General features: G+C 39.2%; 3 protein-coding genes across 6 annotated transcripts; 2 read left to right on the top strand and 1 right to left on the bottom strand.

Moving 5' to 3' along the window:
• Positions 1-41,884: 41,884 nt before the first annotated feature.
• LOC108444376 lies at positions 41,885-45,447 on the top strand. Its single transcript, XM_037538187.1, has 4 exons — positions 41,885-42,127; positions 42,804-43,875; positions 44,160-44,466; positions 44,630-45,447. Exons 2-3 carry the CDS (start codon positions 43,055-43,057, stop codon positions 44,395-44,397), a joined length of 1,059 nt encoding a protein of 352 aa, XP_037394084.1. The 5' UTR covers positions 41,885-42,127; positions 42,804-43,054; the 3' UTR covers positions 44,398-44,466; positions 44,630-45,447.
• An 18,832-nt stretch (positions 45,448-64,279) lies between these two features.
• Positions 64,280-66,674, top strand: thbd (thrombomodulin). The gene has a single exon (XM_017725535.2). It carries the CDS (start codon positions 64,674-64,676, stop codon positions 66,318-66,320), a length of 1,647 nt encoding a protein of 548 aa, XP_017581024.1. The 5' UTR covers positions 64,280-64,673; the 3' UTR covers positions 66,321-66,674.
• An 11,986-nt stretch (positions 66,675-78,660) lies between these two features.
• On the bottom strand, positions 78,661-143,616 carry disp1 (dispatched homolog 1 (Drosophila)). 4 transcript variants are annotated; one of them, XM_017725541.2, is made up of 9 exons: positions 143,070-143,616; positions 120,922-120,976; positions 117,016-117,605; positions 97,783-97,812; positions 96,453-96,576; positions 89,074-89,201; positions 85,267-85,364; positions 85,080-85,177; positions 78,661-82,922 (listed from the first exon to the last, which is right to left on the bottom strand). In XM_017725541.2, exons 1-9 carry the CDS (start codon positions 143,180-143,182, stop codon positions 79,314-79,316), a joined length of 4,845 nt encoding a protein of 1,614 aa, XP_017581030.1. In that variant the 5' UTR covers positions 143,183-143,616; the 3' UTR covers positions 78,661-79,313. The 4 variants fall into 4 exon arrangements, with proteins under 4 accessions (XP_017581030.1, XP_017581031.1, XP_017581032.1 ...); XM_017725542.2 differs by lacking the exon at positions 120,922-120,976 and having other exon boundaries at positions 143,070-143,196; XM_017725543.2 differs by lacking the exons at positions 120,922-120,976; positions 143,070-143,616 and adding an exon at positions 119,273-119,400.
• Between the last annotated feature and the right edge of the window lie 563 nt (positions 143,617-144,179).

Here is a 144,179-nt window from a genome sequence, read left to right as displayed (position 1 = left end):
TTTGTACAGGGCCTGAATGGCTCGTAGCAAAGAGCCATGTACCCCGTACTCCCGAAGCACCTCCCACAGAATACCCCGGGGAACACAGTCGAATGCCTTCTCCAAATCCACAAAGCACATGTGGACTGGTTGGGCAAACTCCCATGAACCCTCGAGAATCCTGGAGAGGGTAAAGAGTTGGTCCAGTGTTCCACGACCAGGGCGGAACCCGCACTGCTCCTCCTGGATCTGAGGTTCGACTATAAGCCGGACTCTCTTCTCCAGTACCCTTGCAAAGACCTTACCAGGGAGGCTGAGGAGTGTGATTCCCCTGTAGTTGGAACACACCCTCCGGTCCCCCTTTTTAAAAAGAGGCACCACCACCCCAGTCTGCCAATCAAGTGGCACCACCCCCGATGTCCACGCAATGTTGAAAAGGCGTGTCAGCCAAGACAGCCCCACAACATCCAGAGCCTTGAGGAACTCGGGACGGATCTCATCCACCCCTGCAGCCCTGCCGCCAAGGAGCTTTTTAACTACCTTAGCGACTTCGGCCTCAGTAATGGACAAGCCTATTCCCGTGTCCCCAGACTCTGCCTCCTCACTGGAGAACGTGTCGGTGGGATTGAGAAGGTCCTCAAAGTATTCCTTCCACCGCCCAATGACGTCTTCAGTCGAAGTCAGCAGCACACCATCTCCACTATATACAGTGCTAGTGGCACACTGCTTTCCCCTTCTGAGTCGCCTGACGGTTTGCCAGAATCTTTTCGGAGCCGACTTAAAGTCACTTTCCAAGGCCTCACCGAACTCTTCCCACACCCAGGTTTTTGCCTTGGCAACGACTGAAGCCGCAGATCGCTTGGCCTGTCGATACCTGCCAGCTGCCTCTGGTGTCCTACAGGCCAACCATGTCCGGTAGGACTCCTTCTTCAGCTTGACGGCATCTGTCACCTGGGGAGTCCACCACCGGGTTCGAGGATTACCGCCCCGACAGGCACCAACTACCTTGCGACCACAGCTACAGTCAGCCGCTTCAACAATGGAGGAGCGGAACATGGCCCATTCTGAGTCAATGTCCCCCACCTCCCCCGATATCTGGTCAAAGTTCTGACGGAGGTGTGAGTTGAAGATCAATCTGACAGGTTCTTCTGCCAGACGTTCCCAGCAAACCCTCACTATACGTTTGGGTTTGCCTGGTCTGACTGGCATCTTCCCCCACCACCTGATCCAACTCACCACCAGGTGGTGATCAGTTGACAGCTCAGCTCCTCTCTTTACCCGAGTGTCCAGTACACATGGCCGCAAGTCCGCTGACACGACTACAAAGTCAATCATTGAACTGCGGCCTAGGGTGTCCTGGTGCCATGTGCACTTATGGACATCCTTGTGTTCAAACATGGTGTTCGTTATGGACAAACTGTGGTTTGCACAGAAGTCCAAAAACTGAACACCACTCGGGTTCAGATCAGAGAGGCCATTCCTCCCAATCACACCCCTCCAGGTCTTACTGTCATTGCCCACGTGAGCGTTGAAGTCCCCCAGTAGGACAATCGAGTCTCCAGGAGGAGCACTTTCAAGCACCCCTTCCAAGGACTCTATGAAGGCTGGGTATTCTGAACTGCTGTTCGGTGCATAAGCACAGACAACAGTCAGGACCCGTTCCCCAACCCGAAGGCGTAGGGAAGCTACCCTCTCGTCCACCGGGGAAAACCCCAACATACAGGCGCCGAGTCGAGGGGCTATGAGAAAGCCCACACCTGCCCGCCGCCTCTCACCATGGGCAACTCCAGAAAAGAAAAAAGTCCAGCCCCTCTCAAGGAGATTGGACCCAGAGCCCAAGCTGTGTGTTGAGGTGAGCCCGACTATATCTAGTCGGTATCTCTCGACCTCGCGCACCAACTCAGGCTCCTTCCCCGCCAGTGAGGTAACGTTCCAAGTTCCAAAAGCATGTTTCAGCAACCGAGGATCAGAACGCCAAGGCCTACGCCTTCGGACACTGCCCGATCCACAATGCACCGCACCCCTACTACTGCCCCTCCCATCGGTGGTGGGTCGATGGGAGGGGGGACTCATGTAGCTCCTTCGGGCTGGGCCCGGCCGGGCACCATGAGTGAATGCCCGGCCACCAGACGCTCGCTGGCGAGCCCCTCCCCCAGGCCTGGCTCCAGGGTGGGGCCCCAGTAACCCTGATCCGGGCAGGGTACACGAGTCCTGCTTTATTGTCCTCATAGGGGTGGTTATGGATCACACTTTGTCTGGTCTGTCACCTAGGACCAGTTTGCCATGGGAGACCCTACCAGGAGCTTTTGCTCCAGACAACATAGCTCCTAGGGTCCTTCAAGCACACAAACCTCTCCACCACGATAAGGTGGTGATCCATGGAGAGGACACTGTATTTAAATATAATTATTACATTTAACTGAAAAAACTTGATATTACTTATATACTATATCTGACTACTTGGATTTTGCACATTTTACTTACTTAACCATATTGGCTGCTTCAACCAAATACTGATTTCATTGCTGTTCTGCCTGCTACTTCAGTGACTGCTATGCTCATATATGCTAAGCTATCTGCCAATCTGCTAAAATGTTGTTGTTTATTCTCAGTTGTGTAAGTGGGATGACGAAAGCTCTGTAGACACTATCTGGATTTAAACATGAACAACTTTATTTCAAATTAAAAGATAGCGCTAAAAGCCCTTGTTGCAGAGACCCAGAAGCCAATGTGGAATCTCTCCAAAGTCCGAGATGCTTCAGCTTTTTAAGCAAAATTTATGCACACACATAACGCAAAATCCATACATTAGCATGTGACAATATCTTATGGTATGGCTTACATCTGGTTTTTGTTATTATGGCCTCAGCCTCTAGAAAGACAGAGAGGCCCAACTCTCTCCTGGGACCTGAAACTAGGGCCCCTTTGCTCAGGCTCCATCGACACACATAGAGCCTTTTTCAGCCAGAGCTCCATTGAAACATATGGAGCCTTCTAATAGTCCTTTCAGACAGCAAACAGCTACATGTATATTAAAGCCCAATATCATATCATTATCATATATAACATTTTATCAAGCCTGATACACTTCAATGTCATAGTACATTACATCATCCTTTGCACAACTCCACATATTCCTCAGTATTGTGTCCTGCCTGTATGATGTTTTGTATTTATTTTTTATATGTTTTTATTATAAGTTTTTATTAAATCAGCAAAGCTCACAAATGCATCTTCCTCTCTCCCAAAAGTAACACAGGCAAGAGCATAAGTTATTAGATAAGCCTAAATAAGGCTGTAAGTTTGCAGTTCTATTTTGATTATTAATTGAGATCTGGTAAAGTAACTAATTATTTGTGTAATCTTTCTAACAAATATTTTCTTATGTAAGTAATTTAAATGACTACTTTTACTTCTAGTTGAGTAATTATTATTTTAAAATGAGAATACTTTTGCTTAAGTTCAGTTTTTATCTATTCTACCCACCTTTGGTCAAAATAGGAAGAAGGCTAACTTAAATCTGTCCCACCCATTTCCTTTGTAATCTGACAATGTAATCCTAGTGAATCTCTTGGAGGAAAGCAATGGTAAAATCCTCTTTTTCAGAAATTTCAATACCCTTAGCCAGTTTTTGAAGACCCCGGGTGTTTCAAAGTATAATGGAGTTTAATTCAGATGTGACCATGAGACATTGTCGCAATTACAGTTCTGTGTACTATTTGTTTAGTATGTGTTTATTTGCTGAGAAAAGTGTTAATATTTGAATAAACAAAATTTATAGAGTATAATTTAATCATGATATATATATGTAATATGTTATAGATGCTAGATCTGAATGAATGAAATATTCTCATTGAATACTTTGTTCTGTACAAAGTTGAATGTGCTGACAACAAAATCACACAAAAATCATCAATGGAAATCAAATTTATTAACCAATGGAGGCCTGGATTTGGAGTCACACACAAAATTAAAGTGGAAAAACACACTACAGGCTGATCCAACTTTGATGTAATGTCCTTAAAACAAGTCAAAACGAGGCTCAGTATTGTGTGTGGCCTCCACGTGCCTGTATGACCTCCCTACAATGACTGGGCATGCTCCTGATGAGGTGGTGGATGGTCTCCTGAAGGATCTCCTCCAAGACCTGGACTAAAGCATCCGCCAACTCCTGGACAGTCTGTGGTGCAACGTGGCAATGGTGGATGGAGCGAGACATGATGTCCCAGATGTGCTTAATCGGATTCAGGTCTGGGGAATGGGCGGGCCAGTCCATAGCTTCAATGCTTTCATCTTGCAGGAACTGCTGATACACTCCAGCCACATGAGGTCTGGCATTGTCCTGCATTTGGAGGAACCCAGGGCCAACTGCACTCCTTCCCAAGGACTCTAAGAAGGCCGGGTACTCTGAGCTGCTAATCGGTGCATAAGCATAGACAGCAGTCAGGACCCGTTCCCCAACCCGAAGGCGTAGGGAGCTACCCTCTCGTCCACCGGAGAAAACCTCAACATACAGGCACTGAGTCGAGGGACTATGAGAAAGCCCACACCTGCCCGCCGCCTCTCACCATGGGCAATCCCAGAAAAGTATAAAGTCCAGCCCCTCTCAAGGAGATTGGACCCAGAGCCCAAGCTGTGTGTTGAGGTGAGTCCGACTATATCTCGCCCGTATCTCTCAACCTCGCGCACGAAGTCAGGCTCCTTCCCTGCCAGTGAGGTAACATTCCAAGTTCCAAAAGCCAGTTTCAGCAACCGAGGATCAGAACGCCAAGGCCCACGCCTTCGGACTACTGCCCTTCCCATTGGTGGTGGGTCGGTGGGAGGGGGGACTCATGTAACCCCTTCAGGCTGGACCTGGCCGGTCACCATGAGTAATCGCTGGCGAGCCCCTCCCCCAGGCTTGGCTCCAGGGTGGGGCCCCGGAAACCCTGTTCCGGGCAGGGTACACAAGTCCTGTTTTTTAATTATTTTCATAGGGGGAATTTTGGATCACACTTTGTCTGACCTGTCACCTAGGAGCAGTTTGCCATGGGAGACCCTACCAGGAGCTTTTGCTCCAGACAAAATAGCTCCTAGGATCATTCAAGCACCCAAACCCCTCCACCATGATAAGGTGGTGATCCATGGAGAAGGCCCAGTATTATATGTAGTTAAAAAGCAACTCCTGGTTTGACCAATCAGTGCTTAATTAAATTGTGCTCTTGATATAATTGTTGATATTAACAAGTCTCTGTGGTGGCTGTAAAGGTGTCAACGAAAAATATGTACCCAAGAAATTCTTGTTACTTTTTATTGTTTTATGTTTATTTGAATTATGAATAAGACTTTATTCTAATGTATATTGTGATAAACTCACTGCTGAGGTAAATTGTTGTAAATTGCCTAAAACTTTTGCACAGTGCTGTATACTGACAAAATGATCAGACCAGGCCCCTGGTACCACCCCAGTCTTTTCAGTTTGTACATAATGTAACCCATATATCAGAAACTAAGGCCAGTAAAACTGGAAAATGCTTCACTAGTATGCAACTCAGACCTTAGACATGTATGTCTGGAGCAAGACAAAAACTAAACTAAATAAGCATAACAACTGTATAAAAACAAATACAAACTGTAGGCTTTTCTCCAAATTACCAGGCATTGATCACCATACCAACAACTCTCAAACACACAACAAAAAATGAAAGGTCAGCATTAAAAGTATAACAATTGCCGAAAACTTGCAAAAAAAACTGTGACCAACATAGGACAGAAAATGAATACCTAAGTTTCGAGCAGCCATGCTGCTAGATCAGAAAATGTTTGCAGAACAGTATCTAGACAACTAGTCAAGTCCAATGAACATAAATGGAAGTGCAAGCAGAACTGTAGAAAGAAAAGGGAAAAGATATTAGAAGATAAGACACCATGTGTATTTAGTCCCTGCCCTGGAAATTATGATCCAGACAGAGAACCTAGATAATCATGTACCTGCTCTGGAGTGTTGGACCTTACTCCCACAACCGTTGTTTCACCTCATCATATGAATTGTATTTCTTCAATCACTGCAGCACAGAAGTTGCAGTAGAATGACAGCCTGGATCTGTCGTATAATAAGGCATCGTCTTAATTGGCACAACAAGCTGCTGCCATCACCTACTGATGGCCAAAACTTCTCTAAGTACATAGCATATTATGTTCATACTAAAATTGGCTACCAACTCATGTCAGGATAAACAGAAAATTAGACACTTGGATTTTGCACATTTTACTTAATTAACAATATCGGCTGCATCAACCAAATACTGATTTCATTGCTGTTCTGGCTGCTACTTCAGTGACTGCTCTACTCATATATGCTAAGCTATCTGCCAATCTGCTAAAATGTCATAGTACATCATCCTTTGCATGACTTCACATATTCCTCAGTATCTTGACAGAGATCTAGCATAACTCACCGCCATGCACCCCCCTCAAATAAAACAAACACTTTATTATAACATATCTGTATCACCAGCATGTAACACTAGCGAATGAACTTTAAAAAATTGAGAAACATTCATGTTAGCTATAGACTTTCTAAAAAAAAATCAGATTTTATCAAAAAGAAAAATGTATGAAATGAAATTACTACAAAAGCAATTGTATATGTTACTGAAAGTCATCAAATTTTCTTTTAACAAATGCACAGATGTAACACAAAAATGCCCTTACATGCTTATGCTTAGATGTGTGAGGACACACACAGAGATGGACACATGCTCTTTTGTTGTGTATGTTAGAAACATTTAAACACAGTGTATGATGGTATGATCTTATTTCTATAATACTATATTTTAATATGAATTATAATACAAGATAACATTAAGATAAGGTGATATAAGATAATCAGTGCTACAGCAACAAAGAAATAGCAAGGCAATAAAAAAGGGAAGAGAAAAAAGAATTAACAAGAACAGAATTAAACAAACAAGGTAAATATTTAACAAGGTTAGAGTTTGACCCCCTAATCCTTGACCCCCCTAATAATTTTAACTACTTGGTTTCAAGTCCAAACCCCCCAATACACACACACACACACACACACACACACACACACATACACACACACACACACACACACACACACACACATACACACACACACACACACACACACTCCTCGAGAGGGCAAATTTTTCCAAACTGTTTAGAAATTTGCAATTTGAACAGGAAGTGGAAGAGAACAGGAAGACGCTATGCTGTAGTAACGCAGACCTCAACACGAACCTCGGCAATATTGAGCAAGGCAGCAAGTCAGTAATCTATAAACTACATGGATTAGTTTTCTTAGCCAACACAGTTATAAAACAACTTTAAAAGCTATAAAATTTATATTAATAAGTTACTCACTACTGGAAGTACACTGGAGGACGGTGAAGAAGATCTGGACAGTTTGCAAGCATACATCGACGAGTGTTTCGACCGAGTCATAATGGGAAAACCAACCAACACTCCAAGAGGAATGACCAAGAGGAGTCACCCAGAAGATTCACCAGGGGCTTCTTCTCAGTCCAGCGAAATGGCGGACATTTTGGAGTCCATTGATAAGAAGCTGTCCAGTTTCGACGCTCGCCTCTCCATTTTGGAAATTCTTCACAAGGAGTTTCAGGCTCTCCGGGAGTCGGTAGAGTTCAGCCAACAGCAGGTGGAAGCACTGGCTGTGGAGAACACCGCTCTCAGAGAGTCGGTGAATTCCCTCACCAAGGGAATGACCCGGCTCTCGGAGGAGAATAAAAGAATCAGGGAAACCGTCACCGATCTCCAGGCCCGCAGCATGAGGGACAACCTCGTGTTTTCGGGTCTACCGGAGAAATCGGAAGAAAACCCGGAAACGACAGTGAAGGAGTTTTTGCAATCCTACTTGAAGCTCCCGGAGGACACCGTAAAAACCATCAACTTCGATCGTGTTCACCGTATAGGAGCTAAGCGACCCGGGGCACACAGACCCAGACCAATCGTAGCCAAATTCGAACGTTTCAAGCAGAAAGAGCTGGTGAAGAGCCGCGGACGGGAGCTGAGAGGAACGGATTTCAGCGTCAACGATCAGTTTCCTAAAGAGATCCTGGAGCGACGCAAAATCCTGTTCCCTCTCCGGAAAAAACATATCCAAGAAGGTTCACGAGCTGTCATCGCTGTGGACAAACTCTATATAAACGGACAGCTCTATCACGACCAGGAAACCACGCCATGGCTATACTGATCAGGTGACCTGTGTACACAAACGCCTTTTTTCTCTATCTTCTTTGTTTTTTTGTTGTTTTTTTACATATAACAATTAATGCCGGTTCAATCAGCATAGTGGACTTTGTTATGTTAAGTAATTATTTTTATTTTTATTTTATTTTTATTATTATTATTAATTTTATTTTATTTTATTTTTTCTCATTCTTTTGCTATATTTGTCACTTTGGAGCACCCTTTCCTTTTCTTTCTGCGTCCAACATGTTTGCTACACAACACACACAATGCTATACAGGACACACAACATGCAGTGTACACTCACATACACATCCACACACACACACATCTTCAGTGAGCACGCAACACTTTCTCGATTAATTTCAATATGAGCACACTGAGGTTTGTTTCATGGAATGTGCGTGGAGTTGGTTCAAGGGAGAAGAAGGTGAAAATTATTAACCAGTTAAACGACTTACAGGCTGACATTGTGTTCCTACAGGAGACACATGTGTCCAGAACATCTGCACACACACACTCCTCTTCAGTTTCCTCATATGTACTCAGCCTGTTACAACTCTAAACAAAGAGGTGTAGCTATATTAATTAACAAAAGGATAAACTTCTCTATTAGAAACACGATATCAGACCCCGAAGGCAGATTTATAATACTTAATCTATCTATTCAGAATATAGATTTATGTATTGCCAGTATATATGGACCAAATGTTGATGATCCCTCCTTCTTTCATACCTTCTTCACCCCACTTGCTGATCACTCTGACACCACACTTGTAATAGGAGGGGACTTCAACCTGGTACTTAATGCAGAGATTGACAGGCTCAGTACAGCAATGAGTCAAAGAAACTGGCAGTCTGCAGACATTCTTAAACAATACATGAAGGATTTTGGTCTTTGCGATGCTTGGCGCTTACATCACCCCACTCTGAGAGATTATAGATTTTTCTCACAAGTACATCACTCCCATTCCCGCTTAGATTACTTTTTAGTCAGTAGCTCCATGATGATGGAAATCACAGACACTCAGGTACATCCTATCACTATTAGTGATCACACACCTGTATCTATGTCTCTGACATAGAAACGAGTTACACCACCAACTAGGAACTGGAGATTTAATACATCATTACTTAAAGAACAAGATTTCATTAATTATTTTAAACGAGAGTGGGCTATATACTTAGAACAAAATAATCTGCCGGAAATATCGCCATGTGTTCTATGGGAAGCAGGAAAGGCAGTAATGCGGGGTAAAATAATTTCTTACTGCGCACATAAGAAAAATAAAGAAAAAACACGTATATTAGAATTGGAACAGAAAATTAAATCTTTAGAAAATGCCTATGCTGCATCACAACAAGAAAATATAATTAACAGCCTGAGGAAGCTTAAATTGGAATTAAATGAAATACTTGATAAGAAGACACAATTTATGTTGCAGAGGTTGCGTCTGGAAAACTTTGAACATGGAAATAAATCTGGAAAATTCCTGGCCAATCAGTTAAAACTGAATAAAGAAAAAACAGCTATTCACTCTATTAAAGACTCGGTCGGTAATATTACTCATGACCCATAACAAATAAATAACTCCTTTAAAGACTTTTATGAAGCCTTATACTCATCACAGATTAATCCATCTGATGCTGAAATTGAACAATTTCTTAATGACTTAAATCTTCCTAAATTAAATGAGGATCAGATTACAACTCTTGATTCACCGTTTTCATCATCTGAATTCTATAAGGCAATACAGCAACTTCCAAATAATAAAGCCCCAGGCCCAGACGGTTTCCCAGCAGAATTCTATAAAGAATAGATAAACTTTTTTCAGGATGGTGACTCAAATCAAGAATAACCACACAATCTCTCCAAACATGAACTCAGCCAACATTAGCCTGCTTCTTAAACCAGGCAAAGACCCAACACTTCCATCTAGCCATCGCCCAATCTCTCTTATTAATGTAGACCTTAAAATTATTTGCAAAGTTCTCGCAAGAAGATTAGAAAAAATCACTCCATATATTATACATTCGGACCAAACAGGTTTTATCAAGGGCCGGCACTCGGCCGATAACACACGCCGACTAATAAATATAATAGATTACTGTTCCATTAACAAATTAGAAAAAATAGTAGTCTCTTTAGATGCAGAGAAAGCATTCGACAGGGTAAATTGGAAATTTCTGTTAGCAGTTCTACATAAATTTGGATTTGGCCCATCCTTTATAAACTGGATCAAAACATTATACAGCTCTCCAAATGCACGGGTTAGGACAAATGATCTTATCTCACAAAGGTTCAGTCTGCAGAGGGGAACTAGACAAGGTTGCCCACTCTCTCCCTCAATGTTTATCATCTTCATTGAGCCACTAGCAGCAAAAATCCGACAGAATGTAAACATCAAAGGAATCCAAACAGAAAATACAGACCATAAAATAAGCCTTTATGCTGATGATGTATTACTTTTCCTCGGGAACTCACAAACCGCTCTTCTAAAGACAATCACACTTATAGATAAGTTCTCATCTGTATCAGATTACTCCATTAATTGGAGTAAATCAACAGTTTTGCCTCTGAATTGTAAATTTCAGAACATCATAACTACATCACTACAGTCGGGCAACATTAGATATCTAGGTATAAATTTTTCTCCCAGGCTGTTAGATCTGGTACGACTGAACCATATTCCTCTACTAAAAACAATAGAGGACGATCTCAAACATTGGAACTCTCTACCTATATCTCTCATGGGGAGAGTTGCCACAATAAAAATGATGATTCTGCCTAAAGTAAATTATCTGTTCTTAATGATCCCTAATAAACCTTCTATTGCTTGGTTTAAGTCGCTAGACTCATATATTTCTAAATTTTTATGGAAAAGTAAAACATCTAGAATAAGCTTGAAGACTTTACAAAAGCTAAAATGCAGCGGTGGTCTAGAACTACCAAATTTTTATCACTATTTTTTAGCCAATAGACTACAGTATGTTTCAAGGTGGATGAAATCAAACCATTCAGACAGTCCATGGCTGGATCTGGAACAAACACTCTGTGGGAAATTGAAAATATCTGACTTACCTCTCATTAGCTCCAGCATTAACCATTACAATTGCTTTAAAAGCCTTACAATAAGCACCACCCTGATAGCCTGGTGGGAATTCTTAAAGATGGCTAAGTCTTCACTAATCCCTTGTAAATTAACACCCATTTGGAACAATCCCGATATAAAGACAGTACTGAATTTTTCAGAATGGCAAGAAAAAGGAATAAATAATTTAGAACATGTTATTCATGATGGGACCTTTATTTCATTTGAAGATCTTATTTTAAAATATGAAATTAGCAGTAGCAAATTTCTGGAATATCACCAATTGAGGTCCATCATACGGGCAAGATTTAATCTAAATAATCTAAATCTAGAAATCCCTGTGTGGATAACAGACTTTCTAAACCTCTATACCCCTAAACTGTTATCAAAAATATACAAGTTATTATTAAAAATGAATGATTCAATATCCCTTCCAATTACAAAATGGGAGAGAGATCTTTCCATCATCCCGGATGAAAACTTCTGGACACAGATATGTCTAAACATCTTTAAAATGACTAAAAATCCAAATTTACAACTTATACAATACAAAACTCTCCATAGAATACATTATACAGGGCACAGAATGTTCCAAATGGGCCTCAGAGAAACAAATATATGCACTAACTGCACAGGTAATTATACTGAAAATTATATGCATGCTATATGGTCTTGCATGCCTGTTCAGAGATTTTGGCAGACGATATGTGAAGACATATCCACATGATTTGGGTGTCTGATGGCTCTTGGACTGGAGATGGGGGCTGCCGCTCTGCGGTTTCTGTGTGCAGGCCCTGTTGTTGATGGTGGGGGGCCTGGATGTGTGCGCTCACGGTCTTGGGGTGGGGATCTGGGGGCCCGTGGGGGTGGGTGCTGGCCCCGTCCGGGGGGCTGGCCTCCTCTGTGTGGGCCGGGGTGCGGGGTCTAGGGCTTTGGCGCCTGGGGTCGCCCGTCTCCCGTTTGGGCTCCTCCCTGCGCTGGAAGGGTCTGTGCCCCCCTGGGCGCACCGCCGGGTGGTGGGGGGTCTGGGGCGCGCTGGGGTGTCTGTCTGGCATTCCGGGATTCTGGATGCCTCCCGGGAGGAGGGGTGGGGCACTCAAGTAGGGGGACAACCACATAGGGCCGGTTGGTTCTGGACCCAGGACCACTGTGTCTGCGTGTATATGGGTGGGTGTGAAGTTTGTTGCGGGTGAGTGTGTTTGTGTTGGTATGTATGTGTGTGTGTTTGTATGTGTTTGTATTGTAATTGTGAGTATGTGTATTGTCATTGTGAGTATGTGTATTGTAATCGTGAATATGTGTATGTGCGATAATTGTTGTCTCTTGTGTGCGTGTGGGGGTGAATGTTTTGTGCTGTGTCAGCTGTGTGGGCGGGCACCGGCCTGGAGCGCGGTGGTGTCCTGGGGGCGTGGCCGCTTCGGGCCCAGGGCTGGCCTTCCCTGCGCCGCAGCCGGGTGTAGGAAACCGGGGTGCCTAGTGAGCTAGCGCCAGCTGGCTCTCTTCCTCCGAGGGGTAGTTCTCTGCCTCTCGGTCTTTCTTATCCTGACCCTTCCCCTCCTCCCACTCAGTCAAACATCACACTACACATGGGAGTTCTGGGGGAGGGGGGCCCATGCTGCAGTGAGTAGGGCCACCTACCTGGCTCTGCTCGCTGTGATGCGTGATGTCCCACTCCTCCCCTTTTTTCCCCCCTTACAATGACACATTTCATGACACAGTACAGTACACACAGGGCTTTGGGGGGCAGGTGTGTCACTCAGTGGATGGTGGGTGGCGCTGCTGAGGTGACCTCACTTATCTGCTCACTGCTACCTGCCCCTCAATTTTATTTACACATTAGACATTGAGGGCCTTGGGGGCAGTGTGGCAGTGTGCTGTTATTCAGTACTACATTGCCTCTGTCCTTCCAATTTTAATTGCACTGTAGCTCGCACACATTCTTTTCATTTCGCACACATATTGAGTGTGGGGTGGGGGGTCGGCGGGTCCTCTCACACCCCGGTTTGGTGCACCCTGCCTGGTGGGGGGACTGGCCGGTCGTTCGGGGCCGGGGTGGCTGCCTCCCTGGGTTGCCGCTGGCCCGTGCTGGTGTCCGCCCACCGACACTGTGAGTCCATGTATGTTCCATGTGTGTGCATGAGTGGGTGACTGGCGTGTGTGAGTGCGGGTGTGGGTGTGTGTGGGTGCATGTGAGCATGTGTGTGTGGACAGCTGGGCCTGGGTCTATGACCTGCTGAGCCTGGACATCTGTGGTACATGGTGGTGGGCAGGAGTTACCCCTCCCCACCACTCCCCGCTGCTTGCCGACTCCGCCCCCCCCCCCGGGGTATGGGTGTCCTGTGGGTCCCTGGGTGCATGGCTGGACATCTTGGCGTGGTCCCTGCCCTGCTCCCTTGGCGGTTGTGTCTTGGGGGTGGTTTGGGCCTCTTTGGCATGGGGGGGGTCCTGCCGGTCCTCCCTCGGGGGCTGCATGCTCGGCTCATGCTGGGGATGTTGGCCTGCCGGGGGGGTGGGCTGCTCATTGCCTCTGGCTCTCCGGTCACTTGCCCTTTGTCTGTGGGCGCTCTGTCTGGGGCCTCCATTCTTCGTCCTCTGGGGTGTGCACGCGGTGGCCGTCGGAGCGTGTGGCCTCAGGTCTCCTGAGTTCCTAATGGGCTGTGGATGGTCCGGGTCCCCCGGGTCCTTCCCTATCTGTCTCTGGACCACGGGGGCATGGTTGCGGCTTCTTGCCCTCATTGCTGAGCACATTCCATGACACATGACACGTGGACGCGTATACACACATATACACATTGCTGCAAACAGTAGAATTGTGTGTGGTGGGTGGGTGTATTTGTATATATGCATATGTATAGATATGTAAACATGTGTATGTATGTAGTAGCAAATAGTAGAATTATGTCTGGGTGTATATATGTATATGTATATGTATAGATATGTGAATATGTATATGTATGAATACCTGTATAATTGTTTTTTTTCCCTTCTCTTTTTTTTTTTATTTACTTATTTATTTATTTCTATTTTTATGTAGTTGTCTGTTTATTTACTTATTTTATTTGTTTTTTCTTTCTTTCTTTTTTTTAATTTTTATTTTTTTTTTTTAATTTTTTTTCGATTTATTTATTTACTTATTTAATTATCATTATTATGATTTATTATTATTATTATTATCTTTTTTTTTCTTTCCTCCCTTCTTCTCTTTCTTTCCTGTCCTCATTTTTATTGCCTGTCAGGCCTGGCCAAACAAATAAAATACAAACTTTAACAAGAATAGGCTTTAGTAACCTATAGAGCTTTTTCTTGTGAAAACAAATATGTTTGGTACATCAGTACATTTGGATTACCATTCCGATTGCAAAAATGGCCAGACATGACAGGTTTAAAAAAAAAAAAAAAAAAAAGAAATTTGCACCCTGGTTCAGGGTATCCCCTTTTTTCAGAATTTAAAAATGGTACAAGACTCTTTAACTGAAAAAATTCAAATGCTTTTAATCCTTTTATTGCATAAAATGAGACTGAAAGAATTCAGATTCGTTTTCATACAATTGGAAATGCCTTCAGAAAGCAGAACAGAGTCATTGAGTACTGGTAGTTTACATCATCTTGTAACCACCAAGATTTCACTATATTTAAAAACCTTCCAAGAAATTAAAGACAGGGAGAAAGTATTACATGCACAAAGATGTTAGTCACTTGTCACAAGATTCAAAAAAAAAAAAAAAAGAACTCTCTGAACTTCTAATAAACCATTTTGTTATTTGATGTCTCTAGAGGCGTTTTGTTCTCACAAACAATAGATTGGCAAAGCAAAGTGCACAAATGATGTAAACTACACTAAATACAGAACAATGGCTATGGCTGTCATCACCTCATAGACTGTAGCATCTCTGGAGAGTCAAGTCACATAATAGAAACTTTAATTACTTGGAAAAGTCTGCTTCATTAGAAAGAGCCAGTTTTCATACACTGTAAACCCAGATAAGTTATCAGAACTTTTAAAAGTTGCCTTAATATTTTTAAGTTTATAAACTCAAACGTCAGAAGTATGCACAACTTTGGGTTTTTGAGTTACAATCATTTATTTCAAGTGTGTACTATTGAAAATATGTATTTCTATTATGAAATATAATTAAGTACTAATAATTCAACAGTTTTAATTATTTTAACTAAATATTTAATGTTGACATATTTTGTACAAGTTCTTCTAACTTACCCATAATTTCCTAGTGATTAAATATTTAAAGTAATTACAACTCAGAGGAAAAGACATACAATACTCAAAATTACACATGTAACTACTTAAAATTTTTGTGGCAACTAATTGACTAAGTACTACTGACTCAAAACATTGACATACTCTTAAAATAGTTTTAAACTGAAATTTATTTATGAACTAAAGAGTACGTTTTCACAGCCAAATTTTAGATCTTTTCCAAACACAAATTTTTACACAGCATTGCTCTCGTCACCTCACGCATTTGTGCAATCAACCAATGAAATCAATGCAATCAATTAAGTGTCTTCACAACACAGTTAACTTATCAGACTGAAACAGAGTTTCGCTGAACTCAAAACAAAATCCTTTTTTGTGGTCACACTAAGCTTCAATAACCTGGCACATGGGCGACTACATTATAAAGTAAAAAAGTAAAAACAAAAAGGCCAGCACTTAGCAATATTGACAAACAGCAAGTCTCTCAAAAGTGCATACTGAAACAATGAGCTTACTTAACAACAACAAAATAAAACAAACACCTATGAGAATGAAACATTGACATTGCAGCAAGCAGGATCAAAATGTTGTTCCTGTACTTTTTCAGGTTCTAAATGCCTAGATCATCAGATCATTTTAGAAGGTCTGTAACATAGGTAATAATTTCCCATCCTCGAGCCCAATTAAAATTTTCTGGATAAATTCAAAAGTGTTGGTCAGTCTTTACTTACAGATTTAAGGTTAACCTTGCATATTCCACTCTAGCAAAGTAATATTAAAATTAACCTGCCTGTAACAATTAACACATACAACTGATGCAAAGACATTTACTGAAAGCAGTCAACCGAGACCACCTGCCATCTTTATTGAAAATTGCCACGAATTCTATGTGACAGTCTATTATTGTGACGTCAGACGTAATGCGGCACAAACTCATAACAATTAAGTTCAGTTAAATCCATCATGTACAGCTATTTTTACTTAAATCCACAAACAGCACTCTGTTAAATCAAAACTTCATAGTTTCATGAACTCAAAAAGAAGAAATTGTTGAAGATAATTGATTTGTTAAATTGAGTGTAACATTTGGATATAATTTAAGTTGGTTTTACTCAATCCATTTAATTAATTTCAACATTAGGGTTTACAGTGTACCTTTGTAATACATATATTAAAATGTCATCAATTTTAAATGCTGTAGTTCCAAAAGAAACGTGGTTTTCTTCAACACAATTAAATAAGTTTGGTGCACTTGAATTCTGAATTTCATACAACTTGGAAGAAGAAGTCATGTCAGCTTAAATTAAAAACTGATTCTGACTCAAAGTTATACCTAAAATTTCGTTAAAAATGCACACAATAAAAATGTTTACGCTGTTTCTAAATATTTTTATGTTTAATGAACCTAAAGTTTGCTCTATAAACTGAACTCAACAAGCTCATCAAAATCTACTTAATTTTTCTTATTATTACTTAATTCATACAACTTGGAAGAAGAAGTCATGTCAGCTTAAATGACCAAATACTGAGCATACTAAATGTTATTGGACAAAACACATTTAAATGAGTTTGGTGCACTTGAGATCGAAAGCTTCTCAGTGCCAAACAATGCGTGTTGGTGTGTTGTGGAGCCACACCAGGAATTTTCCCCTTGTTTCATATGGTCATTCTTGTGGCAATGTCTTTATTTTGGCCTTATTTCAGGTCGAACTATTTGCCACCACAATCTAACGTTTCTCAATTTAAAAAAAATATGCACCATAAAAAATCTGAGGTGATGTCAACCTTCTGAAATCAGTTTTTCTATTAAACAAAACTTTGTTGCAAAAAGTTAAATAAACTCAAAAAAGCAAGTTTTAATTCAAGAGCACCAAACTCATTTAAATGTGTTGTCCAGTAACATTTAGTGTCTTCAAAATGAGGCATTACAATTACTTTAAAAAATTAAGGCAATAGTGTGCATGGATATTTTGAGTTTAATTAACTTTCTGTTCTATTAAGTAAATGCAACCTAAGTCACTTAAATGCAAATCTAAGTCACTTAAAATATACTTAAATAAATTATCACAGTATAACTAAAATCACTATTTTGACTCAAATTAATCCCCCCCTCAACTCAAAATATTTAAGGTAAATCTACTTAGGTTTTGTAATAAACTCAACTAAATAAAGTCAAAATGAAGGACTACAAATTCAAGTTTTCATAACTCATTTTTTTAAATTCTACCAACATAGAAAGATCCATGCAAACTATTGTCTTAATTTTTTTCGTTTTGTATTTCTTAAAATATAAGCACACTTATCTACCACTCAAATAAATCAATTTCCATACATCAAATACTATATCTGCATTTATTAAAAGTGCAATTAATAAACAAGCAGCAAAAGGACTTGCATATACAATCCTTAATTCTGTTTACATGAAACATAAAATGTATTACAAAAATAATAATATACAAAAGTTGGTTACCTGAAAGTCACCATCATTGACTGCGTTGTGCACAACTGCTTTCTGTTGTTTGTTCCCTCTAAAACCAGTTCTTAAATAAAACAGAAGAGCAACATACAAAATATCTGAATTAACATTTTAACATTTGTTATGTGACATGATCTGAACAATAATATCCAACAAAAACGTTAATGTAAACAAAGATTTGAGTCAGACATGAAGTTTTCACAGTAATACTTGAAAAGTTATGCCCTTTGGATACAAGTTATCACTTCCATTAACAGCTGGTGTAGTGAAGCCAAGCCAAGTACTTAACCAAAAAAAAGTCTCAAAAACTCAAACAAAGCAAAACTCAAAACCATTTTGCAAAGCTGGTGATAAGAAATGCCACAGAATCTCTCAAGGCTACATGTTTCCCCTGAACAGGACAGCAAGGGTTAAGCTAACAATTCGGTTTTTCAGAAACAACACCTTTGGAGAAAGTTTCAAACCATCAAGTTCCAGGAAGAGCTTCTAAAATACTTAAATTGTATCCCCGTGGTTTATGGTACAGCAAAATCAAGGCATTATATGAACCTCAGGAGAGCAACACATGCCTGAAAACAATTAACAAATACCAAAAGCCTTGCAAATACAATCCTTAAAATTTAAGCTATACTTTATCTTTAAATTAAAATAAACAATATATTGCTGAAAAATAAATAATAATCAAACAGTGGTCAGACCTGAAAGTCGCCATCATTCAGTGTGTAGTGCACAAGTTTTCTGTTTTCTTTGCCCCAAAAAGTTTTTAAATAGAACAGAACCACACCCAATACATCTGAAGTAACAGTTCTCAGCAGTTGTTACATGGCATGAACAGAGAAGTAATTTCCAACAAAAACGATGTCAATAAAGATTCTAAGTTTGAAATTAAGTGTTCACCATAATACAAAGTTCTGTGGATACAAGTTATCGTTTCCATTAACAGCTGTTATAGTGAAGCCAAGACAATTACTTTGATAAAAGTCTCAACTGAATAACTCAAACAACAAAGCAAAACTCAAAACCATTTTGCAAAGCTGGTGATAAGAAATGCCACAGAATCTCTCAAAGCTACTTATTCCCCTGAACAATACAGCAAGGCTTAAGCTAACAACTGGTTAGTTACAACTGGTTAGACTAACACCTTCAGAGAAAGTTTCAGACCATCAAGTTCCAGGAAGAGCTTCTGAAATACTTCAAAAGTATATCTCAGTGCTTTAGGGTACTGCAAATTCAAGGCATATATGAACCCCAGGAGAGCAGCACATGCCTGCGAGATGTTTCTGAAACCAGCCAGTACCTCTTCACCTTCAAGGACAATGACAACGTCTTCGTAATCATCATCATTAGTTACTCCCTGTTTCTTCACAATGATGTCCATCACAAGCTGTGAAAAGTCAGATGCTTTCTCAGCTCTTTCCACATCCTATTAAAAATACATAGCACATATAACACATTTGGTAACTATCAGAATTTTATCTGACTTGCTTACAACTAACTTGGTGAAGTCTGTGTTTTTGGACATACAGCTCAAAAACAGGTTGGAAAAGGCCTTTTTATAAAGACAAATAAGTCTATTCCACTGTTGTGATGGTATTTTGGTATTATTTTGGGGAAAGGAGTCTTTGTTATTTTAGACCCAGAAGTTGCTTTCACACCTACCTTGTTTGGTCCAGAACTTCTGACTCTTCAGTTTGGTCCGAACCAAAAAAGCAGTTGTGAAAGGTGTCGCAAACCATGGTCCGGACCAAAGGACCAAAATTTTGTCCCACCAAAAGAGATGGTCTCTGTTCGAATTAACTAACACATGGTTCAATTAATTTGCAACATGAACACACCAATAACAGTAAGTTGAGGCAGACTATCGTCACCCATTACAGAATAGAAAAAGAGCTGGTGTTGTGCCGAATCCGACTCCACTTCACATGCACATGTGTCATGCAGCAGTATGGGCCCAGCAGATTTCAATGGTGATCTACTGTAGCTGCAGACCCTTATACACAGAAATAAAAGCAATCTGAGGGAATCTGTTACGCTTATTTTACAGCGGGACACACATGCATGCAAAGGGTATCAGAAACCTGGAAAGGCAATTCACTGAATTAAAAACATGCCAACATTATAGACGCACATACTGAATTCTATAAACCAATCAATGTTGAGTAAATGGAGATGCAGCCTACACAGGTGACAACAACAGGACATAGCAATGTTGTCTAGTGAGCTCACTGAACCACAAATTATTCAAATGTATACATGTACACAATGTATACATGTACACAAAAACAAAACTATGAACATTGATTTGGCTTTGATCTGGACTTTCAGACGTGAAAAAACCCTTTGTTTCAAATATAGTATTGCATAATATATCAGCACTTATTATTATTTGCCAATAAATAGGAAAATATAACGTTTGTCTTTAAATTATTTGCTGAAAAAACATCTGTTTTATAAATAACGGGGTTATTTAGGACCAGGCTAAAGATTTTGGGTTGGTGTTATGGTTAGGGTTAGTGCCAGGTTCATGGTTACAGGAAAATGAAGTTAATTGTGATACATACAATACAGCCTTTTTAAATAAATTATTTAGAAAAGTTCCACGCTTCAGATATGAAAAAAAATCTTTAAAGGTTTTTTTTGTCCATCATTTTGGACAGAAGACAACACCACCACTATGGGCCTGAAAGGATGTGTAGCCATCAAGTAGCCCTAATGTGAACTGGAAATAGACAAGAATCTAGTTTTTTCAGAACAATGGACTGACCACCCAAGAGTCCACACCTCAACATCACTGAATGTGTTTGGGAACACTTGGATTGTGAGAAACAGGAACTGCAAAAAACTTCTAAGACAGAACTTTTGAAGTGTGCTTTAGATGTGTGAAAGTGTAAATACATGTGAACTACTGAAAATCTGATGTTAGGTTAGTTATTGAAGCTTCTGTGCAATTTTCTGTTCTTATTTTCCTGATGCTGGAAAAAAGGATTAATTAGACAATGAATAATTAAATAAATGAAGGGTGGTCTTTTCCTATTTTATGGGACTGTTTATATCCATCCATCCATCCATTATACCCATTATCCATCCAAGCCGCTTCTCCATCAGGGTCGCGGGGGGGTGCTGGAGCCTATCCCAGCAGTCTTTGGGCGGAAGGTAGGATACACCCTGGACAGGTCGCCAGTCCATCGCAGGGCAGACAGACAGACACAGACAGTCACTCACACACTCAAACCCAGGGGCAATTTACCATGTCCAATTGGCCTGACTGCATGTCTTTGGACTGTGGAAGGAAACCGGAAAACCTGGAGGAAACCCACGCAGACACAGGGAGAAGATGCAAACTCCACACAGAGAGGACCCTGATCACCGGGCCAGGGAATCAAACCTAGGCCCTCCTTGCTGTGAGGCGTCAGCGCTACCCACCACGCCATCGTGCTGCCCTGGGACTGTTTATAGTTAAATGTAATTTAAAAGGAAGTTACAGTGCCCTCCACAATACTGGCACCCCTGGGAAACATGAGAATAACAGACTGTAAAAAACATTGTGTATCACTGATAATTTTGATCTTTTTTCTCAACTCACTCTATTTGTGCCACAATTGTCAGGCGGCACAATTAGAAATACTTCTTAGTGAAATCTGAAGCATGTTAACATTAAGGATCACCTCTGGGGAATCACAGAAGTTGGTTATGGCTTGAGGTCAGAACCTGGCTGTGGTTGGATTTTCCAGCAGGACGGTGATCCAAAGCACATGTTTTCATTAATACTTTGAATGAGAGATAACAGTAAAGAATGTTTCTTACAGCCGATTTTACTCATGTTTACCTTGGGAGCCAACATTTTTGTATTGTTAGTACAATACATATACCATGAACTGTTCAAATAAAATATCAAATGTAATTATTGTTATTAGTGTGCTTGAAAAAGCACTCTATTGTTATCTCTCATATTTCTTCTTAGTCTTCTTCCACACTTTTCTGAGATTTATACAGTACGCTTAACGTACAACTCCATTCAAATTGCGTTTCGAAGCTCTCATCGCTGTGACTTGTGCTATGTATTTTTGTATTCAGTTGGATTGGTAGTTTTTAATAAAATTAAGTTTAAAAATTAAAAACCTCCCATAAGAATGAATGGCGGAATATTGTAGAACTTCAAATTCTAACTGACATCAATGATGTCACAGCAGGCCACTCAGTCTCACAGACACAGCTGTCACACAGGGAACCTGCTTTAAAATCCTTAAACTTTCACCTAGAACTTTTAACATAATGTGGAGGTTCTTCAAACTTTAAAAAGGTTCTTTGCACACATCTCAGTTATAAAATGAGATTTTAAGTTTTAAGGGAAACAAAGGTGGTTCTTCTAAAGCACTGCAAAAAAATAAATAAATAAATTTTAAAAATTAAGTGTAAATACCTTCAATTCATTGTATGTATCCTGACAGTCACAGTTGGTAAGAATCAAAAGGTTCCCAAAGTAAACCCTTGAGATTCTGTAGGAAATGCTTGGGGTCATTTTTGACCCCGCTTATGAAAAACTGGGGTAGTGACACAAAAACTGCAATTTCTTAAAATGTATAAAAACATTTTTAAAAATTCAAATGGCCTCAAGTCACAAACATGTTTTATGAGGAATACCTAGAATATGGAAGTGTAAAAAGTTTTAATTTCAGAGATTTTGAAAAATAACAACCCTCTGGGTCATTTTTGACCCCACTTATGCATCTAAGGGTTAATAGTGTCTTTGTCATGAATGACATTGTCCACCAAAATCACTGTCACTGTCCATATACTGAAGGGCAAATTTTCCTTGCACACCAAATGTCAGTCGTTCTTCAGTGCCGGACATCTGGGCGGTTGTATGCTTGGAAAAAAGGCAGGGAGAGGGAATTAGTTTTATTCTGTCTGTTTGTACGTAAAACAGGGAATGTAAATATTTACAGAGTGTGGTTAATGACTCTGACTATGATCTGACTATAACAGCTTAGCTAAAAGGAGAGAACCAGAAGGAGACACAGACACGAGAGCACTCTGAAACAGTTTGGCATCCCTTCGCTCCACCGTCCACAAACCTGAGTGACCACGTACGAGCAGCGGGACGACAGCACCAACATCTCAATTTACTACAATTCCCTGTGTCCATGGACCCCTGGATCTGCTGCCTTTATCTAAGGGGGAACACACTCTGCCTCCTCACTGGAGAAGGTGTTGGTGGGATTGAGAAGGTCCTCAAAGTATTCCTTCCACCCAATGACGTCTTCAGTCGAAGTCAGCAGCACACCATCTCCACTATATACAGTGCTAGTGGCACACTGCTTTCCCCTTCTGAGTCACCTGACGGTTTGCCAGAATCTTTTTGGAGCCGACTTAAAGTCACTTTCCAAGGCTTCACCGAACTCTTCCCACACCCGGGTTTTTGCCTTGGCAACGACTGAAGCTGCAGATCGCTTGGCCTGTCGATACCTGCCAGCTGCCTCTGGTGTCCCACAGGCCAACCATGCCCGGTAGGACTCCTTCTTCAGCTTGACGGCATCTCTCACCTGGGGTGTCAACCACCGGGTTCGAGGATTACCGCCCCGACAGGCACCAACTACCCTGCGACCACAGCTACAGTCAGCCGCTTCAACAATGGAGGAGCGGAACATGGCCCATTCTGAGTAAATGTCCCTCACCTCCCCCGATATCTGGTCAAAGTTCTGACGGAGGTGTGAGTTGAAGATCAATCTGACAGGTTCTTCTGCTAGACGTTCCCAGCAAACCCTCACTATATGTTTGGGTTTGCCTGGTCTGACCGGCATCTTCCCCCACCACCTGATCCAACTCACCACCAGGTGGTGATCAGTCGACTGCTCAGCTCCTCTCTTTACCCGAGTGTCCAAAACACATGGCCGCAAGTCTACAAAGACTACAAAGTCAATCATTGAACTGCGGCCTAGGGTGTCCTGGTGCCATGTGCACTTATGGACATCCTTGTGTTCAAACATGGTGTTCGTTATGGACAAACTGTGGTTTGCACAGAAGTCCAAAAACTGAACACCACTCGGGTTCAGATCAGAGAGGCCATTGCTCCCAATCACACCCCTCCAGGTCTCACTGTCGTTGCCCACGTGAGCACTGAAGTCCCCCAGTAGGACCATCGAGTCTCCAGGAGGAGCACTTTCAAGCACCCCTCCCAAGGACTCTAGGAAGGCTGGGTACTCTGAACTGCTGTTCGGTGCATAAGCACAGACAACAGTCAGGACCCGTTCCCCAACCCGAAGGCGTAGGGAAGCTACCCTCTCGTCCACCGGGGAAAACCCCAACATACAGGCGCCGAGTCGAGGGGCTATGAGAAAGCCCACACCTGCCCGCCACCTCTCACCATGGGCAACTCCAGAAAAGAATAAAGTCCAGCCCCTCTCAAGGAGATTGGACCCAGAGCCCAAGCTGTGTGTTGAGGTGAGCCTGACTATATCTAGCCGGTATCTCTCAACCTCGCGCACCAACTCAAGCTTCTTTCCCCGCCAGTGAGGTAACGTTCCAAGTTCCAAAAGCCAGTTTCAACAACCGAGGATCAGAACGCCAAGGCCCACACCTTCGGACACTGCCCGATCCACAATGCACCGAACCCCTACTACTGCCCCTCCCATCGTTGGGGCAGCTCTTTCTCTTCTGTCTGCCCTCTGTGCCTCTCTCCTGTTGCCGGTTTGCAGTTTTTGTCACTCCACAGCTTCCCATTGCTTCAGTGATGTAGGTTGGTAGGTTCGGGGTACCTTCCAGTCGACTATTCATGTGAGGAGTTACAAGGTCCTTTGAGAGCTCTGTGAGGAAATGTCGCCATGCATTGGTGATTCCTGTGGAAAATTCAGGGTGCAGAGCCCTGAAAAATGAGTAGGCGTTTAGAGTGGCTATATCGATCATGTTGTACCACAGCACCATGGGCCACCTCTGTGTCTGGCGCTTGCAGGTGTAGTTGCCAACCACCTGGTCAACGGTATCTACACCTCCTTTGGTCTGGTTGTAGAAGAGGATTGCTTCTGTTTTTTTCTTTTGGCAGTTTTCATCCACCATCTTGCTGTGGTGCATTGTGCTGATTAGCAGAACAGCCTTTCCCTTTTTTCTGATATAGCTGATCATGGTCATGCTGCCATTGAACCCAAATTCAGTGCTGTGAACCTCCCTCGACTTGGAAGCCTTCATTATTGGAGGGATGTCTGGCTTGTTCTGTCGCAATGTTCCCACAATAGTCAGACCCTTCTCCAGGAGATGCTCTGCAAGAGGCACACTGGTGAAGAAGTTGTCTGTGGTGATGTTGTGACCTGTGTGTCTGAATCCACAGCACAGCTGACGGACAATATATCAATAATGATATAATAGGTTACCTAACAGGTTAGCTTTTATTACAAGGAATCATGAATACAGTGAGTCTCTACATAACAAAAGCAGTAATATCAGCTAGCTTACTAAGCTAGTGTAATGTTAGCTAGCTAAGTAAGCCAGCTGACACAATACTGACATTACTACTAACATTATTTTGTAGTTAGCTAACTAGTGTCTACTTTGTTGACCAACATGATACTCTATGACAGAAAAGGCATGGAGTTGATAAATGAAGATAATACTTACATGTATGCTGCTGTGACCTCCTGGTGGTGAGAATGCAGGCATCAGATGTGTAAGTGGGACAGAAATGGACACACTAAGATTAATCGTTCATTTTGACAGCACTAACGTCTACTGTATATAGACAACCATATAAGTGTAATTTTTACTAAACCTGCCCTGGGTACACCAATTTTCTTGTCTTAGTTTTGTTATCAGTTGCCCTCACAGATTCCTGCAACTAAGCTTGGATGTACATTTATATTCCAATAAAGGTTATTGATAACATGCCTTTGAAGTTTGACTGCATCATTGCAATACTTATAGGCAACTAGTCATCATATGTTCCGCTCCATGAACACATGTTAATGATCAGTAGTATACATACTGTATATGGTTCTTTAATATTTGCATTGTACTAAAGTACATTCATTTTCAATGGGCATATGTGCCCATTTTTCAACATTAACATTTTAATATAACATTGTAGTCATTATGGCTTTTTAGGACCCGCTGGAGGGATTATGTCTCCAAGTTGGCCTGGGAGCTGCCCATGCCCCAGCTACTGCCACCTACCTTGGACTAGCTGCCCAACCTACACTGATGTTTTCATAGACTCCTAGCTATTACTAATACTAATACTACTGCTATTAATATTAGTAGTATAATCACTTGTAGGTAGTTTGACCAGAGGAGGACGGATCCTCATCACAATGGACAGCTCGCACCCCGGATCTGTACTGTTTGACCTGTTGCCCTCAGGAAGGCGGTACAGATGCATCAGATCAAGGACAAACAGACTTAAGTACAGTTTTTTCCCAAAAGCAATAACACTTCTCAACTCACAGATGCACTGATAGTCTATCCCCAGACTTCCATCACCACCTACATACCAGTCTATTCCCAGACTCCATTACCAGCTACTGTGCAATACTCTGCATACGGAAATGTGCAATCATACTGTACATGTATGTACATTATACTGGAATATGTGCAATACTTAGCAATGTGCAATATTTAGTGTACATACAATACAGCTGTAAATATCTCCATATTTATATCTTGTAAAAAACATAGTTTTTTATTTTGTTTCTATATTTATATTTATTTCATATACATATATATATACAAAACGCATAGAACTGTGCACAACCCCTCCCCATTCTATTCCGTGTCATTTGTTTACATTGTGTGTTTGCACTGAGATGGAGTTGCTCTTAATCTCATTGTACTGTGTATAGTGACAATAAAGGCATTCTATTCTATTCTATTCTATTCTAAGTATTACCCTCAATTTTGCTGGCTGCAACATTCTGGAAATAGTATTCAGGAGCCTAAAAGACAATGGCAAAAAATGTATATACATCAAATCAAATCAAAATTATTTGTATAGCTCTTTTTACAATGGATGTTGTCACAAAGCAGCTTCACAGAATTCCAGAAAAGACCAAGTTTTATAATAATGTATAATAATAATTCCTTGGGAGGAACCAGGTTCACCGGGGGGGATCCGTCCTCCTCTGGTCAAACTACCTACAAGTGATTATACTACTAATATTAATAGCAGTAGTATTAGTATTAGTAATAGCTAGGAGTCTATGAAAACATCAGTGTAGGTTGGGCAGCTAGTCCAAGGTAGGTGGCAGTAGCTGGGGCATGGGCAGCTGGTCTGAAGTGGGTAGCAGGAGAGCTTGACAGTCAGTCGTTCTTCAGTGCCGGACATGTGGGCGGTTGTATGCTTGGAAAAAAGGCAGGGAGAGGGAATTAGTTTTATTCTGTCTGTTTGTACGTAAAACAGGGAATGTAAATATTTACAGAGTGTGGTTAATGACTCTGACTATGATCTGACTATAACAGCTTAGCTAAAAGGAGAGAACCAGAAGGAGACACAGACACGAGAGCACTCTGAAACAGTTTGGCATCCCTTCGCTCCACCGTCCACAAACCTGAGTGACCACGTACGAGCAGCGGGACGACAGCACCAGCATTTCAATTTACTACAATTCCCTGTGTCCATGGACCCCTGGATCTGCTGCCTTTATCTAAGGGGGAACACACTCTGCCTCCTCACTGGAGAAGGTGTTGGTGGGATTGAGAAGGTCCTCAAAGTATTCCTGTGCTGCCTCATTATCAGTTATTTTGTTTGTTGTTAGCTCCCCCTGCTGGTAGATTTTATATCAGTGTTTGGATCATGTGTGTCTCTCGCTGATGACGTCATCAGTGGGCACCAAGGCAGTCCTCCATGTTTTCATGAGTGAGGAAGCTCAAGCCTTGTTCATCTGTCACCATCCTGACATCTGGGCATTTGAAGGCATCGTCGGTATGTTAATGTGGACTTTTGGTTCATCATTTCTGTAAATATAAATGTATTGGCACCTGTTGTGTGGCATTGGTCAAGTTGAGAAATGAGGATAGTAAGTCATGTCAGCCTCATGTTCTGGCTAGCTTTAGCAGAGAAACTTACATGGCATATATTATATATATTATTAGCTACATATGCATCCTGTACATCTAGAAATTCTTTACTGGTGTGATTTTATGTTTATCTTTTCTGATTTAGACAACTTATTTATCGTATTAGTACACGACTGTTGACACTTTATTGGTTGTATGTTTTCCCTTTGTCAGTTTTACCCTACTGCCAGTTGCCACATTAAAGAGCATCTAGTTGCAATCATTGCTGTGTGCGTGGTAATTGGGGATGGAGTTATCTGCCTGTCAATTTATGCAAGGCGTGTGAAGAGGACAGGACAGTAAAACGACGCTTTCTGGAGTACAACGTTACGTCTTTTCCGAGATGTCAGACAAGGAAACGACAGGCACTCAGTCATTACGGACAAGGTCTAAGGTCTCAGGTTCTTCTACATCCAAGCAGTCACGTAGCTCCACCACCAGTGCAGCTGCCGCACTGGCTCGTGCTGAAGCAGAAGCTGCTAAAGCAGAGGCGGCATTTGCAGAAAAGGAAAGCCAACTCAAAATGGAACAAGCACGCTTTGAGGCATCCGTAAAGGTAGAGACCACGCGCATAGAGGTGTCACTGGACACGCTTAAGTTGGAAAGGAATGCTGCAGCTGCTTTGGCTAAAGCTGAAGCGTTAGAGGCAGCCATGGATGAGCAACTTAGTGAGAAACTTAGCTCCAAAATCGATCTACAAACCCATGATCCAATGCAGCGCACAAAAGCTTATGTAGAAGAGCATACAAAGCACACTACCTCTCAGTTTTCAGCATCCTCAGGGGCTGCTGCTAACATTACTAATCGACCAGGCACTGTTCTACTGCATTCCTTCAAAGCTACTACACAGTCTCCTGGCCAAGCTGAAGAACCTAGTTGTGACCAACATCCTCAGGAGAGTGCTTCCTTGGCTGGAAGTCAACCAGGGTACACCAACGCTCATATATCACAAACTTCAGATAGAAAACCCCAGAAGCAGTGGAGTCCTAAAGAAGGCATGACCTATGTGGATTACAAAGTGACATTTAATGACCGAAATCAACCTCATTCTCCACTTGAACAATACACAGGACATAATCCTGCAGAGAGTCAGAGCATGTCAGACTTTGTCAGGTTTTTCGCAAGACGGGAACTTGTGTCGTCAGGGCTTCTTCAGTTCAATGATCGTCCTGAGAGTTATAGGGCATGGAAAGCATCATTCCTGAATGCAATACGAGGTCTAAACCTTACAAATAGCGAAGAGATGGACCTTAGTCCATCCTTAGTGAAGTGGTTAGGTGCTGAGTCAGCTGAACACGTGAGAAGGATAAGAGCTGTGCACGTTCATCACCCACATAAAGGACTTACAATGGCTTGGGACAGGCTTGATGAGAGCTATGGGTCACCGGAGGTGATAGAGAATTCATTGTTCCAGAGAGTGGACAGTTTCCCTAAGATCTCTAACAAGGATCACAAAAGGCTACAAGAGCTAGGTGACTTGTTATTGGAGCTTGATGCTGCAAAATCTGATGGAGACCTACCAGGACTCGCCTACCTAGACACAGCCCGTGGTATCAACCCAGTTGTGCACAAGCTACCATATAATTTGCAAGAGAAATGGCTCGCACATGGCTCTAGGTTCAAGGAGGAGTATAAAGTGCCTTTCCCACCGTTTAGATACTTTGTGGATTTCATTTGTCAGCAGGCTAAGATGAGAAACGATCCCAGCTTCTCTTTGCTCCCAAGTGGTAACGACCCACCACTATTGGGAAAATCAGTCCCTAAGTACAGCGGTCAGAGGTCTTCAATCACGGTTGACACAACCTTGCACAGGAGTAAAGTGGATCCTGTAAAGCTATGCCCTGTACATAACAAACAACACCCTCTACCAAAGTGCCGAGGATTTAGGGAGAAGTCCATTGAGCACAGGAAAGCACTGTTAAAGCAACATGGTATCTGTTATAAGTGCTGTGCTTCATCAGCACATTTAGCCAAGAACTGTGACAGTAACATAAAATGTGCTGAATGTGGGAGTGATAGCCATGTCTCAGCCCTGCACCCGGGACCTGCTCCTTGGTCCTCAGAGTCCCAAACCCCAGCATCTGTGCATGGCGGGGAGAAAGGGAACAGTGGTGAAGAAGCTACCATCTCCTCAAGCTGTACTCAAATCTGCGGGAGAGACCTCACTGGAAAGTCTTGCTCTAAGATTTGTCTCGTTAAGGTCTACCCTGCTTGCCAGCAGGAAAAAGCTATCCGGGTATATGCAATATTGGATGATCAAAGTAATCGTTCACTAGTGAGGTCTGAGTTCTTTGAGCTCTTCAACATCAAAGGTCAAGACTCTCCCTACTCCCTTAAGACATGTGCAGGTGTTGTTGAGACAGCAGGCAGAAGAGCACATGGGTTTCAAGTGGAGTCCATTGACGGACAGGTTGTTATCTCTCTACCGACACTAATAGAGTGTAACACCATTCCAAATATTCGCTCTGAGATTCCCACCCCAGATGCAGCACTGTACCATGCACACTTGCAGACTGTGGCACACAAGATCCCTAAGCTTGATCCTCAAGCTCCAATCATGATCCTGTTAGGCAGAGATATCATAAGGATCCATAAGGTACGGAAACAGATAAATGGGCCACATGACTCCCCCTATGCACAAAGACTGGACTTAGGGTGGGTAATTGTTGGTAATGTCTGTCTGGGAAATGTCCACAAGCCAGCCATTGTGAGCACCTACTATACCAACACTCTAGACAATGGTCGCTGCTCTGTGTTTGAACCATGCCCCAATCGTTATGTTGTGAAGGAAAAGTGCCACAGCATCAAGGCCCCAGGTCTTCCTCAACCTGTCTATGTGGAAGGTCCCACTTGTGAGAACTACGGAGAGCACCTGGGATGTAATGTCTTTCAACAGACAAAGAGTGATGACAAGAGGGGCCCTTCAGTCGAGGATGTACTCTTTCTGAGGATTATGGAACAGGGAGTGTATAAAGACACGGACGGCAGTTGGGTTGCCCCTCTACCATTTAGGGAGCACCGACCTCGTCTTCCCAACAACAGGTCACTAGCAGCCGACCGTCTGTTTGCACTACGCCGCTCCCTTAACAAGAAGCCTGAGATGAAGGAGCATTTTATCTCATTTATGGACAAGATATTTGAGAGTGGACATGCAGAGATAGCATCTCCCCTTTGGGAAAATGAAGAATGCTGGTAACTTCCTTCCTTTGGGGTTTACCACCCAAAGAAACCAGGTCAGATTCGGGTGGTTTTTGATTCAAGTGCTCAATACAAGGGAGTCTCACTAAATCAGGTCCTCTTGACCGGCCCGGACCTCAACAACAGTTTTCTTGGGGTACTTATCCGTTTCAGGAAAGACTCTGTTGCCATTACAGTGGACATACAACAGATGTTCCACTGTTTTGTTGTCAGGCCAGAAGACAGAAATTTCTTGAGATTCCTTTGGTATGCGGACAACAACCTGGAAAATGGCACCACAGAACATCGCATGAAAGTGCATGTGTTTGGTAATAGTCCATCACCAGCTGTGGCCATTTACTGTCTCAGACGAGCTGCTGAGGAAGGGGAGCGAGAGTTTGGCGATGAATCAAGGCAGTTGACGTGATGTTTATGTTGATGACGGACTGAAGTCTCTACCCACTCCAGAGATGGCCATAAACTTGCTCAAAAGAACGCAGAAGATGCTAGCTAGCTCCAACCTCAAGCTACATAAAATAGCCTCAAACAGCAGAGAGGTTATGGAAGCTTTCCCTATTGAGGATCATGCCAATGACCTTAAAGATCTGGATCTTGGTGTTGTTGACTCCTTACCCATTCAGCGTAGTCTTGGACTCTGCTGGGACTTGAAGACAGACACTTTTCTGTTCCAGGTGGCGGAAGAAAGGAAACCCTTTACACGCCGGGGCCTGTTGTCGACAGTGAACAGCTTATACGACCCATTGGGATTTGTCGCACCTATCACTATACAGGGCAAGGCCTTACTTAGGGAACTCTCAACAGAAAGTAGCGATTGGGATGCTCCGCTACCACCAGACAAAGAAGAACAATGGGCAAAATGGAGAGAATCCTTAAAAGAGCTTCAACACCTCAAAATCCCAAGGTCATATACAAGTGTGTCTCCTACGGAGGCCCAGCGCAAGGAACTCTGTGTCTTTTCGGACGCTTCAGAGAAGGCAATAGCAGCAGTTGCCTATTTAAAGATCTCAGATGGAAAAGGGAACTGTCACACAGGCTTTATATTAGGCAAGGCGAGATTAGCTCCACGGCCAGAACAAACCATACCACGGTTAGAATTGTGTGCTGCTGTGATGGCCGTGGACTTGGCAGAGCTTATAACCAGTGAGATTGACGTCAAGTTTGATGCTGTCACTTTTTATACAGACAGTAAGGTAGTTTTAGGCTACATTTTCAATGAGAGGCAGAGATTTTATGTTTATGTCAACAATCGCATCCAGAGGATCAGAAGAGGGACATAACCTCAGCAATGGCATTATGTGTCCACCGAACACAACCCCGCCGACCATGCCACAAGGTTTGCCCCAGCTGCCCGTCTGAAAGACACCAACTGGCTTTCTGGGCCTGTGTTCTTATCTCAGCCAGAGAAAACTCCTCACAAACCATTTATCTTTGCACTACTGGACCCAGAACAGGATAAGGATATTCGTCCACAGGTGACAGTGCTCACCACCACCCATGAAGATCATCTGGGTACTCAGCGCTTTGGACGTTTTTCTAACCGGAAAGTTCTGATTCGTGTCATATCTCGTTTGAGACACATTGCATGCCTCTTCAAGAAGACTTCGAAGAATCCTTCAGGAACCTGCAAAGGGTGGCATCATTGTAAGACACCCTCTACAGTGGAGGAACTGACTCAAAGCAGAAATGTCATCATTCAAGCTGTGCAGCAGGAAATGTATGCCAAAGAGATGCAGTGCATCAGGGACCAAAAAGACCTCCCCAAGGACAGTCCTCTGCGAAGGTTAGACCCATTTATTGATGAGGATAACCTATTAAGAGTTGGAGGACGCATACAGGAATCTCAGTTGGGTCATGAAGAGAAAAGACCACTGATCATTCCAAGACAGCATCATGTTGCATCCCTCCTTGTGCGGCATTACCATGTTGAGTCACAACATCAAGGACGCCATTTCACTGAGGGCAATCTTCGCTCAGCTGGATACTGGATTGTGGGTGCCAAAAGATGTATAAGCAGTTACATCTTCAAGTGCATCACCTGCCGTAAGCTTCGGGGGACTTGTGAAGTTCAGAAAATGGCTGACTTACCTTCTGATAGATTGAGCATGGAACCACCTTTCACACATGTTGGTGTTGATGTGTTCGGACCTTGGACCATCACTGCACGCCGCACAAGGGGTGGCCATGCCGAGAGTAAGAGATGGGCTGTCTTATTCACCTGCTTAAGCATCAGAGCCATCCATCTTGAAGTTATAGAGTCCATGGACACCTCAAGTTTTATAAACGCTCTGAGAAGGTTCTTTGCAATCCGTGGACCAGTCAAACACATCCGTTCTGACCGGGGAACAAACTTCATTGGAGCATGCAAAGATCTAACTATCCCTTCCAATGTTGATGGAGATGTGGTGAAGAGGTACCTTGCAGAAAAGGGCTGCATCTGGACATTCAACCCGCCTCATTCATCTCACATGGGAGGAGCATGGGAGAGGATGATTGGCGTCACCTGCAAAATCCTGGACTCAATGTTTCTCCAGTCAAGGCCTTCTAGGCTAACTCATGAGGTGCTCACCACCTTTATGGCCGAGGTAACGGCTATTGTGAATAACAGACCTCTGGTGCCTCTTTCTACAGATGCAAATGATCCATTTATTCTCTCGCCTGCCATGCTACTCACGCAGAAATGTGGCCCTCATCCCATTCCTCCAGGTGAATTCGACAGCAAAGACATGTACAAGAGGCAGTGGCGGCAAGTGCAATGCCTTGCTAGTACTTTCTGGGACAGATGGCAAAAACAGTACTTGTGTACTCTCCAGACACAAAAGAAATGGACATCCACTCGGCCAAACATTGCACCTGAATCCGTGGTGCTCATTAGAGACTGCCATTCAAAGAGAAATGACTGGCCTCTAGGAGTCGTAACTCGAGTATTTCCCAGCAAGGACGGAAGAGTCCGTAAGGTAGAGGTGAAGATCAGCACACAGAATGGGACAAAGCTGTTCCTCAGGCCCGTGACTGAATTAGTCCTGCTGCTCTCCCCTGACAATCAGGCAAAGTGACTTTCTATCCAGGAGCGGCACTATGGTAATCTTTATGGTATCTAGGGATACCAGGCGGGGAGTGTGCTGCCTCATTATCAGTTATTTTGTTTGTTGTTAGCTCCCCCTGCTGGTAGATTTTATATCAGTGTTTGGATCATGTGTGTCTCTCGCTGATGACGTCATCAGTGGGCACCAAGGCAGTCCTCCATGTTTTCATGAGTGAGGAAGCTCAAGCCTTGTTCTACTGTCACCATCCTGACATCTGGGCATTTGAAGGCATCGTCGGTATGTTAATGTGGACTTTTGGTTCATCATTTCTGTAAATATAAATGTATTGGCACCTGTTGTGTGGCATTGGTCAAGTTGAGAAATGAGGATAGTAAGTCATGTCAGCCTCATGTTCTGGCTAGCTTTAGCAGAGAAACTTACATGGCATATATTATATATATTATTAGCTACATATGCATCCTGTACATCTAGAAATTCTTTACTGGTGTGATTTTATGTTTATCTTTTCTGATTTAGACAACTTATTTATCGTATTAGTACACGACTGTTGACACTTTATTGGTTGTATGTTTTCCCTTTGTCAGTTTTACCCTACTGCCAGTTGCCACATTAAAGAGCATCAAGTTGCAATCATTGCTGTGTGCGTGGTAATTGGGGATGGAGTTATCTGCCTGTCAATTTATGCAAGGCGTGTGAAGAGGACAGGACAATTCCTTCCACCCATGACGTCTTCAGTTGAAGTCAGCAGCACACCATCTCCACTATATACAGTGCTAGTGGCACACTGCTTTCCCCTTCTGAGTCACCTGACGGTTTGCCAGAATCTTTTCGGAGCCGACTTAAAGTCACTTTCCAAGGCCTCACCGAACTCTTCCCACACCCAGGTTTTTGCCTTGGCAACGACTGAAGCTGCAAATCGCTTGGCCTGTCGATACCTGCCAGCTGCCTCTGGTGTCCCACAGGCCAACCATGGACTCCTTCTTCAGCTTGACGGCATCTCTCACCTGGGGTGTCAACCACCGGGGTCGAGGATTAACGCCCCGACAGGCACCAACTACCCTGCGGCCACAGCTTCAGTCAGCCGCTTCAACAATGGAGGAGCGGAACATGGCCCATTCTGAGTCAATGTCCCTCACCTCCCCCGATTTCTGGTCAAAGTTCTGACGGAGGTGTGAGTTGAAGATCAATCTGACAGGTTCTTCTGCTAGACGTTCCCAGCAAACCCTCACTATATGTTTGGGTTTGCCTGGTCTGACCGGCATCTTCCCCCACCACCTGATCCAACTCACCACCAGGTGGTGATCAGTCGACTGCTCAGCTCCTCTCTTTACCCGAGTGTCCAAAACACATGGCCACAAGTCCGACACGACTACAAAGTCAATCATTGAACTGCGGCCTAGGGTGTCCTGATGCCATGTGCACTTATGGACATCCTTGTGTTCAAACATGGTGTTCATTATGGACAAACTGTGGTTTGCACAGAAGTCCAAAAACTGAACACCACTCGGGTTCAGATCAGAGAGGCCATTGCTCCCAATAACACCCCTCCAGGTCTCACTGTCGTTGCCCACGTGAGCACTGAAGTCCCCCAGTAGGACCATCGAGTCTCCAGGAGGAGCACTTTCAAGCACCCCTTCCAAGGACTCTAGGAAGGCTGGGTACTCTGAACTGCTGTTCAGTGCATAAGCACAGACAACAGTCAGGACCCGTTCCCCAACCCGAAGGCGTACGGAAGCTACCCTCTCGTCCACCAGGGAAAACCCCAACATACAGGCGCCGAGTCGAGGGGCTATGAGAAAGCCCACACCTGCCCGCCACCTCTCACTATGGGCAACTCCAGAAAAGAATAAAGTCCAGCCCCTCTCAAGGAGATTGGACCCAGAGCCCAAGCTGTGTGTTGAGGTGAGCCTGACTATATCTAGCCGGTATCTCTCAACCTCGCGCACCAACTCAAGCTTCTTTCCCCGCCAGTGAGGTAACGTTCCAAGTTCCAAAAGCCAGTTTCAACAACCGAGGATCAGAACCCCTACTACTGCCCCTCCCATCGGTGGTGGGTTGATGGGAGGGGGGACGCATGTAGCGCCTTCGGGCTAGGCCCGGCCAGGCACCATGAGTGAATGCCCAGCCACCAGACGCTCACTGGCGAGCCCCTCGCCCAGGCCTGGCTCCAGGGTGGGGCCCCGGTAACCCTGATCCAGGCAGGGTACACAAGTCCTGCTTTCTTGTTTTCATAGGGGTGATTATGGATCACGGGCGGCATGGTGGTGTGGTGGGTAGCGCTGTCGCCTCACAGCAAGGAGGGCCTGGGTTCGATTCCCCGGCCGGGCGATCAGGGTCCTCTCTGTGTGGAGTTTGCATGTTCTCCCCGTGTCTGCGTGGGTTTCCTCCGGGTTCTCCGGTTTCCTCCCACAGTCCAAAGACATGCAGTCAGGTCGATTGGACATGCTAAATTGCCCCTGGGTGTGAGTGTGTGAGTGACTGTCTGTGTCTGTCTGTCTGCCCTGCGATGGACTGGCGACCTGTCCAGGGTGTATTCTGCCTTTCGCCCAAAGACTGCTGGGATAGGCTCCAGTGACCCTGATGGAGAAGCGGCTTAGAAAATGGATGTATGGATGGATTATGGATCACAATTTGTCTGGCCTGTCACCTAGGACTAGTTTGCCATGGGAGACCCTACCAGGAGCTTTTGCTCCAGACGAAATAGCTCCTAGGATCATTCAAGCACACAAATCCCTCCACCACGATAAGGTGGTAATCCATGGAGAGGTCTTTCAGTCCATTTGTATGGAAAATGTTTGATTGAATCATTCAGTTCAGCCAAAGATGTGCACTTCTTTTTGACTCAACCGTCAACAAAGCACAATGCCAATTCATATGGCACAATGCCTTCAGCAAATCGTGTGTGATATCCGGTGGGTATCCAGAAACCAAGTGGAAATTCTGCAGTTTAGCAGTCAATGCACATTGCTCTTTCACACCATGAGAATGTACCAGTGAAGGATTTTCTTGTGGAACTTGGATATCCTGAGCATGAGTTTCCTTTGTCCTAGTAGTGAATGTTCCAGATCTCATTTCATCTGACTTTAATTCAGAACATTGCCCAAAACAAAACCTGCAAATATATGGGCCTGAAAAACTCTCAACAAGGCCACTTATTGAATGGGGACCAAGATTACATAAATGTTAGTTGGCACTCAATCATTTCTTCATGAAAATTCTGTTTTATCTAATATCAGTCTGGTTTCAGAGAAGGTCACAGCACTGTCACTGATACGACACTGGTTTAAAATGATCTTTATTCAGACATGGACAAGAAGAAACATTGTGCAGCTGTTTTATTGACTTAACAAAAGCATTCGACACAGTTGATCACACTCTTCTTTTACGGAATTTAGAAAAGATTGGCTTTGATGCAACTGCTCTGGAATGGACCCAAAACTACCTCACTGACAGAAATCAATGCATGGCATTGAATAATTATAAATCAGATTTGAGATCTGTTAAAGGCGTACCACAAGGTTCAATTTTGGGTCCAGTTTTATTTAATAAATACATAAATGATATTGCTGCCTCTGCTTCTAAATCAGACTGCAAAATTCACCTTTATGCAGATGACATGATTTTATATTGCTCAGCTGATTCTATTCATGCTGCAACAAGAAAATGACAGAGTTCATTTAATGCTCTACAGGTGGCATTATATAAGCACAAACTAGTTTTAAATGCCACGAAGTTCATGCTGTTTTACAGATCTCTTAATACTGATTTTAGTACTGTAAATATTACTACCCTGGCAGGATCCACTATTGATAGAGTCACAAAATATAAATACCTTGGCATATGGCTGGACGATAAACTCAGTTTTAAACCACACATAAATACACTAGTCAGTAAATGCAGACAGAAGCTGGATTATTTTTATAGACATAAGTCCTGTTTCCCCATGCACGCCAGAAAAAGATTAGTTGAAGCAACTTTACTATCAGTGTTGGACTATGGCAACGTTATCTATAAATATGCTCCCTCCAGCTCTCTCAAATTACTGGACCCAGTGTATCACTCTGCACTGAAGTTCATTTCTGGAGATCCGGACAGAACTCATCACTGTGATCTGAGCTGTATGCGAAAGTTGGGTGCAGTACGAAGGGAAAGACACTGGTTGATTTTTATTTATAAGACACTCTCCGGTCATTTGCCAGAATAAATCACTTCATTGATGAATACAAATAACTGTACTTATACTCACTCTAGTAATTGGATCAGCTGCCAGGAACCAAGAGTTTTACTGAACTGGGAAAATCTGCTTTTAGTTACACTAACTAGTGTAACTGGTTAGTGACTAAGTGTCACTTTTAATTTAAACTTTTAATATTGAACCACCTTCAGACAGCCTGTACCTGCTTTATTTAATCTTATTTATTCTTAACTTTAATTAATTGTTTAAGTGCTTCTTTTAGTTCTTTATTACTTTTTAACTTATTTTCATTATTATTATTATTAGTAGTAGTAGTAGTATTATATTTTTTATTAATCTGATCTATTTTTGATCTTAATCTCTTATCAATTAAACCTCAAGTTTTTATTATTATTTTTATCTATTTTTATCTTTCGCTGTTATTTTTAAATTTTCTTTTAATTTAAAATGATTAAATATAGATATTATTTTCTTTGTCATGTCAATCCCTGTTTTTGTAAATGCTCGGCTACACTGAAAATGTACTTCCGACTCAAAATAAAGGTTGATTGATTGATTGATTGATAGAAACACGAATCTCCAAAATAATGACTTTACAGGAGAAGACAAAAATGTTCTTTGAATGGAAGTTACTGTAACACAAAGTTATTCCCAGTCATCTGAAAGCATTTCTTTAGGTTTATTCATCTGGAATTTATTGCACAGTGTATAGAGCAGAGCAGGTGGTAGAATGACCTTCCCTTGAGTGTCCGAACAGCAGAGTCACTTTATGTCTTCAAACGTTAACTGAAGACCCATCTCTTCCAAGAACACTTATGAGCATTGTGTATCTAGATATCTGTACTGACTTTTGTACTCTGCAGCATCTAAGCTTGAGGTATCTTTTGTATTCTAGTCTATACGTAATAGCTAAGGATATTTTCTGAGTATACAGTGAAGCACCGTTGTAAGTTGCTCTGGATAAGGGTGTCTGCCAAATGCCTTAAATGTAAATGTAAAAACATGCAGTTCCAAAATAATGACTTTACAGGAGAACACAAAAATGTTCTTAACTTTAAATGGAAGTTAAAGTAACACGGAAGTTATTCAAAGTCATTTGAAAGCATTTCTTTTGGTTTGTTCATCTGGAATTTATTGCACAGTGTACAGAGCAGCTACAGAATTCAGATGATAGAGAGAAAACTAAAAAGGGACAAAAATGGAGATGTGTGTTTTGCATCGGACAGCAGCGATATGTTCTGACTAATTTACAACTCCTTCTGGGTAAATTAATTAATTGGATTTATAACACTTTTATGCCTTTTCATTTGCGGGGTAGGGAGGGGGGTGAACTGCAGAGGTCTTACCTTCAAGTTATCTGAAAATTCACAAGCGTGGATAGCATTCAATAGAGTGACCTGTTAACAATTAAATAATGTACATTACAACTAGGAATCACACATTTTTGTCAGTAACAGTATTATGGCTAAAGCAATTTCAGATGTCAACAAACACCAAACAATTTACAAAAAAACATTAAACTCGAAGTTACCAAATACAATCAATAAATATCTGCTGTATTTAACATTTCAGATTGGTGGTGAGTTTCATTGATACTATAACCATTTCAGACAAGAACTAACATTAACATTAGACAAAGTAGGTTATATAACCTAGCTAGATAACTAAAATGACTAAAATAGTGTATGGCAGGAAACTGCCTAGGCAGCAGCTAGCTAACTGACCAAACTTCACTTATGCCTAGCTAGGAAGGCCGTTTATTCAAGCCTCTACACCACATATCAAAAATGATACAGAGCTAGGCATTTTGGGCCAACTGAACAACGCAAACAAACAACGTGAATTTCATTCCCTTACCGTTTTGGCTGCAGTGCTGCTCTGCAGAAATGGGTGTGAACAGTCCCGTTTTCTCTGGTGCTCCCCCAACTTTAAAATCAATATTAGATGGGCAATAGATGTCTATTTAGGGTAAAGTTTAATTAAAGGTTTCAAAATTAATACAAGTTTCAAAAACTGAAAAAGCTCTGTGAATTTGGCTTAACTTTGCTTGCAGGCTAACATTAACGCTATTAATGTTAGTTAATGTTAGTCAAGCATGCTAAGGTTATTAGCACACTGAAACATCTTACATTTCAAGTTATACTTATGGATTTAAGGTTAACCTTGCATATTCTACACTCTAGCAAAGTAATATTAAAATTAACTTGCCTGTAACAATTAATTAACACATACAACAGATGCAAAGACATTTACTGAAAGCAGTTAACCGAGAACATCCGCCATCTTTGTTGAAAATTGCCGCGTACTGCGTTTGACATCACAATAATAGAACCCTAACCCTAACCCACAAACTCATAACAATTAAGTTCAGTTAAATCCATCATGTCATGTATTTTTACTTAAACTCACAAACAGCACTCTGTTAAATAAAAACTTCACAGTTTCATGAACTCAAAAAGAGGAAATTGTTGAAGATAATTGATTTGTTAAATTAAGTGTAACTGTTGGATATATTTTAAGTTAGTTTTACTCAATCCAGTTAATGAATTGCAACATTAGGGTTTACAGTGTAGCATTTTCATTTTCTTTGGATCTTTACAGTAAAACTTTGCCATAACAAATCTAATATTAAAGCATAGTACACATTAGTCCTCATTAATATGAACTAGAATTCATGAGAATAACTAACATTATTTAGAAAATAACAACCCAAATCTAAATCCTATTTATGTGATTAGAATTTAGCTTTTCTTTTTTTCCTTCTGATTTATATTTTCTTTTAGGGTATTTCTATGATTATTTCATGGCTAAAACATGAAATATAAATTGCTCCTTTTGTCTCTTCAAAGAATGTCTGTTGTACTATAGACGGATTACATCCTAATGGAGGGTTAAATGATTACAGTGTAAAGTTAACAATAATACAATTATACAGTGCCCTCCACAAAAATTTGTAAAATGAGCTGTAAAAATATTCTGAATTATTTATCCTTTTGATATTTCAATTAGAATACTGCCAAAAAATCTAACATTTATTTAAGATTAGATATTATGAAAAAATATATTATTTTAAGAAAAAAAATATTTACTTATGACAAGAAGTACAAATACTTCGTTACCTTACTTAAGTAGAAATTTTGGTTATTTTTACTTTACTGGAGTAATTATTTTTTACTTCTACTCCTTACATTTTCACTCCATTATCTGTACTTTCTACTCTTTACATTTTAAAATAGCCTCATTACTGCCATTTCATTTGGACTGACTAATCGCGCCATCCGGATAGAGTGAATTTGATTGTGGTTGGATGAGAAGTATAAACATATAATATTCCAACACCCTATTGGTTTGTACGTGATCCATCGCACCTGCACAGGTCACGTCACACTCCAGCGAGGACGTAGCAGACGTACATAGCTTAGCATAAAGATGTCCGTGGCAGAGACTCAAGAGAATTCGAGCGAAGTGTCCCAACTAAGCACCAGCGAGGAGGTTGGTAGCCAGGAAGACCAACCAACCCTTGTACAACCCTGGCCGTACCTGGAAGAATTTTTCAAAATGGTTGGATGCAAAAACAACTCCTTTCAAATGCGCTGCAAGCTCTGCGCACCCAAGTACCACGAGCTAATGGCTTTCAAAAACTCGCCGTCTAATTTGAAAAAGCATATTGAGGTAAGTTGAAAGTTTATCAGTCGATTATTGACAAAATATTGTAGTAACCTAGTGACGTACTAATGGTAAGTTTGCTATTTTTGCTATAACTAGATTCATGCCAACACATACTATGGTTGCTTGCTAGCAGCAGGCTATAATTCAACATTGCAAGTTCGTTTGTTGGGCTCTTTGTGAGATTTGAAATTCGACTTCAGCCAAATGTTATCTGAGCTTATATTATTGCTATTTGCAATATTTGTAAGTTAATTGTGCAAAGCTATAGTCTACAGCTGGTTGATAAAGCATGTACTAAGGATAGGCATGATCCTGTCTGTGTATGAGAGCGCGTGCGCCTGTTTGGAGCAGGCCCCATGGCTTCTTGTAAACAGGTAATAGGCCCAACTACTGCAGTTTAAAATGAATTACATTTGGATTATGTAATCAATAATGCTACTTTTCAGCCATGCCAGCAGTTGCTTGTGGTCCTAAAACAGCTTTTAGTGGCAATATTATGGTCTGCTCAACATAATTGCATAGACCAGTGAAACTGCTCCCTAACTTGGTAGTCTGATCTTCATTCATGATCTTCAAGCATGACATTTAATACAGAGGAAGTCCTAGATAGTCTGAGCTTGTAGTTTGAGATAAAAAATACAAATCTCAATCTGTGTCTGTGCATTCGTTTTCTCCGCAGAAGAAACACCCCACTCGTCTAAAGAGGTACACGCAACTTACTTCAGCATCCCTCAAAAGGAAGTCATCCACTGAAGGTTCTTTGGCCCCACCCTCCAAACAAACCAAGCTGTGGGAGACTCAAAGAGTGTCCCAGGCAAGTGTGGATAAAGTTGTCCTCAAGTTCGTTGTCCAAGGCTTGCACCCGCCACATGTTGTGCAGCACAGGGCTTCATTGATCTTGTGCAACATCTTCGGCCAAATACAAATGTCATGACACGCAATACTGTTGTAAACAAAGTCACAAAGGCCTCTATTGAAATGAGAAGAAAACTGAAAGCTGCCCTTAGTGAAATTGAGTTCATAGCAACAACAACAGACTGCTGGACGGCACACCGTCGCAGTTTCATTGGTGTCACTGCACACTGGTTTAACCCCCAGACCTTGCAGAGATCTTGTGTTGCCCTGGCATGGAAGCAACTTAAAGGGTCACATACCTTTTCTGCCCTGGCTGGTGCCCTTAATGATATTCACACAGAATTCAATATCAGAGAGATCGTTCGCACTACAACTGACAATGGATCAAACTTCCTGAAAGCCTTCAGAATTTATGGGCAGACTGATGAGAACAACAATCCTGAACCTGTAGGAGAGAGTGATGGAGAAGAGGATGATGGTGGCCAAAATGATGATGACGATGAAGAGGAAAGCGTTGAGGGTGTTGAATTTGTTGATGCCGGAGCCCTGTTGGATGAAGATGACTACTTGGAATACCAGCTACCCAAGCACCATCGCTGCGCCTGCCACCTTCTCAATTTAGTGTCCACAGTTGATGCTTTGAAAGCAGAGGTCAACCCATTGTACAAGCGTGTGTCAAGGACCACATTTGCCAAATGCTCTAGCCTGTGGAACAAAAGTTCAAGATCAACCACTGCATCTGAAGTAATTAAAGACCACTGCAAACTCCAATTCTTAAGGCCTGTTGCTACAAGGTGGAATTCACTCTTCTCAGCCGTAGAAAGAATAGTGAGAATAACAAGAGAACAAGGCGAAGGAGCCCTTGCAGCTGTCTGCAGTGAACTAGATACACCCAAGTAAGAGTGTTTTTTTTTGTTTTTTTTTTTTTTTGTTTTTTTTTGCCTTTCAGTTAATGAAGTGATTAACAATAGATGAAGTCACAGTTTTATACTTTGAATGCTGTAGAACACGTATGCAGTCCCCATATTTACTATGGATGTGATTTGTAGAAACACAACTACATTTCTAAATGTCTCAGATGACAATATTTTTCCTTTTTAATTATGAGTTCCTCCAGTTGAAGATGCTACGTCATTTAGGCTAAGTATTCCATGTTGTTTGTCTTTTCTTCTTTGTACAGGTTTACTCCAGTGGAACTTGCATTTCTTGCAGAATATGCGAAGACAATGAGCCCAGTTGCAAAGGCACTTGATGTTCTTCAAGGTGAAACCAGTGTGCAGATGGGATGGTTGGTCCCCACCATAACTCTACTAAGGACCAAGCTCCAGCAACTTAACATTGCCTCCAAGTTCTGTGAGCTGCACTTATTTCAGGCCTTGAAAAACGCTTCGGAGAGATGCTTACAGATCCAGAGCTGATAGCCGCAGCAATTTTAGTTCCCAAATTTAAGACCTGCTGGACAAGTGACGAAAATATCCTCAAACTTGGTAAGTGTCTCACTTCTCAACTTCCCCTTAATATGTATAATTTCTATGGAGACAGTGAAATGAGTTTGAAATGTCATTTAATCTCACACACCCCACTATCCAATACATAATTATATTGTCATATAATGTAAGTTGTACTGATTGTTTTTTTTTTTTTCCACAGGCCTTGACTATATCAGAAGCCACTTGGACTGTCAGGCCGAGAATCACATCAGTGAGGGCTCCCAATCATGTGAGGAAGAGGACTTCTTTTCCTCCTTGAAGAAGACCAGCCCTCTTGAAACGACCCAGCAGTTGGATGCGTACCTGGGGTGCCCAATAGACAGAGCAGAGGTACTGAAGTCCTTCCCAGCTGTGTGCCAGTTATCACTTAAGCTTAATACGGCACTCCCTGCTTCAGCAGCCTGTGAAAGACTGTTTACTGTTGCAGGGCTGATCTTCAGGCCAAAAAGAGCACACACTGGCTCAAAGAACTTAGAACCAGCTGCTTTTGCGGCTGAACAAAGCCTATTGGTAACTTTTTGTTGCACATTCTGTGCTTGACTGATGTAGATGCTGATGTTGAAAGTTGGACCTTGTTGCCATTAGCTATAGAACTGAGCATAATACATGAGGAAGGCATCAATCAGGATTGAGGTTTATAATTTTTTTTTTTAATCACTAAGATTAATCGTTCATTTTGACAGCACTAACGTCTACTGTATATAGACAACCATATAAGTGTAATTTTTACTAAACCTGCCCTGGGTACACCAATTTTCTTGTCTTAGTTTTGTTATCAGTTGCCCTCACAGATTCCTGCAACTAAGCTTGGATGTACATTTATATTCCAATAAAGGTTATTGATAACATGCCTTTGAAGTTTGACTGCATCATTGCAATACTTATAGGCAACTAGTCATCATATGTTCCGCTCCATGAACACATGTTAATGATCAGTAGTATACATACTGTATATGGTTCTTTAATATTTGCATTGTACTAAAGTACATTCATTTTCAATGGGCATATGTGCCCATTTTTCAACATTAACATTTTAATATAACATTGTAGTCATTATGGCTTTTTAGGACCCGCTGGAGGGATTATGTCTCCAAGTTGGCCTGGGAGCGGCTTGGGGTCCTCTGGAATGAGTTGGAGGAAGTTGCGGGGAACATGGTCATCTGGGATTCTCTGCTCTCCCAACTGCTAACGCAACCCTCTTTGGACTAGCGGTCAACGATGATGGATGGATGATGGGTGGCCTGGTCACCAAGATGTTCTATGTACCTCATTATTTGCAAGTCGCTTTGGATAAAAGCGTCTGCTAAATGTAATGTAATGTAAAAGTGAGCAGTGGTTTTGATGTAGCAAAGAATTAAAGGTAACAGGAAATTTAACTCAAACCACTATTCCTAAACTGTGTAAAGGATGATATAACAGACAAGAGTGAAAATCAGTTTGTTTAAAGGAGAACATTTTATACAGGATTAAAGGGAAGTGTGAAGAAAAGCTTAAGACAGGAAGTGCTCAAGCTAGGTCGTGGGCAGGTCACCCAGGTCATCCTGAAACCTAAAGCAGAATAGCAAGCCAGTTTTACTGGCCTCAGCAACATTTGTATTTAATAGAGTTCTGTAAAGGTTGCCCAAAGTGCCAGACAACGGCACCTGAGAGAAAGTCTGAGCACCCATGATATTTCTATATCTATTCTATATTTCTAATATATCTATTGTAGACATGCCATTATCACGCTATGGATGTAGTGGGCCCTTAACAAAAGCTAAGAAGGAAGCCCGCTATATCCTGGTAATTTATGATTATGCGACACAATACCCAAAGGCATTTGCCCTGAGAAAGTCAAGACACAGCTTGGAAATGCCTTAATGCAGATCATTTACAGGGTGGGGTTACCTAAGGAAATATTGACAGACCATGATTTAAACTTCACATCCAAGCAATTTAAGGAGATTTTTGATGAGTGTACTGGGAACAGTGAATTTAAGGTACTGGTCAATGTAAGGTGGCAGTTCATCTAAGGTAGCAAATTATTTAAGGTGGTAGTTCATTTAAGGTAGCAAAGAATTTAAGGTGAAAGTGGAAGTAAGATAGCAGTGAATTTAAGGTATCAGTAAATTTAAGGTGGCAGTAGATTTGATCTGGGTGTAAATTTAAGGTGGCAGTGGATTTAAGGTAACAGTAACTTTACAGGAACAGTGTTTTAAAGGTAGCAATGAGTTTAAGGTAGCAGTGAATTTAAGGTGGCAGTGAGTTAAAGCAGTGGCTTTAAGGGAGTAGTAAATAGTATAGCAGTAAATTTAATATAGCAACTAATTTAATGTACCAGAAGATGTAATGCAGCAGTGGATTTAAGAAACTAGTGTAATTACATGCAGAGCCACCAACACCTTAGAACAACCGACACCGGCAAAACAACCACCTAGTAATATTAAAACTTTAACATCAACACTTTTCCACCATTTTAACATTTTACTATAATTACCTGGCTTTTACAAGTCAATTTAAAGTTTGATCACAAACTTTCCCATTTTATTTTTTTCTTGAACTCATTATTTTTTACATTGGACTTTCCATCTCAGCCTGTTGCACCTCTGTTTCAGGTTGATGCACTGTTGCAATTACTATGAATTATGGCTCAGTTAATAACTTTGAAATGTTACATTTATAGCTACACCTAAAATGATGATTCTTCCAGGGTTCCAGGGTAAACATTCAAGGAACTTTGTGTTAAAGGTTTTTTGCATTGTGAAATGATTCTTCAGATTGATGACAAGGTTTACAAGGCTTTTATATAACACTAAAAAAGGTTCTGCTATTGTCATGTCAAGCGTGTATCAATAGAAGAACTCTTTTTGGTGTTAAGTAATAGCCTTTCAAAAAGGTTCCATACAGAACCATATACAGCACATTCTCCATCAACCTGAGGAACACTTCTACAAGGCAAAGAACCCTTTGAGCCATCATCTATCTGCAAGTGACCGCAGAACAGGACCCCCCCCCACCAGACAATGGCCAACAGTCAGCTGGCTGATGAGCTTAACACCTTTTACTGCAGGTTTGAAAAGTCCAGCTCCACATACTCATCCAGCACAGACTCACACCCTCCTGTCATTCAGCCAGCCCTGAAGATCTGTGAAAAGGAGGTGCAACAACTCTTCAGGAGACAAAAAGTGTGGAAAGCACCAGGATGTGGTGACAGGGTGTCCTGTCTGAGGGTCTGCGCTGACCAGCTCGCACCAGTCTTTACAACACTCTTTAATAAATCACTAGAGCTATGTGTCATACCTTCCTGCTTCAATCGTTCCACCATACTACCAGTTCCCAAGAAAGCAATCATCACAAGATTGAATGACTATAGACCCGTTGACCTCTGTAGTCATGAAATCCTTTGAGAGACTGGTGCTCTCCCATTTGAAGAACATCACAGATCCTCTGCTAGATCCCCTGCAATTTGAATACCGAGCAAACAGGTTGGTGGACGACGCAGTGAACATGGGACTCCAGTTTATTCTTCAACAGCTTGAACATTCAGGAACATATGCAAGAATTTTATTCTTGGGCTTCAGCTCAGCCTTTAATACAATCACCCCAGGACAGCTACACAACAAACTACTCCAACTCAGCGTGCCAAGCCTCACCTGCCAGTGGATCACCAGCTTCCTCACTTGCAGTGAGCAGCAGGTGAGGTTGTGAAAGTTCACCTCAAACACCCAGATCATCAGTACAGGCGCTCCACAGGTTTGTGTCCTTTCACCATTGCTCTTCTCTCTGTACCCCTCAGTCAAAATCTTGACACATGCAGATGACACTACAGTCATTGGTCTCATCCGAGATGGTGATGAGTCTGCTTACAGATAGGTGGTAGATCAGGTGGTCCTTTGTAGCAGCCACAATAACCTAGTGCACAATAAACCAGTATTTTTTTCTAGCATCTTACTTACCTGCCATATTACCCCGCTGGTCTGTCACCTCATTGATCCCTTTCTCTGCCACTATATACCTTTAACTGCTGCTGCACTCAGCACTTTAACTTTAGACTCACACTTTGCACATTGTAAGGTTTACAGGTATGACTGTGTGTGTGTGTGTGTGTGTGTGTGTGAGTGAGGGTAGGAATGCAGGCTTTATTTTATCTTGTTATATTTTATATGTATTTTATCTTATTCCCTATATGTGAGTGTGTGTCTGATACTGTGCACTGTGAGCTCATGTAACCAAAACCAAATTCCTTGTATGCATAGCAAGCAAAGGGTTCTCTAAGTGTTCATGGTTTTGTATACAACCAGTTCTTTATTAAAGAACCCTTGACGAACCATAATTTTTAGGTGTTTTTGATAAGGTGCAATGTAATACTTTCTAGTTTTAAAAGAAATGCATGCTTTTAATTACTATGTAACATGCATATATGAGACATCACTGTAAGTACACATTATGATTTATTCTGTGACGTGTGTTTGAGGTATGACAGATTTAAGCAATTGAGCACGAGAGGGGAGTGTGTTATCGCGAAAGAACATCACGGCTGTAATCTGTTCGCAGGTAGGAGTCGAAGGCGATAACACACGACCTCAAATGTTCTACTGCTTTTATACAATCATTAAATAAATGAAGTAAAAAACAAATAAACTGGGCTGTGAACGTGGCATTTAATGTGTTTTAATGTTAGCGATTCCTTCCAAATTACAGTTCCTCAAGCAGCTTGTTGCTACGTCAGAGTAAGAAACTCCGCTCACTCGCTGCACAGCTGGCAGTTCGTTCTCCAGCTCCTTACACAGACCAAGTCACAGTCTAGGAATTTCGTGTCGCCTCATCTTCAGAGTCTGACCAAATCGGGTGGAGGTCAAATGTAATCTTCAAAGTATCCGTTTTCTGTTTCTTCTGGCAAAGTAAGAAGTAAAAACGTTCAAGTAGTTTGAGCGTCTACTATCAAAGTTGTTGCTTAGCAACGGCGTCTCAGCGGAGTGATACAGTGTTTGTGAAAAACCCGTGTTATTGCGAAATAACAGGACAGTTGGAAAGCCTCTCAACCAATCAGCTTGCGTGGTCACACATGCGTGTGTGGGTGTGTGTGGGTGTGTGTGTGTGTATATACACATTTTTTTTTTAATCTTTGTGCTTTGTGGTTTCTAGGTAACATTGATTGAAAACATAGAAATGTGTGGTTTTGTGCATTACGGCATTGCTAAAGGCAACCACTGCACTCATCACTGGAGACATTACTAATGGTGCACATACATGCTTACTCACACTTAGGCCCAGAAGCACAGCATCACAATGACGTGGGGCAGAAAAGCCACAGGTCACTGACGTTGATTATGACACTCACAGGGAATTTGTCAATTCTTGGCATCATGACAGTAAGAATTCCAAGTGCAAGTTCCAAGTGCTATTTATGATCTCTGAAAATAACTGTGTCTCAATTTTATGCAAATATTTAGGCAGTTCTGAATGGATATTAACTCTCATGTTTTGTTAATACTGGCTTTACTTGTGGAAGTTGCGTTACTTGTGTTGTGTTGTGTGTGTTAGAGTGTAAGAAAGAGATAGGAAGATATGTCATTAAATATCCTAAAATAAATGTTATGTAATTGTAATGAAATAATGGGGTCTGAGGTCTACTGGACTACAAACATAACAAGGGTTAAACTGAAAATCAGATAACAACTTCTATATAAGCGATACTAAAACATGATAACTTCTTTGGACAAATGTTTGGACACTATAGTTCAGGGGTGCCCCGTCCTGTTCCTGGACAATTCAGAGATGGCACAGATTTAGACACCTGTGGTAGAGGAAGAACAATGTTAAATATAAGCAATTGAGAACATACTTACTGGTAATATGAATGAATGGCCAAATGACATTTCAGCAAAATGATGTCTGCATTAAAATATGTAGATTGTTGTCCTATGCTTTCTTATCCCACCTACTCCTAACATGAGGCCTGTTTGCAGAGTTAAAAATCTAAGCAGCCTTGCGGTCTCAGAATTTCTCAGATGTGTCAGTCTTAATTGATTTTTCGGCTGAAAAAAAGAACGGGGCAGAGGCAATAGTAGCGACCAAGCTTCAAACTAGACAGGAAAATGTGGTTAATGAAACCAAGGCACTGTTAAAAGAATTACCTTACTGTGAGGAACAAAAAAGCAAGAAAACAAAAAGAGAAAAAAACGAGACAAGGTTAACTGCACAGCTGTGGAGGAACAATTAAAACCACCAGAAATAAGAAGTGAAGTGTTACCAAGTAGCAAAGTGCAGCTACAACAAGATGAGTCATTCAAACAACTATTTCTACAATGTGTAAAGGATGACATAACAGACAGGAGTGAAAATCAGTTTGTTTAAAAGAGTACATTTTATATAGGGTTAAAGGGAAGTGTGAACAAAGGCTTAAGACAGGAAGTGCTCAAGCTAGGTCATGGGCAGGTCACCCAGGTCATCCTAAAACCTAAGGCAGAATAGCAAGCCAGTTTTACTGGCCTCAGCAACATTTGTATTTAATAGAGTTCTGTAAAGGTTGCCCAAAGTGGCAGACAACAGCACCTGAGAGAAAGTCAGAGTGCCCATGATCATTTTATCTATTGTAGACATGCCATTATCATGCTATGAATGTAGTGGGCCCTTCCCAAAAGCTAGGAAGGAAGCCCGCTATATCCTGGTAATTTATGATTATGCAACACAATACCCAAAAGCATTTGCCCCGAGAAAGTCAAGACACAGCTTGGAAATGCCTTAATGCAGATCATTTACAGGGTGGGGATACCTAAGGTACTACTGACAGACCATGATTTAAACTTCACACCCAAGCAGTTTAAGGAGATTCTTGATGAGTGTACTGGGAGCAGTGCTCCTTCAAGAAGATAAAGAGAACTGTAGGCTTGTCCCATCACTAAGACTTTATTTCCACAATTTCACAACACTCATCTTATAAAAGCAGCACTATGGATATAAAACAAACGTTGACTATTCTCAAAGCCTGCCTTATAGTCAAATGCATAAAATTAAGAATGAATGAACACAGAGGTCCATATAAATTCCAATCACACTAATATTCCTCAAGACAATCTTTCAAAGTGACTCATAAAGCGTTAGATGTGTTTTATTACAAATTTGTTCAAACTGTGAATGTGACAACCATTAAAATATTTTTCTAAAATTTAGGGTCTGTTGAAAATTTGTTTATAAGGTGTTGCAGCGCAATAATTTCTCTAATAGCCAAAGTTTAAATTCATTAACAGCATACTGAAAAAATAAGATTATATATCAGAGACCTACACTGTTTTCCATGAAAATTAAACAAAGACTTGTCACTGAGTTCCAATAATATTATTATTGGATTCGGTTTTCAGATAAATTTCCTTCACTGATATTTTTTTCTTGACTGTTTGGTTTTACAACCTCATTTATTCCTTAGCCAAGAGGAAGGGTGGTTCTGATGGTTAAGGGCGTCAGAAAACAGCAGCTAAAATAAGTTGTGGGGAGTGTGTCATGGAGAGAAGAAGAATGAAAAAAGACAGAGCATTTATATTTCTGTCATATTTTCTATTCTATTCCATTATGTTCTCGCACAAAAGTCTCTATTTAAATTCCTCATATGACAGGGTCAGCATAAGCTAATATCATTTTCTTTGTGAAGGCGTAGGTAGATGGCCAAAAAAACAGTGAGGCAGTTTAAAAAATGTCCCACAACCCCACCACTGCTTTTAATCCCTGGGTTACCATGCAGGGATGGCAACTTTTACATTTATATTAGAGTGAGATTTTAACAGCATGGCTGTTTGTGTGTGTGTGTGAGTGTGAGTGTGCTATGGGGTGGACAGTGGGCAGGTGTATGGGGAAATGGAGGTTTAGAGCAAGACATTTTACTACTTTTAGGACTACAGCTATTTTTTAATGTCTGTATACATAGGCACTGAAATTTCATTTTATTTAAAATATTATTGTTTTTATTTTGTTTGCCATGCTCAAATCTGATCTGAACTACATATCTCTTAGCTTAATGTAAATCCAATAATTTTATTTTAATATATAATTTAACTAGAGTGAGGGCAGAATACGGTCCAATTACAGAGAATGCAGAATATAGACCAGTTAAAAAGAGGTAATTAACAGCAGCATTGCAGCCTCTCTTGGCATCACCGAGGGGTGCAACTCTGTCAAATTCTTCATCTGGCTGCACTTGATTTGCACAGATCCCAAAGTTAACGGCTACACAGTGGAAATAGGTAAGGAGAGTCTTCTTTTAGCACTGCTTACTGTTTAGCTTGTAACCAGGAGAGTGAAGCTATCAAAGGTGCTCATGCTATTATTCACATTTAGCTTACTGACCAAGTTGCTTGTTTACCTTTTACTTTCAATTAAATTCTTATCCATTTGGCATGTGTTTTGTGAAGTTTTTGGCTGCTCTCTGACACAAGTGCACTGTGTTCATTTTGCACATCACACGAGTCAGTTGGTTCCTGTTGCTACGGGAACTGGTTCCACTCATCTACAACACTTGTGGCAGTGATTGACTAGCTAGCCCAGGGGTGTCAAACTCCAGCAAAATGGCCATATTATAAAATCTCATCAAATCTGTGGGCCAGACTAAAAATGATTTTATTTCATTTTTAATTAATGTACTATAATCCAACCTCGCCACTGTTTATTCAAAACACACAAAAACTTCAACAATAAAATACAGACACTTGCAGAAGACCTTGAAATATTAGCTGGACACTTGAAATACTCAAAATTTAAATGTCCCCAAGAGCTCGGTCTTTTAAGCCTACCTATTTGCTTGAGGTAGACAGCTGGCATCCTTTCTTTGCTGCAAATTCATTAATACTTAGGCCTAGTTTCTTAGCTGCTGAGCTAAGGTTATCATTGGTTGAACTGCAGCTGAAATGCATTTTGGTGATATTACTGGTCTTGAATTGTGCAAAATTGTGTACAACCCCAATTTCAATGAAGTTGGGACATTGTGTAAAACATAAATAAAAACAGAATATAATGATTTACAAATCCTTTTCAACCTATATTCAATTGAATACACTACAAGGACAAGATATTTAATGTTCAAACAGATAAACTTATTATTGTTTTTTGCAAATATTCAGTCATTTTGAATTTGATGCCTGCAACACGTTCCAAAGAAGTTGGGACAGGGGCAACAAAAGACTGGGAAAGTTTAGGAATGCTCAAAAAACACCTGTTTGGAACATTCCACCGGTGAACAGGTTAATTGGAAACAGGTGAGTGTCATGATTGGGTATAAAGGGAGCATCCCTGAAAGGCTCAGTCATTCACAAGCAAGGATCACAAGCAAGGATGGATCAAGGTTCACCACTTTGTAAACAACTGCGTGAGCAAATAGTCCTACAGTTTAAGAACAACGTTTCTCAACATGCAAGTGCAAGGAATTTAGGGATTTCATCATCTACAGTCCATAATATAATCAAAAGATTCAGAGAATTTGGAGAAATCTCTGCAAGTAAGCGGCAAGGCATAAAACCAATATAGATCCCTCAGGCAACATCATTCTGTAACGGATATTACCACATGGGCTCAGGAACACTTGAGAAAACCATTGTCAGTGAACACAGTTCGTCGCTCCATCTACAAGTGCAAGTTAAAACTCTGCCATGCAAAGCAAAACGCCGCCGGCTTCTCTGGGCCCAAGCTCATCTGAGATGGACTGACACAAAGTGGAAAAGTGTCCTGTGGTCTGACGAGTCCACATTTCAAGCTGTTTTTGGAAATCATGGACGTCGTGTCCTCGGGGCCAAAGAGGAAAAGGACTGTCCAGATTGTTATCAGCGTAAAGTTCAAAAGCCAGCATCTCTGATGGTATGGGGGTGTGTTAGTGCCCATGGCATGGGTAACTTGCACATCTGTGAAGGCACCATTAATGCTGAAAGGTACATATAGGTTTTGGAGCAACATATGCTGCCATCCAAGCAACGTCTTTTTCAGGGACATCCCTGCTTATTTCAGCAAGACAATGCCAAGCCACATTCTGCATGTGTTACAACAGCATGGCTTCATAGTAAAAGAGTGCGGGTAGTAGACTGGCCTGCCTGCAGTCCAGACCTGTCTCCCATTGAAAATGTGTGGTGCATTATGAAGCATAAAATATGACAATGGAGACCCCGGACTGTTGAGCAACTGAAGTTGTACATCAAGCAAGAATGGGAAAGAATTTCACTTACAAAGCTTCAACAATTAGTGTCCTCAGTTTCCAAACACTTATTAATATTTAATATTATTTAATATTTAATATTATTTCATATGAGCTTATTAATATTGAGTGTTGTTAAAAGGAAAGGTGATGTAACACAGTGGTAAACATGCCCCTATCCCAACTTCTTTGGAACATGTTGCAGGCATCAAATTCAAAATGAGTAAATATTTGCAAAAAACAATAAAGTTTATCCATTTGAACATTAAATATCTTGTCTTTGTAGTGTATTCAATTGAATACAGGTTGAAAAGGATTTGCAAATCATCGTATTCTGTTTTTATTTATGTTTTACACAACGTCCCAATTTGAATTGGGGTTGTAAAATTGAGCTATAGCCACTGTTCTATAGATTGCTGTTGGGGTTGGAGAGTTGGAGCATATTGTGTTGTGTTGCATGTTAGGGACTGAGGTGCAGCACATTGTGAAACAAACTAATATTAATAGACAATTAAAATACTTTTGTGGGCCAGATAGGATATGGCAGGTCTTTTGTTTGACACTTGGGAGCTAGCCTGATCCCTTTCTCTTGTATTCAAGTAAACTGTGCCAGTTAAGAATGTTTTAATCAGTGGAATCTCAGCAGCAGCCAGCCTCCACTGTCAAAATAAGTCAAAATAAGCATAATGCAAGATGCATAACTGTCTTCTCTGCTGCCAGATCTTTCTTATGATTATCCAGTGTGTTAATTCACAGTTTAAAATGGGGATGTCTAGCCCCCTACTGAAGTGCCATAATATTTACACATAGTTCTTTAGCTTTACCTAATATGTTACAAATGCATCCCATCAGGTCATGTTACAAAAGCAAACTTTCTACATTTCACCACAGAAATCATTTTTGTAGCAATCTACAGATACAAATATGTTAAATATGTTACGCAAATATGACAGTCAATTAAAACTAAGACAGAAGACAAGAAATAACTTTGTATTTGTAAATGCTTTGGCCAGCAGAAATGACTGCTCCATCTGCCAAACTGAAGCGAAGGAACTCTCGGCCTCATCCAGACAGCTCTTAGGCAAAGATGTAGAATAATCCAGATTGAAATGGAAAGTCTCCATTCACAAGAGCAAATGTATTTTTTTTAAATTAAGTACATCATTATCAAACCAGTAATACTAATGCTGTCTGCCTAATGCTGTGCATTTCTTTCTTTTTTTGAACATTACATACAAGAAATATGTGACTGCAAATTCAGGACATTCTTGATATCCTGGTAGTGTGGGTTTATTCTTGTTCAATGATTCACACAAGTCATTAAAGGACATACAGTTCCCTCTTCAAGCCAGGCTTTGTCATTTCAACTATATACAAGTACACAGTGAAACAACATTCCTCCGGACCATGGTGCAACGCGGTGCAACATGGAGACAATACACAACACACAGTGCAGACAATACAGTACAGTAAATAAGAAAAACTTACAATACATACAAAAAAGAACACAGGCAGTACACGGTACTGAGAGTATGCAGAATTGTGCAAATGATGTAACACACTATGACATATTAGCAGCTTAGCAGATAGCCTAGTATATATGAGCATAGCAGTCACTGAGGAAGCACCCAGAGCAGCAATATACAGTATACAGTATTTGGCTGATACAATAATTCTAGCAGCTAACATTGTTAAGTGAAGGAGAATGTATGAGTAGCAAAACTACAATGTCAGATATTGTTATGTAAATCAAATGTGCAAAAATGCAAGTATTCCAATCTACATTCATATCAAGTGAAGTGTTTAGTGAAATGCAGTACCTATATTTATACAGCGTTCCATAATTTGGGACTGCAAGAAGTGAGTTAGTCCCATATTGTAATGTATACTGTATGTGTGTGTGGGTCCATGTGGGTGTTATGTATATGTATGTTTGGGTCAGTGAGAGTGTGCTGTTGCACATTCTGGTTGTGAGGGCCTGAATGCTGCAGTACCTTCTTCCAGATGGCAGATGTGTGGGTGGAATATGAGCTTTCTTTAACTTTGCCTGTGTTCAGGGTCCAGATGAGGTTCTCTGCTAGGGTAACACCAAGGAACTTAGTGCTCGCAACAGTCTCCACAGGGGAGAGTGGTTACTCTGTGCTCTCCTGAAATCAACAAACATCTCCTTTGTTTTGTCCACATTCGGATGTTGGTTGTTGACTTTACACTACTCTGTCAGTCGCTGGACTTCTTCTCTCTATGCTAACTCATTGTTCTTGATGATGAGACCAACCACAGAAGTGTCATCAGCGAACTTTATGATTTGGTTGGAACTGTGAGCTGCTCCACAGTGGTGAGTCATCAAAGTGAACAGCAGTGGACTGAGCCATGAGGGGCTCTAGAGCTCAGTGTGATGGTGTTAGAGATGCTACTCCCAATCTTGTCTGACTGAGGTCTCTCAGTAAGAAAGGCCGAGATCCAATTGCAGAAGGAAGTGTTCAGGGCCAGCAGGCTTAGCTTTCCAACAAGATGTTGAGGGATGATGGTGTTGAATGCTGAACTGAAGTCTATGAATAGCATCTTAACATCTTAAGATGAGTGAAGGCCAGACGAAGAGTGGTGGTGTAGAGAGGTAGAGAGGTTGGAGCGATATGCAAACTGCAGAGGGTCCAGTGAAGGAAGCAGTTGGGCCTTGATGTGCCTCATTATGAGCCTCTTGTGGAGAAATAGAGTAAACGTGTTTTGCTTTAGCCTGATAAACTGAGTGAATACGGTTCGTACACTCTGTTAGAGACAGTGGTGGACAGTAACTAAGTAAATGTAATTTGTTACTGTACTTAAGAAGTTTTTTCGTGTATCTGTACTTTACTTAAGTATTTCCATTTTGGGCGACTTTTTACTTTCACTCCACTACATTTCAAAGTCAAATATCTTACTTTTTACTCCACTACATTTTGAGAAATCTGTCGTTACTTTTGGTTTTTGTGTGTATAAAAACATAACATGTCAAAACAAAAGAAGTGCAAAGCAAGAGCACCAATCAGGGCACAGCGGTCACTTTGTTCTGAGCTTGTTTTGACCTGTTGGTCATACCAACCTGGTGCAAGCACACGCTTCAATGTCAGTGCAGCAGCGTAAAAATTTGGGAGCACATACGTCTACCTAAATGATGGAACTAACCTAACTTGTGACTGGCATGTTTCTTTTTTTCTGAATTCACACATTAAAAAGTGATTTCAGAGCCACTCACTTCTACCTGATGGAAACGGTTTGCCTTCAGTGTTTTATGCTTTTTAATAGACATCAGCGTCACTAATTAATGACATTCTATTAAAAGACTGGTTTACCAAGAGAGACACTGGAGTATTTTCACCTAAAATGAGTTCATGAAGTGAGTTTTGTTACAAAAAAAGATAACAGGACATTAGAGCCATAATTAATCTTTTAGTACTTTTAATTTTGATACTTAAGTACATTTGAAGGCAAATATTTTTGTACTTTTACTCAAGTTGAGGTCTAGAGTAAGGACTTCTACTTTTACTGGAGTAATATTTTACCATGGGCATCTCTACTTTAACTCAAGTACATGATTTGTGTACTTCCATGTGTACATGTGTACATTGTGTACATCCATGTCTGGTTAGAGAGCAGGTTATTGGCATCTTGAGTAAAGTCCATTTTCTGTATGAGCTCATAATCCTATCCTAACTCCAGGTAAGGAAAAAGTATTACAGAACAATTTTAACCAAACAAAAAATATCCTAAACAATGTTTCAATTTTGACAATCCCAGAGGTGTTTTACCTTTTGTGACAGGCTGCACAGTTCACTCTATTTAGCAAAATGACGTTATATTTACCTACATTAAAAATGGTGCTTTGCCTTATGGAGTCTTTTTCTAACAGTGTTTTAAAAAAATCCAGACACTGCAGACACAGTGTTCACCTCTTTATCTTTATGTGTAATATTGATGAAAAGTTAACACACATATTACAGTCAAGGTAGTGAATAAAGAGGAGACAGAGTTGAACATGTTGCTGATCATTAGGCAGAATAACGTTTGCATGGTCAGCTAAACCGTTTGGGAAACTGAAACTGCAGCACAGCAGCACTTTAATAAACAGCACTAAAGTGTTGTCAAAATATTTTTTACTACACGCTTATCATGCATTAGTTTTTCTTTTACCCTTTTTATATCAGCAACAGTAGCTAGTTGTTTGTTAAATGACTATTTTGTTTACATGTTTATGTTTCAACTGTGTGGATGTTTGGTTGCTTTGTAACAGAAACGACAGTTGATTGTTGACTTTGATCAAGTAGCTTAGGATGTCCTAACTTAAGATAAGTTGCTGTAAGACAAGATTCCTAATGTAAGATAATTGCTTCTGTAATACAGATTTATGAAAAAAATTATCTTGAACTGTAAGATCTTAAGACACAAAGACAGGACATATCTGTAATACGGGCCCAATGACTAGCTCATACCAATAGTAAACTATTGTTAGCTAACATTTTACATAATATATATATATAATTTTCACCCAAACTCTTTATGTAGTAAAAACAAAAATAAGCAGCACTTGCTAGCTAACGGTTAGTTAAAAGTTAGTTAGCTGGTATCTAAAATTGTGAAAGCTCTACAGGGTCCACAGGTTTCAACAAGCGCTTCCATGAAGGCTCACCTGCATCTGTGAGCTGCCTTGTAAATGGCCAGGATTAGATTCAATTAGATCCAGGCTCTTTTGCTCTTTCTGAGTACTCCAGATGTTTTATGTGAATTTCTTCAACTTGTTTATTGAACATTATGTATTTTCTATTCTATGTTATGCTTTGCTGCACATAAGACCAATGTAGACCTTGTCCATCAGAATGGATGTTTAACAGCAAATCAAACAACAGCTTAGCCCCTCCCAGCGTATTTGAAAAGTGATGGGTGGTGAAATAAAGAGTTCAATAGCAATAATAACATAACTTACTACACAGGAATTTTTGAAATTATATTGTCTATTACAGTGGATAGTGGGTTTTGATGTATATTGTAAAATATTTATTCTGCACACTACAGAAGATTTGAAGTGCTTCAGTTAATTGACAGTGGGAACATCTCAGAAATTGAAAGCTTGGCTAGTAATAATAAGTATGACGATGTAGAAAGTGCTAGAATGTCGAGAGTAGCTGACATTACGATGATTGTAAAAAAGAAGCAACCAAATGTAAATTGCCAAAATGCACTGGGAAAAAAACGTGTAATATGACAAGTGCAAGGTACACTACTGCTTTGTCCCTCAAAAATACTGCTTCAAGGCAGGGGGGGTAAGATGGCCCCAATCTCCCCCCTGACTCAGCACAGTCCTAGTCAGTCCAGACGTCTGTTAGCTGACGTAACATCCTAGCACTGGTGGTAAAGTGTATCTAGGGAGTCATAAGTTGTGGATGGAATTGGATATGTCTATATTTGGGGAAAATCTGGAAAAAAACAAAAATGTTATTTTCAAATATGAGCACCGTCTTTATAGCATTACTAATAACTGTTATGGTTGATTGTGCGCTACAATGGACATTTAAAAAAACAATAGGTCTGAAAGGGTTACTTTTACTCCCTTTTTTTTTAACATTATTTTTTGTGACCTGAATTTTAAAGAGGTAAATATTAAAATCTATACAATTCGCAATCAAAATTTTGAAGAACATCAAATTACGCAGTTTTTACAAGCATCATGAATGCAGGTTCAAGGTTTAGTCATAGTGATCTTACTCCAAGTGTTATAACCCAGGAGTATAAGCAGTTTAGATGAATGAATGATCTAACTCCATACAAATGCTGCATTACAATGTTGCCTTATTAGACAGCATCCTCCAAAAAGGACCACATTCTCTCTCTAATAAGACATTTATCTGTAATGGTCCCAGTGGTAATGGTCCCAGTCTGACAATAATCTGTAATGGTCCCAGTGGTATTCTCCGTATAGATGTTACTCCTGGGCAAATATTGTGCACTATTTTTAAGGAGTGGCAAAAACTCAGCATTAAAGAGGTTAAATGGTTGTCTCCATGGCTAATAGTGTTTTAAAACTTAAAGAGAGAAGGTTTATTCTGATTTATTCTGTTTTGTTTTCCTGATATATTTGATAAACACATCTCCACAGTGGTTAAAAGTAGAAATATACAAAAAGTTAAATGTTTGTCTGTCAGTGACCTTGAAAAAGTTTTTAATGTGTTAGTCTAATCTTATCTGGTCTGTAAGTCCTTATTAACATGATTACATTTAGTCCAAAGTTCTGCAGCTCTAATACACATGATCATATTAAAATCCTAACATCCTTTCATTGGCTTCAAATTCAATTTGAATTATTGTGTTTAAATGTCATTTTGATTTGAGTTCTGTGACCCTATATCATCTATTTTGTGTAAAGCACTTTGCTGCAATGCCAGATGCAATAACCAACAAGTCTTCCTCAGAAAGAAATCCTCTGTAATGCACTCCCATATCTAACTTAATTAGGATGTTTGTAAGTGCATTGCTATGTGTTGTGGTATGGTGGATTGTTACAATCAATTCCCTCTCTGATGCAAGGAGACACCACAAATGAGCATTGGTAATAAAATGGGTCTCTCAATAATGTTTTGTTCAAGCAAAATATGGTGTTTCATATGGCACTCATTCTTCTATTATTCTATTCTTTCCCAGTAAAAACAGACAGCTGTGCCAAAGCACACGGCAGCCGCAGTAATCTGTCCTCATTCAACAGACTCAACGCGGTAAAGCAACAAGAGATTCCACAACAACATTCCTCCATCAATAAAGCACACAGAGGTGCCTTTCTTACATTCTCAGAAAAAGGTACTACATTATTACTGGGGTAGTACCCTTAAGGGTTCAGTATCTTCAGTTAGGAAGTATAATTGTACCATATTCCACTAAATGTACGTATTTTTAAGTTGTATTAACTGCTTAGACCATGTCTTGTCTCCAGGCTTTTATTATTATTGCGTTGCAACATTACATTATTAAAAGATAAAAACATTCTAGACATTTCCTCCCATTCCATTTACTGTCCAATCACCATCTCATGAAAGGATCATCAGAGGATTTTCTTATCACATACCACCCAGCAGGTGACTGCATGATACTGCAAACATTTTGCCTGCATTTGTAAGATTTTAAATATGAAGTAATTTTGTTTTATTTCTCTTTTTTCTCAATTATCTTTTTATCTACCACATGTGGGTTAATGCAATCAGAATGAGTGAACCCTACACATAGCATTTTAGAACTAACCAGTTTTAATCCAAGTATTGTCAGTCAAAAGTTCTTACTCTCTTCTTTTCTAATTTGGAGTGAAGTAAATTTATTGTGTGGCACAAAAATCATACATTTGAGTATGCTTTTATCTATTTTACCAGGCAAGAAAGAATATGCTGTTTGTGTGTGTGTATCTGGAAAAGCTGAGAAAAAAATAATAAAAAGGTATGACTCAACACAGGAAATGTTTTGTCAGGGTCTGTTAAAAATTATACTGTTGGCAGGAATACTCTACAGTGAAAAATATGCTATCAACCAAGGACAAAAGAACAGTTTATGTAAGGATTCTAGAGGTGGCTGTTTACACACACACACACACACACACACACACACACACACACACACACTTTCTAAGCCGCTTCTCCCTCAGGGTCGTGGGGAGGTGCTGGAGCCTGTACCATAGGTCACTGGGCAGATGGATACAACCTGGACAGGTCGCCAGTCCATTGCAGGGTACACACGCACACAGGCAATGTAGTATATCCAAGTGACCTGACTGCATTTCTTTGGACTGTGGGAGGAAACCGCAGACACGACGAGAACATGCAAACTCCACACGGAAAGGACCCTGGTCACCCGGCCAGGGAATTGAACCAAGACCCTTCTTGCTGTGAGACAAGAGCACCGCCCACGCCATCCTTGGGGGCTGTTTAATAACTTAAAAAATAAAAATGTGTACATAAAATACACAAAGTTCATGAAGAAGTGTAAGAAAAAAAAGCAAAGGAATTGTGGTCAGCCAAGGTAAGCACAGGAAACATCCTGTCTTTTTCACCTTATTAGTGACTTCACTGTACAATAACTTGACCAACTCCTCCCAAAAAGGGAATATACTATCAATAATCAAACAATCCTTTATCAGTACAGGGTAACCTTTACAAAGAAGTTAAGGAAAGTCTGACATAGTGGAGACACGATGTTCCACAGCAATAATAACTAACACAGGTCCAGTCTATTTCCATTTAATGTCCTCTCCCTGTTCCTTAGTCAATGTATATAGATCAAAAGAGAGGAAATTATGTTTTTCCTTCTGTATGTGCTCATCCCACCTATAAAAAGTCAAAGTGCTATCTACAGAGTCAGTCTTTACATCATTCACTGGAATAGAATATTGTTCTATAGCATTAAAACATGAAGATCCCAAAGAGAGTTATTTGGAGCAATGACATAAATCAAACACTTTCCACTTTCCAACACTTTCAACCAAATTTCCTTTAAAGACAGTCATACTTCCTCTACAGATTTCTGTAAAGATGTGTGAGTTTGTAGAAGATTTTGAAGTTTAAATAATTTCCACATAATCAAATTTTTTTTTTCCATTCCATTTTTTTTTCCATAATGTAGTTCCATTACATTGCATCCAGTAATCATTTAGAAACATTATTTTTAAAGAGATCTTATCATGAAAGACTGACATTTCTTCACTGTTTAAATAAGAGTTTGATGTAGTATGTAAACATTATTAAAGTTTCAAAGCATGCCGTTCATCTAATTTCTAATTATGCAAACTAATACTTCACTGGTTTTGAGATATCACAAACACATTAACATATATCTTCATATTCAGCCTACAGCTCTTTAGCCTCACCAATTCATGATGAAGTTATAAGGAGTGTTTCAGCCTGGAATACCTTTTGAATGAGGCAATATGCAATTTTGTACATATCAACCACACTGAGTGGACCTCACAATGAAATACAAGCAAAATGTAGGACACGGGCCCCTTAAGATTATAACTACCCTGCTGAAAAGACACAGAAACAAAAAAAACAGTGTTTTTGTTGGTTCTCTAACATGTTCTCTAATGGTTTTCTAAGGTGTTTTGTCTTTTTTGATAATTGATATCACAGTATAAAGGATTCTAAAGATTTAACAAGTGTTTTTGGACTGATTCCAGATGCAATGGGTGGTTCCTTAATGGTGTTCTATGGGAAACTAGTGGTGTCTATTGGAAACCATCAAGCCAATTACCATTAGAAAGCAAAGCCATTAGGGTTTTAATCCTAATAGGTTCTAATGGTCCTTTTTCAGCAATGTAGGGATTTGACTTGGATATAAAATGTTTAATTTATTTATTATGAATATTAGGTCTTGTAGTGTGAGAGTTAAGTCTAGAATTTCTATTATTCTAAGAATAGAATAAGTCAAGAGTACTGTTTACAAAATTTCAATGCATTTACAAGCATACGTTTTTGGGGGGTAAGACAAAAGTCCTCACAACAAGATCTGTTTCACATTCGTGGTCCATGTGTCTAATTCTGGAATGATCTAGTTTTACAAATAGCCTGACACATGAACTCTGACTATGTCTGAGGTAAAACATGGGCCAGGAATCTAACTTTCAGCCATAGCTTTCATAGCCTGTATGGGTTTTGTTCCCGTTTTCTGTTTATTTAATCCGCCCTACATTCTCCTGCCAAACTACTCTATGGGAAAAAATACTAGCACAGCCCTTGCATAACATTCTCAAGACACAGCTTAAGAAAATAACATTGCCATCTATCTGTGGCAACGAACAGCGAATCTGTCCAGCGAGATATCATGTGGTCTACGAAGCTGCCACGGAATGGAGAAAGTTGCAAGACGCTCCAGTAGCTGTGCCAGCTGAAAAGCCCTCCTCCCAGATTTCAGACATGGCACCCGCTATAAAGCCGTAAGTACAGCTTGCGCTTTACAAAAAGACAAGACAGTGGGCAAAGAGCTTTTAAAACAATTTGGAGCTGCTGTTTCATTTAACTAGCTTACACGAGGACACTCGCTCCACACAGAGATGAAGAATTTTATAGGAGTGGTCATGGCGGTCGTACTTCTGAGAGTACAGGGGAAAAAGCCAAATAACGGTTATTGCGTTCAAAACAGCTGCTTCACTGTCCATACAGATGTTTTGGACTTTAAAGCTGCACAGCTGTCCTGTAAGAATAAACAGGGCTCGTTAATGTCCGTTCGAACGAGAGACATAAACGATGCCATTTCAGATCTACTTACTGGATTTTCTGGACAGTTTTGGATTGGTTTAACACACAAAGGTGACAGATGCACAGATTCGTCCCTTACTCTCAAAGGATACACTTGGATAACGGGAGATAATACAACTCATTTCAAAAACTGGAAAAGCAATGATATTGCATGCTCTCCGCGATGCGTGTCACTGTCCAAACATGAAAAATGGACGGAAAGACTTTGTAATGATACAACGGATATCGAAGGTTATTTGTGTGAATACCAAAACACTAAAAAATGCGAACGGCTTACACCCACATCAGTGGTTCTGTACGAAACTCCTTTCGGATTTTCGAGAAAGGATCTCAATGAAGTTCCCCAAGGCAGCAACGCAACGCGCCTGGATCTGAAAACAAAATACATCTGTTTAGAAGGTGAGTGGCGTAAGGCACCTTGGAACTGTGAAGTTTATAAAGGTGGTTGTGAACATAACTGCGACAAGAGGAATGACACCTACATTTGCACCTGCCCACCTGGGTATAAACTTGAAACTAATGCAGTCAGTTGTGAAAAGGCACAAGATGACCCATGTGAAAAAGCGGGTTGCTCACATAGCTGCTCACCAAGAGGAAATAACTATGAGTGTCTCTGTCCCAGTGGATATGCCCTTGATAAGGATAAAAAGACCTGCAAAGATATCGATGAGTGTGATGATAAACGACTATGTCCAGGAAAAAATTTCCAGTGTGTCAACACAGACGGTAGCTTTGAGTGTCACTGCATGAATGGCTTTAAGAAGGAACAGGACACTTGTGTAGACATTGATGAATGTGAATCTGGACCCTGCGACCATGATTGCGTCAATGTTGTAGGCAGTTATCATTGTGAATGTTTGAACGGATACAAGGTATCACCAGAGGACAGACACAAATGTGCCCTTTATTGTCCACAGTGGGAATGCCCGGCAGTAGACTGTGACCCTAACAACCCTCATCAATGTGACTGCCCTCGTGGCTTCATTCTAGATGAGAGAGAAGGACTTCTTTTTTGCACTGACATTAATGAATGTGATATGTTATATTGTGACCAACATTGCAACAATACCATTGGAGGTTATAATTGTTCTTGCTATGAAGGATTTAACCTGATTGGTAATACTAAATGTGAGAAGACAGACATTTCGGAGGAACCACATACCACAACTTTTGACATCTTTACGTCTACCCCAACTGAGGTACCTCCATCTATCTCAGCCGGAGGTCTTCTTGGAATAAGTGTGTGCACCGTTGTGGTAATTCTGCTGATGGCCTGTCTTACCTATTACCTTATGAAGTGTTGTGGGAAAATGGGTAGCGTAACTTTAGACAAAGGCTTCACTGAAGATGTGCATGGTTTGCAGCAAGTGACTACAGAAAAATACACAAAGAAACTGTCCAACAGAAACATTTATATAAACCATAATATCCAAAATGACTAAAAATTGAGATCTGGAGTTGTATAATTCTGTATTAAGGCAGCTCTACACTCTCAGAAATAAAGGTGTGAAAACTTTCAAGGATACATCTCAGTACCTTTAGTAAGCTGTATTTACTCCACACAGCTCCATCATATCTCCAGCCTTTTTGTTTTATTGTTCTGCTTTAAAACATCTTCAACTTTTCAGAGACTGACACAGAGACATTATCTGAAATTATCTGTTACTCTTTACATTGTTTGTAAATGTTGTAAATGAAGACTGTATGAATGTATATCTAGACTGTTGGTGTAAGCTTGTATTTCATAAACTGAAATTCATTTATTTATTCCAATTAAAACATACACAAATCCTCAACTGTGAGTTGTGTTGTGTAATATGCATTGCTATATTGAATGATTCAACAGATGCTCTGTAATCACATGGATAGCTAAGCAACAGTTGCAAATACTATATTTTAAGAAAAACAAACAAAGAAAAAGAAGTGTACATGGTCATATGTATTCAAAATTATTTAGGTTTACCAGTGCCTAACCAGTTGTGAAATTAATATTGATAACACACCAAGAAAATGAAAGAAGGATTTGAAAACTAATAATAATTCTGCACATGTAACATTATTAATCAATATATAAATTTGGTATATTTATTTAGCAACTAATGGGTGGTCATTGTTCTTCAACAGACAAATTAGTGTAGTTCTAGGAAGTTTCTTTTTGCACTAAAATGAATTTGGTTGGATCTTTCATAAAAAATTAATTAAAAACAGCTGAAACAATGGATTGGGGAGAGAAAAACAGAAAAATCTCATCGCACTTTGAGATTTGTAATCTGGGGTGGGGTGGGGGTGATATTTATTATTATTTTTTCATGTTTTTAAGTTCTGTGTTTTCATGTCCAATTTAGTTCAGTTGTACGTGGTCATATTCATGTATTTTTACTAAATTTTCTTGTACAACTTAATAGAAATATAAATATTAATATATATTATTCCAGGGGATTAAATCCCAGAAACTTGGTCAGACCACATCCATTAAATAGCAAATGTATCGAGATTACATCTTCGTATGTCTTTCAAGTTGTATTAATTCCACACCCTTGTGTCCAGGCTTTTTATTTTATTGATGTGTTTTAAAATATTAGTTTATGAAAAGGTACAATTATGTACCGATCCCCTGGAAAAAACATAATTAAGGTACACAATTGGACCTTAAAACTATTGTTGTACCTTGGAGGATACATTTACATTGTTTGTACCTTGATGACCAAAAATGTATTGCACCACACCTTTTTTAAAGTATACTGTGTACGTTATTGAGGTATTTACACCTCTCTTGACCACCGATCAGGATAGTCTGATTTTGCACAAAGGATCAAACGTCTAATCAATAATAACAATTTGTTATCAATGGACCGTTTCATTTGAATGACTTAAATCATGATCAAACAGCCCCACCTGGAGGTATAAATCTGCAGTGATTTTGTGATATGTTTGTGGATATATCTCACAAAAGTGAGTTTTTATGCCTCTTCTTCTGAAACCCAGCCTATAGCTCTAGATCTGCACTTGGATTAGTGTTTGAATTGCTGTGCTTACTGCAATCTATGCAATTGAGTCCCAACTTTTACTACACTAAGTCACAGTAGCTACAAACTGTCAGATGTTTGTTCAGATATTGACATTAGGTTTGTGTATGTGTGTATGTAAGTCTGCCCTGAGTGTATTTTTTAAACTTTTAAAAAATGTGTGAAAAATGGACATGTGCTCACCATTTCAAATCAAACCAAGGTATGTAACTTATTATTCAAAACTCAGTCAAAGCTGAAATTTTGCTGATGTCACACATGCTGGCTTCACAGTAAAAAGAATCTAATTGTTAATTATACAAGAAAGCCTACTTTTGTAAGAACTATATTGTCTATACCTTTCTTTTATTTTATAAATGGAGCACAATGCTTTATTAAATATAGTAGATATATAGGGGCAAATGCTGAAAAAATGAACAAACATTTTAACTGTAATGAATCTGTTTCATCTTTCATTTGTAATGATGGAGATTTTACCTGTAATCTGTTTTTATTGTACTGGTTATCCAGAATTCCTTGAGGGTTAGTTTCTTGTTATTGCCTCTTATTTTCTTTTTTTTCACCAGTTCTCTTCAAATAATTTTTTTGGATGTTACAGCATGTGCAACTCCATAAAATAGATTCACTTCATGCTTCATGTATAGGACTTCATGCATAGGACTAAATGCATTTTACATGCTTTTATTTTGTTCACCATGATAATATTTTGTGTTCAAATTCACCAGAACAGCTTGCCTTGCTGCCATAAAAAAGTTAACAGGTGGCGAGTGTGGCACTTTTTAATTGGGCTCTCAGGAGACAAACTTAAAAGTAAATATAATAAAGTTCTGTCCTGTTTTCAGGACATCACATGTTTGACTCCTGATGATGCCCCAGCACAAAAAATGCCACAGCTCAATGTTGTTGTTGATACTGCTAAATCTTCAGGTTGGCAATAAGGGCTGATATCAGCCAACCAATACTTTAAAATTATGGAACGTTCTGGATATGAAGTGAACTAATTGTCCTGTAAATACATAGAACATGTACAGTAATTTAATAGAATGGCCATTTATGTTATTTTACATTTAATTTATTTAAATTAATGACAGAATTGTCTGTTAATTCTAATTTCTGGCCAGCATATTTTCTTATTATTTTTATGATCATTTGATAGTGCAGCTTCAGCACTCAGTTTTAAGTTTAGGCTAAAAACCTACATATTTTGTAAATCTGTAGGCAATTATTTTTTCCAATTACATAAAATGTGCAGATCTGGAGAAAGTATTTTGGTAAACTGTGCTGTCATCCTGGTGGAATCCTCGAGTCTTTGCTACCTTCTAGTTAGGCTGTAATAGTTAAGCCCAGGGAGATAGCACCAAAATTTGGGCCCTTGGCAGAGTAATGTGCCCACAACCCCTCCTCCCACTCTCCAAAGAAAATAAAGGAAAAGGAAAAAATTTAATGTATTTATTATGTTGTATTTCTTTAGGATGGCTGGTATAGAATAAGGGTTTAACAGCTGACAATAAGGAAAATTTGCTTTGAGGCATCAGTCTTCCTGTACTTTAATAAAGATAAGCATATGTAAAGTTTGAAACAATCAATGGAATTAAATGGAAGTCCAAAGGAGAAAAAATGAAAATATATTTAAATGTAGTTACTGCAATTTTCACTGAAACTGTTCAACAGATCGTTTACTGATGAGTACACTTATTAGCTAAGTATTTTCATGAGCTCATTTTGTCTCATGTCACTTGCATCAAAAAAGGAAGAGGTGCCTCCTCCCTCTCCCTCAGTGACTGCCTCTGGAGCCACAGGGTCTGAGGCTTATTTGTATAGCGCTTTTTACAACAATGTTGTCACAGTCTCATCCTATCTCAATGTTGGCATATCTGGATGGCACAGTGATGTAATTGAGGGTGTTGCACTTGGCACAAATGAACAGGCGAGCGGGTTGGTGATAAGTGAGGAGGAGGCCCTGATGGTCAGTCTTCTAACAGAGTTCAGCAGGACGGAAGGGCAGTCATTATCTCGGGAAGAGTAAAGAGACAAAATTAGTTCTGCTCAGAAGCAGAGGTGTCAAATTCAGGTCCAGAAAGTAAAAGTCCTTCCCAGGATTTTGTTCCAACAGGCTGGCTTCTCTAGTTAGATCACACTACCAGCAGAGCTGTCCAGAAATCCTGGGAAGGATTTTTACTTTCTGAACCTGGATTTGACACGTCTGCAAGTATAACTGTGGGAAATATGACCCCCCCCCCCCCGCCATCTTGCTTCGTTGAATTAGATCCTGCCTTTTTTGTACTTGTGCTTATAAAAATGACTGTAAATGTAGCTAACTGTCACTTATATGGCTAATTGCATGGTAGCTAGCTTACATTACTACAACATATTTACTGTTTGGTACTACAGGGTAACCTGTTTCCTAAAAGATATGGGTCAGAAGTTGTTTGCCCATTTAGCTTTTTCGCTCTCTGCTCCTTTCTTTCTGAAATCCTGAGTTTGATTTAATTTTAAACAGGTCAGAATTGGCAGACAGGCTTCTCTTTAGGCTTATAAGTTTAATACAGGACCACATTTATTTGTAAGAACTTAATTATTAGTGATTAGCCAAACAAATGTAGAGAGTCGGGAGAACAGTGGTTCATATCTATGCACACATTAAACTGAAAGTAGCTCCTTTTAGCTGGGCTACTGATTTTTGTGTGGCATTAATGCAGTTTCTATTACATTAGCTAGCCTCACATTCATGTTACTCAGCCAGCCAGATATTCAGTTTACTCAATCATACTTTGATGAACAATGCTTGAATAGTTAATTAAAAGTTAACAATAGCTAAAGTGAGATAGCTAGCAATTAAGTGCTATGCCATAAAACTTTTAAAAACTTTTACTGATAATTGTAAAATTGATATATTTGTAAAAAATTATAGTAACATTTAGCAACAAAAAACAAGACTATAAAAGTCGTAACATTTTTATTTATTTATTTTTTTAGTCTCTGTCTGGCAGCAAATTCAGACACAATGCATGCTTCTGAAAGGAACAGTCAGTATCTCTAATAAATATTTGTAACGTGGAAGAATAAATTAAAGAGTGAGGCTTTAATATTCGAGTCAAAATCCAAAGTCATGGTCAGAAAACAGGCAGAGGTCAAATCCAGTAAAGGCAACGAACACACAACAGCAAAAAGGGCAAAAGTCAAAAACAGCAAGTCTGAAACTGGAAAATCACAAAAGACAAATGAAAGACCACTCAGTAGCTCTATAATAAGAAGCACACCTCACATCGAACTAGACTAACAGCCCGGGCTTTATACTAAACTAATAATCTAAGAACAGGTGAAACCAGTTAGTACTCCTGTAATGGAGACCGGTGATTGGAGCAAGATGGAAGGCTGAGAATCATGTGATCCCCCTGTGGCCTCTGGGAAATGAAGTTCCTAGACACCTATGAGCATGAGGGATGCGTGACAATATTAGTGGGGAGCAGGGGGACACTTGGCACCACCATCTCTACTGTGCCAGCTCTGGCCCCAATTTCCTTCTATTGCGCAAGTGGATAAATCATGCATAAATTTGGTCGAACATTTTGTCTCCTCATGAAAACAGACTTTGTTTTCTTTTCCAATACAGTCATATTATGACAGGGCTGCCAGAACCACAGTGGCGAATGAACAGTTAGCCCACCACTTTTTGAGCCGCCTGTGGCGACGCCCCACCACTATTTGAGTTTATTACGGGAACACAGTGGCAGAGCCAAGCAGAATCTCCATTTCAGCTGGGCGGTGCTTTTAGACATGCTTTGAATGGTGCGGACCTGTCCAACTTTTTTTTTGTTCAGTTTCGACATGTGACTCTGCCCAAATTCAGGCAGCACCAAACAGTTGAACCGTATGAATTCACTAGGGAATTCAACGGCAGAGCACATTTTCGCTGTACTGTTTGCAGAATCTGCTGCTTTAACATTTCCATCTTTACAAATACTCATTTCTCTTCAGTATTATGAGCTGCTGTACACAATGAGAGACAAGCAATCAAATAATGATATGCGTTAGATTTTGGCACATGGATATAAAAACAGACTGATGTTCTTCAGAGACGTTCGCTAACTGTAAAAGCATTGATACTTCTATAATATAATTACACAGAAAAAACATCTTTGCCAAACAACTTGAGTTGAAATACAAAAGAAGCACATCAAAAGTCTTCTGACTACTGCAGTGAAATTTCTACTACATCCAGCATTTATCAGCATAGGATCTGAAGATTGTGTGATTCTGCTCTTCTCAGAATTCTTTTAATCAAAAATACAAAGCTTCAAGGTGTAACCAATTACAAAGCAGTACAAATACTGCCACCATCAAAACAAACAGAAATTGAACACAAAAAATGGAATTAGTATCTAAATATGAATGGCTAAAATGTAACTGAGTGAAAAGCTTCCTTTACAGACTTTAGTAGGATTAAACATTGTATGACTTGAAAATACTCAGGGGAGTAAAATTTTATGAATATTTTACTGAAGTACATGTACTTACTACAACTGTTTCCAAAAAATGACAGAATGACATTATGACAGAAAAACAGAATTCAATGATAGGAAAATCATTTAAACCCAATATTTAATTGACAATAATACAAATACATCATATCAAATGCTAAAACTGAGAAATTGTACTGCTGTTTGAAAAATATATGACCATTTTGAATTTGATGCCAGCAACCTGTTCCAAAAAAGTTGGAATAGGGCAACAAAAGACTGGAGAAGTGCATCCCATATAGGCTGAGTCTTTCATAAGTAAAGATGGGGAGGGGTTCACAACTGAAGGACTGCACAGGCAAAGAGTGCAATAATTAAAAAAGAATGTTTCTCAATATAAAATAACAAAGAAGAAAATAATCTATGGTACATAATATAATTTAAATATTCAGGGAATCCAGAGAATTCTCCGTATGTTAGGGACAAGGCTGAAAACCAATGCTATCTGACCGTGATCTTCAGATTGCATAGCATTAGAAACAGATATTCTGTAGTGGAAATCACTTCATGGACTCAGGAACACTTCTGAAAACCACTGTCTGTGTTCATCACTGCATCCACAAATGCAAGTGAAAACTCTACCATGTGAAGAAAAAAAACATATAAACAGGATCCAGAACCACCACCTTCTCTGGGCCTGAACTAATTTAAGATGGACTAATTCTTTTTGGAAATCATGGACAGTGCGTCCTCTGGGTTAAAAAGGAGAAGGACCATCTGGCTTGTTATCACTCACAGTTCAAAAGCCAGCATCCATGATGGTGGGGGGGGGGGGGGGGGGGGGGGGTGCATAAGTGCACATCATGAGTGACTTGTACATACACTATATTTCTAAAATTATTCAATCACCCATCCAGATCTCTGAATTCAGGTGTTCTGATCACTTCCATGGCCACAGGTGTATGAAACCAAGCACCTAGGCATGCAGACTGCTTCTACAAACATTAGTGAAAGAATGGGTCACTCTCAGGAGCTCAGTGAATTCCAGCATGGTACCACGATAGGATGCCACCTGTGCATCTAGTCCAGTCGTGAAATTTCCTCACTACTAAATATTCCACAGTCAACTGTCAGTGGTATTATAACAAAGTGGAAGTGACTGGAAACAACAGCAAGTCAGCCATGAAATGGTAGGTCACGTAAAACATCAGAGCGGGGTCAGCGGATGCTAAGCGCAATGCAAGTGACAAATGCAGTGGTGTAAAGTGCCGCCACTAGATTCCAGAGAAGTGGAAATGTGTTCTCTAAAGTGATGAATTACGCATCTTTGTCTGGATGACTCTGGATTTGGCGGTTGCTAGGAGAACGGTACTTGTCTGACAGCATTACGCCAAGTGTAAAGTCTGGAGGAGGGGTTATGGTGTGGGGTTTGTTTTTCAGGAGTTGGGCTCGGCCTCTTAGTTCGAGAGAAAGGAACTCTTAATGCTTCAGGATACCAAGAGATTTTGGACAGTTTCGTGCTCCCAACTTTGTGGTAACAGTTCCAACATGACTGTGCCCCAGTGCATAAAGCAAGGTCCATAAAGACATGGATGAGCGAGTTTGGTGTGGAAGAACTTGACTGGCCTGCACAGAGTCCTGACCTCAAACCAAAAGAACACATTTGGGATGAATTAGAATGGAGACTGCAAGCCATGCCTTCTCATCCAACATCAGTGTCTGACCTCAAAAATGTGCTTCAGGAAGAATGGTCAAAAATTCACATAAAAACCCTCATAACCCTTGTAGCCTTCCCAGAAGAGTTGAAGCTGTAATAGCTGCAAAGAGTGGGCCGACATCATATTAAACCCTAAGGATTAAGAATGGGATGTCACTCAATTTCATATGCATGTGAAGGCAGATGAGCAAATACCTTTAGCAGTATAGTGTAGCATATACACTTTATTTCCAAAAGTATTCACAGGTGCACCTCAGCCTATTCGGAGCTCCATGTACTGAGGAGCACACTGCATGTTATTTCATTCAGATTGCTTTGTCTTAATGAGAGTTATTGCAGAATATTCAGGGCCTCTTTCGAGTGAATCTCCCTGTAGTTCACTATATTATTCTTGTAAATATAAACAGAAGCAAACATACCTTTTTACCAATAATACTGCAGAGTAAATAATCAAACTACAGTCACTTAACATGTGGTGCAGTATAAAAGTCACAAAGTCACAAGCTAACATGTGGTGCAATAAGCCTGGACTTGCTGACAAATTCACAGATACAGAATGGATTGAACTAACACAAAATATACAGTGCAAACGCTATGCTAAGCTTTAATGTTTTATAAACTTACAGGCATATATTTTCATAGGCTCAAGCGTAAAAAGGTAGACTGTGGAAGTCCATGCAAACTGCAGCTTGTCTGAACTATGACTGCAAACAAAATGGAGGAAGACTTTGAATACCTGCATTAGCCAGAAATGGCCATTTGGAGGCACTAAAATGAGCCTGAATGAGGCACAGAATGGGTTGTGTATGTGTTCTACCTTCAAATTCATTTGGTTTAAATACTACCAAATACAACCAGCAACAACAATGTGGAACAAACTTTTGTCAGTTTTCATTTTATTTATTTTTATTTCATCATCTAGCCACCTTGTTTATCCCAGTTTAGCATATAAACAATACATAAGAAAAAATGAAAATGAAAATGCACAGATTTTAGAAAAAGTTATGTTGCATAAAGGCAATACTCTGTGTGTGTGTGTGTGTGTGTGTGTGTGTGTGTGTGTGTGTGTGTGTGTGTGTGGGTTGTGTAGCAGGAGAAATAGAGTTTAAGATAGACTGATCTTGTAATGCAATACAGAGTCAGACTGTTGTGGAAAAACATATGAGGCTTTGCTAAAAGAGCTTTTCAAAATTGTAATCTGAAAATATGCTATTAATAAAAGACAGAGAAATGAAATGACAAAACCTAAGGGAGTGCAGAGAATAGTGAAGGAAAAAGCACAGGTCAAAACTAAAACTGAAAAAAACACAGTAACCAAAACCAAAAAGGGCATAGGCAAAAATAGTAAAAAAAAAAAAAAAAAACTCAGACAAAAAGGTCAAGACATATGGTAGGCTACATGTGTCAAACACTGCAGGTTTCAACATGCTACCTCATTAAACACACTTGATTCAGCTCATCAACTAATTAGCAAGGTCCTCATGAGCTGAATAAGGGTAAAGAGTTAGGAAAGGGTAAATCTCCACGGCTTTTTGGCATGGAAGGTCCCCAGTTTGACACAGTAAAAAAAGACACACTACTACTCATGGGAAAAAATGCAAGAAACGTCAGCTGTTTAAGTCCCAAAACTATAGTTTTAGTAGTTAACTACGCAAAAAATTACTACTTGAATAATAATAAATAATAATAATAATAATAATAATGAGAATACATACAACATAATACATACATAAAATGTATTATATACTATAAATAATGCATGTGCCTATAAGTACATGTCTGGTGCAAGGTTATTGAATAACCCCTTCCTTATTGTCATCTAATTTTTTGGAAGTTGGCAGCACTAGCTCAGGTCTGACACATTTCTCCTTTAGTAGTAATGTCACATTTAGGTTTTTATTTCCAAGTTTTCTCTTATAATACTGTTCAAGATCACGGTCATCTCCTAATGAAGAACACAGTTAACCCTTTGTTCATTAGTCATGAGTTACCATGTGTTTCATTTCATATATGTGGGCTGTCATGGGCTGGAGGTTAGGTAACCAACCTTGTGACCAGAAGGTCACCAGTTTGACATCCGGAGCCAACAGTACATGACTGAGCAAGGGCTGGCCACCACTCTGGGCAAAGGTGCTCACTGCCCCCTCGTGTGTGTGTGTATGTGGTGGTGTGTATACGGATGGGTCAAAAGGTGGAGGTGAAATTTCCCCATTGTGGGACTAATCAATTAACTTAAATAATACTGTTCCTCACCATTAAATCCTTACTTATTAATAATGGGTTACCACATATTATATATGTGGTAACTCCTGATACCCCTGGTAATATATAGTAATACCATATACATTTATATGTGGTAACCCACTTTATAATGGAGGGTGATTCAGAAAGCTTCATCTGCTTTCAAAATGATTTATTTCACATAATTTATTACAGAACAATGCAGTAAATTGTAAATGGTTTTAATGAGCATAAAGTTTATTATGTAATTTTGCAAGTGTTCAATATGACCTCCTCCAGCTGTATGGACAACATTAATGCAATAGCCACAACAGTACTCACAGCTCTTTCAATGTTTCAGAAATCATCCAGGAACCATCAACGAACTCTTATTAAAGTGGAGAACACAAAACGCTTTCAGATCAGTGGTTGCCATCTCCTCACACACTGGAGCCATGTTCCAGTGACCGTTAGAAACTCTATGACCCCTTCTTTCAATTGGTATGTGATTGGTTCCTAGGCGGTTGTAAAAATATATCTCAACTGACCATGTCCTCAAGCAGACTTTAAAGGATATACCCTGTTTAGATGATACAAAACTGGCACACATGCTTCTGCAGAAAAAAATTATTTTCTGTTTTAAACATGAGAGGTAAGCAGACTGGTCTACTGAATGCTGTGGAATTTTAGTAGTTGTCTCATTTATAGGCTGATGTGCAAATTGGTAAATCTCTTAAATATGATGATGTACATTTGCCTTGTTTCTCTAATAAGAGAGAAAAATATTCTTTATGTTGAAGAGATTGCACACTGTGTAATATATTCATCAAATATACTGGAAGGTTATACAGAGTATAATGTTAGCCAACACTAACCATGCTTTAGGCATATGTCTACTAAGCACAATGGAAAATACTACTTACATCACATCTATGCACATGACACAATAGATGGATAAACAGCAGACTAACAGAGTAAGCCTTAAGCTTTCTGGATATTCAAAGGGTTCAGGTCCTGTTGCAGCCGTTGGCAACATGCATTTCACACTGCTTGTTTAATCAGACAAGTTTTTACGCTCTAGCTGTCTGACAGACTTCAAAGCAAAAGTATGATCCTTGTACCATGAGACAAGCTTTTTTTGCCTAATTCATTACTACTACTACTACTACTTCTTAGTGGAGCTATGTTATCTAAAGTTTTCTCATATCTAAATCTGTAGGTTCAAAGGACCTCTAATAGAAGTTGATGTATCAAGGAGGTTTTCCATAAAGCTACTAGTTGTGCATGTTCTAATGTTTGACACAGTAGTGTAGGGATGAACACATGACTAAGGTGCATTTCATCTTGGATTAGAAGTTCTGTGATTACTGGGGGAGAATGGATAAGTTATCTTTGTTGACACCAATGGGCAGAGTAAGTCAAGGGAGTGATTGCAGTAACAAGTGGGACCTTTTACATTTTGAATGCAGCCAACAGAGTAAAAGACATATAAATGATTACTGAGTGGATCCTATGAGGTCGAAATGAACATTAAAATATCTGATAATTGTTATTTAAAAATTAGTTAAACTTCAGTCAACTTTCTATAACAATTCAGAATATGAGCTTGGAAACCTATAGAATGGAAGCTTTCTGTTTAAAGAATTTGAATAGATTATTTCATCCTCGGCCATTTAAACGAGGGCTGTATACATTATTGTAGCCTGTGGGAGTGGCTTCATTTTAAGCAAAATGTACTTTGGGTCTAAAACATTTGTGTGAGGCATAAAACATCAAAATCGTGATCAAATAGATGCTCTTAAATTCTCAAGTAACAAAAAAGGGAAAAAGTGTGGTAAGGAAAATTTCTTTCACTACACAGTCCAATCTGGTTCAGCCCTTTCCTCCAGCTTGAGTCAGAAGCATTTAATGGATTATTCAATCTTCAGACCTTTCAGGTAAGGCAAATTAAATTACTTTATTCTGTCAAGTGACTATCTGAAACCTCTGCTGTCTCTGGATAGACTTAAACTAGCTCATGTTATTATCAAAAGTCTCTAGGTTGGTCATTCAACATGAACAGTTTCCGTGTGTCTGTTTCCATGTGTCTAGGCGGTCAGGGGTCATCCTACAGACCCAGAGAGAGCAAGGCCGCTTGTGCTCTCTTGGACTCCCGGCTGATAGCTGTTGCACCAGTGATCGAACTTGCGAACATCTGATGATAGTTTCGACGGTTGCGCCACTCGGGAGCGAGAAACTCAAAATTCAGAATTTCCTGTCATTTAGGTAAGTTGTTCTCTGATATGTGCCCTGCATTCTATAGATGCTAGAGCAGCTGGGCTATGTAAGCAAAGACAAGCTGACACAGGAGACTCAATGATCCCTTGCACAATTAAGTGTCTGTTTTTACTGTTTGTCTTAGGGATATGCCTGTAAACAATCAGTAAACAAAAACTTGATTACTGAATCAACATAAATATTTTACAACTGACCTTTAATAGCACTTATGCTGGCATACTGTCAGCCAATAACAGTAATCAAATAAAATGCAGATGTTCATTATTACATTGATTACACTGCTTTTGAGAATATATGTAGCAAGTAATCAACAAAACATTTTAAGAAATTATTACATTAACAGATGTGCCACTAAAAATAGGTGTGACAAAAAGCATTCCCTGGAGTGATGCTATATAAAAAGCACTTTAGAATACCTAAAGATCTTTCAAAGAATGGTCCTTTAAAGAACCGTTTTTGTAAATAAAATGTGAAAGTGTGAAAACACTGAAAACTTCCACATAAAGCTTCAATAACAAATGTTTTAAAATTTTGTCTTGTAAAAAAATAAAAATAAGAAAACAAAATAAAAAACATTTAGGAACTTCATCACATCAATACCCCCGTAAGCAAGACTTTTCTACAGGAAAGACAAAAAAAAGCAGTGTTCATGTAATTCCACACATTTAATTTTAAAGTAACACCAAATATAGCCTGAATACAATTACTGTATATACTTATATCCTCTATTGACCTTCAGCATAAACTTTCAGATGAGGGGTGTGAACTAATGGCAAGGACAGGCACATTTGCTTCAGTTTTTGGTTTATGAAACTCTACAGAATTGCACTTCAGCTTTATAGTCCTGTTGAAGTACTTTAACTGCTTGGGGGAGTCTGTGTTCTCATTTGGGTTTCTGTGATATTGTTTGCACTGGACATTTCTATCCAACATAGTAGGAGCAATTTTAAACTTCTCATGGTTACCCTGCACAAAAACAGAAGAGTCATTTTTCACATTTGTTTTTATGTGGTTATGTGCCATGTTGTGAAAGACTTGGGGATTCATTACTTCATCCCCTGGCTGTGTTTCATTATTAGTTACACAGATTCTGGGTGTCTGAGGTGAACTGCAGCACTGAACTGGCGGCAACTGATTGTGAGCAGCAGAGTTGGAGAGAGCTATGGGGCCCTCAGAAGGAGAGAGACTGGGATTACATGCGTTGTTTAAGATGGACCCATCCAGTCCTGAATCAGGTGGTTGAGCCTGAGGCTGAAGGTGCAATGTGTGCATGCCATATCCACTAAGATAGCAGCCATGGGATTTGATGGGAACAGGCCTTGGGGTTTGAGCCTGGGAAGACAGGTGGAAATGAGCAGAAGCACACTGGACGTAGTTCATGTGATGGTTGGTGGTCATGTGCACTGTATCAAGCGTAGACAAGATTGGACCTTTGGCTACATGATTACTTGCCAAGCCATACTGTGAAGCTAAGCATGGGGATTCTCTAGCATGAATACATGGCTGGTGAAGGGTCCTCTGTGTACTCAATACGTGCCGAGATAAAGACTCCCCACAGTTGCTAGTATTGTATGCATACTGACGCAAATGTGCAGGATCAATGCTTGGTATGCCATTATCAGGCCCAGAATTTTCTCTTTCAGGAACACTTTTGCTTTTAATTTGAAAACAAGCTGTGTGGTGAGTAACATTTCCATTGGGTAGCTGAATACATGCTTCTTCGTCCTCTATCTTTTCCATATTTGTAACACTGGATGCCAAGGGTTCAAGTTCATACTCAACCTCAAGGCCCCTGCTATCCGAGGGATACTTGCTTGACTGGCAGTGTTTTCCTTGACCTTGACTGGATGGTGTATCAGAGGTATCCACTTCAAAAGCATGACACTTAAACGTCTTGGGCATAGGGATCTGTCCACAGGTGCCCTGAGGACCAAGGCAGCGGCACATGCACTGAAAAAAGAATGTAGCAAATGCCCAACTGATGCACATAATTAGCATCAGAAACGTGCCAAGTTGGGTGTAAGCCAGTACTGTAGATGGCATCATCATTGCTCCAGCAACAAAGGTGGTGAGTGCTGCCATGGCAATAGCTGAACCCATCCTGCTCAAGGAGAAAACCACTTTCCCCTCCCTATCAGGTTCTGGAGCGAGGCGGTATGCAACACCATAATGCACTGCAAAGTCTACCGAAAGTCCTACAGCCACCGAGATGGTGACTGACTCTAGTACATTTAGTTCCCAGCCCAGAAGCACCAATGATCCCACAGTGACAAAAATGGTTCCAGCAATGGAAATTATGGCATAAAGACTAATAATGATGTTCCAGGTAGTCAAAAGCATAACACTGAAGGCAACCAATACTGACAATGCCATGGCAATAAGAGTGCCATCTGACAGACTGTCCTGGAGGTCATAAAACTCCAAGTTGCTGACAAACCATCCATAGCTTAAGCCCTCTGGAGCATTCTTTAACTCCTCCTGGATCCAGGCATCTACTTCCCGGTAAAACTGGTGCATTTTCTCATATGCTAGGGTGAAATGATAAGTGCTCTGAAATTCTAGCACAATAGCACGTATAGTATCATTAATGTCAAATCTTGGCCCTGGCGTCTTGCTGTCCAGGTGATAGATGGTGCTGCGATCTAGCTCCATAATAGCTCTCTTGATGCACAACTCAAATACATCTTGTTTGTAAGGGAATGTGGACTGACTGCAACATGGGTAGACTCGAGCCTCATCACAATCTTGATTCTCCATCCACTGCTTAAACGTCTCCATGAAACAGCTGGTGAAGTCTTGCTCATCAGACTGGAACACAAAGCTTTGATTTCGGAGCCTCTGACAGAAGTTGAGAATCCATGCCTGGCTGGCAGGGCTGGCAATGTTAAAGCTAGTATCAAGTGTCAATTTGCCTTTATTTTTAGGGTTCAGTGGATCCCCACTGTCTATTGGAGTAACACCCCATATAATGGTTATAGGCATATAAAGATCTTCCCCATGATGGACACGCTCAAACATGAAGAGTTTTTTGTATTCTGCATCATAGCGCTCAAAAGGATGCGTGGAACGAAAGACTTGAAATTCTGACAGCTCCAAGGAAGGCAATTTCATTTTCGGGTTCACACAAACAATATATGCTCCACCAACTGTGATGGCCAGGAACCAGAACAGCCACAAGTAGCGCAGCTTGATTACAATGCATGGCAATACTTTCTCAAAGAAAATGCGAGAGGTCTCAGATATAGCAAACATACATTTACTGGCTTTCTGACACAGGCTTGTCAGAAAGCTTGTGGCCCTAGAAGTTTGATGTGGAGGTCTAAAGCATATGAAGAGGTTCAGCAGGTAACGCTCATGAAGAACCACAACAGCGGGCAACCAAGTTATCATCAGAACATAATTGACCAGGATAGCAGTGCCCGCATACACACCAAAGCAACGGATGGCTGTAATGTTGCTTACATAATTAGCATAAAAGGCAGCAGCAGTGGTGAAGCTGGTGACAAACATTGACAAAGCAGCATGCTGAAGTGTGACATTGACAGTTTCAGAGAGTTCAGAGTTTGGCTTGTCAATTTTTGTGTAGTTCCACACGTCACATAAGACAAAAGCATCATCAGCACCAATTCCAACAAGAATAATGAGTGCTGTAAGATTCATGAAAGGGAAGAATTCAAAATTGAAGACCACCCGATAAAGGACGTAAGAGACAACTAGGGAGCTGATGATGGCAAACATGGTCATGATGGTAATAAAAACTGATTTAGTGTATACACACATAACCGCTAGCACAATCACAATTGCTATTGCAGGATACATAGTATCTGTAAGCAGGTACTCCTGGAACAAATTATGTTTGATGCCAAACTCTATGCCGGTCACAGTAGTGACGCCATCTGAAGAGTTCCAGTTCTCAAAGTTGTCCAAGTAAATATTCATCATAGTTTCACCTTTTTCTGTTGGAGAGAACAACATGCTATACTTCAGAGTTGGTGGAAGGAAGTCAGGGCTTTTTGGATTGAGAAAGTCCTTGTCCACTAAGAAGTGAAGAATCTGATACACAGCATTGTATTTGGTACACTTTCTGGGGACACTGGCACACTTCAGCTGGTCCTTCCGGCGTGTATTCATATCCCAACATTCAGGTCCTAACGTACCATTATAGTAGTACTTTGCACAGGAACGCAGGACCTTTAACGTGTGCGACACATCTCGTTCTGTTATTTTTTGGCAGGATGATTTGTTGGTCAGTACAGCTATGTAGTTTCCAAGGGTCCAGCTAGGACAACAAGAGGCAGCTGTGGTGCGCTGACACAAATTCCAGTACTGGGGATGGGAGCGAACCTGAAAAGAGGACATCAACAGCTTGTGATTGTTGAATATGTTTTTTAAGCATAAAGTGCAGTCAGGCCTGTAATTAAACCTCTAATTTTGTTAACAAAACCACAATGACTAAAATCCTATTTAATAAACAAAACATTATTAAAACAAAGTCAATCAATAAACAGACATTCAAATATACAATTTGTGCTAGAGCTGGAATCTAAATATCAAACTTTGGGATATACAGTTTCAAATGTTTAGCCTGACCTAAACATGAAACCGAATCTGTTAGCTCATAGCTCCGAATGTGTAGACTGTCAAACCAAAAATGTGTTAAAATTAAAATTTCATTATTATTTTTAGCAGAATGAATGTCTGATAGTTCTCACTAATACACTTTAAAATGTAATTAAAATGGTTGAAGTGTAATAAACCACAAACATCAACAGCCACTTTACTGGGGGGTGGGGAGATGTAGAATGATTTAGACCAAAATACAGTGGGTTGCAAAAGTATTCAGCCCCCTTGAACTTTTCAACCTTTTGCCACATTTCAGGCTTCAAACATAAAGATATGAAATTGTAATTTTTTGTGAAGAATCAACAACAAGTGGGACACAATTGTGAAGTGGAACGAAATTTATTGGATATTTTAAACTTTTTTTAGAAATAAAAAACTGAAAAGTGGGGCGTGCAATATTATTCGGCCCCTTTACTTTCAGTGCAGCAAACTCACTCCAGAAGTTCAGTGAGGATCTCTGAATGATCCAATGTTGACCTAAATGACTGATGATGATAAATAGAATCCACCTGTGTGTAATCAAGTCTCCGTATAAATGCACCTGCTCTGTGATAGTCTCAGAGTTCTGTTTAAAGCGCAGAGAGCATCATGAAGACCAAGGAACACACCAGGCAGGTCCGAGATACTGTTGTGGAGAGGTTTAAAGCCGGATTTGGATAGAAAAAGATTTCCCAAGCTTTAAACATCTCAAGGAGCACTGTGCAAGCGATCATATTGAAATGGAAGGAGCATCAGACCACTGCAAATCTACCAAGACCCGGCCGTCCCTCTAAACTTTCAGCTCAAACAAGGAGAAGACTGATCATAGATGCAGCCAAGAGGCCCATGATCACTCTGGATGAACTGCAGAGATCTACAGCTGAGGTGGGAGACTTTGTCCATAGGACAACGATCAGTGGTACACTGCACAAATCTGGGCTTTATGGAAGAGTGGCAAGAAAAAGCCATTTCTCAAAGATATCCATAAAAAGTCTCATTTAATGTTTGCCACAAGCCACCTGGGAGACACACCAAACATGTGGAAGAAGGTGCTCTGGTCAGATGAAACCAAAATCGAACTTATGTTTGGCGTAAAAGCAATACAGCTCATCACCCTGAACACACCATCCCCACTGTCAAGCATGGTGGTGGCAGCATCATGGTTTGGGCCTGCTTTTCTTCAGCAGGGACAGGGAAGATGGTTAATATTGATGGGAAGATGGATGGAGCCAAATACAGGACCATTCTGGAAGAAAACCTGTTGGAGTCTGCAAAAGACCTGAGACTGGGACGGAGATTTATCTTCCAACAAGACAATGATCCAAAACATAAAGCAACATCTACAATGGAATGGTTCACAAATAAACGTATCCAGGTGTTAGAATGGCCAAGTCAAAGTCCAGACCTGAATCCAATCGAGAATCTGTGGAAAGAGCTGAAAACTGCTGTTCACAAACGCTCTCCATCCAACTTCACTGAGCTCGAGCTGTTTTGCAAGGAAGAATGGGCAAAAATTTCAGTCTCTCGATGTGCAAGACTGACAGAGACGTACCCCAAGCCACTTGCAGCTGTAATCACAGCAAAAGGTGGCGCTACAAAGTATTAAAGCAAGGGGGCTGAATAATATTGCACGCCCCACTTTTCAGTTTTTTATTTCTAAAAAAAGTTTAAAATATCCAACAAATTTCGTTCCACTTCACGATTGTGTCCCACTTGTTGTTGACTCTTCACAAAAAATGTCAATTTCATATCTTTATGTTTGAAGCCTGAAATGTGGCAAAAGGTTGAAAAGTTCAAGGGGGCTGAATACTTTTGCAACCCACTGTATTTTAATTAATACCTATCCATATTTTAAAATGGGTAACACATCTTTCACCAAAAATTCAACAATGCACATACCCTGGTATTGTCAAAATTGCACATGGATTTTATAGCTTGTATATTCCACAAGTTCTTCCCTTCAGCCGATGCAAAGACAATTCTAGAGTAGCTCTCACCTGTTGAAAAACATTTGAACATTAAAAAAAGATATTTAAAAAGCACTCGTTTAAATACATTTTGCCAAAATACATTTTTTAAAACCTACCTGGAACATCACAGAAGAAACTGTCTTTACTAAAGTCCCATTCTGCTTGCCTTTTATCTCTTTCATAGTGATCCTCTGACCATCGGTCTTCTTGGTGACTATTAAAAAATGTAATGCAAAACCAAAAAAAGGTTAAATAAATATAAAAGCCTAAGTACTTTAGCATCATCAATGCTAAAGCATGACCAAACAAATGCATGCTCTATTATTTGCTCTACTGGTCATTTCCAACAGGCTTCTGTGACTTTCATTACCAGTATAAATTATATGATTATGGCCAGTGCTAGATTTTAGTATGACCAAGCAAACTGTTATCTCTGTACCCTTTAAGAAATGCTGTGTCACAAGCTTCTGCTATTTGTTTCAACAAGGATGAAAAAACAGGTTTTCAATGCAAAAGTTAGCTTACATTCTAGATAGGCAGTTTGACCTTTTACAATTTGTATGTAATACATAAGTTGTATGTAATATCTGTGAAAACAGATTTGTGAAATTATAGACTCAATATTCACAAGCCTCTTCTGCACACATTTTAGTGTCTTAAAAACAAACAATAAACAAAGAAAAAAACAAAATGAAAGTATCATAACTTTGAGGGAAGTGCATAATTTTAACAGCACTGTTAAAAACTGCCTCTTTTTTCAAGAGCAGGCTGACTCCTAGCAATTTACAGCCACCTGGGAACAGAAGGATGGCTTAGTCCCTCTTTCCCTTTCAAACATCAGTGATTCTTGCCAAATATGGCTGTCTGTCACATGTATAAAAGAGGGTTAACACTGCAGATGCTCTCCTACAAGTGTGTTCTGCTGTCTTACGTTGCCTCAGCATTCAATTGCAAACATGCAGTGGTTTGGAGGAAGCACACATTATCTTTCATCCTCCTAGGATCAAAACAACCATGTGACAGAAGAGACCTACATACCAAGTAAGAACTAAAACACAAGTAACATGGGAGATAAAGACAGAAAATACTTTTTTTAGCTGGTCCATGGTACAGATTAAGAAGTAACACTAAATGCTTGGGTTTGGATTAGCTACATGTAATTCCAAAAAAGTTGGACACTATGCGAATTGCTAGTAAAACAAAAAGCAGTGATTAGCAAATTCTGACCAATATTAAATTACAAATGGTACAAAATATACAATGTTGTTTTATTTAGTGATTTTTTGTAAATATATGCTCATTCTAAATTTGATTCCAGAAACAAGTTCCAAAAGTTGGCAGAGGAGCACATTCACCACTGTGTTAATCATTTTGGGACTGAAGACACAAATTCATCCAGTTTTTTAAAGCAGATTTTTTTTGCTGTATTTTGAGCTTAATAAGACTTGTTTTCAATGGGAGACAGGCAGATACTTTAGCACCTGCACTCTCTGATTACACAGCCATGCTCTTGCAACACATGCAGAATGTGGCGTGGTATTGTCACAATGAAGCATGGACATCCGTGAATAAGACAGCATCTAGCAAGCAGCATATGCTTTACAGATGTGCACTATACCCACTAATACCCCCCATACCATGACAGACCCAGGTTTTTGAACTTTACACTAGTAACAATCTGAATGGACCCTTTCTTCTTTGGCCTAGAGAAAACGTCCATTGTTCCCACAAAACATAAAAGATTGACTCATCTGATCATAAAACGTAATTCCACTGTGCATCATCCCATTTCTCAGAGCTCAGAGAAGTCAGAGGCATTTCTGGATATTGTTGACATGAGTTCCACTGTGCATAGTAAAGTCTTGCATTTGACAACATTTTTTCCAAAGTATTCCTGAGCCCATGCCCTGACATCCATGCAGTGCCATCTAAGCGATTTTGGCCATTTCCTTTCACACACAGAGATTTTTCCATATTCAGTAAATCTTTGATGATGCTATGCATAGTAGAGAAATACCTACAATCCTACTGACAAATGTTATTTTCAAACTGTTTGATTTTATTTGCCAATGCATTTTTGACAAAGTGGCGAGCCTTGACCCATCTTTGACCATGAAGGACTAGAATGTAATGTGGACCAGCCATTTCTGCAACCACATTTCTTTGATTTCGTTTACTCAAAGAAATGATACCTGAAACAAATGTAAACTTTTCTGTCAGCCTTGGCCATACTCTTGTATACGCAGTAATTAAGCCTCTGATTTAGAACATCATCTCGATCCCTGTAAACCATCAAATTAATGTCTCATTTACACTCTTTCCTTTATGTTAAAGATTTTGAAGAAACTTGCTATGCAAAGGTTCTTGTATTTGGCCAATATATGAGACTAATATTTGATGATGTTTCTCATACCTTGCAACCCTCTAAAACCAAATACTGTATTTTTCTGTAATGCTAACCCAGGGAGACGTAGTCCTGATTTTCTACATCTCATCAGCCTAGGCAGGATCATTTATATGTATTTGTATAAATATCAGATATCAGTATGATATCTCCGATTCCCATAACAGTGCAACACTACTACTAAAAGCAAAAGAAAACAAGACGCAAAATGGAATCTCACACTCTTCTGGTCAACGACAGACAGCAAAACAATAATAATACAACTATAGCAAGAATACAAATTAAACAATTAAGAACAAAATAATGAATAGATAATTACATCAAATCTAGGCTGAAGGCCTACTTGTTCAGTAAAGTTTTTAGTAATTTGTTTTTCATATAAAACTGCAGATCTGGTGGATCATGGACATACAGAATTAAGGTAAACAATGATTTACAGTTTGATGTTGATACAAGATTGATGTTGATTCCTGCTCACCTACCCCTCAGACCAGTTTGACCACTGTTGCAATTAAAAGCCTCAGCTGGATGTCAAATAGATTTTAATGAACACTCCAATATCAGTCCACCTTGAACATCTGCTGTGGTCCATGTTTGGGCTGGTGACTGAAGTTCTCTGCATGGACTCATACATTTAGTTCTAGATATTGTACACCTGGGTGAGATATTGTACCTGTTAGCATGTCCTCATGATCTTTATGGATTTAATTCTCATCCTTTGTAAATAACCTTTTAAAGCATACGTGATTACTGGTGTGGTTGTATCACTGTTTTGATACCCAGTGTTGACCAGGCTCAGTGTTTCCTTTACACCATCAACCATAGATTGCACAACAGGGGCTTGGGCCCATATTTATGGTTTATGACAACAACTGTGAGCACTACAGAACTAAAAAGCACTACAGAAAAAATAATTTAACTGAAAGCTTTCTCTAGCTACTGAAAATGAACAACTATTCCTTAGTTCACTAAAGTGTACCATGTACACTTTGTACACTAAAAGACAGCAAGAACAGCAAGCATGGCTTAACAGGGTCATCTTTTAAATATCTGGCCCATCATTTAAGCTAATTAAAGTGAAAACTCAAGTCATAACAAGCCCCATCATTCTGTTACAATCAGATACACACTACTAAAATGATCACTATAATTATCATTGAGGGAAAAAGAGGTGCTGACAGCACTTCTGAGCAAGCCACATCCTGTTCTTAATACAGGAAGTCTCTTTAATCAAGCACTTCAAAGGAGGCAGGAGAGCTCCTGAAACCCAAGATGAACTGAGAGGTCTCATTTTCTGAAAACAGATACTTTCATGAACTAATCCAACTCTGAATGAACAGGATTAGCAGGGAGGATCTTCTAAAAATAAAACACAGCCCTTTATTTAGAATGAATTATGAAAATGACTCTCAATCACTCTAGTTTTGACCATTAACCTAATCCAAATTGTATCTCATAATTCTTGTCAGGGAGTGTAGGATGCATAAAAAAAAAAAGAAAAGAAAAAAAACTTCATTACCTTTTGGCTTGCTCATCTGCATATTTGAAGGGGTAGTTGGCTAAAGTTGCTTTGTAGCCAGTATTTTTCACCATGTTGTTCCATGTCACAAGCCGCTGTCCTATTGCAGTACCCCTTGGTTCAAAACCCTAAGGAAAGAAACAATGCATCAAAGAAACACTGAAAAAAAATTGTCCCAGACTATCACCACCAAATGGAACTGTATCTGTCCAAAACAATGGACAATATGTAGTTTTTCATCTATAATGGCCTCCATTATTCTTGGAAGGCTTTCCACTAGATTTTAGAACACTGTTACACCTCAACAGGGATACTGAAACAGAATAAGCCTTCTTAAAACTTTTGCCACAATGTTGGAAGCAAACAAGTGTCTAGAATGTCATTGTATGTTGTAAAATAATGATTCCCTTTCACTGCAACTAAGGGTCCCAACTGAAACCATGAAAAACATTATTTCTTTTTCTAACAAGCTTTACAGCTGGAACTATGGAGTTCCAAACAGAGTTCTCCTGGCATCTGCCCAGGTGTGTCTGTCAGACCGTCAGATAATGAAGCATGATTCAAAATACTTGTCTGGCTTACCACCTTTTAAGATTTTTCAATTCCAGTCAGTCACTTCACAAAGAGCACTTACAGTGCTCAATTAGCTATTCATATGCAAAACCTATTCTACTTACAATGTGGCTGCACATATTAGCATTGTGGCCAAGGGACTGATTAGAAAGGGTGCCTGCATACTTTTGCCAATCTAGTGTATTTATATGGTTTTAGTCTGTGAAATGTTGTGAAATGTCTAGAAATGTTTCTTCATCCTAGCCTCCTGGCAAATCTAGGAGAGTACAACATATCTAAAAGAGCACTCCCTCACCAAAATAAGATCATAATTAGTGTTTGTACAGTCATAAGTAAAAAAAATATATATATATAGCTGCAAGCATAGGGTTTCAATTATCATCAGCCTTCATGAGCATTATTAGTCTTCAATAACATCACACGTTTTTGACAATTATCAAACCTCAGTGACTTAAAAAGCTCTCAGGACACAAATTAAACACTGCTCCAAATTGCTTTTCACTCTGGTAAAGATAGCTCAGGCCAGAATCGAACCAAGTACCTTCTTATTGGAAGAGATACATTATCATGATGAGTCGCAAGTGGCATACGGTAACATCACACTTTTTATTGGTAGGGAGCAATAAGGAACCAAGCAACATTTTAGGAACTACTTGCTAACTTTCATTTATTGTGCTTAAGTAATATAATTAAAATTAATTTGGAAAACACCATAAATTTGACATTCTGTACATATATTTAGAATTTATTTAACAGTCAGGCAATTGCTGATACATTTCTAGCCTGAGTCAGAATAAGCAAGGTCAAGAAAATTTATTCAAACTATGCAGCCACACTGTGCTTGACGGTCATTGTTTTCATTAATTATTCTGAATTATTATCTTCAGACTCCACAGACTGTTTTAAAACCAATTTCAAGGTAAGTAGACAAATAATAATATAAAAAAGAAGCAACAAAAAAAGCATCCATTTTCCAACTTTTATCAAATGTGGAAAACTAAACCTTTTGTTATAGATGTTATTTGCACAAATGTCAGACTTGATGAAATGCATAACTTGGACCAATTTTTGTTTTGCCACAAGATAAATGCAGTAAGACATATGATTACTATGTTTTGAGTATTTCCAAATGGTGTCTGGCAATATTTTATAATTTAGTGTTCATGGATTAAAATCAATTTGCCTGATTTCTTGTGTAATTTAGGACAAAGTGTTAGTGCAAAGTGTTAAATCATATTGAGATGTGCAGTTTCAATCAATTTTAGGTTTTGTTTTAATATAAGGAAAAAAATCTCCACTGATGGATTTATAGCCCCTTGTGTCAGAATAAGCCAGACCAATCTGATTGAGTCATATTTTTCTTTAGCCATAGGTAAGATTTTTTAAAATTATTGACAGAGAGATCACTGGTTGTTTGAAACTACTAAAACTTCAGGGAGGTGTATGGGGAAAAAGGATCACTGATTGTTTACTGAAAAGCAATAGGAATACTTATATTTGTAAATTAGGAATACTTATATTTGTAAAATTGATAACTGATAACTATCTGTAGTTTTGAAGATTACAAATAGCAGTGACTGATGAAAAGAAAATGTAGGTATTCCTGATTCTTTAAGTAAGTACTTTAAGTAAAACTGGCATATTTTCTGTGCCATTTTAAATACTTTCATTTGCAAAGTTTTAGGTCTTAATGAAATGTGCAGTTTGCAACACTGTTTATTTTAATTGTAGAAACAAACCATGCCATTACATGAATTCATGTAAATTTGCATAAGATAAAGCACTGCATGTGACTTATGGAAACAAATTCAATTAATTCTTCATAGGCTTCCTCAGATGACGGTTTTATACATGGGCATAATGAGAGAAACACACTGATTTTATAGACACTTATGTCAGAAAAAACGGCCAACAGTTTGATTGATGTCTTCAGGCTATGCTTTGCCTCAAAGTCAATTTTTTAATAATTACTCCACAGATTGTTTTAAGACCAAGTTTCAGATGATTTGATTAAAATCCAGAGACAAGCCTGACAAGTTATTTCTTCTAACCTTGAACAACTGCAAGAAAACTGAAGAATTTTAAAAGCATTAATCTCAAAATGTTCATAGGAGTCTGACGGTCAAGAATTATTTTTAAAAAATGTATTTGATAAATGTCAGTCTCAGTGTGAGCCTAATATGAAGTGATTTATTCTTATCCATAATAAAATGTGTAGGACTGACCAATGCTAAACCCTCCAAATGTTTTTTGAAAGCCAATTGGCCAATGGTGGCCAATTAATCTAGAAGGGATTAATTGGCATGTATCGGGCCATACTGTTTACAAATATTCTTTTTTTTAAATCATTCTTGACCTTCAATCTTTAATGTTGAATAAACCGAAGATTAAGCGGAACCAATAATTTTAACTGTGGGCCTCACATTCAGGAGATATGGGCATAAATTACTGCTCTATGGCACCACCCCATCAGTCAAGCTGGGGTTTCTTTTGTGGTCTGCCTAGATGAACACAAACCACACCTAGTTTGGTGTCTGGATGACTTACTGTGTGTTCTCCATAACATGTTACACAGGAGAAAAAGAATCAGAAGAAAAATCCTAGCAGTATGTAAATAATATCAAAAATTAATGGATGGATTATAAATTTGAATTCATTGCAATAATTACTTCAAAAATGTAAAGTAAAACCTTCATGATTACAAGTGTTTAGTCATAAAAAAATGAATGAATAAAATATAGCTGGGGTGTAAAAAGTACTGAAAATCCCTATTTAAGTATGTACCTGTAGTGTCATTTACTCAAGTAAAAGTAATAATAGTAAATATTAGTAAATAATAGTAAATAAAATTACCCAAGTAAGAGAAAATAAGTAGTTTATTGAAAAACTAAAGTAATTGAGTTATTTAGTTTCTATGCCCACACAGAAAGAGGGAGGGAGGGAGGGAGGAGGAGGGAGAGAGGGAGAGAGAGAGAGAGAGAAAGAGAGACAGAGAGAGAGAGAGAGAGAGAGACACAGACAGACAGAGAGAGAGAGAAAGAGAGAGAGAGAGAGAGAGAGAGAGAGAGAGAGAGAGAGAGAGAGAGAGAGAGAGAGAGAGAGAGAGAGAGGGATGGAGAGGGAAGGAGAGGGAGAGGGAAGGAGGGAGGAAGTTGAGAGAGAGAAAGAGAGAGAGGGAGAGAGAGAGAGAGAGAGAGAGAGAGAGAGAGAGAGAGAGAGAGAGAGAGAGAGAGAGAGAGAGAGAGAGATGCACATTGTAAAGTTTTTTCTATAGTCAGATCCAACCATGATCTGAATATTATGGCTAAATACTGTTTAAACTCTGAGTGATACACTGGTGTCACTCCATACTCATGAACTTCATACTCCTCCCACAGTCTGATCAGATCAGGCCAGTTAGCTTAAACAACAACTGCGCAACTAACAGCCCCACACAATGGTTGAACTCCAAAACAGCAAAACGGGTAAACCGTATGCTATCCTAAAGTAGCTGACAGGCACTTGTAATAAAACATACACATCATATTTCAAGTTTAATAAACAGAAGCATTAAAAGAAAGAAGAAACCTGTAAACACGGAACATGTTTAGCTCGGATTAGCTAGCTTGGCAAATGCTGCCACAGGCTGAAATAAATTTGTGAAAGTGGAGATCTCAGTAGGTTTCATGTTTGGCTGCTGATACTAATACCGTTTTCTTTAGTTCATACAAAAATTAATACAGATGACCATTTGGATACTCCAATAAACTGGACATCTCTATAGTGTTTTTCCTGCTAGAGCTGCTGTTTTTTGATTGGGAATCTTTTAAATTTAACCATACTTTGTTCTTACTTGTTTATGATCTGATATGCTTATAATTTATTGCTAATATGTAACATTATTAAAAATTAAAGTAGCGAAGTAAAAATATTAAAATGAATTTACAAGTGGCTTCTGATCCTCAGTTGCTAAAACTGGCTTTAGGAACTTGGAATGTTACCTCACTGGCGGGGAAGGAGCCTGACTTGGTGCGCGAGGTTGAGATACCGGCTAGATATAGTCTGGCTCACCTCAACACACAGCTTGATCCAATCTCCTTGAGAGGGGCTGGACTTTATTCTTTTCTGGGTTTGGCCATGGTGAGAGGCAGCGGGCAGGTGTGGGCTTTCTCATAGCCCCTTGACTTGGCGCCTGTATGTTGAGGTTTTCTCCGGTGGATGAGAGGGTAGCTTCCCTACCCCTTGCTTATGCACCGAACAGCAGTTCAGAGTACCCATCCTTCTTAGAGTCCTTGGGAAGGACGCTTGAAAGTGCTCCTCCTGGAGACTCGATTGTCCTACTGGGGGACTTCAACGCTCACGTGGGCAATGACAGTGTGACCTGGAGGGGTGTGATTGGGAGGAATGGCCTCTCTGATCTGAACTCAAGTGGTGTTCAGTTTTTGGACTTCTGTGCAAACCACAGTTTGTCCATCACGAACACCATGTTTGAACACAAGGATCACCCTAGGCCGCAGTTCAATGATTGACTTTGTAGTCGTGTCATCGGCCATGTGTTTTGGGCACTCGGGTAAAGAGAGGAGCTGAGCTGTCAACTGATCACCACCTGGTGGTGAGTTGGATCAGGTGGTGGGGGAAGATGCCGGTCAGACCGGGCAAACCCAAATGTATAGTGAGGATTTGCTTGAACGTCTGGCAGAAGAACCTGTCAGATTGCTCTGCAACTCACACCTCTGTCAGAACTTTGACCAGCTTTCGGGGGAGGTGGGTACATTGACTCAGAATGGGCCATGTTCCGCTCCTCCACTGTTGAAGTGGCTGACTGTAGCTGTGGTCGGAGGGTAGTTGGTGCCTGTCGGGGCGGTAATCCTCGAACCCGGTGGTGGACACCCCAGGTGAGAGATGCCGTCAAGCTGAAGGAGTCCTACCAGGCATGGTTGGCCTGTGGGACACCAGAGGCAGCTGACCGGTATCGACAGGCCAAGCGATCTGCGGCTGCAGTCGTCGCCAAGGCAAAAACCCGGATGTGGGAGGAGTTTGGTGAGGCCTTGGAAAGTGACTTTCAGTCGGCTCCGAAAAGATTCTGGCAAACCGTCAGGCGACTAGCACCGTATATAGTGTGCTGCTGACTTCGACTGAAGACGTCATTGGGCGGTGGAAGGAATACTTTGAGGACTTTCTCAATCCCACCGACACGTTCTCCAGTGAGGAGGCAGAGTCTGGAAACACGGGAATAGGCTCGTCCATTACTGAGGCCGAAGTCATTAAGGTAGTTAAAAAGCTCCTTGGTGGCAAAGCTCCAGGGGTGGATGAGATCCGTCCCGAGTTCCTCAGAGCTCTGGATGTTTTGGGGCTGTGTGGACATCGGGGGCGGTGCCACTAGATTGGCAGACTGGGGTGGTGGTGCCTTTTTTTAAAAAAGGGGACCGGAGGGTGTGTTCCAACTACAGGGGAATCACACTCCTCAGCCTCCCTGGTAAGGTCTATGCAGGGGTACTGGAGAAGAGAGTCCGGCCTATAGTCAAACCTCGGATTCAGGAGGAGCAGTGCAGGTTCCACCCTGGTCGTGGAACACTGGACTAACTCTTCACCCTCTTCAGGATCCTAGAGGGTTCATGGGAGTGTGCCCAACCAGTCCACATGTGCTTTGTGGATCTGAAGAAGGCATTCGACTGTGTTCCCCAGGGTATTCTGTGGGAGGTGCTTCGGGAGTACGGGGTACATGGCTCTTTGCTACGAGCCATTCAGGCCCTGTACAAACAAAGCAGGAGCTTGGTTCGCATGGCCGGCAGTAAGTCAGACTCGTTCCCCGTGAGAGTTGGACTCCGTCAGGGCAGCCCTTTGTCACCGATTCTGTTCGTAATTTTTATAGATAGAATTTCTAGGCGCAGTCGGGACGGAGGGTGTCCGGTTTGATGACCTCAAGGTCACATCACTGCTGTTTACAGATGATGTGGTCGTATTGGGAACATCAGGCCGTGAACTTCAGCTTTCGCTGGATCGGTTTGCAGCCGAGTGTGAAGCGGCCGGGATGAGAATCAGTACCTCTAAATCTGAGACCATGGTTCTCAGGCAGAAAAGGGTGGAGAGCCCTCTCTGGGTCGGGGATAAGCTCTTGCCTCAAGTGGAGGAGTTTAAATATCTCGGGGTCTTGTTCACGAGTGATGGGAAAAGGGAGCGGGAGATTGATAGGCTGCTGGGTCAGCAGTGATGCGGGCTCTTTACTGGTCTGTTGTGGTAAAGAAAGAGCTGAGCCACAAGGCAAAGCTCTCGATTTACCGGTCGATCTACGTTCCCACCCTCACCTATGGTCATGAGCTTTGGGTAATGACCGAAAGAATAAGATCGCGAATACAAGCGGCCGTGAGAAGTTCGGTCATCCAGGAGGGACTCAGAGTAGAGCCGCTGCTTCTTTACGTCGAGAGGAGCCAGTTGAGGTGGTTCGGGCATCTGATTAGGATGCCTCCTGGACGCCTCCCTCGTGAGGTGTCACAGGCAAGGGAGGAGACCCCGGGGAAGACCCAGGACACGCTGGCGTGACAATATTGCCCAGCTGGCCTGGAAGCGCCTCGGGATCACCCCTGGAGACCTAGTGGAAGTGGCTGGGGAAAGGGAGGTCTGGGCCTCATTGCGTAGGATGCTGCCCCCACGACCCGAACCCCGGAGAAGCAGAAGATGATGGATGGATGGAACTTAAAAGTACTATGACTTAATTCTACTCCAAAAAGTACCACTACAGGGAAACCTGTTCTTAAGTGCTGTAAAAAGAGAAAATGTAATTTGTTACTTAGACCTCTGTGGACAGGTGGACAGACAGACAGACTTACCAGTAAAGGATCTGAGAAGTCTGGCAGGTCTGGCACTAGGATGCCTACTAATGTGCATACCACAATCAGCACTGTACAGATACCCAGGACCACCACAGGCCAGTCAGAAATGAGCTCTGCATAACTGCAAGCAAAAAAAGTGTGTGCTGAACAAGACATCATAGGACGTTTATTACCAAAACCCAGGAGGGCAAAGGGGGATTCTTAAATGTGATTTAAATTTGACTTAATTTGAACTCAAACCAATTTAAAATTTTTCTGAACTGACAAAGGTATCACTTTGATCCAGTTTGGGAAAACATGGTGAAAAACGAAAGGCAAAGAATGGTAAAAACAGGGAGAGCTTGATTTAAGGCTCCAAGTTGCGGTAAAAACAAAAACGCAAATTTCAGATAAGCACAGAAATACATGGAATTAAGGGATTTGGTAAAGATCATTACAAAATTTCTGAATATATCAAATGTTTTGTATAATTTAGAAAGGGTTCTTTGCATCATAAAAGGTTTCTTCTGGTTGAATGTGCTGCAGATAGCTCTATATAGAACAATTCTGCAAAGGGTTCTATATAGCACCAAAATGGGTTCTTCTATCATAACAAGCTTGGCATCGTAACAATAGAAAACATTTTTTGTGCTATAGAGAACCCTTTCCAAAGAGGACCATCTACAGCATATTTTCTTTCAATCTAAACGATGCTGTAACGAAGCAAAGAACCCTTTAATCTAGCAAAGGAATCTTTGAATGTTCACGGTCCTATATAAAAACAAATGTTTTTGCTGAAGAACCTTTGAAAAAACATCTTTTTTATGAGTGTAGTGTGTACATTATGATGTGTGCAACATCTAGCTCTGGCATGTTGGTAAAGGCATAAGGATTAGCTATTTAACTGTCAGTAAATACCAATAATATAAAACCCAACGTGCAGTGTCACTAAAGCAGAACTCCACTGGTGCTTTCATGCATCTCAGTCAACAAAGGAAGCAAGGAATATATTCTGTGTTTGTGTACTTACATAGGGTATGTTTCAGGTATTTTACATTAAATACTTCCAAAATGCACACAAAATCTATAAGTGCTAACAGAACCCCCATGTGGAGAAACTTTAGCCTGCTAAACATGAGTGACTGAGTTCATACATAAATGTGACCCTGATTTTATTGCTGTTATTGAATGCTATTTATTCACTGTTTGGGTTACTGTATTTTTTAATAAACTTTCTTCCATTACAGTAATAAAAAAAAACCCAATAAATAAATAATATTTAAGACACTAAAACACAATGTAGAGAAAAATAATTTATACTACATACAGTGAGGGAAAAAAATCTTACCTTTTGGGGAAACGAAAAGGTCTTGCAGGGCTGTAAGACACACAAGTAAACAGATTAGGTTTTGCAGCCAGTCACACCAGCACTGACCTCAGTTTCTGTCTACAGACACCAAGGAAAGTGAGATACTTATGTAAAGGATTGTACTTGAAGGCTATTAATCAGCACAAATCTCAGGGATTATGTCAAATGTCAAGGTGTCAATATCTATAAATAAAAAGAAATAAATTCTACAGTTCTGATTAGTTCGAACGTTACTGAGAATTCAGACCAAATTAAGTTAGCCTTATTCAACTGGCCTTGTTAACAATTTTGGTCAACCTGACAGTAACATACTGTTTGATTTCACCTCAGGTCCATAATACAGCAGAGGATATACAGTTTTAGATGTCAGTACCCTTTTTTAATATACACTCATCCAGTATTCAAATCAAAGTATTCACTCACTCATCCAAATCACTGAATTCCCTAACAATGTAAAGTGCCACCACTGGACTCTAGAGCAGTGAAAGAGTTCCAGTGAAAGGAACTCTTAATGCTTCAGCAGACCAAGAGATTTTGGAGAATTTCATGCTCACAACTTAGTGGTAACGGTTTGTGGATGGCCGTTTCCTGTTCCAACATGACTGCGCACTAGTGCACAAAGCAAGGTTCATAAAGACATGGATGAGTGAGTTTAGTGTGGAAGAACTTAATTGGCCTGCACAGAGTCCTGACTTCAACCTGACAGAACATCTTTGGGATGAATTAGAGCGGAGACTGCAAGACAGGCCTTCTCAACCAGCATCAGTGTCTGACCCCACAAATGTGCTTCTGGAAGAATGGTTAAAAATTCCCATTAACACAGTCCTAAACCTTGTAGAAAGTCTTCCCAGAAGAGTTGAAGCTCTTATAGCTGCAAAGGGTGGGCCAACATCATATTAAACCATATTCATATGCATGTCAGGGCAGACAAACAAATACTTTTGGCAATATAGTGTATGACGTTCTTTATTACATTCATGAGTATGAAGGAGAATGGCACTTCTACAAATCCAAAAGAGAAATGGTGGAGAAGATCTAGTCCGGTTGAAGACTGAAGAATAGGCAGCTAGGTGAGGATAGGTGGTGGAGACAGCATGGGGAGGCTCGTCAGCAGTACCCTGCTGGTGAACAGCAAAAAAAGACAATGGCTGCCCACAAGGACCTGCTGGCAGAGAAGCATGGCAGCCTGGCAGCATTTACTGGTGATGTGGTTGGTCAAGGCCAAGCATCATAGCTCCAGTTTACACAAGCAGCAACAACACTGCTCACTAACATCCACAGCACAGTGGGTGACGGAGGAGGCAGAGAGCAGACGAGGGTGCCCTACAGGCTGCTGCCATCACAGTAGTGTGAAGAATGACTCTGTGAGCCGTGAGGAAGTCCTCAAGAAAAGGAAGAGAATGGAAAAGGCCTTCCTGTGTCATCCAACCACAAACAAACTCCTGAACTTTGCTAATTGCTACTGGGACTGGAACCGTCTTCTGTACTGTCAGATAAAAAGAAAAATGAGTAATATACCTCTCAAAGGTCAGTTTGGCATAAAAAGTAAGATGACTACACAGAGAAGAACCTAATGCCCACTGTTGAGCACGGTGGAGGGTCTGTGATTTTGTAGGACTGTCCAAAGACCCTGTGAACCTTGTTAGGGTACATGGCATCATGGACTCCATGAAAAACCAGCCCATTTTAAATCAAAAATTAAAAATGGGTTATAACCAGATCATCTAGCATGACAGTGAGCCAAAACATACTGAACATAACATCAAGCTTCTGCAATGGCTGTCTCAGTTCCCTGATCTAAACTCATAGAAAACCTGCTGGGTGAGCTAAACAAGAGTGCACAGGAGACCTGGGACCCTGGACAATCTGGAGATTTTGTACAGAGGAATGGTCTCAAACTCCCTGCTCTGTGTTCTCCAAACTTATAAGGTGCTAAAGGAGAAGACTAATTGCTGTTTTATTGGAAAAGGGAGATTGTACACAGCATTAAATTCAGGAGAGCCAATAATTGGGCAGTGGTGGACAGTAACTAAGTAAATGTAATTCGTTACTCTACTTAAGTAGTTTTTTCATGCATCTGTACTTTACTTAATTATTTCCACTTTGGGTGACTTTTTACTTTCACTCCACTACATTTCAAAGTAAAATATCTTACTTTCTACTCCACTACATTTTGAGAAATCTGTTGTTCCTTTTGGTTTTTGTGTGTATAAAAACATAACATGTCAAAACGAAATAAGCACAAAGCAAGAACACCAATCAGGGCACAGCGGTTACTTTGTTCTGAGCTTGTTTTGACCTGTTGGTCATACCAACCCAGTGGAAGCACACGGTTCAACATCAGTGCAGCAGTGTAAAAATTTGGGAGCACATACGTCTACCTAAATGATGAACTAACCTAACTTTGTGTAAATAGACCACAATATACACCATCCATCCATTTTCCAAGCCGCTTCTCCGTCAGGGTCGCGGGGACAATATACACCAACCATTCCCATTTTATTTGGGTGTATCCATATAAATGGCCCACCCTGTAGAAATATGTACACATATGCAGTTGTGACTGGGATGTTTCTTTTATTTTCTGAATTCATACACTTTCATTTTATAGTAAATTAGTTTTGGTTAGTTTATGTTTATGAACAGAGACCTACTGATCAATACAGTAAAGGAAAACTTATTTGTGAACCTGTGTTTAAAGCAAGTTTTTATTCAACTTGTATCTAATTTACAAAGTAATCTTAAACTGAAACTTTGCTTGTTTGTAAAAGTGATTTCAGAGCCACTCAGTTCTACCTGATGGAAACTGTTTACCTTCAGTGTTTTGTGCTTATGATCATTTTAATAGACGTCAACGTCACTAATGACATTCTATTAAAAGACTGGTTTACCAAGAGAGACACTGGAGGATTTTAACCTAAAATGAGTTCATGAAGCGAGTCTTGTTACAAAAATGATAACAGGACATTAGAGCCATAATTAATCTTTTAGTACTTTTACTTTCGATACTTAAGTACATTTGAAGGTAAATACCTTTGTACTTTTACTCAAGTTGAGGTCTAGAGTAAGGACTTCTACTTTTACTGGAGTAATATTTTACCTTGGGCATCTCTACTTTAACTCAAGTACATGATTTGTGTACTTCGTCCACCTGTGTAATTGGCACATGCGTTTTATGATGAGGGATTATTTTTCTCAGAATAATGTACTTCAATTAAAAATATTTTTCTTATTTAAATTCTAAAGGTGAATTTCTAAATAATAGTATTTAATAAAGTATTAAATACTAATTAAGTATTTAATCTAATTAGTAGTAATTAACCTAATAATTTGTCTTATATGGGCCATGCACAGTAATCACGGCCACACAATGTTGAGGGTTGGTTTAGGATTTTGCATGAACAATGATGGTATGTGGCATGCATCAGTTCTCACAGCTGACTAACCTAATAAACTACAAAGCTTAAAAAGGTTCTTGAATGGTTCTTCAAAAAGCATTCTTCTGTTGTTACACGCTTGACATTGAAACAATAGCAGAACACTTTTGGTGCTATGTTGAAACCTTTTTAAAAAGGTTCTATATAGAACTATCCATATCTAAAGAACCCCTCAGGATGCCAAGAACCCCTTAAACATGCAAAATATTCTTTGAGTGTTCATGGTTCTAAAGAACCACTTTCTTTATTAAAGAACCCCTGAAAAGCCTTTTTTTATGAGTGTAGCTGACAACATGGCCAATAAGAGGTTTATATAAGACATGTAAGGTCCAACTAATATCTCCAACTAATGTATTAATGTGTTTATACTGAAGGTCACAGCTGAAAAGATTACAGCTAAACAGCTGTAATAAAAATAAAATACAAGAAAGTGTTGTCTTTATTTTATTATCTTCTATATCCTAATCTCAATTAGTTTGTAACAATGTAGGCTTTGCAAGTGTCATCATTTTATCATGTTCAATATTGTGTTTGTTGAATGAAAGAACATTATATTGAGTAAATGGACTGAAAGCCTAAGGACCTTTTGAGAAATCTTAACATTAGTGCTAGCATAAAAAAGTCTGGGAACCCCTGCATTAATCCACTAAGTGATGTTGTAAAGGACACCATCAGAATTTTTGGTTACTCTCAGCTGTTGTATGTTAGCCTGGACTTCTCATCACTATCCACTCAGAGCCACAGAAGTCTCCACATCACCTGGTGCAGGACTTGAGCTTTAGAGAGTCAGACACACCATTTAGGATACAAATAGATCGACAGATAGCAAGAAGAAAGCAATGCTAATATGCCTTCATATGAGTAGAAAATATTTAAATGCCTATTAGCAGCCATGTAGTTGTCTTCCTTCAGACACAAATGAAACAAAAATACAAACAAAACAAACATACAAATATGTGAGTACATATATGCTCATTGCTACTTTTACAACCAATCACATCTCAAATATCCCAAAATGATACGAGCAATGTGGCCATAGGGCCAAGAGACGCCTGTAATTTTCTTCCTTCCCGTCTTTAAAGGGAATCCATGGAATGCTATAATTAGCTGTTGCCATGGTATTGGGAGGCACAGATGAATAAAAGGCATTCACAGGAATTTTGCACCACAGGGTAACTTCTGAGGAGGCCATAAATCCCTTTTAAAGTTCAGTGGACATGTTAATACAACAACCAGATGTTGTAACAATTCTGTCTTTGAAGCGTCTGTATATCCTACACAAGGTGAGCCCCATTAGGAGTGTTAAAGAGATGACCCCAGTGAGTTCCTTTTGGCCCAATCAAGAGAAAAAGCAGGCAGTCAACAATTAACTTTTTAGAAAACCCAAGCTGCCCTGATTCTAACCCATAACAAGTAACAAGAACCAGATTTTCTTTACTGGCTGATTTAGAGTTGGTGGAGAGAAATATATCATTTGATTTATTACTCATCTGTGTTCCCACATGCTTACTCTGTATATGCTTTGGATTCAGGCCTCAGAAGGAATAAGATTCAAAATAAACTAACTTCAAATGGTAGGACATAATTCATTCATAGGAAAGCAGCTGATTTGGTAAAATCATCAAAAAGTTAATCAATTTGGTTAGGTAGGTGTGTGACCTGTTTTCAATTATATACCTTACCCATACTGAAAAATGTACCTGTTGCTACTTTGACTATGCTACAGTACTCTCATGTGTTTCTTTTTCCATTTTTTTCTTCTTTGCAATATGCAATATGTTTCACTAACCAAAAATAATATGGCAATTTAAACATTATCATATGAAAATGGTTTCTTATCAGGCTACCTAATGCACATGATCGGTGCATTTGGGAGACTCTCTTAACTGTACGTTTTACCTTTATTTCATGGGTCAAATGTTATAGAAAATAGTTATAAGTGAGGTGCTTCACATGATGTAAGTGGTAGTAGATGGAGTGGGAGTAACAGGGAGGATTTCCTTGAGACAGAAAAAGTATTATTCAATTACTGTCAACAACTAAATGTATATGACATGTACTTTTGTTTAACCATTCTTGCAATGCTTTTTTCTAACATTTTTTTCTTGAGCAGTTTTAAAGCAATCTGTATGTATCTGTATTCCTTGCCATGGAATATGGTTTCCAGGCATGCTGGCTTGATTTCAACACTCTAGTCAATAGTTACAAGCTATCCTAGAGATGTCTTTATTAACTATTGGTCCTCCTATCCCACACAACAAGAATTTTGTACTCTGAATTCTCCCCTCTGGATTTCTGTGCTTACGCATTTTCAAGTGCCCAGAGTATGAAACCAGTTTCTCTATAGATATAAATAAACTACAATAAATACAGAGAGATAAGCAAAGAGACACAAGAAATGTATTACTAATAACCTTTTTCAATGTGTCATGAAAACAAAAGTTCCTATATTGTAAGGAGCACAGCAAGAAAGAAATAAAAAAAGCAAAGCTGAAAACTGAAAGCACTTGTTATTTATAGGTGGCAAAACTGAAGAAATTCAGTTCTCACAGAATAGGAATATTCGCATTTGGCATACCAGTTACCTAATAACTAACACACACACACACACACACACACACACACACATATAATATATATATATATATATATATATATATATATATATATATATATATATATATACACACACATACACACACACACACACACACACACACACACACACACACACACACACACACAGCTCAAAAAAATAAAGGGAACACAAACAACACATAACTCCAAGTAAATCAAACTTCTGTGAAATCAAACGGTCCACTTAGGAAGCAACAATGATTGACAATCAATTTCACATGCTGTTGTGCAAATGGAATAGACAACAAGTGGAAATTTTTGCCAATTAGCAAGACACACTCAATAAAGGAGTGGTTCTGCAGGTGGGGACCACAGACCACTTCTCAGTACCTATGCTTTCTGGCTGATGTTTTGGTCCCTTTTGAATGTTGGTGGTGCTTTCACACTCGTGGTAGCATGAGACAGACTCTACAACCCACACAAGTGGCTCAGGTAGTGCCACTCATCCAGGATGGCACATCAATGCGAGCTGTGGCAAGAAGGTTTGCTGTGTCTGTCAGCGTAGTGTCCAGTGGCTGGAGGCGCTACCAGGAGACAGGCCAGTACACCAGGAGACGTGGAGGAGGCCGTAGGAGGGACCACAGCAGGACTGCTACCTCTGCCTTTGTGCAAGGAGGAACAGGAGGAGCACTGCCAGAGCCCTGCAAAATTACCTCCAGCAGGTCACAAATGTGCATGTGTCTGCACAAACGGTTAGAAACAGACTCCATGAGGATGGTATGAGGGCCCAACGTTCACAGATTGGGGGTTGTGCTCACAGCCCAACACCATGCAGGACGCTTGGCATTTGCCAGAGAACACCAGGGTTGGCAAATCCGCCACTGGCGCCCTGTGCTCTTCACAGATGAAAGCAGGTTCACACTGAGCACATGTGAGACATGACAGAGTCTGGAGACACCATGGAGAGCGATCTGCTGCCTGCAACATCCTTCAGCATGACCGGTTTGGCAGTGGGTCAGTAATGGTGTGGGGTGGCATTTCTTTGGAGGGGTGCACAGCCCTCCATGTGCTCGCCAGAGGTAGCCTGACTGCCATTAGGTACCGAGATGAGATCCTCAGACCCCTTGTGAGACCATATGCTGGTGCGGTTGGCCCTGGGTACCTCCTAATGCAGGACAATGCTATACCTCAGTGTGTCAGCAGTTCCTACAAGATGAAGGCATTGAAGCTATGGACTGGCCCGCCCATTCCCCAGACCTGAATCTGATTGAGCACATCTGGGACATCATGTCTCACTCCATCCACCAACGCCACGTTGCACCACAGACTGTCCAGGAGTTGGCGGATGCTTTAGTCCAGGTCTGGGAGGAGATCCCTCAGAAGACCATCCGCCACCTCATCAGGAGCATGCCCAGGCATTGTAGGGAGGTCATACAGGCACGTGGAGGCCACACACAATACTGAGCCTCATTTTGACATGTTTTAAGGACATGACATCAAAGTTGGATCAGCCTGTAGTGTGTTTTTCCACTTTAATTTTGTGTATGACTCCAAATCCAGGCCTCCATTGGTTAATAAATTTGAGTTCCATTGATGATTTTTGTGTGATTTTGTTGTCAGCACATTCAACTTTGTACAGAACAAAGTATTCAATGAGAATATTTCATTCATTCAGATCTAGGATGTGTTATTTGAGTGTTCCCTTTATTTGTTTGAGCAGTGTAATAATATATATATATATATATATATATATATATATATATATATATATATATATATATATATATATATATATATATATATACACACACACACACACACACACACACACATATACATACATACATACACACACACACACAATTATTTAATCCATTTGAAAGTGAACAGTAGTTGAAATTGAACAGAAGTTGAAAGTCACAGTAGTGTTTTTCACAAGCGGAGCAGCTAGCATGCACTGAAGCCAGACATCAGTAAGTGACCTATACGAACTAAGAGCTCAGCTAAGGTATCAACATCAGGTGAAACAGTGTTGCAAGTTAATCAAAACAAGTTGTGTTTATATACTGGTGTTGGAAAAAAGTGTTGTCCTTTGTCTTTTTGAATGATATTTTATAATATTTTTACCAGCATCAGAGAACTTTTTTTTTAACAATCAGATAAATACTGCAGCGGGACAGGCTTTGAAGTTGATTTCTGAAACTCTGGTCCTGCTATGTCATGTCTCTGTCTCCACCACATTTCAATCTATCAATTTATCAATTAATCAACTATTATTTTCACTCAAAAATACACTGAGGGTGTTCCTCATTTTCAATGTAGCCAAGCATTTACAACATTAAAGGGATTGAAAAAGAAATTAAAACTGAATTTAAATCAATGTTAAACTAAAACAAACAAATTAACAGAAATTTAAAAGTCAAATAAAATGATTATATAAGGTAATGTAATTAATTAAGTAAAAATAGTAACAGAATTGAGATCAAATAAAATGAAATAAAATAAGATTAGTGGAAAAAGCAAATAATTATTTAAAATGATAAAATTAAATAAAAAGGAGCAGGGAAACATTTAAATCCACTATTACAGTATAACAGTTGCAGACTATCTGAAGGTGGTTAGAGACTGAATGTAAAGTTGCCTCCACCACACCTTTTCTGGTACACATACAGACAGACAACATTTATTTAAATAAAGAAATCCAAGCCACTGTCTGCACTTACTGACTAGTTTATTAAATGGCAAGGTATTTATACTCTCTCTCACTCAGTGCTGGATATTCACTGTAATAAAATCAATATTTCAAGATCTAGAGAACAGCATAAAGGTTTTTTTTGCATTTACAACTAATTTGTGCTTGTACAGAACACTCTGTAAGGTGTTAAATACACAGTGAAATGTTTCTATTTCTGCAAGAGCAGATTCGGCAGAACAGCATAAAATCTGAGTGCAAGTGCACTTTGACTCACTTCAACATGTTATCTGAACATATCGTGCACCTGATCAGCAGCTTTTTAAAAAAAGATTTAGCTACTTGGCTCTCAAAGTTGAATACTTTAAATATTACCAGTAGTTTAAAATCTGAAACACTTTTTAAATGTATGCGTTTAAAGAAAAAGTAATAGGGTTTTTAGCAAAACTAAAAAAGGAGAAAATAGACTGTATGTAAGTACTGTGATGATAGTAGTTTTATACAGAACTTTCCACCACTAGGTTTATGACATTACACTGGCTCTGCAGTTACACCATGCATGTCTAAAACCTACCCTAGGCCTGATTTAGAAGATATCAATGCTTTTATAGATGGTTCACTTCAGAAAAGCAAACATACAGATACCCAGCCATTCACACAAACACCCTCCCACTCATACTCCCTTACACTCAATTTCTCTTTCACAACTTCTTTTTTACCCTTAAGGCAATATTAGGCTACAATATCTCATTGTGCTGTTCTTTACCCTAGACACAAAAGGCCCTGCCAGAAAGCATTTTTACTTTTCCTGGTTTCTGAGGACACATGCTTTAGAAAACATCAAAAACACACATTTCAACATTACTCTCTAAAATAAGAGAGGATTTAAAAAGGGGAGACCTGACAAAGCTATTGTATATACACACATACAAGAGAAAAAGCAAGAAAACAAGGAAATGAAAACACAAGAAATGGAGTAAGAAGCAACAATAAGCGTTAGAAGTGTAAGACACAAAACAATTGCCTCACAGAGAGAAATAGAAAAACAACCAACAGTCCACAAAGCATCAAGAAACATAAAATACAGTTCCAATGTTAACTAACATTTTTACCCCAGCTAATCAAGACTCCAAGTTATTAATGGTGGAATTTATGAAACAATGCAATGACTGCAGTCTTTTAGGAGACATCCGGAACCAAACATTGTTCTTCAAACTAGTTCACAACCCTATTTCCAAAAAAGTTGAGATGCTGTGCAAAATGTAATAAAAACAAAATGCAATGATGTGCAAATCATTCAAACCCTATTTTGCATTCAAAATAATACAAAGACATCATACCACATGAAACAAACATTTTATTGTTTTTTGAAAAATATATGCCCATTTTGAATTTGATGCAAACAACAACAAAAAAAAAGTTGGGCGGTGGTGTGTAAGATTGTGTAAGATTGTGTAAAGGTGTAAAGTTGTGTAATGCTTAAGAAAAAAAGAAAAAAAAACTGGGGGTTAATTGGCAGGTCAGTAACATGATTGGGTTTAAAAAAAAAAAAAAAAGCACCCCAGAGAAGCTGAGATTTTAAGAAGTAAAGAGGAAGAGGGGTTCACCACTCTGTAAAAGACAGCACAATCAAATAGTGCAACAATTAAAGAATATTTTTTCTCAAAATGAAATAAAGAACTTTTGCTTATCATCTATGGGACATAACATTAAAAGATTTAGACAATCTGGAGAAATCTCTGCATGCAATGGACGAGGCCAAAAAACAGTATTTGCTGGCCATGTTCTATAGGCCCTCAGGCGGCACTGCATTAAAAACAGACATGATTCTCTAGTGGAAATCACTGCATGGGCTCAGAAATACTTCTGAAAAACACTGTCTGTGAAAACAGTTTGTTGCTACATCAACAAATATAAGGTAAAACTCTAAAATAATGCAAAGAAGAAACCATTTATAAACAGGATCCAGAATTGCTGCCACCTTCTCTGGGCCCAAGCTCATTTAAAATGGACAGGAGAAAAGTGGTAAAGTGTCCTGTGGTCTGACAAATAAACACTTGAAATTCTTTTTTGGAAATCATGGACACCATTGTCTTCCAGGCTAAAGACTACACAGCTTGTTATCAGTGCAAAGTTCATAATGGTATAGGGAAGCATTAGTGCGTATGGCATGGGTGATGTGCACATCTGTGAGGGCGGCAATAATGCTGAATGATATATACATGTTTTGGCAACACATGTTGCCACCAGACGGTATCTTTTCCCAGGGAAGGCCTTGCTTATTTCAGCAAGACAATGTCAAACCAGATTCTGCATGTATTACAGCAGCATGGCTACCATATTTAAAGAGTCCAAGTGCTAAACTGGCCTGCCTGCAGTCCAGCCCTGTCAGCAATGAAAACATTTGCCACATTATGAAATGGAAAATATGACAAATGAGCCTCCGAACTGTTAAGTAGCTGAAATCCTATAATCAAAAAAGAATGGGAAAACATTTCACTTTCAAAATTACAGCATTTGATCTCCTCAGTTCCCAAACACTTATATAATTTCTTAAAAGAAGGGTGACGAAACAAAGTGGTAAACATGCCCCCATTCCAACCTTTTTGGAATATGTTGTTGGCATCAAATTCAAAATGACCAAATATTTATTTATTTATTTTTTATTATATATGTTTGTTGTCTTGTACTATTTTCTTTTAGAAATGTGGTTGCATGATTTGCACATCATAGCACTTTACTTTTATTTACAGTCTTTTTTGAAATGGGTTGTAAAAACAAGAAAATCTTCTTACTTTAACACTTTTGTGCATTACAGCTTATTTGCATTCATTGTATAGACATATGTTTTTATAAGCACAAGCATACTTGTTGCCAAGATAATTGGCTTTAAATAATGTGCTCACATGCTTAAGAGTTCTGCACTTTATTGTACATTATTGCATCAACTTAGAACTGACATTCTCAAATGAGGAAAGAGTGAGCTGCTGTGGTATCAGTTCCACAACATCAGATAGTAGATTAGATTAAGTGACCCTTTTTAGTCCCACAATGGGGAAATTCACTTCACGGATGGGTTATATGCAGAGCTGAAAACACGACATACAGACTAGTGAGCACACCTGCCCGAAGTGGTGGGCAGGCCTATCTGCAGCACCTGTGGAGCAGTAGGGGATTAGGTGCCTTGCTCAAGAACACCTCAGTCACGTACTGTCGGCTCTGGGGATTGAACCGGTCACAGGGCCGGTTTCCTAACCTCCAGCCCATGACTTTCCCCAAGCTATGGTGTTCAAACAAATAGGGCACCTATCCTGGTTAATTCTTCTTATCTTCTAAATCTTATAAAAGAAGCAGATATAAAAAATAGACACTGTATAAGTACTTTAACAGCGTAGTATCTCCCATATTTTGAAACGTCACACTTCTCAGCCTGTTTAATTTAGCTGAGATTTTTTTGTATAAAATTAATTTTACATTGCACATTAAATACATGAAAGTCACATGTTGCTGTGTTTGCAAGTTATTCACTCAAGAGAAAAATGTTAGCAATTGCACTGGTGTTTTTGTAAGTTCTAATGTGTTCTGTACCCTGTAAGGACATAACCAAATAGGAATGGACCACATTATTCAGAATGAACAGATGGATTCTAATGTATTCTGAACAGATACAAATACGATTAGGTAGTACACTTTTTGGTTATTTCATTTTTTTACTGAAATTCTCTCTGATGGTTATCTACAGGAACCAAATTGCAACTTAAATGTTTTTACCCATGTCAGCTATTGATTTTTACACTCAAATATTTTGAAAATATTAAAATAAAAACAAAATAAAATAAAAACTCATATGAGAACATAACTGTCTTTAAAAACTACTTTTCTATATTTAACAGTTTACATGAAGCAGAAATTCTAAGTCTCTCCAAAAGTTATCTGCAAGAAACAACTTGTAACATGCTAGCTACCTGCTTTTAAACTCTAATTTCAAGAAACAAGTTACAAGAAAATAAACTTGCTGTGCTCCATTTAACTGTTTTCCTGTAACTGTTCTCTATGTAACCACTACTTTCCCGCATGTGCTGGTATTTGCAAATAGCAACAAAAAAAAAAAAAAAAATTGAGAGCAAGAGAGAGAGAGAGAGAGAGAGAGAGAGAGAGAGAGAGAGAGAGAGAGAGAGAGAGAGAGAGAGAGAGAGAGAGAGAGAGAGAGAGATATCCAAACTACACAATAAGGTTGGCTTTGATCTTCAGTGGGCACGGTCTTGGCATTTGACTCTCACTCAGGCACAGTACAACCCTATATGATATGCTAGCATAGATCATCAGAGCAGTCTGCTGCCTAATCGTGATTTTGGCAACATTTGATTGCAAGCCACTATTGTGTTATATTTTCCATTACTGATGTCTCTGTGTCTTGACAATGACAAAAGAATATCTCTCACCACGTGTGCACGTGGGTTCAGGCAAACTTTTTACGGTGTGGAATCCAAAGCTTTGAAGTTTACTCTTGAATCCAAAAAGCATGGAATTGGAGAATTAAAAATCTGAGATTGCAACATGTCAGTAGCAGTGGAAATTTCAGCAGTGAAAAATAAATAGCATAGGCATACATGTAAATATACCACTGCTATATCAATTATAAAAAGGCTTAAAAGTCACTGGGCATGACTAGTGTTAGTTTCACTTACTGTTATGAATGGTTTTAGATAAAGTTGACCATTAAATAATGTAAAATTTTAACATTTTTCTAATGTCTGCAGGTGACAGAACCAATAAAATGTCTGTGTAAGGTAGGACATGATATACAGAAGACAGTAGGAATTCTTAACAGAATAGCATGGTATGCAACATCACAGCATTACAGCTGATGTTATTCTCAAATAAATAACAAACTTCTAGTAATATATTTGGATTGATAAGTAAGGTCGATAATTACAATCCATAACTAATCCCATTCATCTGTACAAGTCATTAGAAGGACAACAGAACTGCAGTTTGTTCAGCCAAGGTACAGCTGAACAGTGTGAATAGCAAAAGGGTAATACTCTAGTACGTTTTTTTTTGGTTTTTTTTGGATTTTGTGAGGAGTTGTGAAATTATGATTAAAATATACAATTTCAGTGTATCTTTGAGTGCATGTGCAGCATATATACAGACCCAGAAAAATAATGTGTTTGCTTTTTGGACTTTTTACTTTTTCTTATTAAACCAAAACTATTTTGCATGTTTATCAGTATATGATATTAATGACATTTTTCTGTATTTTAAATCATATTTTTCCACTGTTCCTTGAAGTATTAGCTTAACTTCTCTTTTAAGTAAATACACTACACATCAAAAAGAACATATACACACACACCTTCTAATTAGTAAATTTGGTTACTTTAGTAGAAAACTTTTATCTGGATTTCTTTTTAGACATTATCATTAAGTACGCACACAGCTTGCATAGGCTACCCAGAAAAGTATGGATTGCTCTATAACAGATGCACATGAGCCTAAAATCATCATGCCCAATGCGAAACATCAACTACAGGAGTGTAAACCAGCATTAGGCAGAGGATTACTTACAAAACAAGATTTGTCAATATATAGCATGAAAATATCAATAATATATCAATTTAATTGCTTCTGTGCAATTCAGTTACTGGTATTGGCACCAACCAAAGCAAACTGTTTGCGTTTCTGGCCTAGATACATACAGTATTGTGCAAAAGTCTCAGACCATTCTTCTAATTTCTTATTTTTCAGTTAAAGGGCCATTAAGTACAAGTTAGGGGAGGGTAATATAACAAAAGTTTTATACATGTCACCATACTTACTTTTTTTAATATTTGAACACATTTTTTAAAAATATGTTCAAAAACTATAAGTACAATAGTATCCAACATTTTACATAGTGTGCAGTACAAAATCCAACTAAAGAAGACTAAATACGCTCCCTTTGTAATCAAGCATGCAGCTGGCTAGCTTTGAAGTCTTGACAACATCCACAGTACATGGAGAAAAGCACACTGGCATACAGTGATAATTTATCACAACAATGATAATTATTGATTATGGATATTGCCCAGCGCTAGTACAAGTTATTCATTTCTCTGAGATATTTCTGAAAAGATTAGACATAAAATAATCCAACTGCATAAGGAAGGAGAAAGTTAAAGGAAACTAAAAGAGAAAAAAAAAAAAAAAAAAAAAAAAGGAGTTTCCAAAACTAGAGTTCAAAAAATTACTTAGAGAGAGAAAACAGGACTCCTAACAATCAAACTGTTACCATCAAACAAACATGACTTTCAGCATTCGTATTTGAGAGACAGATTGGAAAAAAATTGACAGGGGTTTCTGTCCATCCTTTCATTGTAAGAAAACAGAATTATGGGTCTGACAGGATGGAACAGATGGCTAGGATACACAATGCTAAGGCTTCAACAATCAAAATATGGGAAAACATGGTCTATAACATGCTAAACTGCTAATTATATGACTAAAGTATTTAAAAACTGAAATGAAAAGATAGAGTACTCGTACTGTAATGCCTATAGGCGTTTAGAATAGGATAACAGGTTAATTTCTTTGTGTCGTCTATTGGTGGGACACTATTAACTTTTGTTATTTGCATCTATGCTTTTGTTGTGCATCTTGTTAAAAAAATTATTAAAGTAAATAGAAATGTCATCTGAGAGCCCAGATCTTACCATCACTGAACGTGTTTGGAATTGCTTGGATTGAGGGGGGGAAGGGAAAAAAAAAAAAAAAAAAAAAAAAAAAAAAAAAAAAAAACAACCAGCCAAAGACTTTGGTGATGTCAAAATATGTTTTCTCTGGGTTTAAAAAAAAAAAAATTAAAGAATGGAAACTATAAAAAAGGCTGGACACACTACTAAACCTGAAATGTTTTTAAAATTTATGTTTAGTGGTCAAGACTTCTATGTATACATTTTTTATCTGGTTTATTCCTGACTTACTTAATGACCATTTTGACATGGGGGGGGGCATCAAGGATGGTCCCTGACTTTTGCACAGTACTGCATGTGTGCATCGCTAGCACTCAATGAACTTCAGTTCATTAATCCTTTAAAATCCCCAGCTTATTACAGCCCCACTTCCAAAAAAGTTGGGACACTGTGAAGAATGTAAATAAACATACAATGCAAAGATATGCAAATCATGTAAACCATATTTTAAAGGAAAATATACAACAAATTAAAATGTCGGAACTGATAAATGTTATGTTATTTTTTTATTATTATTATTTCTTTTTTACATATATGCTTATTTTGAATTTGATGCCAACAACACGTTCCAAATAAGTTGGGGCGGGGGCATGTGTTTCATCACCTCTTCTTCTAACAAACTCTTAGAGGGTTTGGGAACTGAGGAGTCCAGTCGCTGTAGTTTTGAAAGTGAAATGTTCTTCCATTTTTGTTTTACATAGAATTTCAGCTACTCAACAGTTCAGGTTCTCATTTGCCATATTTTGGTTTGACACTGCCTTGCTGAAATAATCAAAGACTTCCCTGGAAAAAAACATCTTCTAGATGGCAGCATATGTTGCCAAAACATGCATATATTGTTCAGCATTAATAGTGCCTTCATGGATGTGCACGTCACCCATGCCATGTGCATTAATGCACACCAATACCATAAAGAATATAGGCTTTTGATCCTGGTATCTGTTTGAACTGATAACAAGCTGAGTGCTCTTTATCCCAGAGGACACAGAATCCATGATTTCCAAAATAATTTCAAATTCTAATTTGTTTGACCACAGGAGACTTTTCCACTTTGCCTCAGCCCATTTTAAATTAGCTTGGGCCCAGAGAGGATTCTGTTTATATACAATTTCTTCTTTGTGTTTTAGAGTTTTAACTTGCATTTGCGGATGCAGCGATGAACTGTTTTCACAGACAGTGGTTTTCAGAAATATTTCTGATTTCCACTACAGAATCATGTCGGTTTTTAATGCACTGCCGTCTGAGGGCCCAAAGATCAGGGCCAGCAGACACAGTTTTTTGGCCTTGTCCCTTGCATACAGAGATTTCTCCAGATTCTCTAAATCTTTTAATGATATTATGTACCATAGATGATGAAATTCCCAAGTTTTTAGCTATTTTAGGTTGAGAACTGTTATCCTTGAATTGTTACATTATTCCATCTTGCAGTCTTTCACAGAACAGCAGACCCCTCCTCATCTTTACTTCTGAAAGACTCAGCCTCCCTGGGATACTCTTTTTGTACTCAATCATGTTACTGACCTTTTGCCCATTTACCACCAGGTGTTTTTTTTTTTTTTTTTTTTTTTTTTAGCATCACACAACTTTATTGGCCTTTTGTTGCCCTGTCCCAACTTTTTTGGAACATGTTGGCATCAAATTCCAAATAAGCATGTATTTTTCAAAAGCCAATTAATAAAATTTCTCAGTTTCAACATTTGGCATGCTGTCTTTGTACTGTTTTGAATTAAATATAGGGTTTAAATGATTAAATGATCATTGCATTTTATTTTTATTTACATTTTGCACAGTGTCCCAACTTTTATAAAGTACATACTAAAGCTCATTAGTCAGTAACAACAAGCATTTCTATGGAAACTGATTAAGCTATTCTTAGGTTATAGAAGCGTGCAATAAAGCTTTGCATGCACTGTCGGGCCATGGGCATTTAAGGGACTAAACAAAACGTGTATAACTCACAGAACACCGCAAAAACACAAAAGAAATACAGCACCTAATGCAATTTTCTCTCCATAACAATTCTCTTAACAGACCTAAACCGTCATCCAGATTTTAACTTAACTGAGATACGATTAGCAAGGGGAAGTAGGAGTTCAGCTGTGTGTGAGGTCAAAATCGCAAACATAGCAGTTGCTGCCCTTGATGATTTGAAAAGACTATCTCAAACTGACACCCTGAAACTAAGAGCACAAAGGTCCTTTTCAGGCTGCTTGGCTGGTCAGGGCTTGCAGCTGTCACAGACAGCTCTGTATGTTTGCTCGACACCTCCCCTTACCATGGGATGAGGAAAGTGAAGACTTATAAATATATAAATATTTAGTTATTTATTTAAACACAAAAAAGTCATTTTAAATTTACTGCAAACTGTTACTGACTAACTCAACTGTTAAATCAATGATTTGAACAGATTATACACAAAACATAATTGCAAAGAAGGAACATGATGTGCACAGCGCCAATTTGCTTAGGTGAATGATGCATAAAAGGGAAAATGTTACAAACATCATGGTCCTTTATTGCTGCACATGAGCGCCCTCCTTCATGGTTGGCAACATTCAGAGTGACTGAACAATCATAGTAGGAAGGCTTGCAAGTACAACATGAACAAACTTGTGCTACCTCTCATACCAGTCAGTAGTACAAGAGGTTTTTATTCCATTGAATATCAACACCATATTCAAACAGAAGAGAACTGTCCTTTTTCTACATGCTTGAAATAAAAAATGCATCAACATTGAATAAGGTGAGAAAACAAGGTTCAAATGAACGTTTTATTTTTAATCGTCTTACATTAAGATCAAGAAGACGAGATGGAAATCTTCCTCTAATCTTAACTTGGGCCTGGCTACAAAGACTTGGTCTTTACTCTGACGTAATTTTGTTCAGGCTCAGTCTAGTCTTGATCTTGCCTCTAATCATCTCAGCTACAATACTCAGAATTGTATGTCTCTATAACTTTGGAAAATGTCCATAAATAACAGTCTAATGAAAATACATGAAATCACATTGTATTCTATTGACAGTCACCTTCTAGGCCATAATGGGTGTTCCCTTTCCTCATCCTGATAGATAAGAGGCCTGTTTCCATGCATATGGGCATGTGCACACATGCAAAATATAATAGAGAGGGATTGGTTCAAAGGATCACAGAAAGGGAGGGAGAGAGAGTAAGAGAAAACAATGTATACTATGGTGCTCTATTTAATGCTCAGGTTAATCAGGCTAAACAGAGGTCCTATGATAAAGGCTTACATGCATTAGGAGCAAGTTCAATATGCATAATGCATCTTTGTTATTAAAAATCACAGCTGGACTACCATACACTAAGGATTTACGTCAGTCTCTCATTTGATAAATAATTATACAGCTGAGGGAGAATAAAAACACCTTAAAGACTGTTTAGTGTGTGTTTTGTATGAGTGGTGCTTTCTCTCCAATAGTGTCCAAGCGCATTGCACCACTGACTAGAGGATTAGGTGCAGATGTAATGGATGAGTCCTAAACAGGGAAGCAGTTGAAAAGTGTGAGGTCCAGTTGAATACTTCACTCTTCACTCATGCTGCCTTAACGTTTTATGTTGCTTTATCGGGTAAACCAAGTAATCCATCAACATGAAACGCAGTAGCAAAATAAATGTACAAATGAGTGTATGAATCAAGCTGTTTCTTGCTGTAAGAAACTAAAATGGGCATTATCAACATTTACATTGCCAACTTGTAACTGTCAATCAGTCAAATGAATAAATATGTTCAGTGATGCAAAGATGTGTTACCTTAATGTAGCCATGTTGGGTTGATTTTGGAAGTGCTCCTGCCAGCGGTGGTGGTGCCTGCAAAAAGTGGGGGCACCCTGCACGCAGCAGGAGCCCAAGGAACCCATGTGAAGAGACCTGGAGGGCAAAGGCCCCTGGTAAAGGCTGCCTTCCTGTTGGTTCCCACTGCAGCAAACAGACTCATGGAAAGGACAGTGGACACAGCAAGGGGGAGGGAGTGAGCTGGGCAACAGCTTGGTAAGTCTCTGAGAGTCAGTAAGATGTGACAAAGGTGCTGATGAGGAGGAAGAGACAGAGGAAGACTGTGGTCGGATGGAGCCATTCTGCTTAGCGCCACTATTTTGGCTTGGTGGTAAAGACTCTTTGGACTGCCGAGACCCTGTGTTAGAAAGTGTTGGTCCCTGCTCTACCTCCTCATTTGTGTCTAGAGCAGCAGCAGCAGCAACAGAGCTGGGAAAGTTGACACTGGACATGAGAATACTGGAGGCCGTGGAACTTGGCGCATCTCCGCCACTGCTGAGTGGCAGCTCATCACTGGAAGTCTCATTCAGAGCCATGCTCCTCTGTCCACTGTTGCTTGTACCACTCATCTGAATAGGAAGACGACATGAGAAAACACTTAGCCATGCATGATGCGGTTCAATTCACATGCATATAGGTATTATGTAGAATTCATCCTTTGAAATAGGTAAAATGACTGATGTAAGCAATTTCATCTATGGTAAATATTACATGGTTTTACAGGCTGAATAAAAATGAAATGAAAAAGCAAACAGATTTAAGCAAATATGTGGTTAGACCATAGAAATGCCAATCTCTCAATTACTGAAATATCACTCAACTCTCAAACATTTCCACAAGGTTTTTTTTTTTTTTTTTTTAAACACAGGATTATGACTCCACCCAAAATAAGTTCCAGGTTTATGAAAGATTTCATTCGATAAACAGGTAAGCAGGTTTGCCCTGCTGACCACCCTGCGTATGTGTGGTAAACCTGGTATCCAAAATACTTTCTTGCACAAACAAACAAATCTGGTCGCTTTCACAAGAACCGCATTAAAAAGGTACTTTTTGAAAAGAATAATTTAAGGAACAGTGAAACTTCTGAAATGTTCCATTGAATATGACCAAGGTCTCCATTGCTCATGAAGCCAAAAGCCTCGAATGACAGCCGCTGAAGCGTTATTAAGACAATCTAAACGGCATGCAAGCAAGCTCGTCCACACCAACCTGACTAAAACTTGCTTAAAACCAACAAAGTTGAAACATAGACAGAAAAAGTCCATTACTACTATCCATGCCAGTCAAACAATACAAACACTCCAGAGAGCACAGTTTAGAAACATCCTTAATCCTAGCCAATACATTTTGCAGCTTCAGTCAACAGATTATTAATGAATGTGAATAGATAAACACAAACTCCCAGACGATTGATCTTCATTTTGAATTGCATTATATTAAAAAGACAAGAACAGGGCAGCCATCTTTTTGACAGGAGTCAAAACTATACCCCTTTAGTTAAAACTAGAAAGCAATTTCCTAAACCCAGGCCAGATGAAAAATTTTTCTCATGGCAAAAACAATGTATTAACTTTGGGGCAAAAAAAGTCAACAATTCTTTTTCCTACTATGGACACAAAAACGCATCCTTCCTTCATATCCTCGTCACTGGGGCAGTCAAAGTAAAATTCCTCTGGGTCATCAACTCCGTGCTCTCAGCATATACGCATCGTTTTATGAACATCTGCAACTTAATTCATACAATACTCTGCTACTCAAGGCACCCACACACCAACACAGGAGCGAGAAAACGAGTAAACTGAAGACAGCCCGCCGACAGATTTAACACTATGTATGTTAACATTAGTCATAAAATGTGGATTCTCTCAGACAGATCTACAGCCCAAAGCGGGACGAAGCATTCACACCGCCTGCAGTCAAACAGCCCCCCTTTTCAAGTCGTACTGTTTACTTTCCAGGAGCCGAAAAACAGGCGCCACAAACATCTCCCAAACCCAGCAACTGTACCAAGACTGTTTTTTCACTTGGTAGTTTTCCTAGCATGCGTGACTCCTGTTCGATTCCTAAAGTGACCGAAGTTTAACCCGTTTGTCCACATGCCACTGGAACAACAACGAACGATGATTATGATTCAAGAGGCTCCATAAATCGCCGCAAAGACTCATTTTGCCGAGAAACGGACATTTTCGCCTACGCTGAAATTCCTTTTCCACTTCCTGCTTTTGTGTATACCCACCGCTTAAACTAACAGCTCCACATCCGCAATAGTCGAACAAATGAAAGAGTTTGCGCGCTGATCATTCCCAAATGACAAGCGAAGGAGTCTGCCTCTACCAGCGTCTCTGCAAGCAGCTTAGATCACGTAGGTCCAACGAAAGAAACGCGAGAAATACATTCGCTACTGCAGTTTGATTGGATGACAACAGCGGCTCTAGAACAGTCAGACACTTCGAACTTCCGTTCATGTTTTAGAGCGACTATGTCTGTGTATGTCTCCAGAAAGTTAATCCAGCAGCAGGAGGGATTTTAAAAGTCAAATAAAGATGTCTAACAGCAATTTAACGTACAATCACAATGTAAACATGTATGTATGGTTGTGCTGATTTGTGTTTGTAAATGTTTTGCTTTTAGACACCTCCTTATCCACAAACCCTAAACCCAGACGACAGAAGTCTATTATCTTCAAGATGTTTTCTAAACAAGTGTACATATTATTACTGTCCCCTAAGGAATTGGATATATGTTTATTTGCTGTGTGCCAAAATCACATTTTTATTTGAGTTTGGTTACTGGGGACAGCACATTAGGTAATTTGGGACAGAACCATTTGAGCTAGCTATAACGATTTACTTAACAATAATACAGAAAGTAGTGACTTTGTGTGTCAGTGTGGTCACATTTTCAAACCTCTCTTCATGGCAGCCCACTATTATTTACTGGGTAATCAACGCTTTTCATTAAATCAGGTGTGCTGATAAAATGAAAGAAATACATATGATGGCTGGGGTCCTGAAGGAGAAATCTGGAATCAATATTTGAAGAATATTTCTAACAGGCTCACAATACCTCAACTGTTTTTTTAAATAAGAAACTTATTAATTGTTGCAGCATTAATGTTTGTTTATATTTATTCAATCGATGTAGGGTCTTCATAGTGGTCATTTCATTGTGCTCAGAATAAGTGGATTTAAAAAACTGCCCAAGTGTTGAAGACTTTGGAACAGTACTGAATACATCAACAGCAACAAAGTTTTATAATGAACAATAATTGAAATCACAGCTGTGAGTAGCAAGAAGACTAACTGGTTGGATAACCTTGAAAACAACTGTCCATCCAGTGACTTTAGCTCACTCTGAGAAGCTTATAGGTGTGCAGAGATTACAACTGCTTGCTACATATATTTAACTTATTTGACAGTAGTTTGTTTCATATTGTGCACCAGTTTAATCAGCCCAGAAGCGCAAATAGCTGCAGGTAAAATTCTGAGAGTTGCGGTGATTTTAGCCGAAGACTGTGTTTCAGGTCAAAGGTACACATAGCTTCATCAATTCTCTCTGTTTTAGTGTGCAGTTTACTTATACAGCGTGTGTGTAACTCTTGTTAACAGAACGTCCACACCTGAGACTAACTGAAACACAACATAACACTGAAAACACCATATTAATGACTTGCCAACTACTTTTTTGAATGAACATTTAATAATCATTTAGGGACTGTACACATCAATTAATCCAGTTAACAAAGAGGATTGTTTGCTATCCTTACATTATAAGTCATCTGCAAAATAGCACAGGGCCTTTGTCATATTTTGCACTTCATAATTTGCCACACATTTCCAAAAGGACAGATCTAGACTGCAGGCAAGCCAATCATAGTACTCATACCTCTCTCAATACGCAGCCATGTGCTGTTACGCCATGGAAATAAGCACGGATGTCCCTGAAAAAGAAAAAGACACTAATAATCCCATACCGTGACAGACCCTAGGCTCTTGGATTTTAACTTTATGCTAGTAACAATTTGTATGATCCTTATTTCTTTTAATATGAAAATGTCAAGTTCAACCCTAAACACAGGGCATTTTAAGATAACGGCATTTAAGATCATCTAAACACATAAGATTTTAATTAAAAAGTCAAAACTATTCACTGCAATTTAACTGGCTAGATATCATTAGCGTTACATTCTAACTAAAGCAATTGTTAGGCAACATTTTAAGCAATCTTAATGGAGATGAATTTGTATGCACGTTTAGTACTTGGAAGAATTACATCGTAGACCTAATATATGTCTTTTCACGTGCGTCATTTATCCTAACTATGTGTAGGTTTATGCTTCATTATCCAGTACATGCTAAAAGAATGCACAGATATGGGGTAGCTTTACAGTATGTGGGCTTATCAAGGGGCATTCCCTCTCATCTTCCCTAAAACAACTTGTTTGACCAATGAGCTCTATGAGATATAATCATTAATATTAAGGCCATGATTGGATTATCACATCAATTGTTACATACAACCCACCAACACAGTCGTGTGCCTAGTGCAGCAAGCCAATAGGGATGAGTAAAGATGCCCTCTCTGTAATAACAAGAGGCTGTCTGGGCTGCACTTCAAAGCAAACAAGCTTCATAGGAAAGAGCACTGTAAGTGGTTGAAGCCCCTAATCAAAGCAGTGAAGGCCAAGAAATGATCACCTGGAGTTCATCATTCTGACAAGGTCAGCTAGTAACGCCCAAAGAACATTTCAAAGCATAAGAGCCGGAGAGGAAGGGTGGTATACCTTTTGCTGAAATTTGAAGGACAGACATTTAGTGGATGTCTCTGTTAAGCAAAATGTAATATTTACTGTGACAACATGTCCAGAGGAAGAAACAACAAACACAACAACAACAACCTGAATATGGAAGTTTAATATCAAATTATGTGACTAAAGAGAAAAAAGTAGCACATGCCTTTCTGTCCCCTTAAAAATGCAAAAAAAAATCTTTCCATTACCAGGTTAACAAAACATGGTGTTTTGTATTTTCCTATACAAGAAAGAGAAAGAGCTTTTGTTTCTGAGCAAAAAAAATAGTCCTACATATGCACATTCACAATCTACTTCACTATTTGTATAAAATGTGCTACCCTAACAAATGCAAATCATGAGTTAAACTATATACTGCTGGCATATGCTCTGTATCTCTGTGTTTTTATATATATATATATATATATATATATATATATATATATATATATATATATATATATATATACACATACATACATACATACATACATATATATATATATACATATATATATATATATATATACATATATATATATATACATACACACACACACACACACACACACACATATGCAGTGGTGTAATATTTTTATCTATTATTTTTTTATTTATTATTAATATTTTTATTTATTTTATAACTTGTGAATCTGTATTTTTGAGTCAACAAACAAAAAATTTTGTCAAAAATAGACAAAAGGTTTTATAATATTTTTTTGCCTTAATATTTGTATAACCAAATATTTGTCTTACTTCTGACTGTCCATTTGGGAATAGTTTGTCTAGATAAATAACACAATATTTTTTGCTAAACACTTAAAATATCACTAGTTTTATTTTTCCCCGTCATGTTAGTATACCACTGCATTCACTGGAGTTTACAATGACCATATTTCACCTCAGTTAATATTCAAGCATTCTGTCCAGCCCTGTGGAAGACAGCAGATAGACAGAAGCATGAATTGTTATGATTTGACTCTCGACATGTCTATTAAAAAAACACACACGGACAAACAAAAAGAACAAACAGTGAGGAACCTCCCAAATATTTTGCTGGCTATCCAGAGTCAATCTTACGCCCGGCTGAAGCTTCGGGAGCCCTGGAAATTTCAGTCTTGTTCTATCTTGTGCGGATCAGTGATGGGGTTGATGGCGGTGGGGGGAGGGCGGTAGAAAGGGAAGAGAAGCTGAAAACACATGCCAGAGGTTTGTGGAAGAGAATGAGTCTGTCCTACACTGGCCTCTAGAATTCTAGAGGGTGAATGTAAAATATCTCCAGGTGCCTCTGACTCCACAACTGTTTACAAGGTAGTGTGAAAAAAGCTGAATAAAATATCTACATCAAAGACACACTGAAAAAAATGGCAACCATAAACATCAGCGAGATGTGGGAAAAAAAGTCTAAAGACTGGTTTAGATACCCAAAGCAATGATTAAAAAAAGTTACCCTAAGCATTAGATGTCTACAGTGGTACAGACACTGTATGCAAAGATGACCATGCGTATCAGGATTTTAAATGTTACACCTTCACTGGCCATCTGCATGTCCATGAGGACATACTATGCACCAGTTTTAATCCATTCAATGGGAACTTGCAAGCAGTTACATGCATTTCACATAACGATAAGTCTTTTGGAAAAAAATATAAAATCAACAGATTAAAAACAGAATAATTTCTTTTAATAGCTAGTGAATTTGATGTCTTGAATGTTTGCCGACATGTCACTTTGTTCCACATGGGACTGTTCTGACAAATGATCAAACAGAAAAACAGTGGTTAGTGGTTGTTTATTTGCATGTAAGGTTACATGGCTTTTTCATGCCAAAGCAGGTGGTTGTTGTCCATATTGAGCAACTAAAGGCAGCACTTTTATGGTAACCTCTGAAATACAGCATTTTTACACAGTGCGCTATAACCAGCACCATATAACTGTCATAAAGCTTTGAAACATGCTAAAAGTTTGTATATTTCTATTTGACAATAGGGTTGCTTATGACAGAAAACAAATAGGATGGTAGTGCATTTAATATAGAACATGTGGTGATCTCCTTCTTACAACAATTTAAAAAAGTTATTAATATTTACTAGTCAAAGCTGATTCACAGAATCTGCTAAACAGAAGAAAATTATTAAGTGATTAGGCTACAATCATATTAAAGGTAAAAACATCTTATTACAAACAAAAGAACTTGTTGGTTTTTCTTGTGCTCAACACAAACCAAAGTCTCATCTCCCTGTGCTTTTTCACTCTGCAGCCACAGAAAACAGAGGCTTTTGCGTGTTTACATGTGCGTTTGGTTGAGAGAGCAAAAGGGCCAATTTTAATGAACAGACCTTCACTAACAGGACTTTAGTTGGGGATGGAGTGGCTGGCATCTCCCCTGTGCCATGTTCCCTGTGGAGCACAGTGTGCCTACAACTGTTAGTCATGCCAAAAAATGGAAAATAAAATGACACAGGCCAGAGAGAGAAAAAACCTTGACCTCTTGAGTGTGTCTCGCTCCTCACTTTTAAGGAGACTTTTAATGCACTGAATAGAAGGTTAATTATATGACCTGTTCACACAAGCAACAGTTTTAACATATATTAAGCCCACAGTAGAAAAAAGCATTTACCTCTCAGACCATGAATGGCTAACTGCCATAAAAAAGCACTTGTTTTCATCATAGGCCACTTTTTCATGCTCCCCCTTGTTCTTGGCAGCTTACCAAGAACATATTGTGCAAAAAAAAAAAAAAAGTCTTTTAATGGAACATAATTAACGTCCAAGACCAGTGTAATTAAGGTTTTACTAGGACTCTTAAAAAAACATTCTAAGCACTTTGCCACTGGCTCAAAACCAACAAGCTGTTCAGCATTCTATGTCAATCAAATCATTTGGCACAAATAAACATGCTGGATATGTGAACAATATCAGTACAATTCAAGCCAGAAACGCATGTTCTACACCAATCTGAAGTTTCTATACACTGTCAGAAATGAAGGTTCTGTGTAGGTACATTTCTCATTCATTAAGGTACAAACAATATCAATGTTCCCTCAAAGGTACAACAGTGTTCAACTGTGCACCTTAAATAAGTTTTTCCAGGTGAACAGTACATATTTGTACCTTTTCATAACTTAATGTTTTAAAACCAAACAGTAACAAAAAGCCTGGAGATGAGACGGGGTGTGTGAAGTCAATACAACTTGCATTACCACAATATAATTTCAATGGATGATGGTACAGTTATGTTCCCTGACTAAAGGAACTAAGATGTACCATTGAGGGTACCACACCAGTGACAAAAGACTTACTGTCCCAGTGACAGTGTACTATTTTTATTTATGAGAGTGTAGTCTAAGGCTCACTCCACACTGCATGTGACGTGAACTGTGTTTTTGGTGTGCTGGTAAATTATACACCAGTGATTGTACTCGCCTATGCCTTCATCCCGATGGTAAAAATTCATAGGGATTTTGCTAGCTGTTGAGACAGCTATGATGACCAGAAATGAAACCGTAACTAAACAAAAACTCTATGGTAGAGAAAAAATAGAGAAAAAATGACCGCATAGAGAAAAAATGACCAAATCTAAAAAAACAAAGTTTGCCAGCCCAATGTCATTCACCTTGGCAATTTTCCACCACTCAAATAATGTGATCAGTAATGGATCCACTGATGGATAGGGTAAAGGGCAGCTGGTAAAGGGCAGCTGCTAAATTGCAACGCTATAGATGGGCTACAGTCAGTATACATAAACCTGCAAACTGCAGTTACACAGTTGCTCTACCAGAAAATGAGTATGAAAATTTCATGCGACAGTGTTATGTACATACTCTACACAATTTAACATTCACAACAATCCCGATAAAAGTGTTGTAATATTGTTAATATCACAATGAGGCCATGAAGATCAAATTTTAAGCCCAAGAGCATAGTTTTTCTAATTACCTGTGAATATATCCAATTATGAATATTGTAAAAACAAAGTTGCTGGAGAAATGGTATGCTTTTTAAACATTTTTGGCAACAAGCTTGTGTCACCCTGATTTAACAGTTGTTTAATTACTTTAATGCACCATTTATACTACTGAACAAAATCTGTTAAAGTTGAAGTTAACGTAACATAAAAAAACAACATAAGCCTAATCCTTTTAAGTAATGAAGCACTGAACAAATAGAGTAGTTCTGAATTGAGTATGCTGCCATAACTCCCTCCACTCCAACTTGATTTCTTAACAGGGGGCTGGAGCTGCCTATTTGCCAAGCAACATTAAAGGCAACATTTTTTTTATTAACTTGGCATATTTAAAAATAATTTAATTAGTTACATAAATGTACATATTAACACAGACTGAAAGCAATTTTGTGAATAACACCCTTAATTACTTTCCCCAGGTCCAAGTGTATAAAATCCCTTAGGATTGATTGCTGTCTGTGAAAATACACCCAGCCATCTGCCACACCATTACATAAACTACTAACCAGTTAATATTTAGTATCCATTAGTAACAGCCTAACAAAAGAATTACCAAGAAGTGTGGCATAAACTAATAGTTACAATGGTTTAAACACTGCTTATTACACTCTCAGTAAAAAAGGTACAATACTGTCACTGGGGCAGTAGCCTTCTTGTGACTGTGGTGGTACCCTCAGGGGTACATCTCAGTAACTTTAGTCATGGAACATAACTGTACCATAATGAAATGAAATTATATTTTCTAAAGGTGCATTCCCCGTCTCATGCAGGCTTCTTATTAAATGGTTCTGTTTTTAAAAAAATAGTTTAGAAAAAAGATACAAATATCTACTTTTCCACTGGGAAATACTTATAAGGTACACAACTGGACCTTAAAACCATTGTTGTACCTTTGAGGGAACGCTTACACTGTTTGTACCTTGATGAACAAATCATGTACCTGCATGGTACCTTTATTTCTAACAGTCTATGAGACAGCGTTTACATCACCATCCTACACAATTCTGAACAACTGCAGACCAGTCACATCACCAAAATGCATTTCCACTGCAGTTCAACTAAATATAAACACTTAACATTAGCTCAGAAGATTGGAAATTGAGCCCAAGTCTTAATAAGCTTACAGCAAAGAAAGGATGCCAGGTGTCTTGTTAGCAAATGGGTTTAAAGACTGAATTCATGGTGACATTAAAATTGTGAATATCTCAAGGTCTACAAGTGTCTGTATTTTACTTTTAAAGATTTTGCATGTGGTCATATGGGGTTATAGCACATTAAATAAAAATTAAAGAACCATTTTTTTTTCTTTCATCTGGCCCACCGATTTGTTGCTTTTTTTTTTTTTTTAATTGGTCCATTGGTACATTATTTCCATTTTATACTGTTTTTGAAAGGTCAGGTCATGTCCTCTCTCTGACCTCTGCAAGGATAGCATAGTAGTAGGGGTGGATTATATATGTTTTTGGCCCAGATACCATTTGCTGATACACAGACATGTAATACTTGTAGCAGTGTAGTCAAACCAGACCTGCTGTGTACGTCTAAAAGGACTGCAAGGAAACCGCTGTGAGTCCACACAGGAGCTTACACTCTGTCCTGCAGTAATTAAAGGTCAGATATCTTCATTGAATATGTATGTATTGTCTGCTCAGCTCATTAGTCATGTTAGAACATGAAGTTTACACTTATTTTGACTGGCTTCTAGTGCACCCAATAACCACATACTTTTAAAATTATGTTTTTGAATGATAAAATAATTTAATCTAAAGCATTTTTCCTTAAAAGCTTGAATTCACTTTACATCAAGGGTCTTTCCCCCCCTTTATTACATTAATAATAGACTTTATGATTCTTCATATTCAGCTTCTGAAAACATAATTATCTAAGAATTATTTTTAAAAATAGTATGTTTCACCACCGATGAGTTAGCTCATGCACCTTTCTTGATATGTTTCACTCAGAATAAGTATTGAAGGAAAATGTGTTGTATTTCTAACATGATTTTAGGATCATAAAGGATATGTTAGAAATATAACACATTTAAGTTAATGGCACTTCTGTTGAGCCTATAAGGGAACTACCTATACAACATTTAGAAATTCAAACAAGCTTTCCAACACGGCCGACTGCAACAAGGCCAGCAAAACTCCAAATGTTTGTAAAAATACTATTTGTCAAAAAAACTTCTCAACTGCTTTCACCAGAGGGGCCTTCTAGGCCCTCTTAGAAGTCCCTCTGATTTTTGTGAACTTTAATACTTGTTGTATTTGAAGTCTGCAAATATTGAAGTAATGGTCTTAAACAAAAGGTTGTTTTTTTAACGCCCAACAGAAAGTTATTTAATCAGGGATTTTTCCCCATGGTATCTAGAAAGATACATCTCTTACCTGAGGTACTACAAGGTAAAATATTAATATGTCTGTTACAAAATAAGTCATACATGCATCACCCAGAAATTGGCAAGTGTCGTCACTGATCCTTTGCTCAAAATATACAGAGAAAAGCCAAAAAGAAAGCAAGAAAGAAACCATCACAACTAAAAAGACAAAGAAAATGTAACACATTTCAGAGCTAGTGACTGCTGTTTAAAACGTGGAGACACTGCCTCAATCAATTCAGGGTTAACATGTGAGAGGATTGGGAAGATAAAGAGGATAATTCGTGGGTAATGACCTTGAGCAGTTCTCTAAACACTCCTGAGATCTGAAGAAATATCCATTAATGAGTCTGAGTGAGAGTTGATCTCATAAGAAATTCTTCAAGCGCATGGTCAAAAACAAATCTAAACACCCAGAAGGAAATCCTCACTGATTCTTCTCAGTGATTTAGATTTTTTAACACCTCACTCCTTCGGAAGCCCTCATTAATGACATGCACTTATTATCCTATTCAGCCCTCGCTGAGTCTTTGTTGTTAGGGCTGCTAAATATTTGTTCTTCCCAGCTTTGAATAGAAAGAAAGAGGGGACCTTTCTTGGATTCAGAGGTCAGAGACACATTACTCTTTCCTAACACTGAACTCTAGGATCTAGAATCTTCAGCATTTGAGCCTGAAGAGTACTTTTTTTTTTTTTTTTTCAAAAGTTTGTAATGGCTTTCATGGGCTACATTCTTGACTCCGTCAAATGATGAGTTTTAAGCAAAAGTGCCTGGATTATAGAGCAGATAAACATCCCAAACCTCTTATTAAACCAATAATTGAGAGCTTTATCTGATGTCCAAGGTAACCATTAAATTTAACAACTCAAACTGATCAAAGCACATCCTCCCTAAGAAATGCAGGTTTGCTACAGTGCTGATGTTTATAATCAACTCCCTGGAACTCGATGGTCAACACAGCTGTTCCCTTGCAGCGATATTTTGACACCAGGAGACTAGACCTACCTTCCATTCTGCAGGCGAGCCTTGTCTCCAGTGCATGTGTCCAATTATAAAAGAGAAACTTCAGCTGTACCAGTAAGCCGTGTCAATGAAACACAGCTTTCAGTTGTTTCAACTTTTCAAATGGGAAGTGCATTGTAGCAGTCTTAAGAAATGTCTGTGCTTATGAAAAAGTTCTAACAAAAACAGAAAATGCTTGTCTTAGTAGACACATTTTGCTTTGGACACAAATATCATTAACTCCTTTAATTCCAAGGGTCTGTATGTGGGCCCGCACTTCAGTGCATCAATCTTATAACGAGAGTATACACTATAATCCGTTCATGAAATGCTACCACTGAGTTTAAAACACACTGAAACATTAGCAATAGATTATTGTTCAGTTTTACAAATTTATGCAAGCAGACACACTTATCTAGAGACATCAATAACAGTAGGTGAACATAATATTTAAAATCTACAGATCAGCCAAATAAAGGACTACATATTGCTGGGGGGAGGGGGAACGCAACACATACTAACAAACTAACAAAGTATGCAGAGAAACAGATAGACTACAATCTGTAATTGTAATTAAAGTGTACTTGTATTGTGAGAAGAGCTGACAATATGGATGATGAGTGTAGAAACAAGAAATTATACTAAATGTGCCAGACCATTGTGTACATATCAGACAACTTTACTGTTATGAAGAACTCATGGCTTGACAGCTTAGTCCCATACAAGCCTAATAGGGCATACACATAATATATTGGTTATATTCACAAAAAATGTACTGAAAGGAAAAAATACAAGATTCAAAATACACTGTTCAAAGTTTTGCACACATTTTTAAGGAGTACATGTTAAAACACTCATAGTGCCCATGGACACCATTCATATATGGCGAATCAATATTTTTTTCAAGTATCATTCATTCACATGTTAAGAAAAAACAAATGTTCACATATTATTTCTTTCTTTTCCTGATAGAATCTTAAAGGGTCCTCTGCCTGGCAAACAGAGACATCCCATCCAACACTGAAGTAAACATTTCTTCACAAATGCGCACTCTAAAGCTACATAACTACATAACTTCTTCGTTTCCAGAGCAACAGAAAACAGATAAAAGAGAGGAGGGGGTACCACAATGAAAACTGGCAAATAGGGGGAAAAAAAGTATCCACATGCTTGGAAAATCTTTTCACAATTAAATAGGTTATTCCCAATAAAAGCAACAGTCAGCAGTAATTGTATTCTGATCAAATCTTCATTAAATCTCCTTTTAGGTTTCCTCTGTATTAATTCTTCGACAGAGGTTGGTTGATGAAAAAGCAGATCACTTCTAATACATGCCCATAAAATAAAGTGGGTTTTTGCTGTTATCTCAGCAAATTGCTAGTTCTTACTGACCTCTGTTGAATCACTGCAGTGGGTAATGTATAAACAATGAAGATTTCATTTGCATTGAGATGACTCAATTCAACTTGATTTCTATAGAACCTTTTACAACAGGCACTGCCACACAGCAGTTTTACAAACATACAGGCCCCTGGTAAGCAAGCCAATGAAGGAAAAGGGAAAAAACTGGTTACTGTGTAGAACTATGTTTCACTGACAAAAAGATTTAATTTAACTCCCAAGATGATCCAAGTAGGATCTTTTATAAGAGGTATCAAGCCAGAATGAGAATTATCTGCATTTTCTCTGCTATCTTACTATGGAATTTGTTCTTCTCTTTCTACTGGTATGCACATAGCAGCAGAATGAGGAAAATAATTCTAAACTTTTAAAAAGAAGTACAGCATTAGTGCTTTGATGACTGCTGGACAACAAAACACTTCTTTAAAAAGAAACACAGAGTACAGAACCTTGGTACAAGTTTTAGTAATTGTCAGAAATGTTCAAATAGTCATTTCCCCAAATGGACAGGGTATATGAGTAGTCTACAATATATCAAAACTACATTGTAATATAAATATATTTTGGGTGTATGCAAGAGTTTTTGAGTGTATTTTACAAAAACAAAGAAGTTTATATTTCTGGATCAAGAATGAAAAGCACTGAAAGCATAACTACTAATATAGTTATTTTAGTAGCCCCAATAAAACGGTTTGCAGCTTGCTCTCTTTAAACGTTGAAAAAAAAATCTGTAATTCAGATTAGTATGTCAATCAGTAATTCAGTCCCACAAGAGAGTAATTTCAAATTACAATGACGGTATATGAACCAGGCCTATAAAATGTTCACAGTGGTACAGTAGCAAGAGTCTGATAAACCAATGACAAAGACAAGACTTAATATATACATCATATTATATATATATATTATAACATATATTAACTATGTGTTAATTTTATATTTCCTTAAATATACATAGCATTCACTTTTCTGAGCATATTGTGGACATTGACTAAGCACATGTTTCATGTTTAATATTTTATTTTATTTTATTGGTAAATGTGGTACTGTTTGGGCTTTTCTATCTGTTTTAGCTTAGTTAGTTTTGATAGAACCTGGACTACTATTTCAAAGTAATGTGAAGCAACCAGCAAATGGCATACATGCAATTAGGTCTACATGACACAATGTGTAAAGTGCACATGAACATGGAAGGAAAAAAATAAAATAAATAATAATAATAATATTGCTGTCTAACACCAATATCAGTGTGCTGGTACAGATCATCTCATAATCACTCAGTATTAAAAATGTCCTTTAAATTTGACATACATCTAAAACGTTGCTGAACTGCATGACTCAATTAATCAATTCTTTGGATTACACTCTTCCTCCAGAGTTTTTACGAAGTGCCTCAAAGTTGTGAGTTGATGTCATGGAATGACTCACTATTGCACTTGGCACCATGGACTGACGAGAAGTTGCGTCAAAAGGAGTGAGGTAAGGCTCTTATCTGCCTGCCAAGTATGAGGCAAAGCAAAAGTGTGCAAAATGAGTAACAAGCTGCTCTGAAACACATGCTAACTTCTGAGGGTCTTTGTTTCAACAGAGAAGGAAAAAAGACAAGGAAAGTTCATCTCCTGCTCAAACACCTTTCAACCCCTTACCACAAAAACTTATTACAATGTTAATGAAAGTTAAAAGTCATTTTTATGAAGGCATTTTGTAGTTTATTAGCATCAAAAATTTTTTTTTTAAAAAAGTTTTTATGCAACATTACAATGCTATACTGCCAAGTTAAATATATTCGTACGAATTCCCCCAAGATTCTGAATGTCCTTTATAATTTTATTGCAAATTTCAGGCTTCTGATTTTTGTATTGTGTTTCTAGCTGGCACAACTGAGATTAGAAAGAAATTTATCAGTGACTGCAAGTGACAGACCATTCAAAAGCTAAAGACTTGTATCTTTACAAAGGAGCCTCCTGATTGGAGAACGAAATGAGTCTTAGTCTGACCTTCACAAAATAATTGCCATCATTCTTCAATATGTGACTAAGTCAGCAAGTCCTTTGGAAGCTCGATGTTTGGCCTGTATCTAGGCTAAGCATACAAGGCTTCCTTTCCAGCCTTGCCCTTTCCTCTGGTTTGCGTCAGGCTACCGAAGGCTCCTTTAACTATTCTGCAGCCCAGCAGATGGAACTCAAGAGAGATTTACGACACCATGAGAAAGGCTATGAAATCCTATCCTTGCTCTGGCCAGCAAATATGACCTGATTTTTCAATTTTTTTTCTCAATTTATCTTCTAGTAAATTAAAGGTTCAGAGTCTTGGACTGCCTAGCAGGTGATTGCAGATACCTGAGGAACGGTGTCCAGTGTCAGTTCTGAAGGGGGTGAAAAAAAGGTTTAGGGTTTGGTAGCCCACTTATTACTGTCCAAACTCTGATATTTTTTTTCTTTTCAGTAAAAAAGTCCAGGCTTGACTTTTTTTCCCCCCAACCATTACTACTTGACACATTACAACACCCAAGACTGAAACAACAATAAACATGATGCCATTCGGACTCTATTTATATTATTGTATGTCTGCAACTAAGCATAATATCTGCACTTTAGTCATCTTCTTACTAGATAGAAGTGATAGGAACTATATAAAACATGTATCTTTGACTCTGTCACTAAACACCAGTGGTTTTCATGGTTGGAAGAGAAATAACTGTTACTGATTTGAGCCTCTATACTGTGTAACTACACTGGGCTTTTTAACGTTGTTTTTGCTATTGCGTTATACTAGAAAAAGAGTCATTAAAACAACTGCCCCCCTTTGGTATGTATATTATCTTTGTGGGGGACTGATGCACAGTTGTGCTGTAACCACTGATTAGGCACATTTCTCTGCGATTTCTTGTTTCTTTTGAATAAGCAGGAAAGCCTTTCTCTGTATGTTCTTCCACTTACATTGGCGCTATCTGTAAACATTCTGTCATTAGAAACCAAATATAAGCATAAATAAATTATATTACAAATGCTTTGGGTATACAGACCCATTTTTACTCTTAATCCATACAAAGAGTTTACAATAGAGCATATACTCTTAAAATGCTGCGGAAGAACCACTTTGTGTCCCCAAAGCACCTTTTAGTGGATGGTTCTTTAAAGAATGATTTTCATAAATGAAATTTTAACAGTTTAAAAGAACTACATAATGTAAAGTTTCTAATCTACACCATTTAAACACTGTTCCTGTACATCCTAGCCAAGAATTTTAACTGGCTAGAATTTACAGACACTGACAAACAGTAGAGGTGCTTTCAGTTAAAATTTCAAAAGAGACAAATCTACATGAATACCATTATTTGTACCCCTTTTAAGCAGATGGGTTTAAATAACTTGTTGAATTAAAAGTCACTGCCATATTGAGTCCAATCCGCAATTTTGGGTAAAATAAAATGGTGGAACTAATACACAACACCTGTTTCGTTTCAGCATCTTCTGTATATCAGTTATACAAACAGGGACAGCTGGGCTACAGACTAAGACAGTGGGGGAGCAGGCAATGCAAAAGACAGAGCTGCATGCTGTTTCTCTCTGCCTGACAGACCACATCAAATAGCTTAGAGCAGAGTGCAACAGTTAGGTCAATAATATTTCAAATATGACTTTTGACAAACATCATACATTACTGATTTCTTCTATGCAAGGCCCCAGTGGTCAGAAAGCCCTACTGGGAGACTTGATGCACCCATGAAGGCAGCAACATAACTGACTTGATCTACAACCCATTATAAACCAGGACTAAAAAGACAGCAAGATGGGTCAGAGGCAATCCATTCTGTCACAGTGCCTTTGGGGACACTGGAAAAATGTTCTATCAAATGGTATGATGGTTTGCTCCGATAGCAGTAAGCAGCCTAATAATAGATGCTGTTTTTTTTAACCCATTCTGTCATTTGTTAAAAAAAAAAAAAAAAAAAAAAGTCAATCTGACCAGCATTGTTTAACGATACAACGGAAACCAATGTTTTCAAACCCATTAGGCCAGCATGCATTTTCTCTTTGTGCTGTGAATTCACAAAGACCTGGAATCAACAGGACAGTATGATGTAACAATTCAAGTTGCCAATTTGGCTTTGGCTTCTTTTATTTTTATTCTGTTGTTACTTGAACTTGTCGATTCTGACTAACTGGTGCTCTGCCAAATCAAGCACAGATTATGAAATAACGACAGAGAGAGCAAAAGTTGAGTAACTGAAGTTTGAGTGATAGAAAGCCAAACTCGAACCTGTTCTGTGGTGTTTGAGCGAAGCTAATAGCAGTCCAACCATGCCCCACTACAAGGCTTGGTTCCTTCTAACTGATGCTAAAATAAGACCTGTTTAGAGGATATCTGAAAGTGCAAAGGCAAGTGACTGGTGTTCAAGCAAAAGCTGAAATGAAATATGTTCTGTGCATATATAGTTCTTAGCTGCTGAGCCATGATCATGCTTAGTGTTGATTTTACCTGGCTTTTATTTTTCCCCAATTACTATCAGCGCCACCTACTGGTGAGCTCCAACACAACGAGTGAGCCCCTCTGAAATATAAATACATGACAGGTTTTTTTTTGGGCCGTATATACATGGAATAGAAATCTGACACGTTATTTTGTAAAACTGTCATAATTTTTACTTTTTTTATTATTGTAGCACGCCACCCTAAATATAATAACATTTTACATGTCCAAACAAGGTAGAAACACCAGCACAGATATTTAAGTTCCACTTCAAATGCTTCCATCTCTAACGGAAATGAAACTCTTTCACTCCTCATCAAGGTGGCTGACAAACTGAAAAACAAGTTTCTACAACTGCAAGTCACACAGAAATCAAACTACATCAAACTGCTGTTAGAAGGGCTTATTCTTTAAAAATCCCATGAGTTAAATGTTTACATTTGCTACCAATAGCTATTTCAAATTAACCTAGTTGCTTATAGCTAAATGTGACACTTATTTGATATATACAGAAAATGAATACTGCAAATTCTAGATGGCAAAAATCAAGCAACTTAAACAGTTTCAACATCTCTTTTTCCAAATGCTTTCAGAATAGTGTAATCTGATATGTATTCCAGAAAGTTGCCACCCCCTTGTGGATAAGCAGAGGATTGAAGCAGTTTTCTGAACACATTGGCTGGAGCCAGACACTTTTACTAACATTTCTGTCCTCTGTCAAAAGAGCAGGGAGAATGGCGAGAATGAGCAGAAATTGGAGAAATGTGAGATGATCCCCTTCAACGTTGCTGCTGGAGTTTTTAAACACCCCATGCGTTACTACTGGACTGAGAATAGTCCCCCAACCAAAAAGCAACCTGTGGGCAGTGTCCTGTGACCCTGAAGGACTAGAGGATGACCAACACAAACTGTGTCTCTGAATTTATATCTACAAGGTGGACTGACATGGTAGGAGTAGAGTGGACAGTGAATAAACAGTGATGCAACACTGATGTCTGATCCACTCATACCAGCACAGCACACACTAACACACAACCACCACCTCTGTGTTACTGCAGCGCTGAGAATGATCCACCACCCAAATTGAACCTGCTCTGTGAGGGTCCAAGGGGGTCCCAACAACTGAAGAACAGGGTATGAGGGGGCTAAAACAGAATGCAGAAAAACAGATGGACTACAGTCTAATTGTAGAACTACAAAGTGTACCTATATAGTAAGTGGATCTGATAAAATGAATAATTAGCGTAGAAACAAAGAGGTGGTCATAAGGTCATGCCTGTTCAGTGTATAAATAAACACAAACAAAGCACAGAATATAAAGTATATTTTTCCATATCCATGTTTCTCTGTCCTCTCTGGGCATACATGCAGTGACATCACTTTCAAAGTTGTTAAAGACTTGCCAGGAAACATACACTTGTATATCGCTACTGTCGGAAGAAAACCTGATGTCTGAGTTTCCAAGTGATTTTGGGTCATCAAGTCCATTCATCATGAAATTTACACACAAAGTAAAGGGCAACAGCTACTTTAAAATTATGTCAAAAACAAAAAAAAATGGACAAAAAAAAAAAAGAGAGAGATATGAGGTTTTATTCAGACAACAGCACAATCCTCCAATTGTATGGATGGCAAATCCAGTCGAAAAAGAAATTAAAATGAAAACATTTATTTTTCCAACCATATGCGCAAATATCCTGCTAAAACTGAAAACAAAATCTATATTTGAAACTAACTTCAATTTTCACATAAGCATGAGTAATTTGTGACAGAAATAAAAATAAATCTATAACAGCTACACTGTATTTTCAAAACTATTCGTTCGTCTGACTTCACACGCATATGAAATTGAGTGACATCCCATTCTCAATCCATAGGGTTTAAAATGATGTCGGTCCACCCTTTGCAGCTATAACAGCTTCAACTCTTCTGGGAAGGCTTTCCACAAGGGTTAGGAGTGTGTTTATTGGAAATTTTTGAAATTTCTCCCACAAGTGCATTTGTGAGGTCAGACACTGATGTTGGACAAGAAGGCCTTCTTCACAGTGTCTGCTCTAATTCATCTCAAAGGTGATCTATCGGGTTGAGGTCAGGACTCTATGCAGGCCAGTCAAGTTCTTCCACACCAAACTCACTCATCCATGTCTTTATGGACCTTGCTTTGTGCACTGGTGCACAGTCATGCTGGAACAGGAAGGGGCCATCTCCGAACTGTTCCCACAAATTTGGGAACATGAAACTGTCCAAATTTTTTGTCTGAAGCATTAAGGGGCCGAGCCCAACTCCTGAAAAACAACCCCACTCCATAATCCCCCCCCCCCCCCCCCCCCCCCACTCCACCAAACTTTACACTTGGCACAATGCAGTCAGACTTAGTACCGTTCTCCTAGCAACCGCCAAACCCAGACTCGCTAATCTGAAGGCCACATGAAGTTCGGAGGTCTGTAGTGATTGGCTCTGCAGAAGGTTGGCGACCTCTGCACACTATGCGCCTCAGCATCCACTGACTCTGTCATTTTACGTAGCCTACCACACCTTGGCTGAGTTGCTGTCATTACCACTTCCACTTTGTTATAATACCACTGACAGTTCATTGTGGAAAATTTAGTAGCGAGGAGATTTCAGGACTGGACTTGTTGCACAGGTAGCGTCCTATCACGGCACCACACTGGAATTCACTGAGCTCCTGAGAGCGACCCATTCTTTCACGAATGTTTGTAGAAGCAGTCTGCATGTCTAGGTGCTTGGTTTTATACACCTGTGGCCAAGGAAGTGATTGAATTCAATTATTTGGATGGGTGACTGAATACATTTGGAAATATAGTGCATTAGTCATGTCATTATTCTGGTATTTCATGGCCAAATCTAAAATGGAAAAGCTAATACAGAAAATACAAGCTTCACTTTGGCTTTGGCTTGTCTTCATGAACTGCAGAAAACGTGTCAAAACTAAAATCAAATGCAATGTTTATGTTTTTATTTCTTTTTCATAGCAATAAGCTGCATATGTGCCTAAATTAAAATGAAAATGCAAAATGGATAAATCAACAGCAAAGTTACAGTTTGTGATTCAGTTTTCGGTGTGGACACACTTTAAGAGTGGAATAAAAAGACAAATGCAAACAAACATTGATGCCACTTGATGGACGTTTACTTTTTATTTCACTTCACTTCACTCTTTGCTTTTTCATTTTCAAGTTGACCAACATGCAAATATATGTTAATTAGCACTAGGCAGGGCTATGGTTACAGGTATATTTTAGGACATCCTCAGACCTCAGAGTCAGAATGGCGTCATTCCTCAAGCTGAACGATCTCAAGTCTCTGGAAAACCACTGTCAGGTCTCAGCTCTGGTGCAACTGAACATCAGACCAAACGGCCTCAGAGAAAAGGTATTAGACCAAATGCAAGCCTAGTGGAGCATATACTGGCTTGTATGGAAGTGTGAAGATGTCCTAAAATGTACCCCATAGCCCCGCCTACTGCGAATTAATATATATTTGCATGTTGGTCGGATTGAAAATGAAAAAGCAAAGTGTGAAATGAAAAGTATATCTAAAGGAAGTGGTGCCAATGTTTGCTTGCATTTGTCTTTTCATTCTGACACTTAAAGCACATCACTGCCAAAAACTGAATCACAAACTGTCACTTTGCTGCTGATTTATCCATTTTGCATTTTCATTTTGTCAGATATGCAGCCTAATGCTATAAAAAAGAAAATAAACATTGCATTTTGATTTTGATATTTTTGACACGATTCATGAAGAAAAGCCAAAGCCAAAGTGAAGCTTGGATTTTCTTTTCTCCATTAGCTTTTTTCATTGTAGATCTGAACATGAAATACCAGAATACTGACTAAAATTAAATGATAAATAGCTGTTTTAAATGTATTTTTATTTTTAAAATAAATTTATGGGGTATATGGGGCTGCAAACAAGCCGGGATGCCCTTGTGTTGGAACAATGAGGTAGGCGCCATTTAACCTGCGTTTGCAACTCCCAGGTGCATACCCCCATACCCCTTCATCTCATCAGGATGGTGATGTACAGCACTGAGCAGCATGTCAAGGTATGTAGCTTTTTTTGTTGTTTCTTTGGTATTTTTTTTTTTAAGTTACAACAGAACATTCGGGGCTTCTTTCAAGTAAATCTCCCTGTAAATTATACATAAATGTAAACTTTCAAAACCTAAAATTTCATCTCATACTTTTTTTTTTAATCTGACTGAATTTTAGACATGACCTGATGTTCCTGAAAAGCTACTTTGAGAAGGAAGAGGCCTGGAACTCCCAATTTTATAGCAATTCTACTCTGCCAAAGGCTCACGTAACTCTTGCTAAGAAGTCCTTCACCAAGAAAATGCCTGAACTAGCTATTAAAAGCCATACTAGCTGCACAGTATGATTTCAGTCCATCCTGAAATCACCCATAAGACATATTACAGACAAAGGAAGAAAATTAATCAGCAAGGCAGTGGGGCACTCAAGTTCCAGAGAGCAAAGAGGTAAGAGGTAATCCCAGAAAACACAGAGGCCATCTTTCCTTTCTGATTCAAGGTTTTATGCTAACAGTTATGACTATTTTAAAATATCTATTGTATTGCAGCCCTAGCAGACACTGGTTTAACTTAAAAGAATTAAAGATTAAAGATATCCATGTTTGCAACTCTCTGAGGATTATTTAGTGACAAGCCTGAACTACCCCACCCTTGACCCCAGCATGTATTTTGTAAACATATTTTCTAAAGATACTTATTCCAAATATGATGCCTGCAATACATTTAAAAAAAGGTGAGGAACATGTTTATTACTCTATTTATTACTGTTCCTTAAACATCAGTTAGTAAATGTTTGGAGTGAAGATGATTCATCAAGTTTTGAAAGCTGATTTCTTTTCATTCCTTCTATTATACAAGTCTTCAGCTGTGCAACCATAAAAGCCTTTGTTTTAATATTTTGCAATACATAATGCAGCATGTTTTCAATGGGAGACAGGCAAGCTAGCTTAGCAAATGCACAGTCTTCTTACGTAGCTATGCTGTCGTCGTGTGCAGAATGTTTCTTGGCATCGTCATTTTGAAATAGGGTGTAAAAGGTAGCACATGTTGTTACAGAGTGTGTATACATCTTTCGGCATTAATAGTGCCTTCACAGATGTGCAAGTTACCCATGCCATGGGCATTAATACACTCCCACACCACAACAAACCCTGGCTTTTTGACTTTAGGCTAGATGGTCATTTACATCTTCAACCCAGAGAACACGACATGAATATTTTCCGAAAGGCCAAAGAAGTCAGAAGAGGCATTTATGTACATTGTTGACACATGGCTTCCACTGTGCATGGTACAGTCTTAACCTGCATTTCTCAATAACTTTCCTTGATAGAGCTATATGAACTGTTCTATAAATATGCAATATAATATAGAGCATTCACACACATCGCCAGGGGAGGGTGCACCTCTGAGTCGCCAAATATACTTTAGCAACGTCTGATACGCGGAGTTATACACTCCATGCTGTGGAGCAACCAGCAATCTGTTCTCCTGTGAGAGTAACTGTACTGTCCTACGGTGAACTCACCTCTTTCTTGACATCATAACGAGCTTTAGCAGCGTTAAATCACATTTGCTCCTCACAACTCCAGCACTGTGTTACAACACTCAGTCATATTTGAGTATTAGTGCACTCAAGCAACAAAGTGAAAGAAAGATATGGGTTCATGCAAGTTACAGGCCTAATTTAAACAAAAGTAAACTGAAGAGGCTGTAGTATTGTACTATAGATCAAACAAGACACAGAAGCACCTATTTCTGTTTAAACACAGCTAAAAGGAGGACTTTGTTTGTTTGGGGTTAGATATATTGCAGTCCACCCCTCAAACTACTATAGAGACACATTTAGATGTCTGCTAGCTTGTGTTTGAATACTGAGATATACCCTGACATGGATGTGGTTGGATAGATCATTGATGTACTGAGCCAGCTAATGTTTGCTGTTCATATTAAACTGTTGGGAAGTTAAACAGTTTAGCACTGTTGTTGGCCACTTGTTTAACATTTGTAACAGGACAGCCTAGCACTCGTCAACAGACAGCTAAAAATGCGTTTTCTTTCTTAAATTATGACTTTACAAAAATTGTGGCCCTGCTTTTCCAGCTGGTCAAACTGCCAACGAGAAACTTTAAAGGGCTTTAAAATAGCATTTAAGTACTCAGGAGCAAAAATCAGCCTTCAAACTTGAAAGAAATACTGATTTGACATTTATCGTCATATGTATTGGTATCGAACAACATGAATTGTTTATTGTGATAACATTTTTGGCCATATCGCCCAGCTCAGCTGACCTAGACAACCGCATTTATTGACAACAGTGTAACTGAGATCAAGAGGAAATATCAATCAAAGAAGCATGTCCATTCTTAATGCAGCGCTGTCTGAGGGGTTAAAAGTCATTGGCATTTCAGTTGTTTTTGATCTTGCTTTTTCTGTATTCTTTAAATCTTTTGATCTGATAATGTTATGCACCATGCCCAAAATGTTAGCAAACACTCATTAAGACACATTGTTTTTACAGCTGCTGGGTATTTTGATGCATTTTCTGGCAACCTCTTCTTGCTTCCTGGATGTTCCTTTATATCGCCTTTGAGAAAAAAAAAAACATTCTGATCATTTAAAAATGTTCCTACTGTTAAACTGCTTCTGCCCCAACTGTTTTGGAATGTGTTGCACACATCAATTTAAGAATGAGCACATATTTACAAAAAACAATGGAGTTGATGAGGTTTGTTTGTCTCTTCCTTGTACTACTTTCATTTATATACAATGCTTTTTTGGAATTAGGTTGTATTTTGCAATATCACACAATACTGCCAACAATAGAATACACCCACAGTTGCAATGTTGTTTCATTCATTTATTCTTTGATCACTGCCTCCACCCTACATTACTCATGGGCACTTAAAAGGACAATTGTAGGAACAGGTTTACCTCACTAAGCCTCTTAAAGACAGAAAACTGGCATTTGCTTCAAAATTACAAAGACCATATTTCATACATGGGCATTAGTCAAAAGAGAACAATTCCACACTATAAAGTGGATGAAAATGAGATCATCAACAAGCAGCAAATTCAATCAGTCTGACGTTCTACATAATTCAAACCAACTACATGCAATGCATTCAGAGTACGTGAAGCAACAACATGGCAATGATTTCTACATTTTAATAATGGCATAAGGCCATGGGAATTGCAGGGAAACAGAACGTCTCATGCTAAATTATCGTTTTATCTCCACATATGGACACCTTACTGTGCATATTGCACTTCTGCACACCTCATCGCACATCTGGACATTACTCACACTTTCACACTTTATTTCAGTACCAATATATGCACATTCAGTACTGTCATTATATGCTGTTATCTGCACCTCCTTGTACAGTTATTATTGCAGTGCCTTTTTTATCTCAGGGCAGATCTTATTGCACATTTTTCTATATTTCTAGCTGTACATAAGCATGTACACTGTTTAATTTTTTTCTTTTCAACACCCTTATTATTATAACTGTCCTGTGTTGTTGTGTGACTGCTACTGGTTGCTAAATTTCCTTCGGGATCAGTAAAGTATTCATTTATTTATCTATCCAGTGTAGATCTATCTATCCTACGTAACGATCACTCAGGCTCTTCGCAACAACAGCGAACAATTACAGTCCGCTCAAAGAACGCATTTACATCCTCAACGTTCCGATTCAGGACGACGTTCGATTTCAGGCAAAAACATGACTCGTTCTTGATTAATAACAGTACTAAATCACAAATGGCATTGGTATATTCCTAATTAACACATAGGCAAGTTCACAACTGCGCAACAGATTAACGCGAAGTCGTTTTGGGCAGTGTCTGGCTGTTTATGGTAATTTGGGTTGAACCTGCAAAAGATAAATAGCCTTAGCAGAAACCGCTGTTTCGCACCTTGAAAGTAACCATAAATAACAATGAAAGCGTTAGGGGCTATCTTACCTCAATGAGACTGCGAAAAGGCTCCTGCGAATCGCGCTTGCCCAGATGTAGCTGTAGTAGTCGTACGTCTTCAGACCAGGCGACCACCGAGCTTCTGTTCTACTGGACAACATTACAGGAAGTGAAAGACGGTTCACGCGAAACAAACTACATGGAGCTGCGCAGATTATTTCAGTGTCAGGTAATATTACCAACACCCAGCCAATATTTATGATTATTATGAATGACTTGGCTGCGAACCGCGTTTAAAATCCATCCGTAGCCCTAAACGTAGTATGAGCCTTCGGAGCCCAGAGAAAAAGACCCCATTCACACACACGCACGGTATTATGGGCAATAACTCCGCCCCCACCCCCAAATCACACACAACTTAAAAAAGACGAAAAAAGAGAAGAAAAGACGGCGTTATCCCCGTTAAATCGTTAGTGAGTAATAGGGCGATGTTATATCAAGTTAAATCAGCAGATGTTCGCAGTTCATTCATCAGAGCTACATGCACTGCTCATGTTCAGTTTACGCGCAGGATCAACATTTCACATGTAGTTATTGCTCTCAGCGCCAAAGTGACGCGAGTGATGATGAAGCGAATAAAGGCCATCTGAGATGACGCAATGGCAGGGAGGACACAGTTTGTTTACGTATGAACATGAACGCTTGAAAGGCTTCAATGGCTCTGATTCGAGCAGACTAATCTATACCTTATAATGGTTACATTCATTTCTGATTCTTTTTTCATATTAGAAAGAAATGGCTTCCATCATCTAGGCTTAGCAACAACCCGATATTTTAGAAGTCGAAGCGTCTAAAACGCGAGAAACAGCAGTTAGTACTAATATGAACTTAAAAACTTAAAAGCATTACATCATTTGTTCATATGCGTAGGCCTGTTGTTTGTGCTCGAAGAATACTAGTCATAGTCACATGTTATCATGTTAACCTGTTATTCTCAAACCATTAAGCTCGATACACAAAATAAATGTAGCGAAATATTGATTAATTTAATTTATTACACTTAATTATTCAAATTGATTTGAATTTGTAAACAGTTCATAATAAATGTACCTGTACAATGTATTGCTTGTTAAGGTGTCTGTGTCCTTTAATTATGCA

This window comes from Pygocentrus nattereri, chromosome 4, assembly GCF_015220715.1.
Source record: "Pygocentrus nattereri isolate fPygNat1 chromosome 4, fPygNat1.pri, whole genome shotgun sequence".
NCBI lineage: Eukaryota > Metazoa > Chordata > Actinopteri > Characiformes > Serrasalmidae > Pygocentrus > Pygocentrus nattereri.
This window is presented reverse-complemented; position numbering and strand designations above follow the sequence as displayed.

Excerpts from the sequence above, each read along its gene's own strand:
- disp1 (XM_017725541.2), bottom strand. The coding sequence starts at position 143,182 with ATGTTGTCCAGTAGAACAGAAGCTCGGTGGTCGCCTGGTCTGAAGACG. Across the intron at positions 120,977-143,069 it reads CTTTTCGCAGTCTCATTGAG|GGACATCCGTGCTTATTTCC; the intron begins GTAAGATAGCCC and ends TTTCTTTTTCAG. Across the intron at positions 117,606-120,921 it reads ATGGCTGCGTATTGAGAGAG|ATGAGTGGTACAAGCAACAG; the intron begins GTATGAGTACTA and ends CTTCCTATTCAG.
- LOC108444376 (XM_037538187.1), top strand. The coding sequence starts at position 43,055 with ATGACACGCAATACTGTTGTAAACAAAGTCACAAAGGCCTCTATTGAA. Across the intron at positions 43,876-44,159 it reads AGTGAACTAGATACACCCAA|GTTTACTCCAGTGGAACTTG; the intron begins GTAAGAGTGTTT and ends TTCTTTGTACAG.
- thbd (XM_017725535.2), top strand. The coding sequence starts at position 64,674 with ATGAAGAATTTTATAGGAGTGGTCATGGCGGTCGTACTTCTGAGAGTA.